The sequence below is a fragment of the Quercus robur genome, chromosome 8, assembly GCF_932294415.1.
Source record: "Quercus robur chromosome 8, dhQueRobu3.1, whole genome shotgun sequence".
Lineage (NCBI taxonomy): Eukaryota > Viridiplantae > Streptophyta > Magnoliopsida > Fagales > Fagaceae > Quercus > Quercus robur.
In genome coordinates this window covers 36,462,092-36,606,270 of record NC_065541.1, presented here as the reverse complement: position 1 = coordinate 36,606,270, position 144,179 = coordinate 36,462,092, and the positions used below count along the sequence as shown (strand labels likewise).

Here is a 144,179-nt window from a genome sequence, read left to right as displayed (position 1 = left end):
GCCTCGTTCACCAAGAGCACGCTTACGGCAGACAGAACTGTTTTAGATGAGTCGTGGCAGACAAATATGATAATAATAAGATAAAAGAAAGTACTTTGACTTCTTAATTAAAGTGAAAAGATAATCTTTAATCAAGAAAAGATAATCACAGTTTAACAACAATTACTTTTTTAAAGAAAATAAAGGGAATAAATGGGTAGTATATGGGTTAATTAAAAGAAGAAAGAAATCAGATCAAATCTGATCCGCAGGACCAAAATCAGAGAGGGAAGAACGTCTCTTCTCAACGTGAATAATCTCCCAGGGAAAATCCTGCTGTAGAAATTAATCACTTTGAGGGAAACAGACCTGAATGGCTGGTGTACAAGAGAATTCTTTGTTTCTGGCAGAGAGCAGGACTTCGAGAGGGAAAGAGGGAATCAACCTATTGGTGCATGCCTGCCGCTCTAACTCTCTATTTTTTTCTTTCTTTCTCTTTTAATATTCCCATTTCTTATCTTTTTTCTTTCTTTTCTTTTTTCTCAATCCTTGTTTTCTATTCCCCGATTTTTCAAGTTCCTCTATCGTGGTGCTCATGTCGTCCCTTGTACATGACAAGGGCCTCTTTTTATAGTGCCTGCTGCCGTGACCGGATTTTACTATTTTAGCCCTTAACCACATTTGTCTGATCTGGGTGTACTTGCTGACCACCACTGGTCCGTTTGTGTGCCACTCCCCATCACCAGACAAAAGAAAACTATTTTGTTTGTTTGTCTGCCGTGGCACCCTTCCCTACTATGGTGTGGGTGTCTTCTCTCTCCCTGTCCCTCATGGCATGCACCTAGTAGTTCCAACTCAGCTTTGCTTCTTTTGGGTGGTATGTCATCCCAGCAGGACATTTCCCCTAAAAGAGTCCGAGCAAGAACCTCATAATAGGTTTTTCCTCTCTCCTTACCGCCAAACCATTCCCTCTTACCTCTAACCTATGACCTCATCGTGTCCTGTATTGGCTAGGTACAAGCTGGTGAGGTCTGGGCCTTGCGCGTGCCTCTCTTCCATGTATGTCCAAAATCTGCCTGCTGTTCATGCATTTGCCGTGGTTGGCCTGCACAGTTTGCCATCCGTTTTTGACTATTTTCTGGTTCCCCTTTTTTTTATGGCTTGCCCCACTTAGGGGTTGGGCCTTGCTTGACGGTGGGCTTTGCCTTTCTTCAGCCCACCCTTTTTTCTGCAACCATCTCCTTCCATGCCACTCAATCATTCCTACTGCGAAGTTGTTTGCCTCAATCCTGCTGGGCCTCTTTAGGCTTGCCGTTTATTCTTCTCCCAATATAACATCACTGGCGAGCTCCTGTGTCCCATTTATTTTCTTTTGGGCGTTACTGGCTCATTTGCTTTCCTTGGGCTTCCTTGGCCCTTTTCTTAACTTTGCATTCCCATGGAATTTTACTGAGTTTTTTAGACTTCCCTGGCCCAATTGCATTATCCCTTATCCTTGGGGCTCATGGGCTTGCCATTAACCCCTTACTTTCTTTGCTTTCATTACTTTGGGCCTGTCGTGGCCCATTCTCACTTTTTCACATCATATATTGCCCATGGTTTGCTTTTTTTTTTTTCTCTTTCCAGGCTCCTTTAAGCCCATTTACCCCCCTCAAGGCCCATTTGTTTATCACATGGGCCTGTTATCCATTATTCATGCTGTTTGGGCCTAATGGGTTTTCTATCTATTTACCAACTCTTTTCTATTCGCGTTGCTGGGCTTTTCCTTTTCACTTGGACTCCCAAAATGGTCATCAATATTTAGCCCCATATGAAGCATTCCTGCGGTTCATATGTGAATAAAAGACTTCCCTGCCCTTTCTGTCTTTCCATCTTCTTTTCCTTCGCGGGCTTTTTAAACAGTGGTCCCTACCTTACACATACATACATATTCACACACACACACACACACACACACACACACACATATATATATATTTGCCGTGAACAGTGTTGTCTCTTCGAATTTCTCAGTTAAGCAGTTATTTTGAAACACAGCTGTCGTTTCATTAATTTCATCCTCTTTCTGATGGCTGACCCATCGCCTCCTTTCGTGTAGGCATTAATGACTTGGGTATTTAAGAGGGAATCCCTTCGTAATCCAAACACAAACTCCTTCTTCCTTTCCAAAACTCTCTCTCCGTTTTCCTTTTCTTCACCACTTCCTCTTCCTCAAACATCCCCATCCGTTTTCTTCGATCAAATTCCTGTACCATGACTCCGGCGAAAAGCCAAAGCTCCTCCCACCGTAAAGGAAAAGAGGTTATCTCCGATCCTCCCGCTTCATGTGATGTAGGCGAGAAGGTCGTGTACTCTGAGTCGGACCATTTCGACGAGGAAGAAGCGCAACGTGCCTCGGACAGCGAGTGCGCTCCACTTATTGATCCCTGGTATGACATCCATCCTCATTTCCAAAAGATTCCTTGCGATTATGCACCGCCGCCGTCGGGCCGTGTGTGGCTCGCTCTTTGCCGATGAAATACAGACGTTTCTTAGGCCCCATTGGCCTCCTCGATCCCCGATCTTGTCATTCGCCAGGGCATTTCACTCCCCATGCCTATTCATTTTAAGTTTGGATCGGGTACCGCCTTGGGTTGGAGGGAGTGGGTGGACAATGAGTTATCCGACACTGGCTTCATGGGGTTGTTATAATAGGCTGGTGTTTTGAAGGCCATCGTTTCATCCCGTTGCTTATCCAACTTTCGAGACCTCTTCAACCTCTATCATTTGGTCCGTCGATGGTGTACCACCACTTATACCTTCTTCTTCTCCTGTGGTGAGGTCACCATGACCTTAGAAGATGCATCCAACCAATTACTCTTGCCCATCCTTGGCGACATTGATCCTGCCACCTTAGAGCTTTTTTCGGAGGAAGAGGCCGTGGAGGCTGAGTTGAAGAAAGGGATGAGCGGGAATGCCAAGTTGTCGTATTGGGTTAGTTCTTCTTCTAAATTCTCTGTGGCTGCCCATCATGCGCCCTTTGTTGTTTTTTGGCTTTGTAAGTTTGTTTTTGGGTCTCACCCCCATTACACCGTGAAACCTTTATATTTCCGTTTAGCTATCAAGATTTCTATTGGGGTAAGTCTGCCATTGGCTCTTATGTTCTTGGGACATTTGTATGTTTAACTAGACATCTTGCGGAGCGATGAGAGCCACGTAGGCTCCTGCCACATAGTCACCTCCTCTGTTCATAGTACTATTTTGCAGCACTAGTTGTACGAGTGTTGTGCTAAGCATTCGTCGAAGTGTAGGCCCTTCCGTTTCGCTAAAGAAAAGTATCAGTCGTGTCCACAAGCCATTACTGATTTTTGTGGTAGATTCAAGTCGGACTTTCCATTGGCTTTTCGTTGGGTCGGCTTGAAGCCAATTGACCATTTTGCTGTTGAATCCTTTGATCGAGGCGTCAGATTTTCTTGGAGAGCTTATAGAAAATTGGGTACGGATTATACATGTGTAGATTCTGCTATGGGTTTGTTCGTTGACACCGTCGGGACTGCCACCCCCTTAACCGGTTTTGATGAGACCAGGATTACTTACTTGGCAGCCACCAATGCTGGGTGGTTACCTTATTTGGCTGACGAAGGAATTAGGTTTGTTCATTATCCTACCAATCGGGTGAGAAGGCAGTTCGGATTAGACTAGGACATTCCTGATGACCTTTCTTTTCTTATGGAGTCCCCTACTTCCATTCGACCCTTTATGCGGCCATTGCCTTTGAATTTTGGAGTCAGCGTTTTACTGCAGTTACCGTTTCGAGCTCACTGAGGGAGGGCCTTTGTACCCCTGCCATGCATGGATATTGGCAGGCCGTGATGACTTCATTTGAACAAGAGTTGATGGGTAGTCACAGTTTCTCCCTCATTCCTCCTGATGGGCTTAGCGCAATTATCTCGATTAATCCTTGGTTGCTTTTGCCTTCCAAGTCTGTGTTAGTATATGCCAGGAAGCAGAATCGATCTGCTATCTTTAAGTGGGATGAGGAGAAAAGAGGGTGGCATTGGCACGTTGGTGGTTATCCTCCAGGTTGGGAGAAGAAAGTTAAAGTAACTATAAGGTTGAATTTATTCAACCATCTAATTGGCTTTATTCCGTGCCAAATTTGCTTGTAATTCAGCATTTAGTAACCCTGTATTTAGGTGGGTTTGTTGTAAGGGTAGTGAGTGAGATAGAGTGAAGATTGCTCAAGAGTGTGCAAGAAAACAGAGACTCGCGGCTGGGACTCGCGGGTGACTCGCGGCTGCAAGCCGCCAAAAGCAGCACACGTGCCAAGTATGCTGGAAGATGAACAGTCATGCTAGCTGGACCACTACAGGACAAAACAGGACAACTGGCCATACGGTTAACTCGCGACTAGATCTCGCGACTTAGTCAAGCCGCGAGGTCAAGCCGCGAGCCACCCCTGTTTTGTAAAACTTGACGTTTCACATTCCTCTCCCACTCCAGTATAAATACCCCTTTTACCCACGATTGAAAGAAAGCTTCCAGAGAGAATTTTGAGAGAGAAACCTTAAAGAAAAACCAAATTGTTTCACCCACAATCTCTACCTTCGAGTCTCTTCAAATTCCTCAACTCTCTTCCTCTCTATTGTCAAATCCTTGAGAGGCATTATACCAAACCTGGTTCTCACCATCATCATCACTATGAGACAGTTGTTTGGATTTCTGGGAAGCAGTTAGGAAGGAACCAATCTTCATTGGTTGATGCTACGGTCTAGTAGCGAAATCCGGGAAGCTAGAAAAGAAAAAGGTTCGGCGCAACCTCGTTGGAGCAAGAAGCTTGGAGGGCTTAGGTGCACTGGGTAGATTAGGCTTGGAGGGTCTATTGCTGTCCTTGTATCCCAACTGTATTTTCTAGTGGATTGCTTACCACTTGGAGGGCGGCGGAGAGGTTTTTCGCCGAGGACTTCGGTTTCCTCTTCGATAACACATCGCGTGTTGTCTTTGTGTTTGCATCTTCCTTCCTCTCTATCTTTGCCTATTTATTATCTGCTGTGAATTTTATTTTGTTATGGCTTAGATAGTTTTTAACCAATTTCATATTATAGCATATGTTAAGTTTCCGCACACTAGTTGTTTGACATATTGTTTGATTTGGTTAAGTTGTAATTTAGGGGTCTAAACGTTCAAAGGTGTTTTGTACACGTTTTTGAACTTTCAGTGACGAATATTTCTGCGTCGAGTAAGAAGGGTCTTGCCAAGCTTAAGTCTGCAAGCAAGTCCAAACTTGCTACTCCATGGCCATCTACAAATGCTCCCCCTTCCAGCAAAACACGAGGTAGTAAGAGAAAGACAACCCCTCACCCTGCGTTCGTTGCTGAGCGAAGAGTAAGTTACCTCTAATTCTGCTTCGTCTTTTATATACTTTTGACTTTCCTGTAGCTAATCCTGACATGTGTGCTGACTTCTTTTTTTAACCTTATCTTTTGTTTTCTTTTTCCTTTGCAGTCTACGCATAGGGAGGATACATTAGTCACATATCCCATTTTGCTTGATGAACCTGGGTTTGAGGTACATCTCCTTTCTTTTCTTCTTCCTCCTTTTTTTTTTTTTTTTTTTTTTTGCACGTGTTTTATCTGCCACATGCTTTTGTTTGACTCATCCGCCTAAAAGTTCCATTGATTTATATCTTTTTTTCTTTCATCTTTTAGGATGAGCCCGAGCCTCTTTTTATATACCACTCCACAACCAAGGAGCTTTCTGCCTTCATGGGTGCACCCGTGGGAGGCTTATTTAATGGGTTGTCGTAGTATTTGCAACACCTGCCCCTTTTGCTGCTGCACATGGAGTTCCTGCTGAGGTTCCTACCCCTCCCACTGAGCCAGTACCCATAGATGAGCGTACTCATACTAGGAAGGTTAGTGAAGCTACTCCCATTCCTATTGAGACACTTACTCCCCAAGAGGTGGCCACTCCTCCTGCTACTGTTCAGATCGAGGTTGCTTCTCCTATCACACCCCTTGTCATCTCCACTAGTGACCCCTTTGCAGTTTTATCTCAGGCTGTGAAGGATGGTTCTTCTTTGGTCGTCACCCCTTCTTCCGTAACTTTGCCATACGTGGACCTGATGTGGACTTGTCCTCTGAGGGATCTGAGGACATCCATGAGGACTCGGACGATGAACCTATCTTGAAGAAGAGGATTTCTAATTCTAACAACGAGGAGAGTGCTCCCCCCGAGACCGAATTTATGGGTATGTGCCTTTTTTCCTTCCCCCTTTCTTTTGTTTTTTGCTAAGTTCATTCTTCCCCTTTTTTGGTCATCTCTTTCTTACACGTATGTATTTGCATCTCCCCTTTACTACAATCTCCCTTTATTTGTATGCCTATTTCCGTGTTTTGCAGAGATTTTTGAGGGGTCAGGGATCACAGCAGACGTAGGTATGCCTTCAGCTGCTACTCTTACCACACCCATAGCACCCGTTTCTGCTATTCCCACAACGCTCGTTTCTGCCGTTCCCACAGCTCCCATTCTCACGAGTCCTGGTGAGTTTCTCATCTCCTCCCTTATTTCTTTCTTGTGAGTTTATTGCTCCTAGCTCATGGTTTCTCATGTTACGTCTCATGCTCCTGGTTAGGTTTGCTGCCTACTGTCCCTTTTCAGTTTGAGGTGGGTAGCAGTTCTGCCACGGTTCCAGACCCTGTGGGTGAGACCACAGCCTTCTTTGCGCATTTTGATCAGCCTGAGATTAACGACCTTGATCCTACAGACTTCTGGGGTTTTGGCCCTCCTTATGTGGACTTCCATGGCTTCAGGGTTTCCCAGAATTGCGTTTCTCACCTAGAGGCAGTTTTCAGTAGCCGGGGTGACTTCATGCAGGGATTCCACATTGGTCGTTCTACCAGGGAGCATTTCTTGAAGCTGTTGGGAAGCGTAATGAATGACATTGAGCATAACTTCGTTGATACTGTCTCTTCTGAGAGGATCCTGTAGTGGAGAGCTGCGGTTCAGGAGTTGATTAGTGTGGGCTTTGCTATGGAGTTCATCCTAGACCATCTCTGTGAGATTGCGCGAGCCTTTTTCATGAGAAAGGTTTAGCCTGCTGTAGATTTCATTGACACATGTATTGAGACTTTGAAGAAGGAGGTGGCAAACTTGGAGGGTCGTCGTGAGCATCTTCTTACTAGCATTGATGGGTCCAGTCGCTTTGAAGACCAGCCCTTTATCTCTAGGCTTCGTTGATGTAGTTCCCTTCCTTTTTTTTTTTTTTTTTTTTGTTCTTTTCCTTCTTTTACTACCCCACCTAGTACACCTCATCTACATATTTTCTCTTTATAGCACTTATTTGGCTAATTTGACATAGTTGCTACAATTTGGGTTTGTAACTTTTAAGATGCTACACTTGGTTGCTATTTATGCTATTACTTATGACATGGAATGCTTTTTATAATACTTCATGTCTTTTCATTGTGTACTCATAAAAGCATGTTACAAACTTGTCTCATGAGATGGTCACTTGAAGGAAAAAAAGAACAAAAGGTAAACCTTAAACTCATTGAATGAAAAGGACAACTACATAACCTTAACTTAGGCATAACGCTTTAGCCACTTCCCATTGATGGGATCCATTAGATCCTTGCCATTCATCTGGGCTAGACGATAATACCCACTTGGGTGTGTTTCTCTTATCACGAGGGGTCCCTCCCATTTTGGTGCAAACTTAGATGGTCCTGCCATACCTCGCCTGACATAGTCCGCCACTTTTAGCACAAGTTATCCTTCCTCGAACACCCTTTCTTTAGTCATCCTACCATAGACTTCTGTCATCCTTTGTTTGTATCTGGGGCTACGCTCTTGGGCTTCATCCCTTCTTTCATCAAGTCCTTCCAGATCTTCACACCTTTCTAATGTAAAGGCTTCTTCCTCTTTTTCCTTCCCCTGTATCTACATAACTCTCAAAGATGGAGTCATCACTTCTGCTGAGCTCACTACCTCTGTCTCGTATACCAAGGAAAAGGGTGAAAATCCTGTGGCAGACTTTGGTGATTTTCTGTAAGCCCAAAGGGCGTCTGGCAGGTGCGTTGCCCATTCTCCTGTATACTCTTGGCTCATTTTACTAATGATCTTTATGAGAACCTTATTTGTTGCCTCTGCTTGCCTATTTCCTTGAGGGTAATAGGGCGATGAACGATGGTGCTTGACTTGGTAGAACTCCAACATCTTCCTTGCATCACTGTTGACAAAGGGTGTGCCATTGTCACTGATAATCCTGTGGGGTACTCCAAACCTCACAATTATGTTTTCCTTGATAAAGTTTGCCACTGCTCCTTCTGTGGCTTTTCGAAGTGGCATTGCCTCTGCCCACTTAGTGAAGTATTCCGTAGCCACTAATATCCATATGTATCCACGCGATAGTAGGTTAACTAGTCTTACTAACTCAAGCCCCCAAGTGTGGAAAGGCCATGGGGTGACCATGCTATGTAAGTTCTGCGGGTGAGTGTAAATCAAGTTGACTTGTATTTTGCAACTATGGCATTTTTTCACAAATTCTGCCGTATCCTTTTTCATGGTAGGCCAGTAGTAGCTCATTTGCAGCAAGCATCTGTAAAGCTTTTTCTTCCCCTGGTGCTCCCTACACTTTCCCGAATGCACTTCTTTTATCAGTTCTCTTACTTCTTCAGGGCCTAAACATCTTAAGGGGTCCCCATCGTACCATTTTTTTTAAAAAGGACTGTATTATGCAAAAAGTAACGCGTTGCCAACCTCTTAAACTTGTATCTTTCACTGTGTTTTTGTGACAGGATGCCTTTTGCCAAGTACTACACAAATGGGCTTCTCCAGTCTTCGCCGATGAACACAGCGTAACTTTCCTCTTTGTCTGCTGCGAGCTGGCAGGTCCCGTACTGGGTTTGGACTCGGTCTGCGTCTTTACCCATGCTTGGCCAATAGAAGCCTGCCCTTTGAAGTCTACGGTAAAGGCTGACCTCTCCGCAGGTTCCGCAAGTCTTGTCATGTACTTTTTTCAATTTTCTCTAGACCTCCTCCTGCCCTACGCATCTGGACAAGACCCCACCGGGCATCTTGCAGTACAGTTCTCCTCTCACCAGGGCGCAGTCTTTTAGTACCTTCAGTTCTGCGGCACCTTCTCCTTTCATCAAGGCTTCCCTTATGGGGATCCGCCAATCCCCTTCGCACCGTTCCTCTAGGAACCTTTCCTTCAACACTTCAATAATGGATTCTTTCCTCTTGTTGACCTCTACCTTGGTGTTATCCCCTTCGAACATTATTTGTGAGCCTAGTGCGGCCAACGCATCCGCAAATCGGTTTTCGTTCCTTGGAGCATGTTCTATTTCGAAGGTTGAAAATTTCTCCTCCATCTTCTGGGCCATTGCTCTGTATGGAGCTAGGCTGGGTTCCTTTAGGGAGAAGATCCTTTTGGCTTGGCAGACCACCAGGTTCGAATCACCCATTAATCTTAAGTGCTTGACTCCCATTTCAAGAGCTGTGCCAACCCGGTTAGATAGGCTTCATATTCTGCCGTATTGTTTGAACAGAGGAATTCCAGTTTGAATGATAGCCCCACTGCCTTATCTTCTTCATGGTACAAAACTACTCCCACTCCCCCTGATTAGGTGGTAGAAGACCCATCAAATTTCATTACCCATTATTCTCTAACCTCTTCTGCCATGGCTACTTCCCCTGGAACTTCATCATCCAGCGAGAATTCTTCCTCTCCTAGAAACTGTGCTAATAAATCCGCTATAACCTGGCTTTTCACCGCCCTGGGTGTCCCCATTCTTAAGTTATACTTTGACAATTGTAACAACCATTGGGATATTCTGCCTGAGAGGATTGGTTGCTGCAACAAAACCTTGATGGCATGGGACTTGGTCATCAGCCATACTTTGTAGGCCAAGAAATAATGACGTAACCTCTGCGAAGCATACACAATAGCTAGACACACCCTTTTGGCCCTTGGGTAACGAGTTTTTGCATCTTTTAAGGCACGGCTGATGTAGTACACTGGTTGCTCAACGCCACCTCCATCCTCTTGGGCGATTAATGCACCAATGGCATAAGAGTTGGCCGCCAAGTAGAGAAGCAATGGCTTTCTGTGGACTGGGGCTTATACTGTAGAGAGGTTCATCATGATCTACTGTAGCCTCTTGAAGGCCGTCTGCTGTGTTTCTCCCCATTCAAAACTTTGCCCTTTCCTGATCAATTTGGTGAAAGTAGAAGTGATTGATGCCAACCCAGGGATGAATCTCTGGATATACGAGACCTTCCCTAAGAAGCTCTTTAACTCCTTTACCGTGACCGGAGGTCTCATAATGGCTATGGCTGGGTCCACATCTATTCCCCTGCTGTGAACTAGGTAGCCTAGGAATTTTCCAGAGGACACTCCAAATGCGCACTTGAGAGGGTTCATTCTTAGTTTGAAGGCTCTACACCTTTCAAATACCCTTTGCAACACATGGAAGTGCTCCTCTCTCCTCCTTGATTTAACCACTATGTCATCCACATAGTCCTCTAGTTCCTGATGCATCATGTCATGAAATATGGCCGTCATCACTCGTTGATAAGTTGAACTTGTGTTTTTTAACCCGAAGGGCATCACAGTGTAGTAGAAGTTGCCATGGGTGTTCTGAAAGCAGTTTTCTCTGCATCCCTTGGTGCCATTCTAATCTGATTGTATCCACTGAACCTATCCACGGATGAAAACATGGCGCTTCCTGCCGCAGAATCTATTAGTAAATCCATGTTTGGCAATGGGAACTCGTCCTTTGGATAGGCTCTGTTGAGATTTCTGAAATTTACACAACATCTTATTTGTCCATTTTTCTTCTTTACTGGTACTATGTTGGATAGCCAGTGCGGGTGTTAAATAATCTTGATGAATCCTGCGGCCAGCAATTTCTGTACTTCTTTGACTATTTGCCCTTCTATTTCAGTGTGGAATATCCTGGCAGGCTGGGTCACTAGTTTGGCTTCTGGGTCCACATTCAACGTATGTGCCATTAGCCCAGGGTCTAACCCTGGCATTTCACTGTAATCCCATGCGAAGATGTTTTTGAACTCTTTCAACAGTAGTACTAGCTCTAATTTTTCCTTTTTTGTCAGACTTGCACTAATTAAGATAGGCCTTGGTCCTTATAAACCAGACCCCAGGTCAACCTCCTTCAACTCTTCTTTTGCCGCAACTTGCACCTCTTCTTCTGCCATGATTTTTTCATCCTTCTCTTTATCACCTTCTTCCTTTGAACTTTCTTGTGCCATGCAACATGCTAGACTCTCGTGCTGCCACTCTTGGGTGGGGCCCGCCTGTATTTCACTCATGGGCCCTGCGCGCCTTCATAATTTGTATACAATCCTACCATCAGGGCCTCGGACCCTGACACATTGGGGTGTGTCATCTGGTTCTGCGGCAAGAGCTTCTTTTCTTTTCTTTTCTTTTTTCATGCTAGCAACTCCCTTAGCTTAGGCTCTAAGTCACCTTGGACGTGTTCCCACTTAGGTATGAAGGTACCTTGTGGCTTTGATACTGAGCTTTCTCCGAATGGAGCCCATTGGTCGTAGAACATAGTTTCTACTAAATGAGCCTCCGCCTGCTCGAATGGCGAGGGGTTTGCTGCTATGCGTATCATTCTGCCATTCAACATTCCTTTCACACACTGGTGATAGGTGGACGGGACCAATCGGTGTTTGTGCAACCATGGCATCCCCAAAAGCACATGATAGGAGACCTCCATTTTCACCACATGGAACCGAGCTAAAGAAGCTATGGGGCCCACTTTTAACCACAGCTAGATGTGGCCTGCAGTGTATTCGCCCTTTCCGCCAAACCCTGCCACTTCCATTGGGCATCCCTGAATCTTTCTTTCTGAAATTCTTGCTGCTTGTAAAGCGCTCAATGGAATGAGATTTACAGAAGCACCTGTATCTACCAAGGCTCTCTTGATGGGGTTTTGATTTATGGATGCTGCCAAGTAGAGGGGCCTCCGGTGATCTGGGTATCCCACTTTCATATCCTCATTACTAAAAGTGATCTCAGTCGACTCTTGTAAGAGGGCTCTATCATCTGGGATTTTCGCTGATAAGCATTCTAGATGATAGAGCCCTCTTACATCAGATTAGAATGGCACCAAGGGATGCAGAGCCCTCTAGATCGCAGATGATAGAGCCCTCTTACCGTAGATGTAAAGTGGTAATTGTTGTGGCAGGCGGGGTTGGATTTTCTTCTTCGTCTTCCTCTGGATCTGTGCAAATTACTACCATTGCTACACCCTTCCCTTTGTGGTTTGGGAATGGGTTTCTTTGAACCTCTTGCTGGGATAGTTCTAGAGTCCCTTCTTTGATCCTGCGGTGCACCAATCTGCGGAGTGCCCAACATTCTACGGTAGGATGTTGCACATAGTTGTGCAAACAATAGAAGTGTGGGTCCCTCCGCTCCTCTTTTGTGGGTTCTCTAGAAACTTGATTAGGCTTGAAAACTTTGTCTGCTATCCACTTGTCTCGCAGCACTTCTAATTCTTTTGTAGTGCATGGTATTGGTAATGGAGTATTGTATTCCCTCCCATCAATCTTCCTTCTCCATTCACTAGCAGATACTATCATAGCTTGCAGAGCGTTTCTTTTGTCTGAACTTGGCTTTATGGATTGGGTAGTCTTTCTGGCCTTTTGCAACAACTGTGCAAACTAGGAGATTTCTAAGTTTTCCAAGACTGCCTTGTACTCCCTGATCTTGTTTGTTATACACATTTCCACCAATGTTCTTTCTTCACAAGGATCGTAGCAATCAAGTGCTATGTCCCTGAACCTTTTGATGTATTCCATGAAATCTTTGCCATTCCTTTGCTTGGTTGCTTGCAGGGTTGCAAGTGTTACTGTTTCTTTTCTGTGGAAGTACCTAGTGCAAAATACGTCCACCATGTCATCCCAAGTTGGGATTGATCCTGGCTTTAGGCCGATGTACCAGGTGTATGCCCGGTCGCATAGCAATTTGGAAAACTCTCGAAGACATAAGTCTTCGTCTGCAGCGTAAGGGCCAAGAGTATCAATGAACTTGCTCATGTGCTTAACTGCAATTCCCTTCCTACCATCGTACTGTGCAAAGGCCCGCAACTCATACCTCTTGGGGTACAGTTTGCTTAGTACCTTTAGTGGGTAAGGAGGCCTTCATGCATAGAATCTCTCCTTAGGTGCTCTAGCTCTCTCTTGTTCTAGGAGAGTCGCTACTTTGGCCATAGTGATGAACGTTGTTCTGCATTCTGTGGGACCCCTCCTGCTGGTGTCTCTTCTTTGTTTGCCGCATGTTCTGGGTTATGTTGGCTTCCTTTTTCCTTTGTTTTATCTATTTTCAGCTGACAGATCTCTTCCATCATTTGTTGTTGTGAGTGTTGTAGGGACTACAAAACTTCAATGAAGATGTTGGCATTGTCAATAGGGATTCTCAGCTGTGGTTGGGGTTTAGCCCCCATTTCGTTGGCACCTTCCGCCTGGTGAGGCTGCTGTTGGTGAGGCGTCGTTGGCCTGTACTCTGCTTGTGAGGGCACGACACTTATATTTCATGTTGTTTTGGACTTTGGAGGCATTTGTTTGCGAGGGCTTCTGTCCCTATCTGCTTCTTAACTTCCTAATGAAGTCACCAATATAATATGGTGGGCCTTTTTGGATATATCGGGCTAGGCTGTCTCCTGCGGTACTGGGCCTAAATATTCTGAGTAAGGGAGTTGAGACCGGTCCAACTGCAACTCAATTTGGTCTGGCTTGTGCACAAACTATGCCTCGTTCGCCAAGAGCACGCTTACGGCAGGCAGAGCTGTTTTAGATGAGTCGTGGCAGACAAATATGATAATAATAAAACAAAAGAAAGTACTTTGACTTCTTAATTAAAGTGAAAAGATAATCCTTAATCAAGAAAAGATAATCACAGTTTAACAACAATTTTTTTTATAAAGAAAACAAAGGGAATAAATGGGTAGTATATGGGTTAATTAAAAGAAGAAAGAAATCAGATCAAATCTGATTCGCAGGACCAAAACCAGAGAGGGAAGAATGTCTCTTCTCAACGTGAATAATCTCCCAGGGAAAATCCTGCTGTAGAAATTAATCACTTTGAGGGAAACAGACCTAAATGGCTGGTGTACAAGAGAATTCTTTGTTTCTGGCAGAGAGCAGGACTTTGAGAGGGAGAGAAGGAATCAACCTATTGGTGCATGCCTACCACTCTAACACTCTATCTTTTTCTTTCCTTCTCTTCTAATATTCCCCTTTCTTATCTTTTTTCTTTCTTTTCTTTTTTCTTAATACTTGTTTTCTATTCCCCAGTTTTTCAAGTTTCTCTATCGTGGTGCTCATGTCGTCCCCTGTACACGATAAGGGCCTCTTTTTATAGTGCCTGTCGTGATCGGGTTTTACTATTTTAGCCCTTAACCACCTTTGTCTGGTCTGGGTGTACTTGCCGACCACCATTGGTCCATCTGTGTGACATTCCCCATCACCAGACAAAAGAAAACTATTTCGTTTGTTTGTCTGCCGTGACACCCTTCCCTACTATGGTGTGGGTGTCTTCTCTCTCCCTGTCCCTCATGGCATGCACTTAGTGGTTCCAACTCAATTTTGCTTCTTTTGGATGGTATGTCATCCCAGCAGGACACTTCCCCCAAAAGAGCCCGAGCAAGAACCTCAAAATAGGTTTTTCCCCTCTCCCCACCGCCAAACCATGCCCTCTTACCTCTGACCTATGACCTCACCGTGTCCTGTATTGGCTAGGCCCAGGTTGGTGAGGTCTAGGCCTTACACGCACCTCTCTTCCATGTATGTCCAAAATTTGCTTGCTGCTCATGCGTTTGCTGTGGTTGGCCTGCACAGTCTGTCGTCCGTTTTTGACTATTTTCTGGTTCCCCTTTCTTTTATGGCTTGCCCACCTTAGGGACTGGGCTTTGCTTGATGGTGGGCTTTGCCTTTCTTTAGCCCACCATTTTTTCTGCTACCATCTCCTGCCATGCCACTCCATCATTCCTACTGCGAAGTTGTTTGCCTCAATCCTACTGGGCCTCTTTGGGCCTGCCGTTTATTCTTCTCCCAATGGCCCAGTACGGTCATTGGTTCTTTTATTACATCATTGGCGGGCTCTTGTGTCCCATTTGTTTTCTCTTGGGCGTCCCTGGCCCATTTGCTTTCCTTGGGTTTCCTTGGCCCTTTTCTTAACTTTGCATTCCCATGGGCTTTTACTGAGTTCTTTGGGCTTCCCCAGCCCAATAGCATTATCCCTCATCCTTGGGGCTCATGGGTTTACCATTAACCCCTTACTTTCTTTACTTTCATTAATTTGAGCCTGTCATGGCCCATTCTCATTTTTCCACATCATATATTGCCCATGGTTTGCTTTTTTCTCTCTTTCCAGGCTCATTTAAGCCCATTTACCCCCTCAAGGCCCATTTGTTTATCTCATGGTCTTGTTATCCATTATTCCTGCCGCTTGGGCTTAATGGATTTTCTATCTATTTACCAACTCTTTTTTGTTTGTGTTGCTGGGCTTCTCCTTTCCACTTGGACTCCCAAAATGGCCATCAACACTCACATTCAAGAAAAACAAATTCCACTATTATTTTAAGCAACATCCACCACATCATTCATATTATTAATTTTTAAAAATGTTTTAATGAATTATTTCCCAAAACAAACCCACATCCTCACACACTTTCAAGTTTCACTCTACTATAATGAGATTAAAAAAAAGGACATATTTGTTTTTACTAGCAGTGAGGGTTTTTAGTTGTGTGTGGTTGTGTTGAGATGAGCTTTGTTTTTGTTTTTATTTTGTTTTTCTTTTTTAATAATAACTAAGCAATAAGGCTGGCAGCAATATTGAGGAGAAAGAAAGCGAAAAACACATAGCTTGAGAATGAGAAAAAAAAATGTGAAGTTTTGTTTTGAAATGGACTGATATCTATTTTATTTGGAGAGAGTAGGTCATTGTTCATTGGATTAATTACAAGTGTTTGGATAATTGGAGAGCTTAACTATTATTTTATGGGTTTGACACTTTTAGGGTCCGTTTGGGAGTTTATAAAGGAATGGAATGGAATGTTCATTAAAGGAATGGAATGGAATGGAATAGAATGGAATGGATTTAGTAGGGAAATGAATGGAATGGAATGTGATTTAAAAATCTTGTTTGGATGTTATAAAATAAAGGAATGGAATGGAATTGAAAGTAAGTAACACCGTTTGGGAGTGACGTTGGAAGGAATGGAATGGAATCATTTTATAATAACATTACTATTATACCCCTCATTTTAAAGAACATAAAAAATAATCAATGAGAACTTATAATTGCTTTGAAATGCTTAGTATTTAGTGGATGATGTGAAACTAGTTAGCCACAATTGGGTCTGTGTTAGATTATTGAATTACAATATTGTTTTGTCAAGGTGAATAGATTGTATCACGCTAATCAATAATTTAACAAATGAAGATAATGGCATGAAAAATTGACAATAGTACAATTTCTTTATTTCAAAGTTCCCAATGCCACTAATAATGATTCTTTCACCACTATTGTCTTGCAGACATCCCACAATAACACTAGATTCACAGCCATGGCAGCAAAGAGAAAGAGGAGTTTCATACTTTTTTTGAGGAGTAATATGTCAAATACTTTAATAGTAGCAGACAAAGTGGTATAAAGTATATATCACAAAGTGGCATAAAAAAATTTATATTAAAAATAATCTACTCCAACTTATTAAAGTTCTAAACTACTATTTTTTTAATTAAAATACTTTTCATTTTACTTTCTTCTCATTTTAAATTTTTTTTACTCTTGTTTTTTTCTTAACCACACACCTATCCTTGTACACTAGCTTTAACATCTTAATAAGTTGTAAACAAATGCATAAAATATATTATGTATATATTTTGTTTAGACAGAAAGGGAATTGACGTTGATAAATTATAACATAGATTGATGGATAGAAAAGGGAACTATCTTGGTTTGATATTGGTTTTGTTATTTGCATTGCAAGAATTCTGTTGTGATTTCATGAATAAGTAGTGGGCAATAAATTTGTTTGAATTATTTTTGGCGAAGAATATATTCAATGAAATGCCTTGATTTGAATTTGGGCAGAGTCATGGTGCTTGGTCCTAGGCTGAATCATTTTCATGTTCAGCATTAATAGTAAAAAAATAAATTTCTATTCTAACTCAGTGTATGATTTTCCGCAACAGTGCATTACTTTCTAGTTTCTTCTCATTTAAATTTTTTTTTACTCTTGTTTTTTTCTTAACCACACACCTGTCTTTTGTCTAAACTTGTACACTAGCTTTTGTAGACATTTCCTCTTAACCATACACGTGGTGAAGCCTTGGAGCTATTAACTAATTGGATGATTGACTTAAAACTGCAAGTGTAACACACCACTTGCTTTGTAAATAACAAAAGAATCAAAGAGGAAACAGAGTAAAAAGCAAATTTGAGTTCTCCAGCGGTTCTCAGTTTCAAATTCACAGTAGTTCTACAACAGTTTTCCAGCAATTCTCACTTTCAAATTTCTAAATACAATTTTTTTTTTTAGCTGTACAGGTAACAGCAGTTTTCGTTTCTTTTCACTTTCATGGTTTTTAGTTGTACAGAATGTAGTTTGTTTTGGTTTTTAGGTGTACAAAAACACTATATATCGCTCTCATGAATCACTAGCAAACAATTCATAAAAATTTAAATAAAAAAAGAAAAAAAAAGACTAGCAAACAACCAAAAAGAAAAAGAAAAAGATAGACATACTTGGTTTGAGCAATATCTGAAAATTGCAGTAGACAAAAAAAAAAAAAAAAAAAAAAAAAAAAAGGCCAGCGGCAACAGCTTCACTTTGTAGAGGACGGACAATATTGTGCAAGAATTATAGCTTTATTTTTCTTACGGCTGAATGAGAAAAAAAAGGCTGATATTAAAGGGGTATTTTAGGGATTTTAACAAAAATTTCATTAAACCTAAATTCATTCCCTCCCATTCCTCCCAATTTTGAGGGGAACAAAAATTTGAGGTTTTGAGGGAAAAGGGAGGAATGAGCATTCCCTCCTAACTATTCCATTCCCTCCCACTTAAACTCCCAAACAAGGGAATGGACATTCCATTCCTTCCGTTAAAACTCCCAAACAAGAGGAGGGAAGAATATTCTAAAAATATTCCTTTTATTCCATTCCATTCCCTCCTCCCAAAAAGTTAATCACTTTTTTTTTCCCCATAAAAACTTTTTATAAATAGTTTATTAATATATACTCTAAAATGCCCTAAGGGTATATAGTAACCTTAACCTGACACTATTCAATATATATATATATATATATAAACCGTGCCCTTATTTTATTTGATGAGAAATTTTACTTGTTAGGCAAAGTTTAAATCTTCTAAACAAATGGGTTTCAAAAAAAAAATCTTCTAAACAAATGGACGGGCTGGCTATAGTTTTTTGAGGGCCTATATCTTTTTGCTATGTATACTGTGTAGAACATTTAAATGGGGGGGGGGGGTGGTCGGTGCCAAGGAGCAACATGGCTCTGCCTTGAGTGCGGCTTAAACCCACAAATGGGTCCAACCCCTTAAAAACCTAACTAGATGTGAGTTGGATGGAAAGAACTAAGGAGTAAGATTTGAGTAACCAACCACTAAAGTTTGCCTAGTTCCATTTTGCGAGAAATTTTTGGGTAGTCTCGGACTACAAAGTCAGCTAGTCCCAGCCAATAAAATTAAGCCACCTCACTAAAATGAGGTTACATCACTATACTTGCCATGTTAGCCCAATAAGGTTGTCTCCTTATAACGTCTGTTATCTCTGTTAGAAGTTAGAACAAATTCAAAATTTTTAAAAAGTTTAGGCATGAATGGGCGGGTCATTGAAAAATCTGGGAATATAAAAACTTTTCAAATTTCGTTTTTACTTTTACTTTTCTGTCTTTTGAATAAGATTGGGTTATATGCATTCCCTAAATCCACCACCTCTGATGAGGACTTGTTTTAATAATCAGTGGAGATGGTGTCTCCTCCTCCTTGCCTGAAGTTTCAGCCACAAATTGCCCTAAACCCACTCCTTATCTTGGCCTCCATTCTCAGGAATTTAAGGGACTTAGTTTATGTGTTTATTTATTTAATTTTTTCCAGTCTTTTACCTTGTTTCTAAGTATGATAGTAATCTATGAACAATTCAAGAGATGGAATGTATAAAAGATGATGAAAAAAAGGCATAAGTTGGGAAAATTTTATGACTCGAAAGGTCAATTGGAGTTTTTTTTTTTTTGTTCTTTGGCCGTGGAATGGAGATATGGGTATTTGATTTATGTTGTAGTAGTTCAATTTTTTTACTATCTCTATTGGTCTTCTCTATTCTCAGATTTTTTTCCCCTTGATTTGTTTAGTTAAATGTTTCATGAATTTGATGTTGCTTCACTGAATCTTTGTAAAATTTTATATGGAAGGTCAAATTAATAGGCTTGGTCCATACGATTACTCTCTTGAAATATTGTCTGCAAGGCGTTTGTGAAAATGCTTATTTGATTGGCATTGTCTATTGTCTTATGCTCTCACTTTTGGTGGATGGTAATACAGTGGTGTCATTTGTGGTGGTATTGTTTTAGCTATATGGTGTTCATGGAGCTATGAGAAGGGGGGAAAGAGGAAATTGTCTATAGAGAACTTTAGTCTGAATAAGGTCTATGTGAGGGCATGACTTTTTTTTTCCTATCTACAGGTGTTAATGTGTTTGATAATTATGCATATAAAGTATTTGAGAAAATGCAACTTAATGATAACTATGAATGTTTGAATTGTTCTCCCTTCCATGTAGCAAAAAATTAAATCATACATTCAAAGTTTACTAGATCACTGAATAATAATATTATATTGGCTTTGCTACTTAAGAATAGCTTTAGATTAGTCCTCTTCCATACTGAAGAATGATAAATTGTAAATTTTTCTGCTTGCTACTATATAAACTAGTTAATATTATTGTTGGTTTCCGTTAACAAGCTTTTGTTAATCAACACTACAAATCTTATTTAAACATTCCAATGGTTGTTATTACATGAGATTTGGGCTTTGAATATAAAATCTTGTATTCATTTGGATCAATGGAATTAGAAAACTTTTTTGGGCAAGCTATTTATGGTTAATACAAATTGTCTTACTGTGTGGGTTGAAGTATTGTGGCCTCCAATGAAAAGCTAGGCACTGGAGAATTTTTCAGTAGCCATCAGAATTCATGTTTCACCAAGCAAGCTTTATGTGCCAAATGTTGCTCCTTTGTTATCAAAAAAAGGCTTTGAAGTATTCAATGATCGATTGAAGTCGTTGTATTTTGAAGTTGGCAAGGCTAATTTTCAATTTTAGGCTTTTAGCAACAATTCAAATTTGATATATTCTAGTTTGTAGAACAACTTGGATAATTTTTTGCACTATAAACACTAAAAATCAAAGCCCTTAAATCATAATATCAAAAAAAAAAAAAAAAAAAAACCCTTAAATCATTGCAATCAATATGTACTCATGTACGATAGATTTTCCTATTTATGCTTTGTCTTAAAGAAACTAGAAACCAAAGGAATATGCATTCTTTACCTGACTATTAGTTCATAAAGTATTATAAAGAATTGAGTAATTACTTCAAGTTGAACAATTTTGATGTCTTGCATTATATCAAAATTTGATCCAAGAGAAAAGTAGACAAAAGATTAACAGAATTTTATTAAAATATACACTTTGATCACAAGGCCATACCGCCATAATAACAAGAGTCTTACTAAAATATAAAGTTTGATTACAAGGCCATAATAACATTATAGTTCCACATTTGATGTATCGCTTGCTTCTTGACTAAACATATCTGTGAACTCCAATGGCTCTTAGCTAGATCACTTTGACTTGCCTCACTCTTTGTTATGCAAGTTTTTTTGGTATCAAAGCTCACTCTACAATCCATTGAAGCTTCCAGCTGCCACAAAATCAAATGCCAAGCAACATGAGAGAGATTAACAGTCTCACATTAGATACAATAATATCAAAACACAAAACTAGACAAGTGCCTTAACCCCAAAACAAAAAGAAACAGGGCACTCTCCTAAGTAAAGATAAAGGACAACAACAGTTTTGGAAACCAGGACTATTTTAAAAAATAAAATAAAATTGACAAACAATAAACTTAGAAGTTAGAACACAAGCACAAAATGCATCTCAAGAAATCATATATAACACTTACAGACATAAACCACAAGTACAAAACGCATACAAAATCAAAATTCAACAATTACCCTACTAAAAAACGACAAAAGAAAAAAAAAATGGGGGGGGGGGGGGGAATTCCCTCACCTCCCAAAATGTAGTATTGAAACAATACTCGTTTTTTTGTTTTTTTATTGAAACAAGCTAGATAACCAACAGCAAAACAAGAACAGAATAAAGCCAACAACAACCCAAAATTTAGGTCCAACCAATTGATTCGAGAACACGGCCAAAATGGGAAATTAACCCTTTTTGCCAAACAATATAATTAGTAGGCACGGTTTTCAAACTATATTTTTTACTAACATCTCAAGTCTAAGAGGCTCGATTTTTGGGCTATAAATCAAGTCTTTGAGGGTTGGTTTTCATGTCTTGATTAGGTCTGATGTGGCATTTTTTCCACGTGGTGCTTACCTGGAAATCGAGTCTTTAAGACTTGATTTATAAGCCCAGACCCAAACACAAAAGGATTATAATAGCAGTCCAAGCCCATTCCAGATCTAGTTGGATAACACACGGAACCTCACCACTCATACCAGTTGCAAAGAAACTCCGGCCGAAACTGCAGGTTTCAGCCAAAGAAACGCCGATCTCTTTAGAAACCCAAAAAAAAGAATCAAAGATGAAAAAGAACAACAGCAACAACAAAGAAATCAGAGCCAAAAAAAAGAAGAAAGAAGCTGAAGAAGAAAAGAAAGCCAAAAAGGCATGGGTGTCGATTACTACAAGATTCTCCAAAACCCACCGACACCACCCACCAGCGACGCCACCATCAAATACAAGCACAGATTCATGACTGAGCAAAACCCACCACCAAAAAAAAAAAAAAAACCCAAGGCAAGCAAGCCCAAATCCACGGCGATCAAAACCCACCCATCACCCCACCGATCAGCAACCATCAAAACCCACCTAGCCACCCACCCATCAAAACCACCGATCAAAACCCACCCAGCCACCCACCCATCAAAACCACCGATCAGCAACCACTACCGCCTGGATCCATCACCTCCACCACCTGCATGCAGTCCGCAAACCCAGATCTTAAAAAAAAAAAAAAAAAAAAAAAAAAAGGATTGCAGATCAGGTGAGAGAGGAGAGGGGGAGAATAGTGAAAAGGAAGAAAGAAAAGAGAGAGCAGTGAGAGAGGACCTGATTCGTAAATCTAGCCTCTCGACTCGAAATGTTAGTAAAAAATATAGTTTGAAAACAGTGCCTACTAATTATATTGTTTGGCAAACAGGGTTAATTTCCCATTTTGGCTGCGAGACCACCAACAAAGCTGAAGCACTAAAATAGAACTACAACATTAAAAGGAGAACCAAACTAACAAAGCACAGGTCAATAACAAATACAAACAACATTCTACGAGAGCGAGCCAGCAAACCAAACTTTAAACAACTTCAAAAATGTACTATTACGTAAATACAAGATGCTTGGACTCATGATTCAGTAAAAGAACTAAAATATTCAAATATATTTGCAATTCATCAAGGCCAAAAAAAAAAAAAAAAAAAGCAATTTTTAGAACAGAAACGAGAAACCAAAAGAAAATAACTGGGCCAAAAAATTAGACTTAGCCATCAAAGCGTCAATACTTAGAAACAAGGTGAAAGACTGGAAAAAATAAATAAATAAATAAACACACAAACTAAATCCCTTAAATTCTTGGGAATGGAAGCTGAGATGAGAAGGAGTGGGTTTACGGTGATTTGCGGCTGAAACTTCAGGCAAGGAGGAGAAGACATCATCTCCACTGAGTATTAAAACAGGTCCCCATGGACTATCCAATAATTTCCCCCATTTTGCTAAACAAAGGTACAATTAATGAAATACTTTCTCTTGCTAATTATCAATATTTATTGGCAATAAGATTTAACTCCCTAGTCCCCACGGACTAATCAAGAGCTCATCGTCATCATCAAAAGGAATTTGGACCAAATTTAGACAAATGTTTACCATATATGTGCAGAATCCTCGCCACTTAATTAGCTAGATGGCAACCCCATAATAATCAACAAACATACCATTGGCCATTGCCATCCTCTATCAAAAAACTTAGAAAACCATTTGAGTTTCGTAGTCTGATGCTGGGGCGGCCCTAGGCCATGGCCTAAGCCTAAGGCCCCCAACATGGAAAGGCCCCCAAATATGGGGGCAATAAGTGTTTTTTTTTTTTTTTCCTTAAAGTCTAAAATATTACAGTTGTACTATAATATTACAAATTTTATTACCCAAATCTTATAAATTGACATGTTACCAATCACATGAAATAATTTAATACTAATTTATTCTTTTGTTGAAGTGTCACTTCATTATCACATCAGTTTGTAAATTTTTTGTAATGAAAGTTATAGTAAGTTTAGCATTTTCTCAAAAAAAAATAAAAAACAATATGAATTAATAGAAATGCAACCTAAACTCCATTAAATGAATGAAAAATGCTAAAGCTAATACAAATTTTATGACAAAAAACTTACAAACTGATGTGACAGTAATATGATCACTATCACTTAAACAATATATAAATGAATGTTTGAATAACTTTTTTATTTTTTTTTATTGGTGATATGCTAGTTTGTAAAACCTATATAGTAAATATCATTAGCTCACTTTGGTGTCATATTAATAAGTATGAATTAATAATAGATTTGAAAAAAAAAAATTTTATTTAAGTGATATTTAGATGTAAAAGGTCACTTTAAAATTTTCGCCTTAGGCCTCAAATTATCTTGGGCCGACTTGTCTCTGATGGCATGCATGATACAAACTCAACTCTCTCTCACAAAACCTACTCAGTTGGGAGATTTCCTTTTAAGCATTAATAATGAGAACGGCCTAGCTAGCCCATTAATGGGCTCAATGCTACCATTAAGTTTGAGGGAGTTGGAGTCCGAGCTTCTAATAATCAAACACAAAAATGTCTTTCTTTTCCCTTTGTTCCTCTCTTTTAAACAACTATTGACTATTTTTATTTATTTTTAATTATTATTTATCTAAAGGAGGTTTGTATGGGGCTTGCAAGTTTGTGTATAAACTGGTGGTGATGTACCATCCGTGGGGGTAACTTAGTGGTAGGAACACAAAGCTCTTCGTCTTGCTGGTTTGAGGTTGAGAGTTTTGAGTATTCACATGCCCTACTACTACACGAAGAGTCTCATACCATGTCTAATTCAAGTTTTCAAGTTTAAGTGAGTGAGACAGTGATCGACTATGAGCCAGTGGCGGCTCTAGGAATTTTGTTTAGGAGGGTCATTAAAAAATTTTAATAAAAAGAGAACTTGAATATATCGAGTTATCGACAAAAAAAATTAAAACATGAAGTTTTATGATTTTTTTCTACAAATTTTCAAATTTTGAATTGTTATATGATAATTTATTATGAGTATCTATTACCAATGTGGGTAGTGTGGGCTACTATTTTGTTGTCCCAGGGAAACTATTTGTTTGTACTCTCTGGGAAACTTTTTGCAGTCCCACATCGAAGACAACTCCCCCCACTTGTTGCCTTATAAGCTATGAAACTGAAGGAGTAGTGTACCATCAATTATTAATCCAGTTGGTATTATTTCAGGAAAAATACCCTTATTAAGGGAACTTTCTGGTAGTATGGGATTAATGGAGATTTCTGGTTTCCCTCAGAAATAAAAGACCAAATTAGAAGCTGATGGTACACTACTCCTTCAGCTTCACAGCTTATAAGGCAGCAAGTGGGGGGAGTTGTCTTCGATGTGAGACTGTAAAAAGTTTCCCAGGGAGTACAAACAAATAGTTTCCCTAGGACAACAAAAAAGTAACCCACAGGTAGCTATGAGCCTATGACTATTTTATTTTGTTAAGTTTATTTAACATTTTTATTTTTATGCAGTTGTTATTATCTATTTGTTATTGTTTTTATAAAAATATTTTAAACTAAATGACTAAATTAAACTTATTAGTTTTGTATTAATTATTGATGCACATAACCACACTCTTTCATATATAAAATTATACACTATGTGTCTACTTAACCAATCAAATGTTTGGAAAAATACTAAGTTTACAATTTTTTTCTTAAAATTTACTAACTTTATAACAAAAAGTTATTATAACATGATAACAATATACACACATATAACAAACCATCTCTATTTCCTAATTATTAAATTATATAAATTTATATTATATTCATATTGTACACACAAACGTCCACATATATTATAATTCACACAAATAGTATTATAACAAAAAGTAATACACAATTAATATTAGACACAATCACATACATAATATAATTTTTTTTTTTAAAAGTGACATTTTTAATTCACAAACACTTACTCGTAGAGTTGAAAGTACTTGTAATAAGAATGTGCAAAATTTAAGTCAAAGTATGCAAAAATATTTTTAAAAATAAATTAAAATATTAAACTAATAAAAAAATATTTTATATATATAATTTTTTTTTTTGAAATTAGGAGGTTTATTAACCCTAAATATAGAGCAGCGCTGCCCTGCTATGAGCTCCCTTTTTATTCAAAAAAAAAAGTAAAACAAGCGAAGACCTCATTTGTAAAAGTTCTAAGCTCAGCTCCTCTCTTACAAAAGGATGCCCACAGGGCCCACACAGTTTAAAGTGCAAATTAAATAAACACCCATCCCCAAAAAGATCACTACTTCCTGTCGCAATAAAGTAGTTAGCTTTGGAAGCTATATGCGAATAAGGGTTATGTTAGACATTTCCAACCCACTGTGCAGAGGATGGAAGGTACGACTGGGAGATTTAAGTCAGCTTTGGGTTGAATTCAAATAGGAGCGAATGCCAATACTCTGCTACTTATATGGTATGGTGACCCATGACGAAAACGACTGCTTGGTAGGGCTTCGACGTACTGACCGGATGAAGGCGGAGGATAAACCGTGCGGCACATGGCTGAGGGCAATGCAAGAAAGGTTTCAAAAACCATAGCTGGTCTTGGCTTCATTTTGTGATTTGGACAAGGAGGTTCAACAGAACACTTTTTCTTTTGCCCAGGATGCCACGATACTGGACCGGTCCCCGCGAAGTGCGGTGGGTGAAACCCATTCCCAAACAACGGCGGAAAAAGTAAATGAAAAAGATAGGGCTGACATGGGGAGTGGGGACACGGTTACCGAGGTGGAAATCCCGAGAATTCCTCACACGCAGCATGGCTGTTAGTTTAAGGAGCAACTAAAGGAGATTGACGCAGTGCTTTGTGGGGATTCGGCTAACACAACAAATCTCCATCTTGTAGAGTAGAGCACGGGTATGACCATGACATTACATACAAAGGTTCAGCCCTCTCTTGCGCAGGTGGAGGAGGAAGGTTTTGCTAGACACAATGGGGCCCAGGGAGAGTTTAATAACAACACAGTGACTTTACTTAGGCCATAGGGGCTTACCGGGCTTGCAAATCAAGCCCAGGTAATTTCTCCTCCCCTCTCTCCTTTCAACATGGGCCAAACTTCTCCAGCCAACTCAACTAAGCCCAAACTGAAAAAACACAACCAAGCATCTTTAAAGAAAGGCCGAGTGGGGCCAGCCATGCAAAGAAAAGAGAATAACCCACGTAGAGGAATAGAGATGGAGAAAAGCGGTGGTCTGGGGATAGGGTCCATGATGGACGTTGAGCAAACTGAGAAGACTGGGAAACGCAGAGCGCATTCTCCCTTGAAAATTATTTCGGGTACTGTGGAGAATGTGAAGAGGTATAAGGTAGAAGGGGACGTCATGACCCTTAGCAAACTCATGGCTCAAGAGTTGGGATCGGCGGTGGTTGCAGGTCAGCACCGCTAGGAGCAATGAGTGCGATTAGTTGGAACTATAGGGGGCTTGGGAACCCCTTCACAGTTAAAGCTCTCCACAAAGTTGTAAGGGAGGAAGATCCCACTTTAGTCTTCTTAATGGAGACTAAACATGATGTTACTGAGATGAAATGGATTCAAAGGAAGTTGGACAGAAAACAAGGGCTCGTGGTACCACGTGTTCGTCGAGGGGGTGGTCTTGCCCTCCTGTGGAGGTCCTCTACAACTGTGGAGGTGCAAACCTACTCACCCAACCATATAGATGCTATCATATCGGAAGGTCAGGGGATAGGAAATGGAGGTTCACCGAGTTTTATGGCCACCTCGAAACTAGTAGACACAGTGAATCATGGACTTTGCTCTCATGCCTCAGTTCTTATAGTGACCTCCCTTGGGTGTGTATGGGGGACTATAATGAACTCATGTTTGCAAGTGAGAAGGAGGGTGGAAATGCTAAACCAGAGGGTCAGATGAAACAATTTCGGGATGCGATCAATAGGTGCAACCTCAGAGACCTGGGTTACAAGGGCTCGGCATTCACCTGGCAGTGGAGGTTGGGCAATCGTGGGTGGATTCAAGAATGGCTAGACCGTGCTCTGGTCTCTACCAATTGGGTGAGAATATTCCCACGCTCCAAACTTTTCCATATTGCTTCCTCTACTTCTAACCATAGTATATAGCTCCTTAAGGCATCTAATCCCTCTAGGCAGAAGTTCAGGAGGTCAAAACTGTTTCGGTTCGAAGCCATGTGGCTAAGAGATGAGGCATGTAGTGAGGTGGTCTAGGATGCTTGGGTTAGAGGTGAAAATAGGGGTTCTCAATGGCCTATGGCTTGTTGCTTGGAAGAATGCCAATCTGTTTTGGGGTCGTGGAACAAAAATGTGTTTGGCCATGTGGGTAGAAGAGTCTCAGCATTGTAATAGAAACTACAACTTTTGGAGAATTTAAACATGGGGGGCGCAGTGTTGGATGATCTACATGAGACTAAACTATAGTCAAACAAAGCACTTGCTATTGAGGAAGATATGTGGTTATAGAGATCAAGGAATAGTTGGCTGAAAGCAGGGGACAAGAATACCTCTTTCTTTCACACCAAAGCTGCCAACCGCCTGCAGCGTAATACTATAACTAGGCTACTGGACTCCAACAATGTGTGGATTGAGGACGAGGAATAGATTGGTCGAAAGTTCATTCAGTATTTTGATGGCCTCTTTACCTCCTCTGACCCTCGGATTGAGGGCGAGCTTATTGGAGCTATTGAGCCAAAAGTATTGAACAGGATGAATTCCTCACTGAACAGGGAGTTCTAGGCAATGGAAGTTGTGATAGCCTTGAAGCAGATGCACCTCACAATGGCTCCGGGTCCTGACGGTATGCCCCCTTTATTTTACCAACATTTTTGGCCTACTGTTAGTAATACTGTTATATGTACTACATTGAATTTTTCTTAACCACGACATTGCACCACCCAAGTTTCATAAGACACATATTGTGCTTATCCCAAAAACGAAAGATCCGAAAAGGGTTTCGGATTACCGACCAATAAGCCTGTGCAATGTGGCCTACAAATTGGCTTCTAAAGTGGTGGCAAACAGAATGAAGGTAGTGCTACAGGAAGTGGTGTGTGAAAATCAAAGTGCTTTTGTAGCGGAGAGGTTAATCACAGATAATGTTTTGGTGGCACATGAAGTGATGAATCATATTGGCAAGCTTCGAAAATCCAAAAGTGGGGAAATGGCATTAAAACTAGACATGAGCAAAGCTTACGACCGGGTAGAGTGGGAGTGCTTAAAGCAGATAATGTTAAAGCTTGGTTTCTAGGAACAGTGGGTGCAAATAGTCATGAGATGCATATCGTCGGTCTCTTATGCAGTGAGAATTAATGGTAAGCCATGTGGGGAAATACATCCGACGAGTGGTCTCCGATAAGGCGACCCCCTCTCGCCATATCTCTTTCTCATTTGCGCGAAGGGTTTATCTGCTTTACTCCATAATTCAGTCCAACGGCAGAGATTAAGAGGGGTGGCTGCCTCGGGCGGGGGCCCTAGGGTGTGTCATCTCTTCTTCGCAGACGATAGTCTCATTTTTGGGAGGGCCACGTTGGAGGAATGCGCTGAAATACAAAGGGTGCTTCAGGTCTACGAACAATCATCCAGGCAACAATTAAATCGGTTGAAAACCTCCCTTTTCTTCAGCCCTAACACAACTAATGAGGTAAAAGAGTCAATCAAGGCAATGTTTGGTGCAAGTGAGATTCGGCCCCATGAATCCTATCTCGGGCTACCATCATTGGTGGGTCGGTCAAAAAACAATACATTTGCCAACTTAAAACAGAGGGTTGCCAACAAAGTGTCGGGGTGGAAGGAAAAACTCTTGATGATTGCTGGGAAAGAAATACTAATCAAAGCAGTTGCTCAGGTTGTCCTGTCGTACTCCATGTCTTGCTTTCTCTTGCCTAAGAAACTTTGCAATGATCTGACTAGCTTGATTTGGTAGTTCTGGTGGGGTCAGGTTAAAGATGAGAAAAAACTAGCCTGGCTAAGTTGGGAAAAGTTGTGCATGCCGAAGGAAATGAGAGGCTTGTGTTTCAAAGAATTGAGGTCGTTCAACCTGGAGCTTTTGGCTAAGCAAGGATGGAGGCTGTAGACTAATTCCACATCTTTATTTGCCCGTGTGTTCAAGGCAAAATACTTCCCCCACTGCTCATTCATAGAAGCAGATTTAGGCCACCACCCTTCCTATGCTTGGCGGAGCATAATGGCTGCTCAAGGGGTGGTGCAAAGGGGCATGAGGTGGCAAATAGGCTCGAGGGAGGGTGTAAGAGTCTGGTGTGACAAATGGATCCCTAAGCTGACCTCATACAGTATTGTTACAAGTGAAGATGCCTGCCCGAATATTATTGTGGTCTGCAATCTCATAAACAGAGCATCCATGGAGTGGAAAACAGAGCAAATCCGTTGCTGCTTCACAAAGGAGGATGTCAATGCTATCCTTAGCAACCCATTAAGTCTGCATTGGCCAAAGGACAGGTTGATATGAGCTGAAACACCAAGCGGAAAATTTACGGTCAAAAGCACATATCGACTGGCCTATGAGGAAAGCAGGGGTGGCGGCAAAGCAGACTACTCGAACCCCTTGGTAAGGAAGAATGCATGGAAGGGCCTATGGAGATTGAACCTCCCCCAAAAAGTCAAGCATTTTTCTTGGAAGGCTGCTAGAGACATTCTGGCCTCCAAGGAAGCACTACGGTAGAGGCACATTGACGTGGAAGGTGGTTGTGCATTATGCAGGGTCCTGATGGAAAACATTCTCCACATCCTTTGGTTTTGTGCTTATGCCAAGAATGTGTGGAACACAAGCAAGTTCTCTCTCCCTTTTGACATGGGTCCCACTTGGAGCTTCTTGGATGTTTTGGAAAAACTTCTAAGGCTTGAGGAAGTGCAACCCGGGCTGGCTGAAGGGTTTATCTTTGTGTACTGGGGCATTTGGAAAGAAAGAAATGTTATTCGAACCGGTGGGAGGGGCAAACTTGGACGGGTCACTCTAAAGAACTCTCTCGGCTTAATGGAAGAGTTCTAGTTGGCCAATGAGGCTCCGTGGAAGCCAGCCGCTGCGGCTCCCGAACCAGTACGGTGAACGCCTCCACCACAGGGCCACTACAAGGTGAATATCGATAGGGCCGTGTTTGCAAACCAGAGGAAGGTGGTGCTAGGCGTTTTGATCCGTGACAGCAACAGAAATGTTATCGCTGCTCTTAGCTGCCTTTGTTGGGTCCACTTGGTGCACTGGAGACGGAAACAAAAGCTTTAGAGATTGGTATGCGTTTCGCTCTTGACATCGGCATCCATGATGTGGTGTTTGAGAGTGATGCACTGGGTGTTATCAATGTAGTTCAGGGGATAGTGACGCCGAGTTCTTCAACCCATTTCATCGTTGATGGCATCCTCCAGCAAGCTTGCATGTTTCGGTCCTGTTGTTTTACTCACACTAAAAGGCAGGGAAATGTCCCTGCCCACATGTTAGCACAGTATTCTAAGTCTTTAGTTAGTTACGTTGCGTGGATAGAGTCCTGCCTGAGCCATATTAAGCAGGCTTGTGCCCAGGATATTAATGTAGCTTCTACTGTTTAACTCTTGAATACAACTTCAGTATTTCCTATAAAAAAAAAAAAAAAAGTAGTTGTCCTAACCATTACTGCCCAACCGTTTGATTTAGACTACATCTGTCAAATAGGGAGAGGGCGGGTAAAAAGCCTGTAAACACACATTTTTGCCACACATTTTATTGCTAAAATGAATACTTGTGAAAACTTAAAAAGCCTGTGAACACCTGTGAGCACTTGTGAACACTTAAAAAGCCTATGAACGCCTGTGAACTCTTAATTTTAAAACTAAGTAACAAAATATTTTATTTTTCAAATTACTTAGTAAAATTTCTTTGTTTTAGAACTTGATTTTAACAAATCTGAGTTTTGTATAAAATTTGATACTTAAAATCGAATTATAAGTGTATTTTTAAGTAGAATTTGACTTAAAAATTCTAAGTGTATTTTCTACTTAAATTTTTTTAAAAATTTAAGTGGCAAAATTTACATAGAACAAAGATATTTTGCTAGATAGTTTAAAATATGAGCATTTTCCTACATAATTTTAAAATAAGGGTATTTACTCATTTTACCCCACATTTTACTATAATTTGCAAGTGAAGTAACAAGGGTGACTTGATGCATTAAGGGGCCTAAGACGAAAAATGAACTAAGACCTTTTATATATTTAAAAATTACTTTTAAAAAAAATAATTTAATTCTACTTAAATTTTATTATCTTGTTTTAGATGTAAAATTACTAATTAACATGAATCACCTAAATTTTTTTTTTTTTTTTTGAAAAAGTCAATAAAAAAAAAATGACAACTTTTCACACCTGTTGATGTGGTAGATTAATAGTGATAAGTAGAAAAGTGATATTAGTATTGGATCTAGATGAGAATTAGTAAAAATTTACCAACTTAACTGTTGTGAAAAATGTTGTGATTTTTTTTTTTTTTGGTATTTCTTTTTTTTTTTTTTTAGAAGTGCTAAATTCATAACATTTTCACAACAAATCCTAGGTGTTATGTTACTAGTTCTAATTTGAACTTTCCACTGAAATTACTTTTTTAACCACCAATAACAGTCAGTAACAACCTATCACTTAAAATTTATTGTGAAAAATATTATGAACATAAAATTTCTCTTTTGATAAAAAAATAGAACACACTAATCCACGACTTGCAAGTTTTCCGAAACCAAACTAAATAGAATTGTTACTTTCCAAAAATGCTTACTGAAAATCAAAGAAAGAAGGTCCATTTTCCCACATAGTTCGTCGGTCAAACCAACGATTCTCTTCTCATAGTAATAGAGAGATATTTTTCTAGCTAGACACTTCTATCAATGCAATGAAAGAACCGTCCCTTCCTATTTGTTTGTCTTGTCAGATAGAAAGAAATATAGACCCCAAAGAGCCTTTCTTTACCACTTTAGGGGTGGGGGTTAAGGTGGGTGCCCAACATAAAAGGAACGAGGGGAAAAATCGACAAGAAATCCATAACAAAAAATTGTGAATAAAAAAGTGTGACAAAAATTCTCAACCCAAGATGTTAGAAGGTGCAAAATCAATGGGTGCTAAAACTGCTACAATTGCTTCAGCGGGAGCTGTTGTTGGTATTGGAAACTTGTTCAGTTCTTTGATCCATTCTATGGCACAAAATTCATCATTGGCTAAAGAATTATTTGGTTATGCCATTTTGGGAATTGCTCTAACCAAAGCTATTGCATCGTTTGCCTCAATGATGGCCTTTTTTATTTCATTTGTATTCTAATCGAAGAAAGAAGGTTGAACTTTCATAAAGTAAGCACATCTTTCACATAAGAAAATGAAGGTGGGCTTGGTTACGATCTTGTTTATTTTATTTTTTGGCTAATATTTGAGTTTAATTAATACTATTACAACGAAAGAAATAGCCCTATTAGTTATAATTAGGGTTTTTTATTTTATTATTTTTACTTGGGGCCTTAGGTGATTGTCTCTTTTGCTTATACGATAGAGCAGGCTGTGGATGTAATCTAACAAGTTGACAAATATGTACATTATAATAATATAAAGTGTTTGGCAAAGTGCGTGTAATTAATTGATTCCCTTAATTTTCTTCTTAATTAAAAAAAAAAAAAAAAAAACAGTTCTACCATCGATGACAAGCTCGTGAAATAGTGACTTGCCGCCAGAACAAAAGATGCGCTATTGCCTATAGAGAATGGTTGTTTATACTTTGTAGTCGCAACTTGCCTTCAGGCGTTAATGAGTTTGTTGCCGTTTAAAATCACATGCTGTTAGCGTACCGGCATTACTATTCAACGTCTTTCTGGCTTATGATTATGATAGTTTCCTATAATTTGTTGTGTAGGACATCGATCTAGTAAATGAAGTGAAAACGATGTTAGCAAGTTTTAGCATCACATACACAAAAACTTGTATTGAATTATACAAAATTTGCATGGCCACGACTTTGTTGTGTGCTTTATTAGTAGGTACATGTCACATTTTTCAAATTATAGATCGATGTAGCATTTTGCTTTTATTATGTAGAATTTTTCAAATTATAAGCCAATGTTTATACTATATAGACTTAGTTTGGATAGCGTTTTCAGGGGGCGTTGTACGTTGGTGTTTAATTTCTGTGGGTCCCATGCATTGATCACGGGACCTGCAAGTACTTTTTCAGCAAAAACAACTTTAAAATTGGGTTCTATATTACTATTCATACATTTAAAAATTATTTTGTTATAGTTTTTTTAGTTTTCAATAATAAACGAAATCCAAACAGACCCATAGTCCTTATAAACAATTAATAATCCACAACAGCCAAAAATAAGAAAAAGAAACATTTAAAGAGTGCTTGAGAATAGAATAGAGCCAGTTTCAAAGAAAATGAAACGAGAATGACACAAGTATACTGGTTCAATTCGAGATTTTAGAGAAGGAGCTCCATCTATCATAACTTCTCTTTTATTTGGTTTTCTTACAAGAACGTAAAGAAAGGAAAACTACGATGAAGCACTACATTTATTCGCACAACAAATTAATATAACAAAACCACAACAAACAATTTCAAACTAGCATGGTACCAAAACCATGAAATTTAATCCACCAAATTAAAGAAAGAACGAAAAAAAAAATTCTAGCTATTCACTACTGCACATTGCTTCCTAATCTCACCGGTTGACCCGGTCTTAACATTGATACGACCCATTTTCTCCATGGACATGGCAAATCCATCATAGAAATTTTGAATCGGTCCTTGAAGTAGTTGGGTGACGATAGTCCTAGTTGTGGGGTTCGTAGCTAAAGCTGCATCGGATTGGAACAGACCTCGTCTTTTAAGTAGAAGTGAGTAGTAGCTAAGGTCAAATGTTTTGCTACTTCCAGGGTCCATCTCAACTATTGTGGTATTATCATTAGGATTTGTACACTTTTTTGCCAGATTGGCAGCATATTCAGGTTCTAGAGCTGGGTCCTGATCACCCACACCAGTGAAATCATACAGACGGGCAGAAAATGATGAACAATGAGATACACCAATGGTGTGAGCACCTGAAAAAAATTGATTAATATGATGTAGTAGTATCAATATAGATTAATTTAGTATATGACCGAAACAAGTGCTAGGAAATTACAATGCTTAGCTTACCTGAGAGCAAGACCATGTCATTTAAGTTAAGACCCTGGTTGGAAAATCGTGTCTGGAGAATGGAGAAGGTTCCATTAGGAGGTGGGAGGTTGCTCAAGGCTTCTGACGAATTAGAGATTGTCCCATCTCTTCGACCAGTTGGGACTCTCCAAAATGGACCTCCCTGTCCAAAACATAACATAGAAACTAGTAAAAATGGTCTATTCCCTTACTCATAAAAAGAAAGATTATGGTTTTATTTTTTTAAAATACCATCATTCTTTATCAAAACGGCACTTTTATTTCTTCGGATTTGTGGAAGAATGTCACTCTTGAGTTTGGTATAAATGCAACAACTAAGTTCATATTCTCTCATATTGTAATTTTACTAACAATATATTCCATTTTTATGAAAGATTCTTATCCAAATTATGGACGAAATAACTCTCCACCTTTAATATTTGTGGATGAATGACAGTCCTTCCTTAAGACATGTATAAATTAATATGATTTTTTTAAAATATATTTTTTCAATGGAAACTTAAATGTTACATTTATACAAACCTCAAGAGGAAAGTGTCATCCCATGAAACATTTAGAGGGTGTTATCTTGTAAAATCTCAAGGGTGTAATTACCCTATTAGTTTTTCTAAAGAAAATAGTAGAGCCATGATTTCAGTTTAAGGAAACCAAGATTGAAACTAAAATTAATCTAAAAAATATTAATAACAAAATAAATATATTTCATAGTATTAAAATATAGAAAACAAAAGTTTTTTTTTTTTTTTTCACAAGTATATATCTTTTTTTTTTTTTTAATACAGAAAAAGCTCCGAAGGATGTATAATTATTCAATCATACGAAGATCATTATTGTAAATACTAAGGATATAAGTATATATCTTGTGAAATTTTTTTTTCACAAGTATATATCACAATTGATTACAAGTATATGTTTCAAAAATAATAAATCTAATAGTTTTTTTCACAAAATCTTTTACAATCACTTTAGTGGCAAGTTGTAAATGACAAACAATAAAATGATTGAATGATTGGTCCTTTAGATTTTTTGGGGAGGTACCCCTCACCACCCTTTAGATTTTTTATATATGGTTGCGTGACATATATCAGAGCAAAATTGTTTATTACCCTTAGATATTGTGTGTTTATATATATATATATATATATATTAAAAATAAAAATAAAAATATCAGTTTTTGGGCTCTCGCCACCCTTGGCTCTCCCGTTGGCTAAAGACAAATTTATTTATTTTTTTTTTTTTTTCTATAACTTTTATAATTGTGGAGTTGGTCAACTGTGAGTACACAGTAGACATAGCTGAGTTGATCATGGTTGATCTACTCAGAAATTATAAAATTTGTAGTGAAGAAGTTATGTATATATGCAGGATAGAGCTAGAATAAAATTGTTTTGAGTTCTCACTGTGGCTACAACAGAATCTCTTGCAACCAAAGCAGTGATATCTGCACAAGAAACTATGCCAGGACATTCAGCTTCAACTAGGCTCTTCACTCTGTCAATGAAGTGAAAACCTCTGAGTGTCAGATTTGGAGTAGCATCCTTTTCCGCTTGGTTATTTGAGGTTGAATTCAGAAGCAAAGATGCATCACACCCCTGAATAAGAGGCAAAAACATGAACTTCTCTGTTAGTAACTACAGCCAAAAGAGGCAATATCTTTACATTCATATATAGTAAAACACTCATGAAGAATAAGCTAAGAAAAGCAGTGTGGAAAAAAAGTTCATGTGAGAAGATAAAAGAGTTGACACAAACCCTGACAAAGCAGTCATGGAAGTGCATCCTTAAGAGGGCAGCTGCCAATGATGGAGCATTGTGGATGTGCTGGTTAACAAAGTCTTGAATAATCTTCTCAGCTTTTGGGCATTTCTTAGAGTAAAAACCCAACTGCAGTTGAGCTTGTGTTGAGCCTAGAAATCCTAAAAGAACTAAGATTGCTATCCCAAAACATATTATCCCCCCCATTTTCAAGTCTGAGTTACTATATTTGGAAACGATGTATGTCAAAAGAACTTCTTTAGAGGAGAGGAAGCAAAAATGTGCTTATAATTTGGAAACCATAAGGTGTTAAGGGGGGAGATTTATAACCTTTAGCTACAGGGCCTACGGCCCACAGCTATAGATAAATAATTTTTTCTTACAATTTTTATTTACGTCAAATTTTTCATTACATTGCTATTACATATAATTTTAAAAAACACTATTGGATACTATAAATACAATATTAATTTACAATTGTGGTCAGTGAAATTCTACCAAATATAACACAAAATAAAATAATAAATTGGTTAAATAGTATCTCATAAATTGAATTGGAATAAGTGCATGAGGTCGTTCATCTTAATTACAGTTTATTACATTCAATATCTTTTCATACAAATTATCTTAATAGAAACATTACAAAAAAAAAATGCTCATTAGTTTACAAAAAAAAAAAACAAAGAAAACAAAAAAACAAAAAATCTAAACAATTTAATTTATATGAAAAGCTAACAAAAACAAAATCTAATTTTGATTCAAATTTAATTTTCTCTAAACTTTGGTTTTAAAAAGTTAATATATATATTATATAGTTAGTAATGAACCATACATAATTATGGTATATTACATAAATGACTTATAAACTCAAATTGTTTTTAGTTATTAAAAAAAAAGTTTATAAATATAAAATCATTCAAAAATTATGTTTTTTTAATTAATTTATTTATGATTTACTTATATTGGATTCCTCGTTTTTTACATTAAATTAACTCATTTGGCACAAAATTTAAAAAATTTATATTAGATGAGATACATGGTGTAAAATTAAACTTTAATTAAAATCCAATTATTACATTGAATTAACTCATTTGGCACAAATATTTAAAAATTTAAATTAGATGGGACACGTGATGCAAAATTAGACTCTAATTGAATTTCAATTTAAAATTTAATTGAATTTTCTCTTAACTTTACCTATTATTATATATATAGATTGGCTATTAAATAATATGATTTGTTAGGGCTGCCCCTTATACGACAAGAATAGTAAGTTCCTAAGTTAGGGCCTTAAGGCATGTATTGATTGAATATTTTTTTTTCTAAACGGTAACGTGTAAAATTAGAAATCATTGGTTGCTTTAGGTATAGTTTATAACATGATTTTAATGTATATAATAGGGACAATTTTTTAACAATTTTACCGGTGGCTAGCATAAGAACGTGGATTTGGTAGATAAAGCAAATTAGCATAGGGCTCCAAGGAATAAAATTTATATACACAGAGACAAAAAAGAGAGAGAAAAAAAAAAAAAGTACTCACCCGCTCCTACAACTGATGAGCTGTCTACTTTCCTAATCTATTATATTGGGTACCTTCTGCCACACATATGGTATGCTGACATGGAATAGACAATTAAGAAATTAAAAAGTGTGACACATAACGAATAAGGTGTGTTAATTAAGAATTGCTCTTTGGCATGTTTTTTTTTTTTTTTTAAAGAGGGAATGAATTCTTATTACGTGAGCACGCCTCTACTATAAAATCAGAAAGAAGAAAGGGATTTTAGAAGGAACCAAGCAATGCTAAAGGTGGTAAAAGTTACAATTTCTACAAAATATGTCCTATATAATTTGTTAGGAGCATCAAGGAATATTTCGAGGAATCTAAAATTTAAAGCATTTGGACAAAGAACAATTCACGTTGAAATAACAAGGGAAGGGTGGGTCTACAGTCCTTTATTCAGAATATATTGAAAAACCAAGGGAAAGTGAGAGGGGGGTCTACAGTCCTTTATTTCTCTGTTTATTCAGAATATATTGAAAATCCAAAGGAAAGTGAGAGGGGGGTCTACAGTCCTTTATTTCTCTGTTTACGTAGCAGAAAAATACTGGTCCGATCCATCTACTGTCCATTCATTCACACTACAAATTAATACAACAGAACTACAACAAACAATTTCAAACTAGCACGGTACAAAAACCATGAAATTTAATCCACCAAATTATAGAAAGAACGAAAAAAAAAAAGAATTCTAGCTATTCACTACTGCACATTGCTTCCTAATCTCACCGGTTGACCCAGTCTTGACATTGATACGGCCCATTTTCTCCATGGACTTGGCAAATTCATCATAGAAATTTTGAATTGGTCCTTGAAGTAGTTGGGTGACGAAAGTCTTAGTTGTGGGGTTTGTAGTTAAAGCAGAATCGGATTGGAACAGACCTCGTCTTTTAAGTAGATTTGAGTAGTAGCTAAGGTCAAATGTTTTGCGACTTCCAGGGTCCATCTCAACTATTGTGGTATTGTCATTAGGATTTGTACACTTTTTTGCCTTGAGATTGGCAGCATATTCAGAGTCTAGAGCTGGGTCCTGATCACCCACACCAGTGAAATTATACAGACGAGCTGAAAATGATGAACAATGAGACACACCAATGGTGTGAGCACCTGAAAAAAATTGATTAATATGATGTATTAGTATCAATATAGATTAATTTAGTATATAACAGAAACAAGTGCCAGGAAATTACAATGCTTAGCTTACCTGAGAGCAAGACCAGGTCAGTTAAGTTAAGACCCACGTTGGAAAATAGTGTCTGGAGAGTGGAGAAGTTTCCAGTTGGAGGTGGGATGTCGTTCAAGGCTTCTGACCTATTAGAGATTGTCCCATCTCTTCGACCAGTTGGGACTCTCCAAAATGGACCTCCCTGTCCAAAACATAACATAGAAACTAGTAAAAATGGTCCATTCCCTTGCTCATAAAAAGAAAGATTATGGTTATTTTTTAAAAAAAATACCATCAGTCTTTATCAAAACGGCACTTTTATTTCTTCGGATTTGTGGAAGAATGGCACTCTCGAGTTTTGTATAAATGCAACAACTAAGTTTATAGTCCCTCAAATTGTAATTTTACTAACAACATATTCCATTTTTATGAAAGATTTTTATCCAAATTATTGATGAAATAACTCTTCACCTTTAATATTTGTGGATGAATGACCGTCCTTCCCTTAAGACAAGTATAAATTAGGATCCCGTTTATTTTGTTGAAAATTGAAAACTGAAAATATTGTAGTAAAATAATTTTTAAATATGTAAATAGTACTGTAAAACTTATTTTTAATAAAAAAATTATTGAATAAAGAGATTTGTAGGTCCCGTAAATAATACATGGGGCCCACTAAATAGCATCATTCCAATGAAAATTTGGATTATTAAAGAGGTGGTGGGTCTATGCACAATGCACGAACCCTTACGTGAAATGCAAACGTCAATAAAAAAAAAAAAGAAAAAAAAAAGAGAGGAAAACGCAAATGCAACACCGTGGATGATTTGTAAGTTTTGTAAATAATACATGAGACCCACTGAATAGCATCATTCCAGTGAAAATTTGGATTATTAAAGAGGTGGTGGGTCCATGCACAATGCACGAACCCCCACATGAAATGCGAACATCAATATATATAAAAAAAAAAATAAAAAAAAAAAGAGGAAAACGCAAATGCAGCACTGTGGATGCCAATCCAAACACATACTTAATATGATTTTTTAAAAAAATATTTTTTTAATGGAAACTTAAATGTTACCTTTATACAAACCTAAGGAGGAAAGTGTATCTCATTCAACATTTAAAGGGTGTTATCTTGTAAAATCTTAATGGTGTAATCACCCTATTAGTTTTTCCAAAGACAATGGTTGAGCCATGATTTTAGTTTAAGGAAACCAAGATTGAAACTAAAATTAATTTAAAAAATATTAATCAATATTAATAACAAAATAAATAAAAAATTATATGTTAATGTAATTTTTAGGTTTTTCCATAATTATGATTGATTACAAATATATATTTCATAGTATTAAAAAATAGAAAACAAAAGATTTTTTTTTTCACAAGTATATATCTTTTATCTTTTATTTTTTTTTTATACAGAAAAGCCCCAAAGGATGTATTATTTTTTTTTTTTTTGATAGGAAGGATGTATTATTATTCAATCATACGAAGATCATTATTGTAAACACTAAGGATATCAAGTATAAATCTTGTGAATTTTTCTTTTTTACAAGTATATATCACAATTGACTACAAGTAAATGTTTCAAAAATAATAAATCTAATAGTTTTTTTCACAAATTTTTTTACAATCACTCTAATAGATAAGATAACATTATTTATCTTTAAATTGTGCGGAGAGAGGTAAACAGTGAAAGCGTGTCAAAGCACAAAACTATGAGGTTGAAGTGGGACCCATTACACTTTAATGGTTGCTGTTTTTTTGCTAATCAACTTTAATGGTTGCTCTGATATAGGTAACATGGTTGCCTGGCATTTTTTTGGGAAGGTCCCCATCGCCACCCTTTAGATTTTTTATATATGGTTGCGTGACATATATCAAAATTGTTTATTACCCTTTAGATATTGTGTGTATATATATATATATATATATTAAAAAAAAAAAAAAAAAAAAAAAAAAAAAGAGTTTTTGGGCTCTCACCACCCTTGGCTCTCCCGTTGGCTAAAGAAACAATTTTTTTTTTTTTTTACTATAAATTTTATAATTGTGGAGTTGGTCAGCTGTGAGCAGTACACAGTAGACATAGCTGAGTTGATCATGGTTGATCAACTCAGAAATTATAAAATTTGTCGCGGAAAAGTTATGTATATATGCAGGATAGAGATAGAATAAAATTGTTTTGAGTTCTCACCGTGGCCACAATAGAATCTCTTGCAACCAAAGCAATGATATCTGCACAAGAAACTATGCCAGGACATTCAGCTTCAACTAGGCTCTTCACTCTGTCAATGAAGTCAAAACCTCTGACTGTCAGATTTGGAGTAGCAACCTTTTCCGCTTGGTTATTTGAGGTTGAGTTCAGAAGCAAAGATGCATCACACCCCTAAATAAGAGGCAAAAACATGAACTTCTCTGTTAGTAACTACAACCAAAAGAGGCAATATCTTTACATTTATATATGGTAAAACACTCATGAAGAATAAGCTAAGAAAAGCAGTGTGGAAAAAAGTTCATGTGAGAAGATAAAAGAGTTGACACAAACCCTGACAAAGCAGTCATGGAAGTGCATTCTTATGAGGGCAGCTGCCAATGATGGAGCATTGTGGATGTGCTGGTTAACAAAGTCTTGAATAATCTTCTCAGCTTTTGGGCAGTTCTTAGAGTAAAAACCCAACTGCAGTTGAGCTTTTGTTGAGCCTAGAAATCCAATAAGAACTAAGATTGCTATCCCAAAACATCTTATCCCCCCCATTTTCAAGTCTGAGTTACTATATATTTGGAAAAGATTTATGTCAAAAGAACTTCTTTAGAGGAGAGGAAGCAAAAATGTACCTGTAATTTGGAAATCATAAGGTGTTAAGGGGGAGATTTATAATAGCTACAGGGCCTGTGGCCCACAGCCAATAGATAAGAAGCAAATTGAACAAAGTCGATTCACCTAGCTAGCCAACATGTGCTCCGGCTAAAACTTTATCATACTTTATATACAATTGGCTATTAAATAATATAATTTGTTAGGGCTGCCCCCTTATACGACAAGAATAGTATGTCCCTAAGTTAGGGCCTTAAGGCACGTATTGATTGAATATATTTTTTTTCTAAACGGTAACATTTAAAATTAGAATCATTGGTTGCTTTAGGTATAGTTTATAACATGAATTTTAATGTGTATAATAGGGACAATTTTTTAACAATTTTTACCGTTGGCTAGCATAAGAACATGGATTTGGTAGATAAAGCAAATTAATATATAGCTCTAAGGACTAAAATTTATATACTAATATACACAAAGACAAAAAAGAGAAAAAAAAAAAATGTACTCACCTGCTCCTACAACTGATGAGCTGTCTACTTTCCTAACCTATTATTATATTGGGTACCTTCTGCCACCCACATGGTATGCCGACATAAATTAGACAAATAAGAAATTAAAAAGTGTGACACGTTACGAATAAAGTGTGTTAATTAAGAATGGGCACCGCACGGTGCACACTTTTTCCTGACATAATTTATCTTTTTTTTTCAATTTATTTCACTTTTTCAATTTTGTAGGAACTATTTCAGATTTTTTCGGTTTTTTTTTGACAAATTTCTTTTGTCTTTTCTGCCCTTGACCAGCACCAAGCGGTGCTGGTTATCATTCTCCATGGTCTTTGGTATGTATTTTTTTTTTTTTTTTTTTTTTAAGGGAATGAATTCTTATTACATGAGCACGCCTCTACTATAAAATCAGAAAGAAGAAAGGGATTTTAGAAGGAACCAAGCAATGCTAAAGGGGGTAAAAGTTACGATTTCTACAAAATATATCCTATAATTTGTTAGGAGCGTCAAGGAATATTTCGAGGAATCCAAAATTTAAAGCGTTTGAACAAGAACAATTCTATGTTGAAATAGCAAGGGAAGGGTGGGTCTACGGTCCTTTACTAAAAGAACAATTCTGTGTTGAAAAACCAAGGGAAAGTGAGGGAGCGGGGTTCTACAGTCCTTTATTTCTCTGTTTACGTAACGGAAAAATACTTGTACGATCCATCTACTGTCCATTCGATTTAAAAACAACTTCAATGGATGCGATAAGGTTTGGATTATGAAACTTTTGAATAGTTATTAAAAACTACCCAAAAAAAAAAACAAAAGAACAAAAAAAAACACCGGAAGAGTTAACAGCCGCCCACCTAGGCCCATCTCCTTGAGAAAAAACAGTACCTTTCACCAATTAAGGTCCCACGTAAGTTTAAATATATGTTTTGAATTTTTAAATAATATTATACGTATTTTTACACATTTTTTCATCTACATGTATTTCAAAAAAAGTTGAAAATTATTATTTAAATACATGTACTAAACGGACTCTAAAAATTTATGACACATTTTTTACTTTGTTTCCTACTATATAATGAAGTTTAAGACATTAAGCCAAATTCAGCACGAAAAATTGTAAAACTAGCTACTACAAAATGCTTAGAAATTAGTAATGGTAATAAATGTGATTAATCTCACTTCTATAATCAATGAATAGCTCTTAGCTCTTAGTATTTCTCCCAAAAAAAAAAAAAAGCCAATAGCTCTTAGTGTATTTATTACAAACTAATTTACAATATTTTTATAAATGTTTGATGTGACTAATTCTTACTAGTTCTTATCTGAGTCCACCATTAACATTATTTTTTTCACTTACTAATAACAATTCACTACATTAGTAATTTGAAAAATACATTATAAAATAATTTGTATCTCTAACATTTTCCTTATTGAAAATATAAAAAACTATAATTTTTTTGTTTTTTTTGTTTTATAAAACGTTTCTTTAAATAATTCCTAAACCAATACTTTTAAGGTATTTGTTAACATTTTTCTTATTAAATTACCTTTATCTTTATGTGATTGGTGACGCATAAATCACTAAGATTTTAGTATCCGAGCATGGGTCATTCAACCTAGGAGCTAAACTATGAGTTCTAGTTAGCTTATTGATAAAGTCTTTGATAGTTGAATAAGAAATTTTGGATTTAATTCCCGTTTACACCAAAAATTGATTAGTGTCTTGATTTGGTGATAAATATTTATTATCAAAAGTGGACACTATAGATTGAAATTATCTCAACCCAAAAAAAAAAAAAAAAAAAAAAAAAAACACACCTAGGAGCTAAAATTTTACTGTGTACTTACTTTCATTGCAGTCCGGTCAAAACATATCCGATAGTGTGCATGCGGTCAAAATAATTCACTTCTTCATTCCTACCATGTCAAAAAGAAAATTTAATTTGAATTTTGAATATGTTGGGCTCATTTTCAATGTGCATTGCTTACAGCTTACACTGTTGATTGTCCCTTAGCTGATATAGAATGAAACTTTTTTGCAATGATTTCTTGGAACATCTCTTTAAATTTTGGAAACTGGGGATAGGGACGGGGTACCTAACTTGTGGGGGTGTGCTACATTTTAAAGTGTACTACTATTCCTAATTATCAAAAGAAGTTCCTATGGAATTGTTTTTCAATAATGGAGGGTCCAGCATGCAAATTCCTTGAGGAAAGTTTAAAAGAGGTGGTGACAAGAAAGCAAATAGCAGAATCACAAAAGAAAAAGGCACTATATATGCCAGCAATTAATGGTTATTCAAAGCTTGCTTTTATCATTGTGGGACTGTCATTCTTTAATTTAGAAACCATAAGGGGACCCTGGGAATTGGAAGATTGCCTTTCTTTTCGGGTTCCTCCTTTTCTTTTGAAGTCAGAAAATAATCACTTTGCAATCAGATCTGACCATTGACACTAGTACAAAGGACCATGTTGGATCCTTGGTGATAAAGTAACAAAAATTCCTCTTGCGTGTGCATTATTGCCATGCAGTTGTATTTTTTAGACAGAGATTCACCTATATGTTCCTAATGCGTAATGGCGGCTATGGAGTTTGAAAACCATTTTATATCAACTAAATTAAGTTCCTTCTGAAAATATTGCCGCGATAATTGAAGCAAAAGCAAAATGCTAAAATATATAATTCAACCTATTCAAAAACTCTAAAGCATAAAGGTTAAAAGCAGGTTGGACTATCCAAATTGTATCTGACACTTCTTTCCCCTTCAAATCAGGCTGGAAATTTCACAGGCAACAATTGTTTGCCTAAAAAGAATAAGAATTAAAGTTGCTTTATTACGGTTATTTAAAGTGACATATGGTGCTAAAAACAAAACACAAAAATGACAAATCAAAATGGTACTTGATTTAAAAAATTGTCCTGAGTGATCTGATCTTATCTCTGTGGAAACAGTAACATACTAAAATCTCTAGCGAAGGTAGAACCTCCCTCCAGACTCCAAGTGTTAATAATTTTCACCAAATGATTTGACTCTTTCTACCTAGGTCCATCTGAACGTGGTGCTGTACCTAGCTAGTCTTAAAAGCCTTAAATGTCTTCTTCAGCCAATTCATTTGGACTGGATCCAATCCAATGTCAATGCCACCTTTGCCAGAGAAATTGTGCACAATCAATGTTTGAAGACAAAAGCCGTAAAAGAGTTTCTTCAGCCAATTCATTTGGACTGGATCCAATCCAATGTAGGGTCGGTGCCACCTTTGCCAGTGAAATTGTGCGCAATCAATGTTTGAAGATAAAAGCAGTAAAAGAGTTTCAAATGGCGTGTGATCCTGATCTTGGCAAAAATAACACAACTTATAGAACTCCATAATAATACTTGGAAAGTTTTTTTATTAAAAAAAAAAAAAAAAAAAAAAAAAAACTTGGAAAATTTTAACACAAATACCAAGTTACCTAATAGAATCACAAGGTTTTTTTTTATGTTTAAACTGTTTCACTTTAGTAAATTATTACGGTAATTCTCCTAAAAGTTTAATTCGTTAAAAAATATCATTTAATTATAATTCTAACTGTACTAAATTTTGCTTTTAATAATGTTGGTAGGTTGGTAGTAAGAGCTGGCATATTTGTTTGGCATCAATAATTGATACTGTCCCATGTTGTTGTCACTTGTCCGGTGGGAAACCTCCAAACGTGCTCCACTGATCTGAAATAAATTACTGTTTACGTGATCAACATCATTTCACAAAATTTTGGGAGAAAGACAAAACCTCTTTAAGGCTTTTCTCTAAAAACATGGAAGTTTAGTATATTACAACCTTTAATCCCCTCGGTTTTTTAGTGTAACACAAACCACCTCTTGTAATGTTGTTTTATGTGAAAATGCAATTCTAAGTTTTTACATAAAACAAAAATTACATTGAGTTTTGTCTTACACTGAAGAATCTCGACAGTTTAGTGGGAACCAATCAAATTGTTTATGCATTAAAAAAAAAAAAAAAAAAAAAAAAAAAAAAAAAAAAAAAAAAAAAAAAACATAGGGAAGTTAAGTGTTACAAGCAAAATTTCAATTTGGGGGGACAGAAGTGTATGTTTTGTGTTTCGTGAATGTTTCGTGTACTTTTCCTTATGTTGGACAATTTGCTACGGCATCACAAACTACCAAAGGTCCAAAGCTAGGTGTTTCCACAAGACACAACGTTAGAACATCCATCATTCATTCTCAGCTTGATTGCCCTTTTTGTGATTCAATGGAAAAGAACCGTCACATCCCTGCAAACAGAAATAGACAGGAACTTCTAAGAAATTTCCCAGTCTTTGATTTATGACAGGTCTCAACCATTATTAAAAGAGAGCCAATTTTAATCATAAATGGTCATTATTGACAATATATGGATCGCTTGTTATTTGGTTATCAATGACTACCAATAATGATTTAATGTGTTACCTATCTTTTTTTACCAAATTTTACACATGATGTTTCAAATACAATATGAGAATGCAATTGCATATGGAAGAGAGGAACTTCTTTATGCAGCTTGCTTGAAAGTAATGAAACCATGATGGTCAGTACAGTGGAAAACTGAAACATTGAAATTTTATAAGTCTCAAAAATTTACATAAAAAAGAAGTGCATTCCTAAACAGAATTCCCTTACAAAGCAATCATAAACTGTAGTCCCAGTAAAGTAGAAGCAAGAGTTGGTTTTCGAGAAATGTACTCTTGTGCTTTTCTTTTTGACAATAGCCTTGTCTTTAGGACATGTAAATGTATTTCCTGTAGAATCTGAGTTCCATTATTGAGGTCTAAGACAACAACAAGAAGGACTTGGAGAAACATAAGTGAAACCAGCTTTAGCCGTAGTCTCCCTAGAGTTTTGAATTGTATCTTCGCAATGAGATGGCGTGTAGGGTCCGTTTGGATACAGTTGAAAACTGAAAACTGAAACTAAAAACTGAAAAACATTGTAGCAAAATAATTTTTAAATGTGTAAATAGTACCATGGGACCCATTTTTAATGAAAAAGTTACTGAAAAGTGAAATTTGTAGGTCCGTAAACAGTACACAATGTGCACTGATTAGCTGAAAAAAGGGAAAAAAGTCAAACTTTGCGACTACTGTTCATTGAACAGTGCATGAACAGTAGCCGCAAGTCTCACAAACGCATAAATAAATAAATAAATAAAAGGAAAAACGCAGACGCAGATGTGGGTTTTCAGCCCAATCCAAACATAACCTAAATTGACATTCTTTCACTTTATCATTGTCCTATTGATAAATTAATGTTTGATTTTGGACAATACTAAATATTTTAGCAAATGCTGACATCAAGCTAAAAAAAAGAAAGAAAAAAAAAAAAGGAAGTAGTATTTGTGGCTACATTTTTCAAGCTCCACCAACCATCGCAAGAGATGGTAGAGGTGATGTGCTAAAAATTTGGGCAAAAACATTTGGAATAGGTTCTCCTATCCTAGCCGAAGCCCACACAATTCTATGGGGGTGTCTAGCTAACTCAAGAGCGTTAGGACATATGTGGAACATGTTATGAACATGCGTCTTTTAGAATTGGCTAATCCTTTGACAAAACGCACTTTACTTGAAATTAGGTAGATCTAGAATGTGTTTAATATTTCAAGGAACAAGAGTTCAAGTCCAAGTATTAAAACCATGCAAATCTATTCAAGAAACAAGTAAAGAAGTCTTGTATTTTAAAACTCGACAAATAGCTCGACAGATTGTATCTATCGAGGTTTAAAAGGAGATTTTAGCCCGATGCTCGACAGATACCCTATCTATCGAGAATTACGAAATTCAGATTTTCAGATCTGTTTTTCAAGCATATCCAAGCTATGTGTTTATGTTTTCTTTTCTCACAACCCTATACATATATAAGGATTATTTAAGGGTTGTCTCAGTTGATGAAACTTGATGCAAAGGTTTTATTCATGCATATTGTGACCAGAGACAATTTGCCCTAGTTTATCTTTCTCTTGAAGAAGCTGCTGTGTTTATACGCTGTAGGGTTTTGTAACCAAGGAGTTTCTTGATCTTCATCGTGTTAATGAACTGAAGAACTTTGCAGTCAATATCCTTCACAAGTTAGTGTGTTAGTCACGTATTAGGATCCATACATTGATTGGTTAGTCACGTACTTGGAGCCATGCATTAAAAGGAGAGACTGTCACTACATTATAAGTCTAATTGTGTATTAGGGTAATTGTTCAACTGTAGGTTTATATAAGGTACTAGGATTCATTTACTTGTAACCACTAGTTTTGATAATAGTGGATTCTCGGGAGTAGTGACCTTAAATTCATCTGGTGGGGTTTTGCCTTGGTGGTTTTCCCCATTCGTAAACAAATCACCCGTGTCAAATTTATTTTCCACTGTATTTAGTTTTATTAGTAATTTTTTTGTGCTACCATACTTATTGTATGTAATTGAATCTAATTAAGTAACTTGGCTAATTAATTGCTTAATTTACCAAAGGGGTCAATACATTTTTGGCCTATCAAGTGGTATCAGAACAGACACACTTTGATTAGGGTTAATCTTTGTTGTGTGATCCATTGACCTCTGTTTGTCATGGATAGAGGAAAATCTTTAATTATATCTCCTTTATTTGATGGCACTAACTATGCATATTGGAAAGTACGCATGAGAGCTTTCTTGCAATCATTAGATGAAAAAGTATGACAAGCTGTGGAGATAGGCTGGACCAAGCCAAAGGAAACGCTGGCTAATTTGGATGATGCTAAGATCAAAGCGGAAAACTTTAACAGCAAGGCATTGGATGTTTTATTCAGTGCGGTCACAAATGAGGAATTCAAAAAGATATCCTCCACTGAAACTACAAAGGAAGCATGGACTATCCTCTAGACAACCTATGAAGGAACCAAGGCTGTCAAGGATTCAAAACTTCAGAGTTTTACCATGAACTTTGAAGAGATTAAAATGAAAGAGGATAAATCATTTGATGAGTTTTATGCCAAGTTCAATGACATAGTTAACTCTGCCTTTAATCTTGAAGATACCATTTCCGAACCCAAGATTGTTAAAAAGGTGCTCAAATCTCTACCTGAAAGATTCCATGCCAAGATCACCGCCATTGAGAAATCAAATGACATTAATCAAATTCCTTTGACAAAGCTGGTTGGCAACTTGCAGACTTATGAATTGGGTTTGACTAGAATTGGGAAATCGAGTAAGAGCAAGAGCATGGCATTAAAGGCCAAAAACAGTGACAACAATGAATCTTCTGATGATGAAGATTCTAAGATGAAATCCTATATCACAAGGCAGTTCAAAAAGTTCATGAAGAATGCCAATGCGAAAGGATTCGACAAAGACCGTAAGTAATCCAATTCTTCATAGTTCAAGAGCCAAGATAGAGAAAAGAAGGATGCTAGGGATGGTGGTCAGTACACTGTTCCTTCCAGACCAAAATGCTTTAGATGTCAAGGTTTTGGACATATGAAACAAGAATGTCCAACTTATCTCAAGACCATTGGGAAAAGCAAGGCTCTTGTTGCTACCTTGAGTGACACCAAGTCTAAAGATTATTCAAATGACAATGATCATGAGGGAATCTTGAATGCCTTCACTGCTACAGTTGATCTTACTAATGCGGGTTCAAAAACAGTAGATGATGAAGAGGACTTGGTGGATTCTAAGTTCGAGAAAATGGACGATCAAGATGATATCCATATAGCCTATGAAAAATTGTACAAGGTTTCTGAGAAGTATGAGGAACTGTATAGGCTGGCCAGCAAGAAGCTGAGTGATGTGGAACTTAATCGAGAAGAGCTTTTCACAAAGTTTGATGAAGCTAATCAAACCATTGGAGTACTATGGTTTGAGAACAATTTCTTGACTGAGAAAACTAAGAAGCTTGAAGAGGAGCTATTCCAAGTTAGAGCTCAGTTGAAGAGGACTTTAAGTGCAAAACTTGATGAGATGCTTAGCTTTTAGAAATCTACTTCTGATTGAACCAGTTTGGGGTATGATTTCTCTTCCTCTAATATTACTTCTTCTAGTACTACTGTGTTTGTTTCACCTGCTAATAATGTTGAATCTGAGAATAATGATGTGAAAACTGTTTTAGTTAGTGAGAACATAGACAAGGGTAAATCTATCTTAGGAGAGCTTGACAAGAAAAAGACTAAAAACCCTAGGATTAAGAAGAGCAATAACCAAAAGTCTAAACAGAAGAAGCAGCATCTCTGTTATCACTGTGGATCTTTAGGACATACTTGACCTAATTGCTACATGTGGTTAGCCACTCAACAGAATAACAATATGATATCATCTGGAAACTAGAATCAGTTTCCATCCTTTTTTGCTCCTCTTGGAGATCTTCTTAAGACCCTCATGTTCCTTTTGAACTTGAATGGTTTCAATTCTTCCCCCTCACCGTCGGATCAAAGGTTTGCTCAACGAAAGGTTCTTCCAACGTGTGGAAGGAAAAAGGCTCTAAGTGATTCAGTCACTTTTTCTCTCTCCCTCTCTTTTTGCTATGCTTTGTTTAACATGGTTTTGTTTGTTTGTTTTCAGTTTTGCTTTATTTTGTTTTTCATAAAAAAAAAAAATTGAAAAATAAAAAAAATACAAAAATAGTGTGTGTTTTGTGTACTTTGGTACTTGTGTACCTTGAATGGCCATTGAAACAAAGTTTTTCTAAATTTTGTATCTTTTACAGCTTAGATGAATATCTCAATGCACAACTAAGCAAGTGAGCTCTGTGACTTATGTTTGTTATAAGTAAAATTAAGTAACCTCTTGTACTTAACACTCATATCACTCTTTTTGACGAGAATGACTAAAACATCCTAAGAAAAAGGCATAAATAACTATCTTATCACTAAAGCCCGTCAATCATGAAATGACATCTGTATGCTTTAGCATAGCAAAAGTGTAATGTCAAAAGCTTAACATAATTGGGTATTTTCTTCTCTCTCTTATATGCTCATGCGTGATATGCTAAAAAAGGAAAAATATGCAAAGAAAAATAAAAACAAAAGAATCAAGAGGCTTTTAAATATAGTTGAAAGCGTGTTTCTAGGAGATGTGGGAGTTATAGGATGTACCTCAAAAGTGATAGTCCCCATCAAGCAGTTGTGATTGTGTGTAAGTTAAATTGATTTTCTCATATCTCAAATCGTCATAACATGAGACACTTATGAAATCATGCAATATTTTTCACACACATCACGCAAAATTCTTTGCTGTTTTTGATAAATGTGCAGGTACAATGTGATTTGGCCATCACAAGAAATACATGTGTAAATGTATACTCACTAAACTATCTTGACTTATTTTTGAAATATAAAATTTGTTAGACTTGCTTAGTGTGTGTGCGCGTGTGTTTTGGATCTAAATGCTGAAAATTTTTATTGTTAAGAGATGTTTTTGAAGGCTTAAAATGTTGGTTGGATCATTGGTTGGGTAGCATGCTTAATTGCTTTCATTTCTGTGTTTTTTTTCTTCTTTGCAAAACTGCTTTTGCCCATCTCGATAGCTCTCGACAGATAACTATCTATCGAGACCTTTGGACTACTTTTTCTTGACAAAAGTTAACGCAACTTAGATCCATCGAAACTTTCTGGAATTTTTCTCAATAACTTCTCGACAGATTCTCGATCCATCAAGAAAGTTTATGTCTGCTCGATAGCTTCTTGATAGCTATTCAATCCATCGAGGTTCTTTTGCCGTCAACAGATTCTTGACAGCACCTCGACAGATTTATCTGTCGAGAATTAGTGCTCAACAAATTCTCAATAGATCTTGATCCATCGAGTTGTGGTTTTCTTTAAATAGCTTCAATATAAATCAAATCTTGTTTCTTTCAAAACTCTCTCAACAGAATGCCTATCCAACTTCTCCCAAACATTTTTCTCTCTCTCCAAACCTCGAACCCCGAAGTTTTTCAGCCTGGATTGATCTTCCTTTCACTGGTATGATCTTGTTTTCTTTCTTGTTTCATGCATTTCATTCATTTAGACTTAGGTTTGGGTTTTTTTTTTGTAAAATTTTTGGGGTTTTTCAAAATTGTTGAGTTATTTGTGAAATTTTTGGTGGGGTTATGTTTAAATGATCCTATATGCTTATGCATTGCATCACATTTACATTTTCACAATGTTTCATGTATTTTAGATGTGTGCTTTGTATATTGGAACCTTGTGTACAGGTAGGTTTGGATTGGGCTGAGCCCATGATATTTTTATTGTTGCATGTCACATGTTCATGCATACGTACCATTCTTTTCTTTCCTTTGATATTATTGTTGATTGGTACTTTTCTGGTTGTCTCTCTCTCTCTCTCTCTCTCTCTCTCTCTCTCTCTCGGATAGTCTGTGCATGGCACCCAAGCGTAAATCCACTCCATCTTGGAACCCTCTTCGTTCCGGGGCATCATCCTCTTCTAATCCTACTCCCTCCAATGTCAGGTTTTTGTGATGATAAAGCCTGTCAGGACTTTTCGGAGGACTTCTCCAAATGTGGCATTCATTCGGAACACCAGGTTATCTTATCGGACTTCTCTGATACTGATTTACCCACTATCATACATAGTCAGGGTTGGGAATCTCTTTGTGAGATCCTGATTAGTTGTCCCTCCGTGGTCATACAGGAGTTTTACTCTAATAAGCACGAATTTGATTCTACCATACCTCATTTCATCACTTCTGTTCGAGGTATACGTATAGTAGTCACTACGGAGCTTATCTCCGATGTGCTACACGTTCCGAGGGTATCGCATCCTAATTACCCTGGATGTCATCGTCTACAGACTGTGTCCAAAGACGAACTCTCGTCTCTCTTTTGTGAGACACCTTCGTCATGGGGTGACCGTCAAAACACCTCATGCTCGGGCTTTGCAAAAGGTCCGAGGTTCTTTAACATAGTGATGACATTCGTTCTTCATCTTTTGTCTCACTATAACTCTATTACTGAGCCTTATGCTCGCTTTTTTACTTTCCCTCCTTGAGGGGCTTACCATTGACTTTTTTTCTCATTTCATACTCTCCCTTATAAATATCTATAGGGATACGGCAACTCGTGATAAGCTCATTTTCCCTTCGGCTATCACGCTACTCATTTGCCATTCTTCTATCTCCTATCCAGAGTCTACTTATTTCACCATTATGGGTGCCATCAACGGCGTGTCCATTAGATGGAGTGAGGCCCAGCTTCGACCGAAGCGACCACAGATCGATATGGCAACTCCTCTAGCCTCTTCAGCTCCATCCACCTCCACTCCTTCTTCTTTCGTGGGTGGTGTGACTCTCGAGGCCATCATGGCACAACTTGAGCTCATGGATGCTCACCTTGACACTCTCAGTGATGAGTTGTGTCAGGTGAACACTTATGTTAGTCGTATCGCATGATGACAGGTTGTCCTAGGTGGCTTCATCACATCTCCATCTCCATAGGCTTTAGAGGATAAGGACGATGATGGTGGCTCCGGTGATGATGATGAGGATGAGGATGCTAGCTCTTCCAGTGATAAGGAGATGACTGCTTCTCAGTGACTTGCCCTTTATCATTCGTGACAAAAAGGGAGAATAGTTTTGGGTATAAGAGTAATCACATACTTAGGCGGAGAGTTAGCATATGACATTTTATTCAAGAGGAGTGTTTTTGTTTATGAGGGATGTAGTGAGGACTTTTGTATGTTTTCTTTTCTTTCTACTTTAGATACATTATTCTTGTACATTGGTCTTGTGACCACTTAGTGATAGCAAACTCTGTATTCATTATTGATATATATATTTGATGAGGTTGTTATCACATTTTCACCTATCTCTCCATGTGTTGTTTCTTTTCTTTCTTTATACACATGCTTCTTATTTATGTACACAATCTTTTATTTCTGTTTCACACTAAGATATCTTGATGAGTTTTGTTTAAGGTGTTTCAGAAAGACAAGTTGTCAAAATCTTCCATGCCATGAACTCTCTTCTTGCAAAGTTTTTCAAGAGTTTGTGTTAGGGTAGATTTTATTGTATTTAACAAGTGAATATGAGTTGAATAATTTATAACTTCTTTCATATTCCATTTGTTTGTTGTGGTTTTGTCAAGGATTGCCAAAGGGGGAGATTGTTAGGACATATGTGGAACATGTTATGAACATATGTCTTTTAGAATTGACTAATCCTTTGACAAAACACACTTTACTTGTAATTGGGTAGATCTAGAATATGTTTAATACTTCAAGGAATAAGAGTTCAAGTCCAAGTGTTAAAGCCATGCAAATCTGTTCAAGAAACAAGTAAAAAAGTGTTGTATTTTAAAACTCAACAAATAGCTCGATAGATTGTATCTATCGAGGTTTAAAAAGAGATTTTAGCTTGATACTCGACAGTTGTTCGACAGATACCTTATCTATTGAGAATTACAAAATTCAGATTTCCAGATCTATTTTTCACGCATATCCAAGCTATGTGTTTAGGTTTTCTTTTCTCACAATCCTAGACATATATAAGGATTATTTTAAGGGTTGTCTTAGTTGATGAAACTTGATGCAAAGGTTTTATTCATGCATTTTGTGATCAGAGACAATTTGCCCTAGTTCATCTTTCTATTGAAGAAGCTACTGTATTTGTATGCCGTAGTGTTTTGTAACCAAGGAGCTTCTTGATCTTCATCATGTGGATGAATTGAAGAACTTTACAGCCAACATCCTTTACAAGTTGGTGTGTTAGTCATGTATTGAGATCCGTACATCAATTGGTTAGTCAAGTACTTGGAGCTGTGCATTGAAAGAAGAAATTGTCACTACATTACAAGTTCAATTGTGTATTGGGGTAAAGGTTCAATTGTAGGTTGGTATAAAGTACTGGGATTCCTTTACTTGTAATCACTTATTTTGATAATAGTGGATTCTCGGGAATGGTGACCTTAAATTCATCCGATGGGGTTTTGCCTCGGTGGTTTTCCCAATTCGTAAACAAATCACCCGTGTCAAATTTATTTTTCATTGCATTTAGTTTTATTGGTGATTTGTTTGTGCTACCACGTTTATTGTATGTAATTGAATCTAATTAATTAACTTGGCTAATTAATTGATTAATTTACCAAAGGGGTCAATACATTCTTGGCCTATCAAAGAGGAAGGTTGGAACCGTATTATCCTTGAGGGAGCTGCCAAGAGCTGTTTTGATCCGCTAACTTCTGAAAACATCTCCCCAGCATGGACCATTAGCATTGTTATCAATAATGTGTTATGTCTCAAGCATTTATTTTCACTTTGTCACTTTTGTTGGGTCAAAAGGGATTGCAATGCTACTGAACATGAAGCTGCAAAGCTTTCCCTTAGTTCTCTTGAGTCTTTCTATTTCAATAAGGACAATTTGCCCAGAGCTTTAGCCTCTATCTGTAAGGCAGAGTGCCCATCCTTTTCTGTTTTTGAATGAAATTGCAGCTTATCCAAAAAAAAAATGACGTTTCTCTGTAAATTCCCTTTTCTATTTTTGTCTTATCTCATAAACCCTCTTTGAGTGATATTTTGACGGGTTACATGCATCACTGTATTTTAACTGAAAGGAAAAATGAAATTGTTTTCCTAAAAAATAAGAACAAGAAATAGGAAGGTCAATGAACATCTGTGATCGTGATGATCAGCATTAGGAGGGCCATCCTAAAGCTGGAAAATATCTATCAGTTAGCTATCACATGGAATGACGCTAGGGAGTAGTCTGACCTTGCCTGGATTACAAAGTCATACCTAACTACAGATATTTTTTGGTTGGCAGTGAATGAAAGGTCCTCAAGGGGGAATAGCCAAGTCAAATAAGGATATGTTAGTGACTTTATATGCACATGCTGCAGTGCAGCTACAGAAAGAAATTATCTTGATGGCAGCTTCTCAAGAAGAATCTGGTTGAGAATTTGAGACGTGTAACATTGTTAGATTAGTAGCAATTGTCAAATGTATTAGCTGGGCCAACAAAGCTTGAGGAGAAAAACCTTTTTCTTCCATACTCGACAGTTACATATTTTAGTGTTGTTAGATCATTCAATCCAACTTAATTCTAAGCATAGGATTCTGGTGTGAAATCAGAAATGTTTGTGATGCTGCAATAGGCTTCGTAGATCAGATAAAATCGGAAATGCCCTTCATCTCATACTATTCTTTCCCACAATTCAATTAGATGCAAAGTCTAGAAAGCCCTTTTTCATGGATGTAGAAAAGGTTTTTTTAATCCAATCCAACACTGCATGTGAAACATGGCAGCAATGTTAAGCATAAAAAGGTCGTACCCAGTGTACAAAACTCTCACTTTTGTAGAGTCTGGGATAGGTTATGGTATGCAGCCTTACTCCTTATTGTAGGCCATGAAATTGCTTGGAATTGACATCAATTCATCAAATGTGATATGCTTTTTAAAAATTAAATAAAAAAACATATTCTCATAAACAGCTCTAAATTTTTCTTCAAAGATTAATTTAGAGACGCATGGTAGTTTTAAACAAATTTCCCCCACTTGGCTTTGGCTCAAGTGTAATCGGTGGTTGGGACAAAAAAATGCATTCAGGTTTTGCAAAAGTTGTGCTACCAGTGGTAGCACAATTTTTGTTTGTGGTAGCCTACCACAAAATATGTATGTGGTAGGCTACCACATGTATGTATGTGGTAGCCTACCACATACATGCATGCAGCAGCATGCTTGCTCTTGCTTGTGTGTGTGAGAGAGAGAGAGAGAATCTTGCTGAAAACAGTAATGCTATCAGAATGAAGCTAACATACAAATACTTCACTCATTCTCCTTACATGACTTTAAAACTTAAATCCCTTCTTATGGAAAGCAAATAAATGATTTTGTGGTTATATAATTATTAATAGCCATTGAAGGAACCTTAAAAGTGCTATAGAACTAACTCTTAAGACCTTGATTTTTTTTTTCTCTGTTAGGAGCTCCATTTCAGTGACACAATGAGGGTAGTCGTTGTTACAAGGACACTCGAATTTGTAATGGAAGTGGGTCTCCAAGAACCTGTTATTGAAATTAAAATGAAGATAGAACAATTTTTAGGTGTCCCTGTGGCTTCACAAACTCTCTCAGTATCTGGATGGGAGTTGATGGATGGACTTGACATGGAAGACTATCCAATTGTCACTGAAGGTACAAAAATTGACCTCACCTTCAAATCCATGATTATATTACCTCCGTTAAACCATTGTAGTAAAGTCCAAATTTTAGTGAAATTCTCATCTAGGCAGTTTAACATAGAGGTAGACACAACAGAAACTGTGCGTAGTCTAAAAGAGAAAATTCACATCATTGATGGCACACCCATCAAAAGAATGTCACTTTTCTATTGTGGGATAGAATTACAAGAAGACTTTCGCAATCTTACTGAGTATGGCATACACGAATTCTCAGAAATAATTGTGTTCGTCAAGGCCATAAATCGTCTAAGGGATGAACCTCCATCGAAAAGACTAAGTCTAGTGGTGCAAACTTCTTCTAGTTTGCTTAATGCAGCCAGCATTCCTGTGGAATTGAAGGATTCATGCACTGTAAATGACTTGAGGCAATTATTATTGAGCAAAAAAATTCTTCCCATTGATGATTATTTGTTTATACACAAGCAGAGGATTATGCGTGACAATTGCAGCCTCCGGTGGCATGGTGTTGAAAATGGGGACCCTCTCTATGTGTTCAAAGGAACTATCAGTAGAAATGGATATTGAGATGCTACAAGTTTCTATGCCCTAGCATGGTTGGAATTTAAATTTAAACCAGAATAAATGTTTTTTTTTTTTTTTTTTATAAATAATTTTAAACCAGAAGTCCAGAATAAATGTTATGTAGAATCTATTTAGGAATCCATGAAGGCTATGCTTAAACACCAAAAAGTATTTGCTTTATCATCATCAAAAAACTTTGGAAACTATTAATGTGGAAAATAATGATACTTCCGAATTAATATGGCCCGGTCTCAGTTCTTTTTTCTTCCATTTATATTGAATTGCTTGATTCTCTTGGGATAGCTTTACCTTTCATGCCAAACAAATGGAAGAAGGAAATGAACATATCTATATGCATTCACTGTGTGTGCACGCTTGTATGAATGGCTTGGAGTATCGATGATAAAAATGGAAGCAAGTCTTGGATTCAATCCTTACCATCAACCAACAAAAGGGATAAGCATCATTTGTTAAAACTTATAGTTATGCTAAAACCAACAATTTACTAAGTTACAGTTAAGTAGGAAGAGAGTTTAAAAAAGAAAAAGAAAAGAAAAGTGAACACAAAGCCAATCCTAGCATTCTATGTTAGGAAAAATAGAAGAAACTTGATGGTTGCTACTAGTATTGTCAGCTTACACATCCTTGTAGCTAATGGTTCTGTTACACTGCACTCCCTTCGTACAAACATGTAATCCTCATCCATATAATTAACAAGATACAACTAGGCTTTAAAATTGAAACACTTAAACTAGGCAATTCTCAATTCCTGGGTCCACCCCAACAGACAATCAGGCCAACTGAACACAAAATGTTGATTGGACCCATCATCAAGAGGATTGAAAAAGAGGTAAATATGAGAGCCATCTTGGACCCCACAATCAACGAGTGAAATCCCATCTCCATAGACGTTCATCGGACGGCTGCAATTGTTGTCGAGAACGAGGATCAGACGGTCACAAGGGAGCTTCTGCTGAGCCTCAATTTCCCTCTTCAGATCAGCAAGTGTGGCATCGTTACCCACTTGTATATAGAAGAGAGTTCCTGTCAAGTTCTCCACTACCACCCTCATTTCCAAAGGCATTGAAAGGCTTTGTCTTTTTTTCAGTCTCATCCATTATCCATAACATAAGAGAAAGAGACAACCTTACTCTAAGGCCGACACAACACGTAGAACTTGAAAGGTGTTCACGCATGCAGCATTCTCGCTAGTTAGTTTGTAAGCATGCATAAGGGATGGGAGTAGTTGATGGTGTAAAGGCTCAAGCAAAGTGAAATTAGAGCCTGACTCGGCTAAAATTATAACATTAAAAAATTTCGGATCCTATGTATTAATTTTCTCTCCGTTACTTGTATTTCTTACTCTAAAGTCTAAACTTTGCAACGCCTGCGCTAAGAAAAAGGATCTGGACCCGCACTTGATGGTCGTTAAAGCTATGAAAAGTTATTAGTCACGAGGAGTTTAAAGTTAAACCATTTAATTAGATGAGGGTTATAGTTATAAACAAATTAGTGCATTGAATTTGGTTGTCCATGGAAAGGTTATAGTTATACTAATTTGTACTTCTTATGTGTGCGTTTGGATTGAAATGAAAAATTAAAATTATTTCACTATTAAACTTATTTTTGCTACTATTTATGAGCCCCACTGCACTTTTTGACACTATTCATGGGTCCCATTGTACTATTTTAACCAACTTTTACCTTTATCTACAGTATTTTTACCAATAATTTTTCAGTTTCAACATAATAAGCGGTATTCAAACACATCCTATATATTTAGATATAATTAAGAACCTAAAAGTAACCGTTGACTAATTTTGTCCACATTTAAATTAACAAGAAATCATGGGTAGTGAAACTGCCAACTCATTCATGACGTAACTGAATTTTAAGAGAGGAATTTATAGAACAATACCTAAGTACTGTACTTTTGTCATGTATATTTTTGACTAAAAGAGAGAGGACAAAAGATTCAAACTAATGACTTCTACTTTTTGGGAAACATAGCTCTCAAGTCTCAAAATTTTTTTTTTTTTTTAAATTTTTTTTTCTATAGTAGAATAGTACAGAAGCACTCTCCTTTGTTTTGTGTAAAACTCTGGGCAACAAATTCCTACGCCAAATTTACCAAGGCAGATTAGTGAGTAGACTGAAGATACTTGACCAGAAAAGTTGTAGATAAAAAAGTAAGCACGTAGATTTTGTGAACGATCAACAACCTGCACTTAAAGAACCTATTTATTTGAATGAAGTGTTCTTTCCATGTTGCAGTCTCAAATATGTTAATTAGCTCCCATTTACCGGTCATGTTGATGTTGAAGTCTCTAGGTTTACAACCACCATTTTTTTTTTTTTTTGGTGATAATTCAATAGTTGGGAGAGTGGGGATTTGAACTTGGACATCTCAATTGAAAACATCATGATATCATGAAATACAACTTAAGTTGCAGAGCTCCTGGCTAGTTACATCCACCAATGTAGAAACCGATTTCATTTGAGAATTTAAATTGAAAATTTTGGAGGGAAAATAAACACAAAACCCCTCACAACTTCCCCTTAGCACACAAAACTACTTAAAGAGTTAAAGTTTTGACTGTACACTTAACCCGTTTTGAGTCCAACACTAAACCCCACAATGGTAAAACATATGTAACCTGCCTTAGAGTTTTTTTAGTGTTACACAACCCCCACATCTTTTATGTGAAATTGCAACTCTAAAGATGAAGTATCATCACATGAACAACTCATTTTTTATTTAATAGATGTTTAACAGTTTACAAATAAAGCAATACCACTCTTCTGCTTCTTCTTTTTTTTATTGGGAGGGATGACAATTTTTCCCCGCCCCACTTAACCCATCCCTCCCCGCTTCGCCCCACGCGGGTGGCAAGATTTTAGTCCCACATCACGGGGCGGGGCGATGATGAGTTTAAACTTTTTAGACTCACCCTACCCCGCCCCTCCCCATCCCCACCCCACACCGCATTACTAAGGGTTATAATTGTATATTTTTCATACCCTAAAACCCTACTATTTAAACAAACATATCAATATTAACTTATTTTATTCTACTCAATGTGGTTCTCTGCCTTTATTTTATTATGTGTTATACTATGAGATTTTTTATTTTTATGATTATCTTGTTAAACACTTAGATATATTATTTAATTTTTTCTAAAAATTGATTTGATTTGATGGAATAAATTTAGTTGTAATTTCAAGTATATTTTTATTAATGAAATAGATTTCATTCAAAAAACTGTACTAATTGTAGGATAAATTAACAAAAAATAGATTTTTACGGGATGGGGAGGGGTTTTGCAGGGCCTCAATGGGCAGAGATGGGGTGAGAAAGTTTTCCCTGTCATGTGGGGGTAAGGCAAGGATGGGGTAAGACAAAACTATGCAGGGCGGGAACGAAGACCCCATCCTTCGACCCCGTCCTGCCCCGCTCCATTGTCATCCCTGGGGGGGGGGGGGGGGGGTGGTGGTGGTTTACACTAGGTCGGCTCCCCTCCCGTTTAGAATCCTTATGTTTTCTCTTGTTTTTGTCTAGATGAGTAACACTTGACAAATGACACATTCAAAGGTTAAAAAAATAGTTAAAAAAATAATAATAATAACCAACATCAACTATGGATTTTCTCTCAATTTTTGGGTCTTTCTTTCTGTCTCTCTGCCTCTTTCTATCTATCTCTCCAACATTATCATCACCACCTGAACATTAGAGGCATCAAGATCAGAAGTTGGGTAAAAGTGAATTCTGAATGCTAAGAGAAAACCCAAGTTTGCTTTCTTTTCAAATCACAATATATAACTGAAATTGAGAAAAGAAAAGAATGGAGGGATAAAGATCAACTGAAGTTTTTGACATTGAATAGATTTGACCATTCGGTGATAACATGTTAGGTCTTCAATAAGCCCAAATCAAGAAGAAATATACAGTAAATTATGCGGCCAAACAACTGCTCAAAACAATAGAAAAAAAAATTAAAATTAAGAATGGAGATAGAACAGATAATGGTTTTACAAGAAAAATGAAAATGGTTTTACAAACAGAGGACAATAACTTGAACAACCACCTTGCACAATAGAGCGTCCTTGACTTTTGGCAGAAAGATTTTATTCTTCTTTGATTTCCTCATCTATTGTCCCGCTTTTACCCCTTTTTGCCAGAAAGTTACGATCTTGGCGCCTTTGATTCTTAGGCGGCTGAGACAACGTTGGAGAGAGACAGGAAGAAAGAAAGAAAGAAAAACCCAAAAATTGAGAGAAAACCCACAGTTGACATGGGTGTTTTTTAACCTTTGGATGTGTCATTTGTCACGTATCACTCATAGAAGACAACATGAGGATTCTAAACGGGAGGGGAGCCGGACCGTTTACACTCAAAACTTCATGGATTTTATGTTTTACAGAGAAACTACATGGGGGGTTTTGTATACCTTTCCCATTTTGGAATCAAATAACTACTAGATAAGCTAAGAGCACAAGATTCCCAGCTTGGATCCTATGGGGACAAGCATTTCCCTAGAAGAAAGAGTAGTAAAATTTTATTATTTTATACAAGGGAAAAAAATATTATCAATTATGATGTACAAACTTAATCATTAAACCTATGACTAGATGTAAAAATATGATTATACCTTTCATTAAGATACTGGGTATGCTAACAAAATTTTCTGCTGGTACCAAAAATGACAAAACCATGTGTGAGACATACCAGAAACTCCTTAAGGCAAGTGAATCAGACTCTGGCCTGAGCTCTGCACCCTGAACTGTACTAGACCAAGTTCCTTGAAGCCAAACCCACAGAATTCAATTCACAGCCAGCTTCAAACTTTGAGTTGAGCAGGTCCTGACAAACCTTGCACTTTCATCATACAATGATACTTTGTTGGTGCAATAATGCCAGCCTGTGTGCACAAATCCACAACTGCTGGTGCATGTCCATAAAAATCCCTATGTGCATCCACAAGCACAAGAGGATCCTGAGGCCGCCGCTTCCATACAAGCTTAGGAGGCACCAAATCATCTACTTCTGCCTTTTCCCAGAAGTGGGCTCCTCGCCAACTCTCATACTTAAATACTCCACAGAGCCTAGCCTTGTGTCCAGATGGCCCAACATGAACTTCTGAACAGTATTTACAGACTTTTGCCGAATAAACCAACAACAATTTCTGTACACCAGTTCTGAGGATCTCCCATGCTCTCAGAGTTCTATTGGCAATTAAATTCAGTTCATGAGGCGACAAAGACTCAGCTCCTTCAATAGCAGTGGAAACATTTTCCAAGTTCCAATTGCTGGAGCACATATCTTCGTCATATGGATTGGCTCCTGCCTGCCAGCACAGTTCGACAACTGCAGGAACACGGTCAAAATCAAACCTTTGTTGGTGCTTAATAACATCTTGGAACATGTTCTGCAGATGAAAAGTTTCTACTGGAACAAGTATATCATTCAAACCACCACTAATCCATTCATGAACTCGATTCTTAGCACGGCGCTTGTAACCACAGCAAGTCTGAATTAAATGACCTTTCTCACCAATATACACTTCTGGACAAAACCTGCAATGGTACTTTATGCATGAAGTTAGGATGAACGTTCTCTTTGAAGAAATAGAGCATGTACTAAAGTGAAGTTAGGGGTATCACAGCCAAGTTAGATCAATTATTGTAGAATAAAAATAGAGCCCATTTGTTTAGGCGTTTACATTGCACAGAACGGCAGTTTTGCGAATTGCGATTCCAGGATTGTGTTTGGCTAGGCAATATCTGCGGGATTGCATTTTTAATTCCGCAGATTTTCGCAATTTTGAAAATGAAGTTTTCTACTGCTTTTTCAGCATCGCGCGGTTTGGACAATTGGGTTGCCGCTAATTGTTTCGGCTGAAAACCCAAATTAGCCTCAACTTCAGGAAATTATTTACCGAAATCCCACCCTATCCCTTCTCCATATATACGTATCTCATCAGTCTTGGTTCTCTCCTCATCAATTTCACGGTATTCACTTCTTTCTTCTCTGTTATTGCTCAGTTGCTCTCTCCGATTATCGTCGTCGTTCTGCATCACGATTTTCAGGTAAACATTCTGCATTACCCATCTCTGAAATAATTATATTGATTTGGGCTTTTGCATGTTAGTTTAGATGACTGAGGGATTTGTTGTTGCTGCTGTTTCTTTACTAGTTGTGAAGTTTTTAAAACAATTTCGGACAGATGAGGTTGATCAAAACCATTTGGATTGGATGGGATTAGTTTTTTCTTGTTGAATAGTATATGGGTTTGAAGAATATTTCAGGTTGTTGTTGCTGCTGCTGTTTCTTTACTGGTTGTGAAGTTTAAAAAAAAAATTCAGATATATGGGGTTGATGGAAAATTTCAGGTTGTTATTCTGACCTGCTTTTGCTGGTTAAGAGTGTCTTGAATTTCTACTGCTTTTGCAGTTATGAGTGTCTTTTATATATACATAGAGAAGCATATCTGAAAGAAATGTGTATTTTAATTGATTGTTGTTGGATTGAAAAACTGAATGAGTTGAACCCAAGCTTAGTGCTCTATGAAATCCTTCAACTAATTAGGCTTTGTTGTATTACTTAGACTTTAGCCTCTATAACAACAGTTTTTGTAGCTTTAGAAGTGTACCAAGTTCTTTTCCACGAATTAATGCAACTCTTTGAAAGTGGAGATTAAGAGTAAATATGTAGAAGATAGTGAGGATCAAGCCATAATACAGTCAATGTTTTAAGCATCAGTTATGATTTTGGGGAGATTAACTGGTTTTCAATTCCCAATTTCATCTGTTTTCTGTTTGGAATTAATTAGATAATGAAGGGATTGAACTTGAGTAATTGCTAGTTTTCAAGGAACTTAAGCTCTAGATTTTAACTACATATGATTTGATCAAGACATAGGTTGTTAGCTGATGCTGTTAAAGGGGAGTTGGTTACTCATTTACTTTTTCAGTTTTTGGCAGCTTAGAATTATAGTCTATTGTGGCTTTGGTGTTTGCTCTCATTGGTTTAATTGCAGACTGCAAAGATCTATAAATAACAGTATTGGTTGCTGGAAAGGGTCAGGGGGAAGGTTGCTCTCATTGGTTTAACTGCAGACTGCAGGAGCTGCCATTTAGGCTAGAGCTCATGGCCCTCTTTGTCTAATTTATGATATCTCTAAATTGTTGGACATGGTTGCTGTAGCTGGTTAGTAGCTCACATATGGAACTTATGGTGTTTGTTTTGTATTGAATTTCTTGATATTCAGACTTTGGTTTTACGTTTTCCAAAATTTCTATGGTAAAGTGACAGATGATTTCTTGACTAGAGTGTGCCAGCAAGACATGATTTAATAACTAGATAGGTGACTTCCTTGGTTATTAGAGTTGACCACGGTTTAGATTCCAAATGCTTATTTTATTCTATTGACTGTGAATGCACAATTTAAGTTAGTTTTATTATTCTACTTAACCTTTACTCTTAATGAATTTTCTAAAAAATTCATGTTTTCCCTTTAAACTCGTGGCAAATTGCTCACTGCCCCTGAATGTTAAAGGACTGTCTATCCCTGGAGAGTTTAACTATCAAAACAAGTTAAGGCTCTTAGCTAGATGCCATTCTGGATGCCTTTATGAAGTTTCTACTACTTTTGTAGGTGGGACTTTTTTATTAATGTAATTGTTAAGCTTAATTACATATTTTCAATAATAAAAAACACTGATCACAGGAAAAATGACAATATAACCTTCAAAAAATAGTTAAGTCCTTTTTTGGAATTTACACTCAAAACAGCTATTTTTAAAACAGCTTATCCAAACGCTTAATATGGCTTTAAAAATAGAAAATGCATATTTTCACATTTTTACCAAACACTTATCCATGGTTTTTAAAATGGAGTTTTCAAAACGCACGTTTTAAAAACTAGCGTTTTTAAAACGTACATTTTGAAACAGCTTATCCAAACAGGCCCATAGTCTTCAAGAGTTTAAGAGAACATATGGCAAAGACCTTTGGGCTAGATGTCACCTCCACCCCTCATAAGAGTGAGTTAGTGGCTGAGGTCAAGGGTTCATGTCCCATGGGGTGCAGATATTATGTAACAATTAAAAAGAAAGTCAGTCTTCAAGTGAAAATTAGAGACAGCTTGTTTACCAATGCTTGCCTAAAATCTGTTGGGTAATGTCCGCTAACTTATAGTTACAGCCTGACTGGCATAAAAATTTCATAATAAAGATGCACACAGTAATCAACTATATTCATAATAATTATCAATGACCATTGCTGCATAGGACGCATTTTGATAAGTGATATGTCTGCACATAGTTTTGTTACTTCAGGTTCTGCAGATGGTTCTGATTATTGTTCTTAATATTTTCAGCACCTGAGATAGGCTGGCAACATAATTATAAATTATGGTTCAGCACACATTTTATAGTTACCATTGGAAACACCAGGAGGTGCTAGTTGAGCTACAAGGCTCTTAGCAGCACATTTGAATCAACATCAAATCAGACCAACTTAGATTTCCAGCACTAATTAACTACATGTCTAAATCTTCATATAAAAAATTGTTAAAAACATGCAATACAGAGCGGCAAAATCGTTCATATACACAGTTCATAGATATCAACAAAATCATATAAATGAACCACGATTACATTTTAAGCAAAATGAACAAAATCGTACACATCAATGACCCCATTTTTGACAAGATAGCAAGAAGCATTATTTAGGTTGCTTCCATGTTAAAATGTTGAAGCACAAACAAATACAATTCAAATTATTGTTCAAAACATATATATATATATATATATATAAATGAACACTCAAGCTGGACTTACTTGCAGGTCATAACAGGAAAGACATTGAGGAGAGTAGAGACGCCTTGGTAGAGGGCTGCTCGGGCCCTAAGTACCTCCTGAGCCACGGGAACCATGCCGCGAACCGGGTAGTCCTTGGCTCGGCTTTCGATTCTTTTCAGAATCATTGGCCTCAGCTTGTTAAAGTCCACCTTAGAGCTGTAAAACCTTGCGTGCATAACGCATCCAATCAAGTCCCCCGTAACATTCTGCCATGGTCTCTTCCTTAAAGCCATATCAACAACCCCAAACCTCAAAAATCAATAGAAGAAGTATATTGCGTAACAAGTTGTCAAAGAAGCATTTAATCGAACAAGTTGTGGGCGATGAGGTCGGTGATGAGTTTCTTATATGATTACGGATTTACCGAGTGAAAAGTGAAGATGGGTTTTGTTATTTGAGTTTGGAAATGGTCCGGATCTGAAAGGAGGGCGGAAAAGGTATCGTTCGCCGGTTCTTCAAGAAAGCTCAAGTCTTCATCTTCGACGGCTTTAGAGAGGGTTAGAAAGAGTGAAAGGAGGAGAACAGTGCATCTTTGTGCGTGAATTTTAGTCCGTAGAGAGTGAAATTCAGTGTGTGAGAGAGAGAGAGAGAGCGAGGAACGTAAAGGCCGATACTCTAAGCAAGGATAGACCAATTAATATTTTTTTAATGAGATATAAATTTTGACGAATCGACTTTTGATTATATTATTTTTGTATAATTTTCATGGTTGTAAAATTTTGAGATGGTCAAAGATTAATAATAATGTCATCTATCAATTGTATAAATTCAAGTTTTTTTTGTAGTTTAAAATAATACATAAAAAATGAATTTATGAATCGAATAGTAAATAATATCCGATTGGTATGAATCATGTCAAGAGACAGATAACTAGACCTAACAATAACCTTATCTTCCTTAACAAAATTTGATTTTTTTACCATATTCAAACTTTTTTATGAAATAATTTTCGAAATATAATGGTTTTTAACAAAATCGAAAAACAGAATATGTTTTTGCAACTCATGCATTTTATGTTTCCACTTTCAATTAACATGATCTTTTTCTCTTTGATCAAAAGTAGCATGATAAGATTTTCTCTTATCTTTGTTCTTTGCAAATTTAAATTCATCAAATAAAGTAATCATATCAATTTCAAAAGATGAAAATAGGAAAGCTTAAAATAATAACAATAGGTATTTTAATAAGATTTTAATAACAGATTTAAACACTTACAAGAGATAATAATAGATACAAAGCTTTGAACTAGAATGGAAAAAGGTTACAAGCTTAGGAACTAGTCTGGAAACTATATGGAATATGAAACTAGGAAAATTGAGTGATGTCTTCATCTGAAAGGGACACCCCCCTTTATAGGCAAAATAAAAAATATATAAATATATTTTTTTTTAATTTTGAGTAAATATAAATTTGTTTTATTAATTTTTTCAAAGTAAATAAAGTTGTTAGTTCATCAAAGTTATGATTTTGTGGATTTTTATTCGTTTAGATCGGTCATCTGTTCAAGCCTTCAAGGTTGTTTTATTTTAATTTTTTTGATAATTTATTTTATTATATAATTGATATTAAATAATGAAAGGGAAATCATACTTTACCACCATAAACTATACCTCATGTTAAACTTTGCATCCTAAATTTTTCGAATGCAAACTAGGGACGTCCATGGGTCGGTCTGGGTCGGGCTTATGCCCAACCCGGAACCGACCTGATAGAATCGGGTTTTGGAAAAACTCACCTGCCGCCAACCGCCAAAGTAAACGAGTTAGCAGATCAGACATCAACGAGTGGCGGACGGGTCGATCGGCGACAAAGATCTGAGAAAATGGTGAGGAAACTGCTAGAAAAGGTGAGAAAGACCCAGATCCGGCGAAAATCTCATCGGAATCTATGAGATTTTGCCAAATTTGGCGGTAATCTCATTGGATTCGATGAGATTTCACTAGATTTAGTCAAAATCTTGTCGGCTATGAGAAATAGCGCTTGACTCCGAGTTTTTTTTGCCGAGATTTGGGTTTTATCGTCAAAATTTGGGTTTTTATTCCGGAATTTGGGTTTCTCGCAGGATTATGGGTTTTTCGCCTGTAGGTTTGGGTTTTTCGGGTTTTTGGGGGAGAGAAACTGAAACTGACCCACTGGAGTTGGTTTCTAGTGGAGAAAATCCACCGCTGACCGCCGAAGTAGGTTGGGTCAGCCGGTTTCGGATCGATTCCAGTTGGATCTCCAGGTGGGTCGGGTCACCAGATATGTTTGGACAACCCTACTCTAAACTATGACCATTGTTACACTTTGCACCCCGATGTTAAGTTTGTCGTTAACTTGGATGAAAAAATATGACACTACGTGAAAAGACCTAATTGTCCCTCTTCTCAATGCGTTAAAAATAAAAGATAAATAACATTTTATCACCCTAAGCTATACTCCTTATTACACTTTGCATCTTAAACTTTGAATTTTTGTTCAAGTTAACAGCAAACTTAATGGCAGGATACAAAATGTAACATGAGTCATAATTTATGGTGCAAAACATGCATTCAAAAAGTGTAGGGTGCAAAGTATAACATGAGGTATAGTTTAGGTGGTAAAGTGGAATTTCCCCAATAATGAAAATGAAGTGGGCACAATTCATTAAACTAACTAAGTGCATGGTTAGCTCATTGTTATTATTATTTTCTAAAAGTGTATTAAAATATATTTATGCTTTAAAAAAGTTTGAAAAATTGAGGTTTTAAAAAGTTGTATATAAAAACTAAAAACTTGTCAAATAAGGTGAAGGAAAACGACCACTAAATACATGTGATAGTCTTGTAAGTCAAAGTTTTTGTTGAAATAAATTGTTAAACCAACATGTAGAAACCCAAATCTATAGGAAAGATTCAAGGAAAAGAATGAAGAATAATTTTACTTGAGGTTTGGAGGCAAACCCAACAATAAAAAACGACAAAAATTGAAGCAGAAGAGCAAAGGACCAGAGTTAGAGGTGATACGTGGGAAATTGGGGAAGAAGGATTGTTGAGAGAGAACATATTACCATAATATATACTAGTATTTGGGGGGGGGGGGGGAGAATGAAAAAAAGTGCGGTCAATAATCGCTATTTTGGTGATTGAATCGCGCAAATTGAAAAAACTCTGAAAATATTTTTTTATTTATTTTTTTATCTGCAGATATGGTGTGATTTGTAAACGCAATTCGGCTAAAATTGCGCTACCAAACGATTTCCTGTTTTGCGTTTAGCTCATTATATATAATGAAAACTTTCAAATTTTTACCTTCTTTTAATGTTGTAATATGTATATTTTTAGAAACTTTAATGTTGTAATATTAATGTAAATGCTATGTCAACAACATTTTCACATCAATTTATAGGTGGTTAGTTATTATTAGTTATAATTTGAATTTATCACTAAAATTACTTTTTTACCCCATTAATAACAACCTATAACAACCTACCGTTTAAGATTTATTGTGCAAAATGTTGTGGACATAGAATTTCTTTATCGAAAAAGGCGAATGGGTGATTTTAGTTCTTCTAATATAAAACATTATCTCTTATATGTTTATAGAGAGTGCAACCTTTTACCACTTTTGCATTGTAATGCTTTATTATATAAGGAATAGTTGAAAACAAAATATATGATAGAGTATTATGGGTTTCGTTTCTCAAAAAAAAAAAAAAAAAAAAGAAAAAGAAAAAGAAAAAGAGAGAGAGAGAGAGAGAGAGTAATATGGGTTTTAATATTAGAATTTAAATGCAATTAAAGGGACTTTTCATTTTATTAAGGTATTGAATTTAGTGATTCTAAAAAAGAAATATAGTGATTTTGATGGGTCTTGAAATTTCCAAATATTTGGAAAAGTTTAATAGTTTTTTATAATTAAGTATTTCGATAGAGATTTTATTAGTTATTACTACAACTAGTCGCTAACCCGTGCGATGCACGGGAAAGCTATTAAGTTATCACTTATGACAGTGTTAAACAGCCTTAAAACCTAAGACTAACCCATGGAATGGATTTGAAAATTTTTCACAAATAAAGAAAGTGTTACGTGAAGTTTTGTGAATATGATACCTTACATTTTGTGAAAATGAGAGTCATTTTTGATATATTTAAGAAGCAAATAAATATCTAATGTACGTAATACTAATAGATATCTAACTCTTATCACAAAAAATGAATGTTGCATGTTAGGATTACAATCTCAAAATTCCCTATCCTATAGTCAATAATAAACATTCAATTACTAAATGAAAAATATTAATTAACCAAAAATTACTTATTTATTTATATAAATAAGTAAACATTGATAATTATATTATAATAATATAAGAATTAAAAGTACTTAAGATATTTGTTGCATGTCAATCGATCTGTGTTTGGGTTAGGATTAAAAATTAAAATTATTTCACTATTTAATTTATTTTTGCTACAATTTATGAACCTTATTGCATTTTTTGACATTATTCATAAGTCTCATTGTATTATTTTAATTAACTTTTACCTTTATTTATAGTACTTTAAACAATAATTTTTCAATTTCAATAAAATAAACGATATTCAAACACCCTCTTAATTAATATCATCAATCACTACGAGTCTCACATCACATTGGGCTCAAAGCTAAAAAGAAACTAATGGCTTTGCCCCATCTTTTATTCAAAAATTAAAACCTTTCTACTTTCCCAATGCAAGTCACGTGGAGGCCTTTTTTTTTTTTTTTTTTGGGTAAACATCATGTGAAGGCTTTGGAAACATAAAAAAAAAGAGTACAAAATGTCAAAAACAAAAAGAAAGAAACTACAGACACTAGAGACAGACAAAAGAAAGAGGAGGAAAAGAGGAAAAAAGAAGAAGAAACAGCCCCAGCTGCGTTGTCTTCTTCTTCTTCTCTGTTTTTTTTTTTTTCCCCCCCTTACAAATAAGAAATTTATGGAATGAAGAGGAAGATGATGCAGCGAGAGATGAGATTATTTTGGTTTTGGTGATTTATGGGTTTGGTTTGTGTTGGGTGTGTATTGTGTTTGAAGAAATTTAAGGGATGAGGAGGAAGATGATGAAGAGGGAGATGGGAAATTATTTTGGTTTTGGTCTGGATCTGTGCTCATATGTACTGTTTTGGTTTGTGTAAACAAAAAGAGAGAAACTATGGAGACTGGAGACAGACAAAAGAAAGAAGAGGAAAAGAAGAAAAAAGAAGAAGAAACAGCCCCTGCTGCGTCATCTTCTTCTTCTCTGTTTTTTTTTTCCTTACAAATAAGAAATTTATGGAATGAAGAGGAAGATGACGAAGAGAGAGATGAGATTATTTTGGTTTTGGTGATTTATGGGTTTGGTTTGTGTTGGGTGCGTATTGTGTTTGAAGAAATTTATGGGATGAGGAGGAAGATGACGAAGAGGGAGGTGGGAAATTATTTTGATTTTGGTTTGGATCTGTGCTCATATGTACTGTTTTGGTTTGTGTTGGGAAAGCAGAGCATCATGAAAGGGAAAGGCAGAGTATCGGGCTTTAGAAAACTGTTATTACGTTTTTTTTTTTTTTTTTTTTTAATGTTTTTTTTTTAATAATATGCTGATGTGGAAATTTGTGGGAGCTTCAAAAACTTCGGTTTTATATATATATATATATATATATATATATAGATTAAGGTACTTTTAGCTGTTACATTTACATTAGATACACAAAAAATTTGACAACATTTTTTTACACCAGTTGAGATGATAAGCTTGTACTAATTCTCATTTGGGTTCACCACTAATATCACTCTCAACAACTAGCTATGTGTTAGTACTCATTATATCCCATTTCCATCCAAAACAATCGACCTAACTTAATTGACAAGAAGTATGGGGTCCTGCTCGGGAGTGATTAGGGTGCTACTATGATTACGTCTAGGTAAAGAAGTTACACTGGTTGCCCCTCTAACCATTTTTGATATACCAAAAAAAAAAAAAAAAAAAAATCAAAAACCTCTGCAGGTGTCAAATTTTTGTATTCTTGGACTTTCTCATAGAATGTTTGTTGTAAATCTCAATCACGATTTTTTTAAAAAAAAAATTTAATTTTGGGGACTTGGACAATTAGTCTAAATTTTATCCATTGTAAGTCTATAAAAGCAGAAGAATAATAATTACATTATTATGGAGACAAGTTACCTTATAAGTTGTGAAGTTTGTGGTTTTTTTTTTTTTTTTTTTTTTTTTTAATATTATTATTTTACTTGGAGTACTAAAAAATGTTTACATTGAGAAATAATTAGGAAAATGCTAAAGATATTACAAGTTTTACTACATAAATAGTAAAACTTATAAACTGATGTGACAATGAATATGATTAGTATGTTTTAATCATCTTATAAATGAATATTTGAATTGTCTCTTTGTGATTGATGACAACTTTGACATATCAATTTGTAAGCTCAATTAGTAAAATTTGTAGTATTTTCAGCATTACTCAATTAATTAATATCTTGTTGCGAAGTGAAAACACTATGAGGTGGCACTTGTATTACAAGACTCTTAAGTTATAACTATCAAAACCACCGCACACTCTTGATGCGACGGTTGATGCGGTGGTTGGTGTGATGGTTATTCCACAAGTATAAGTGTTTGTGGGGTGTGAGGGGTAAGGGTCGGGGTTTAAGTTTTCAAGAGTGAGTTTCACATACATATACACTTAGATTAGACTAAAGTAGAATTTCTATATTGTATAAAAAAAATAAAAAATAAAAAAAAAACTATCAATTTTTTTTTTCTTTGGACTATGTTTATAGAAATTTTGACATAAAAAAATAATTTCTAGACAATAATTGCCTAGTTAGTATTTCTTTTATAAAAAATGCTCGTGTCATCACTGTATGGGAAAATTTAACATAATATCATTTTTTTTCTTATTTTATTATTTTGAAATTTCATTTTTTAATAATATTATTATTATTTTTCTCTCCTTGCGTGTGTTTGTTAGCAAAAAAAAAAAAAAAAAAAAAAAAAAAAGAGAGACTTTGAAGGAAAAAAATAATAATAATAAAGGGAAAAGATCTATTGACAAAGGTCATGGGTTAACAAGACTTTGGTCATGGGTTCAAGTTCCCCTAACGGGCCTGGTCACCGTACGTTGACGATTGCTTTTGTGCCCGTTTAGTGTTTTTTTTTTTTTTTTTTTTTTAAATATATATATATATATATATACATACACGGTGCAGTGCGGCATAGAAGCTGTGGAGTGTGGTGTGCGAATAAAGGATTTGCGTGGTATTGCATCACATAACTTGCTGTTTATTGTTCTGGATTGCCAATCATAATGATGAAGCAGTACTGTAACAAGTCATGCAAAACAAATTCTATGGAGGTATTCTTTGGGATTCCGGAATTCTTATTCTTTTGGGTTTTAATTTTCGTATATTCCTTATTAGTGGGATTGCATGAAATTTATTTCATTAGAGAAGATACCAATATGGTTTTGTTTAACTTCTTTTTGGCGATGAATGAATAGTGCAAATTTTCATCTAAAGATATCAGTACAGCCTAAATAACAACTTATATATTTCTTTTTAGGTAGTTAAGTAGTTTCAACTAGGAACCACCGGGATCAATCTCATAGCGAAGGGTTTTATTAGTGGAATGATATATTTCGGTATTGGTCAATACTAGGTTTATCGCTATTTTATATATATATATATATATATTATAATAAAAATAAAAATTTATCATAAAATATTACCTCAATTTAAAACAAATTATTTATGGATTTAGACTTTAGACTTTAGTATACTAAGAAAACAAATAATATTAATAAGTTAATGCAAATAAATTACCATTTTGCCCTTACAAAAATTCAAAAATTACAACCAAAAAAAAAAAAAAAAAACTTATTTTTGTATCGACCGTATGTTTGATACTGGCCGAAACACTCAAAATTGGCCGGTATTTAAACCGGTACGGAATATTTACATTTCGGTACTGATGCATGTACTAGTGTATCGACCACCTTGGTTTCAACATAAAACACCAAAATTGTAGGTGGGGATTAAACATCTTATCTCTCATTCAACGATAAGAAACATTACTACTTGAGCTAAGTGAACCCACAAGAACAACTTATATTATATCACATATTCACATCTTGACCCAAACTCTAAAAAAAAAAAAAATAAATGAAAAACTAAAAAACCTTCAAACACCTTCCCAAAATTAAGCAAGTTTGCAAACAACTAAGTTCAGATTTTTTCTCTTTAAATAAGCAAGTTTGCAAACAACTGACTTCAGATTTTTTCTCTTTAATTAAATTTGGGATGTTTGACAAGGCACCAGAGCATACGATTCTACCAAATTCTCTTGGAGAAAGAGCATTGATCGAAAGAAAAGATGATCCCTACTCTCTAATATGTTTTTGCATAAGACACAAGTTGCATCTCCTTTAAGGCCCCAATGCAGCAATTTATCTTTTGTAGTAATGCATGTTTAGGAATAGTACTTGGAAACCAAATCCCATGTTCTTGCACAAGTATACCTACCTGATTTCTAAGGAACCCAATTAAGCCTGTCTTCCAACTCTAACTTCACCAGCCCATATGATCTAGTCTGGTTTCAAAACCAATTTCCTTCCACTAATACACTTGAAACCTTAGCATTGAGATTGCTAGCTGCATCATAAATAGCCGTGTGTCCATATCTGTGATATAAGATTCTATTTGGATGTCACTAGTCATGCCACAAAAAAATCTTACTACCAGTCCCCACAATAAGTCTCACCAAATTTCTTGTATGCTCTTAAGCTATAGAATCTTCTTCCAACTCTAAGTGCTGCTTTGAGGAGTTTTAACTGCCCAAAAGCTTTTTCCTTTTAGAAGATTAATCTGAACCCATGCTACCCAAACAGATCCTGCTTGAGCAAATACATTCCAAATAAAAGCCATAATAGCAATTATATTCCATTCCTCTAGCCTCCTAACGCCCAGACCTCTTCTTTTTTTGGCTTGCAAACCACAATTTAGGCTACCTTTGCTCCTTATGAAGCAGTTCCAGTACCTTTCATTAGAAAATTTCTGAGTTCCTGCTCTATTTCCTTTACTGCCTTTTTAGGTAAAATGAAGATCTTGGACCATTGGATTTGAAGGCTAAACAACAATGAGAGGTGTTTGGTAGCCTGTTAGTGAATTCGTTCTGTAATCTTGTCCACCAAAGGCTAACGATCATTTTCAGTTAGCCTTTTAGAGATCAAGGGTACCCCAAGATACCTCGCTGGAAGCTTGTTCTCCTTAAAATTTAGAATATCCAGAATTTGTTTCTTCAGTTAGGGACTACAGCCATAAAAGCCTCACTTTTGGTTGGATTTTCTTTCAATCCTGGTAACTTCTTGAAGTATTTAAGGACTTCTTGTATTATGCTAACTGATTTAACATCAACACTTGAAAATATAATGAATTCGTCTATAAAGCAAAGATGTGATAGCTTTAATTCAGCACACTTGGAATGAAACTTGAACAAACTGGAAGCACTAATCAATTTCCTTGAAAACCCTCTATTGCTAGCACAAATAGGTATGGTGATAATGGATTAGCTTGCCTAAGTCCTCTTCCCCCTTTAATATAGCCCACCTAACTCCAAATGAAAGCTATTGAAAATTTAGGAGTTGTTATACACTCTTTGAGGACCCAAGCAACAACTCTTTTTTGATAAGTAAGGAATACTTCATTGAATAAAAAGAAAATAACACAAAAAAACCAAAGCACACGGGTTGCGTGCTAAGGACACAACAATGAAAAACTAAAGTGTATGAAAATTACAACAATCAAGCAAATCAACAAGAGAATCAAAAGCAAAAACACCTGAAGCATTCATCCACTCGTAAAGAGTCTAGAGAAAGAGCCGCTTCAAGTCATGAATTGATCTCTCATCTCCTTCAAAAGTATGAGCATTCCTTTTTCTCCAAATACCCCACACAAGACAATGATGGATCATGACCCAAATTGGCGCATACCTATGCTTGTTGAATTTGTGTGACTAGCTAGCAAGAAGATCCACAACCTCACTCAGCATCACCCATTGCACCCAAATAATGAAAACACCTAGTTCCACAACTCCCTAGCTATAGGGCAGTACATAAGTAAATGATCAATAGTCTCCTCATCTTTCTTACACATACAACACCTGTCAATCACAACTCAACGCCTCCTCTAGTTATCAGTAGTTAAAATCCCTCCCAAAGCCGCAATCCAAAGGAAGAAACTAACACTTGTTGGTACTTTTGGCTTCCATATGATTTTCCAAGGAAAAAATATTTGGGCAATAGAAAGTAAAGCCCTATAATAGGAGCTGACATCAAAAGTCTGCTTTGGAGAAGGATTCCAACAAAGCTGATCCATTTCATTACGTCTCACCATACCGGAATAGATTAGATCTAAGATCCAAGAAAGATGCAACTGATTCCACCTCCCAATCTTGCACTAGTTGAACAAAGCTGACATTCCAATGATAACTATTCCTTGAAAGAGAACAAATCTGCCACTGAAGCATCCTTATTGGTAGCAATGCTGTAAAGTTTTGGGAAGTTCTCCTTTAAAGAAAGTCCCCCACACCACAAGTCATGCCAAAATTATGCCAAAATTTAATAGAAGAGCCACTCCACTGAATCATTTGCCTTCATAATGTCCATTTTCAAAGCAAACGTAGCATGACCCTTCTCCTTATGATAATTCTTGACAATTTCTTGTGCTAAAAGCACATTTTCAGCAATGCTTTCCCTGGGAAAATGCTGCTTGAAATTGGTCAATTAGTGTATTCAGACTTGGAACCTTTTGGCTTGGATCTTGGTTATACACTTACAGATGATGTTGCAACATGATATAAAACCACACACACACGAGTATTTTTGTTATGTGGGACTAGTTTGATCATTACAAAACACTCAACTATTTTCATAATAAAATTTTAATATATGATGAATGGCCCTTGGCATCAATTATAATAAATTGCTTGAATGGAACTCAAACAATTGTGTAAAAGTTTGATGTTTGATAGAATAGAATTAAAGAAGAACATCAATTAAAAAAGACAGACAGAGAAGCTCCTGCTCCAAGTTTATATTAAAATGGCTTTAACGGGTTTTGTAACATTATACTAGGGCAAACTCTAATTAATACCTGAAATTTGTTTGATTGTTATTGTGTAGGGTTTCAGTAGTACTGGAAGGGATTGCATCAGTGACCTGCCTGATGATATTCTTTCTTGCATTCTCTCACATTTGACACTGGGGGATGCTGTCAAAAGACTCAAAACAAGCATATTATCACATAGATGGGGAAGAGTCAGTGCATCCAGATCTAAACTCCACTTTAATTGGTAAAACATGTTCCTCTACAATGAAAATGATATATCATTTGATGAAAATGGTAAATTTTATGGATTTAAGAAAGATCCCTCCAGAGAAGAAAAGGATAAATTTGTAAAAGCTGTAAATCAGTTCCTGAAGTTCCATGCGGGTACAAGTATAGTCTCGTTTGTGGTCCCTTTCCGTCTTGCGAATGACTACAAAAACGACGTTGATGAATGGATCAGATCTACCATTGGAATGGGTGCAGAACAACTTACTCTTTGCTTATCTGTTCAGGATGGAGAACAAATTGATAATTATGTGTTTTGTTGTGAGCTTCTTTCTCAAGGTACAGAGTGCCAGTTAAAGACTCTAAGCTTGGTAGGATGTCTGTTGACACCAAATTCTGTCAGCCAATTCAGCTGCTTAAAAACTCTCATTACATAATACATCCTTAGACCTACATGAGTTGCAGAGCATTTTTCATGGTTGTTTGAACCTTAATATTTTGCATTTCATTGATTGTGGCCTTCCTTTTAAATTAAGCATTCTTGGTTCATTACGTTATTTGAGGTTGTCACATATTTCCTCCTTGTTCTGGGGTGGAGGAAATTGAGCTGTCTGCTATGAATCTCCAATATTTTATATATAAAGGTCCTTTTATTAAATTTTCTTTCATTGGAGTTCCCAAGCTACAAACAGTAAATTTCACAGTAAACCAGAAAAGAGACATGCAATATATCTTCAGTCAGCTTGCAAAGGATATTCCCAATTTGAGGACAGTAACTGTTAACTCCACAATAGCATGTAGGCTCTGCTAATATTTATGATAACTTGTCTTTATGGTTAATATTTTTTCCCCTATACATGTGATATTGTTATATGTTAAGTATATAATAAATTTTTATTAATAAATGGTTGTAACAAATACAGCATAAGAGCATCCGTAGCAGCCATTGTAAATATTATGCCATTTTACCACATCAAAAGCCTACTTTATTATTTTACCACATCATTTTACAATATCTCATTTATTAGATGTTTTATATTTTTACCACTTAATTTAAATATTATATTTTAATTCTTATTTTATCCTTTCTTTATTATTTGTTCCAACGGTAACATTTCCATTCTCTTTCAAATCTCAACGGTAACATTTCAAACAAAACTCTTAATTTTTTTTTTGGTAGAAATCGGCCAGCCTGCCTGGGCTTCAAACAATACGGTAACATTTCCATTCTCTTTCAAATCTCAACGGTAACATTTCAAACAAAACTCTTAATTTTTTTTTTTGGTAGAAACCGGCCAGCCTGCCTGGGCTTCAAACAATACTCTTCAATTTTTTTTTTTTTTTTTTTTTTTTAAGAATCCGGCCAGCCTGCCTGGGCTTCAAACAATACTGATAATTTTTTTTTTTTTTAAGAAACCGGCCAGCCTGCTGGGCTTGAAACAATACTCTTAATTCTTTTTTTTTTTTTTAGAAACCAGCCAGCCTGGGCTTTATTGAGAGAACCTCAATGGGCATCAAATGAAACTAGAGGCACAATGTCAGCTGGGATGTAATTAGGGATGGCAAAATGAACCCGACCCGCGGGTACCCGATCCGACCCGACCCTAATGGGTCGGGTTTTACCCGACCCGTTTAACATTAGGGTCGGGTTTGGATTTTCATTAAAAAAACCCGAAGCGGGTTCGGGTCGGGTCCGGGTATTAGGCATACCCGGCCCGAACCCGAACCGTATATATAATATTAAAAAAAAAAAAAAAAAAAACCTAACTATAAATACTCACTTTTCTCCCAAATCCCTCAGACCCATTCTCTCCCTCACCCTCACTCTCTCACAAGCCGCCTGCCATTCTCTCCCTCACCGTCACTCTCACTTAAGCAAGACAGCCGGTGCCACTGCTTCGCCTCCCATGCTCAGATCGCCGGTGCCGCTTCTCACTTCTCCGGCGCCGCTGCTCCTTGCATGCCTCGCCTCGCCTCGCCTCACCGGCGCCGCTCCGTTCTCCACCTCGCTGTTCTTTCCTCCCTGGCTCCTTCACCTTGCCGCAGCCTGTAAGCGCCGCTGCTCCTCCCTCACCTCGTTAGGCACTCCTCCACCTCACAAGGCCACAACTCTCTCATCTCCCTCACCTCGTTGTGAACTCAAGCTTTTGTAGTGAAAATCGTTCTTTTTGTTCAAAGAATCAAATTTGTAATTTCCAGTTTAAGTGCTATTTTGGTTGAATAGATTGACTTGTTTGATTTGACTTTGTAGGGTCTTATTGTTCAGACCTATCTTGTTTTTGCTTTTGATGTGGGGAAATATTGTAATGAAAAAAAAAAAAAGGGTTTTCCGATCTGTTGGTTGCTGAGAAAATAATGGGTTTGCTTGAGTGTTCTTTTTCCCCCCCTGTTTGGTTGCCGAGAAAATCAACATTAGGCAAACTTTTTTTTTTTTTTTTGATTGGGCCACAGAATGGGCCCTGAAGTACCACGGCCCAACGGGGCCCGTGGAGCCCGCGGGGCCCGGCGGAGGCGGGTCCGAGCCCCGGAAAGAAAATCCGTTTAGTAAACGGGCCGGGTCTGGGCTGTGAGTCTTGACCCGCGGGTCGGGCCCGGATATAGAAAAACCCGGCCCAAACCCGACCCGTTGCCATCCCTAGATGTAATCCAGCCACACCTACTGCCCTGTACAAAGTTTGGCCAATTGTGAGCATCAGCCACAGTATTACATGCATAACAAAATTCTGAAAACTGAAAATACTCTTAATTCAACTATCATATTTTTAACTCAAATACTTAGAACCTGTCATATCCAATAACTTAAATAACTCAGAACTTGTCATATCCAATAACTCAAATAACTCATATCCAATAACATTTTAACTCAAATACTTAGAACCTGTCATATCCAATAACTCAAATAACTCATATCTAATAACATTAACTCACACAAATAACTTACACAAATAACTCATATCCAATAACATTAACTCACACAAAACCCATTGAATTAAACATAGTTGAGTTTGCCACTTCCTTGATGACAAATAGTACTTAAATTTAACACAACAAAACAATTGGCTAATACTAAACTTAACATAACAAAACAACATAGCCAATGAGTTTTAATGGTAGCTTCATAAAAACAAAATGAAACAAATAAACCAAATCAAAAGTTTTAATGACAACTCCATAAAGAAAATGAGACAAATAAACAAAACCAAAAGTTTTCATGACTCTCCTTGTAATTGCCATAAATGCTCAACGAGATTCATTTGGAGTTGAGAATGAACTTCTCGATCCCTAATGCATTGATGAACTTGAATGAATTCCGTAAATTCATTTGTTGGCTCACGTGACATTGGTGTACATGAAATCTCATCAATTTGTTCATAATCTAAGTCCACTGCTTCAGCTTCATCTCACTCATCTTCAATAATCATGTTATGAAGAATTATGCACGCTTTCATAATGTCTTGTAGTGTTTCATGATAGAAAAACCGTGCAGGTCCACGTACAATAGCAAATCGTGCTTGAAGCACTCCAAATGCACGCTCTACATCCTTCCTATATGCCTCCTGAGCTTTTGCAAATAATTTTCTTTTTGCTCATAGTGGACTTGGGATTGTCTTCACAAATGTTGACCATTGTGGATATATGCCATCGGTAAGATAGTATCCCATTGTGTAATCATCACCATTAATTGAGTAATTAACTGCAGGAGCACGTCCTTGTGCAAGTTCAGAAAATACATGAGACCGCTCCAACACGTTAATATCATTGTTTGATCCAGGTAACCCAAAAAATGAGTGCCATATCCAAAGATCATATGAAGCCACTGCTTCCAAAATAATACTTGGCTCACGAATATGACCACAATACATCCCTTTCCATGCAATTGGACAATTTTTCCATTTCCAATGCATGCAATCAATACTTCCCAACATGCCTGGAAATCCACGGTTTTGGCCATGGGCTAACAATCTAGCAATGTCTTCATTGTTTGGTGACCTCAAATATTCCTCTGAAAAAATAGCAACCACTGCTGCAACAAATTTTTTCAAACTAGTTATTGCAGTGGTTTTTGCTATTCTCACATATTCATCCATAAAATCAGCCGCTACTCTATAAGCAAGCATCCTAAGTGTAGCGGTCATCTTTTGAAGGGGAGATAGACCAAGCTTTTTGGCAGCATTTCTTTTTTGGGTAAAGTAAGGTTCATGAGCTTCTACCCTAGATAAGATTCGGAGAAAAAGAGAACGTCTCATTCGAAATCTCCTTTGAAATAAGTTGGGAGGATATACAGGTTCTTCGGCAAAGTAGTCATCATAAAGCCTTCTATGGCCTGCCAAATGATTACGTTCGATATACTGACGATGCTTACATTGTGGTGTCGAACCCGTGAGAAGTTTTATAATTATCTCATCTTCATCTGAGTCATCATCAAGCAATTTACGAAAAAAAGAATGACCCATGGAGATAAACTATAAGAAAACATTAGAAAGCAATTATCAATATAGATGCCATATATTTTGTAGGAATGTAAACAAAACAAGTCAGTATTAAAAATTTAGGAGTATTCATTTAAATTTATTTCGAACATAAGTTGAGTTCAAATCATTAACAAATTCGATTATATGTTAAACCTTGGTTTATTTTCTTATCAAACAAGCTCAACTAGTAAAACTTGTTCATGAGCAACTAGTAAAACTTTTTCTTTTGCCATATATAGTAAACACCATCACTAAAGATAGAAATCCCATTTAAAGATGCCAGGAAGTCCTTGGCCATTGAAATCATTTTCTTCGTAGAAGACCATAAAGTAATAAGCTAAAAATTAAGCAAGCATCTCAACACAGCTATAGAATTAAATGGAAAACCAAACATAAAACACTTACTAGCTCTCTTTACTGATAAAACCTTATCTTGATGTAACTAATAATCACTTTTCTTATTGTACTTTATAGCAACTTAGTGGTATTTTACTGTATGGCACAATTCTACCAATCAAGCAATAGGTACCAGATACTCTGAAAGTGACATATGTAGCCAATGATATTTTTCCTAAGCGTTGAAATGTGTAAGCATTACATTTTACTTATATGCTTAGGTTTCTTGGTTTTTGGTTTCTTATGGCTGTTTGATCACAATCCACACACATGTTAGTTGCAATTTTCAATTCTAATCCTCTGCCACTGTGGGTAGAACCCTATGATCCTTGCCTTATTTTATTAGCTTAGTTGCACACTTTCACAATGCTTTATATTGCTTACTTTTGACTATCAAGAAAAGGAAAGAAAACAATTTTGTGTTCAAGGAGAATACACCAAAAAGAACCAAAAAAAAAAAAAAAAGAGGACCTCTATTACATAAAAATCTGTGCACTTCTCATTCAAACTTACATAAATTATTTCAGAGACATAGAGTATATTTCCAAAATTATAGTTGTTTAGAAAACTAGCCCCCATATAGATTTGATTCATTTTATCTTTTGACTATTGCTTTGTAGAGACCTATAGTAGCTCAACTAGTGGGGAGTTCAGAAAGTGAGGTTATCTAACATTAGCTCATGAAATTTCTCTCTTATAGTATATGTGAGTTCTACATATATAAATCCACAATGCTATGAGAGGTTATCTAACATTAGCAACATGTTGCAAAAATCTACTCATAACACAGGTCACCAACTTCCCTTTTCATCAAGCACATGTCCAAAACAATGTCCCAAATCCTTTTAATAATAAAAATATTTAAAAAAAAAAAAAAAAAAAAACATGCACAACACATCCTCTTTTAAAGCCCAGGTAGCCGTTCCCTATATTTGGTAGTGAACTTGTCGTTGAGATCAACGAACCAGAAATATTATGAGATAGTGTATTTCATGAACATACTAAACAATTTTTGTTTGATCTCGTTCTATTTTTGTTGGTGGAGGCCAAAAAAAATTCATTTTGGTATTCTCACTGTCATAGTTGGTGGATTTGGTAGATTAGTCAATAGTGTCATATTTGAAAAGTTAATACACACAAATATTAAAAACTTTTTTCTTAACTTATGTCTACTTAATTTGTAAAGCTAATATCTGTTTTCATTAGCTTAGATTTTTTTTCATTTATTTTGTTAAAATATAGTATACATTTTTCTTTCTTATATATCAAAAATCAAAATGTCATAATATTGATGGTATTGACATCATCCTCACTGCCTATACAACTTACCAATTGACAATCAAAAAACCATAAACTAATAATAATAAGTCAATAGTAGAAATTCCATGGCAGATACTCAAACCATAACAAAATGGAAAATACATGACATTTTATATAAGCTAAAATGTTAGGATTACTTACATGACAGTGGCCTACTAGAATCTACAACAAAATCACATAATAAAAGAGTCCAGACCTTTTGGTAAGATCACAAAATACATATCAAGGCCTAAAGTCAGCTACAACCAAAAAATGCCACAAAATACATATCACGGCCTAAAATTAGTTACTACCAAAATAAGGTTGGAACAAGACATCACCAACATCATCAACCCAACGAATGACTTGATCTTTGTTTTGCAAGGATTTCCTTTTTGAGTCCATCATAAAAAGCTTTTTGGTCTTCGTTCATGCCACTTGTGTCTAGCATTATAATTCTTTCATTCTCTTTCAACTCTTGCAAGCGAACCTTTTCCGCTTTGATACGTACTCTCTCTTTTTCGGCTACACAACCTTCTTCAAGAACTTTCATTTTCTTTTTCAAATATTCCGTTGCAATATCTTTCTCATCATCTTTTCTTTTTCGATTAGCCTTTTCAGCTTTTCTACCTATTGGCCTCTCGAAATCCATAATGCCATCAACCCCCACTCCTTGATCTATTAAATCTGGAGTTTGAGGCATTTCTTTTCTTGAATCTCCCCTAGGCATAGTAGATGCCCACTTTGGATAATCCTTCAAGATTAGCCAACAATGTTCAAATTGAAAAACGGAACCGTGAATTTCTTTAAACAATTCCTTTGCTTTCTCAATCTAAAAAAATTAAATAAATATAACATAATTAGTTTCTTCAAACAATTCATTTGTGTTGTAAACCTAAAAAAATTAAAGACCATTGCAAAATTTATACCTTGTCATGAGCCGTGGTTCCACTTTCATTCTTTGCTTCAATTTTAGCTAAGGACCCAACAAATTTAACTGTTTCCCTATTAATTGTTCCCCATCGGGTTGTTAGGGATGCAACACTACGTGTAGAATCAGTCTTGTGGTCCATAAAGTATTTGGCAACTTTACCATAAAATGTTGTTTTATGTTGCTCATTACCATACACAGGATCAACACTGGTATTGAGCCATGCTGCTACAAGCAGCTTATCTTCCTCAACACTGAAGTTGACACCACGTGCTTGTTTTTTCTTAGAAGTGGCAACTTCATCATTCAGTGGAGAATCTTCGACTAACAGGGGACTACTTTCAGATACATCGAAAATTTCATCCTCAAGATTAATATTCCCCCGTACGAGATCAATGAATGATGAATAATTCCTTGAGTCCATGCTCTAAATAGATATGGAGACTGCTTGTTCTGGTTTGTTAATTACAACAAAATATATCATTACTAAACTTTGTCAATGTATCTCTCTAGCAAATTTGCCAAACTCAAAATGTGAGCCCTCATCAAACACATGTAGATGAAGTAATAAGAAATAATTCCCACAGCATGGACTCAAAATGTATCTCAAAAAATACTTTTGCCTAAACATGAAGTAATTCCCACAGCATATAATAAGAAATTCTTGTTTTGACTTGTCCTGGCCAGAGCAACAGAGAAGACTGTCGGATAGAGTAATTCCCACAGCCTAATATTTTCATTTGTTTTGTTTTGTTTTTAAGAATGAGTAGACTATATTAAGGTTAAAGACAAGAGCAACAGAGAAGATTGTCGGATAGATTAATTTAGGCAGAACAAATTCATAACACAGCAAACAGCACATATGAATAGAATATAGAGAGAATCAAAACTAGACATTGAAATATCGAGAGAATCACAGAGAAGACGGATGAAATACTTGTACGGTGAATCGATGAAATAGTATCGCCCAAACAGAGTAAGACCAGTGAGCTATTCCTATCGTGATTCTCGTGCACAGATTTCACCAGGGCCTCTTTCACGAAACCGGAAGTCCACTCACAAAGTTCTTGCGCCAAGAATTGATTTAAAGAGTAGACCGACAACCAGACCCACAATCAGAAATCGCAACCAAAACGGAGACAAAAACAACCAGAGGACGCCGATAGAACAGAGAGGAAGCGAACCAAAAGGGGAAAAAAAAAAACCAGAGAGGAGAGACCCACAACCGAAAGGCCTACGCCCACGCCGATCACAATCGGAAAATAAAATCAGACCCACAACCAGACCCACAATCGGAAATCACGATCCATAGTACCTGCAGCCCCACTGACTTCATATTCATCATTTTTGAAAGCAGGGGGAAGGGATCTCTTTTCTACAACAAAAAAAACGGAACAGATTTTACTCGGCACAACCTAACGATGCATCGCTTGGTGGACGAGTCGTTGGAATCAACCTCTGTTTTGGCTCCGTTTTGGCTCCGTTGGAATCAACCTAACGATGCACCCTTTTGGCTCTGTTTCGCTTTCGAGTCATTGGAATCAAGCTCCAGCTGGACTGAAAGTTCCTTCGAGATTAATGTACTGCTGGAATCTTCGGCGGAAGCACAAACACCCCTTTCAGATTTGCAAGCAATCACAACCAAAACGGAGACAAATGAACCAGACCGACGCCGGTAGAACAGAGGACAGAGCGAACCAAAAGGGGAAAAAAACCGGATTTATGTGGTTAGATCAGTGATGGTAGAAACGAAACTGATGGTGGCTCATATTCATGAACTGGAAGACAATAGAGCAACGGGGAAGAAGGAAGAAGAAAAAGAATGGAAGAATGGAGATGGAGATGGAGGCGGTGAGCTGAAGGAGAAATGAAAGAGAAATGAGGGTTGAAAGAGAAATAAAAAATAATAAACCAATATACCACAGCCGGTCCGTACAGTTGTATATTTGTGATTTTACTGTAGCAAGTTGTAAAAAATTTAACATATACAACATTTGATAAATGGGCTTAAATTGGGTTTGGTGTGGGATATGTGCCAAATATTTAGCATTTAGCACATATCCCACATCTACTTTGGATGCTCTAATGCCATTTAGTTATTTTTAAGTTTTGTAGTGGGAGTTAGTTTTCTTCAAGTCTAGTCTTATAAGTTAATACATCTATAATTCTTTCATTATTCTAAACTCAAACATGATGACACCCCTTCAGTTAATCACATGGATGAGATAGGGTTTTGAAAGATTATATATATATGTGTGTGTGTGTGTGTGTGTCAACGCCCTTACGGATAGACACAATGTATATATATGTGTGTGTGTGTGTCAATGCCTCTACGGATAGACACAAACTCTAAATTAATATAAATAAATAAATATTTAAGAGATAAATACTAATTGACTAAATTCTTCCTTACGCCCCTACGGATATGGGATGAATTTAAGTGGTTGAAATATTTGTCATTAAATATAAATTCTTGTATGTTATCAAAAGAAATTGATAGCCAAAAGAATTGGATTTTAATACATAAATTATATGTGTTGCATTTTACAAAGAGATGGCAAACTCCACTGGTTCTCTGAACATGGCTAATATCATGAAAAATTGTACACTTTCTGGACCCAATTATGCAGAGTGGAAACGTAGAGTAGATTTGTACTTGGGGTTTTATGATTATAGTCATTATATTAAATCTGAGTGTCCACCTTTGCCCAATGAGGAGTTTGTTGAGTTTGATAAAATCTCCTATAATAAATGGATTGAGGCAAACAACAAAATGAAATTTTTTATGCTGGGATATATGATTGATTCATTGATGGTTAGTTATATGAATTCCCCTAGTGCTAAATCCATAATTGATAGCCTAGAAGTGAAGTTTGGAAAAAAGTCTAGTGCCCATGTGGAAGGCTTATGGGAAAAATTTGTTAGGACTAAATTATCAGAAGGACAAGATGCTCGTCAGCATGTGATTAATATGATTGCCTTAACTGATGAATTAGCCCTTCAAGGAAGGCCAATAGATGATAAAACAAAAATTTTCAACTATCTTGTCATCCTTGCCCAATTCTTATGATACCTTAAGACAAATTTATTTTGTTTCGAGTTTGGATTGGACATTAGATGATCTCTTATCTAAGGTCACAGCTAAAGAGGATGCAAAGGTGAGAGTTAATAATTTTTCAATTAACATTGCTAAACAAAAGAAGTCTATTCCTAAAAGAAGCAAAATGTTTGAGAAGAAAAGAAAATTCAAAAGTGGTAAAAATGATTGGAGAAGTAACAAGAAGGCTTTAGTTAAGCAAGATGTTGAGGTAAAAAAAAAAAAAGATTATTTGCTATCATTGCAACAAACCAGGCCATAAAAAATCTGAATGTCATTCTCTTTTGAGGTCATGTGAGAAACAACCTCAAGGTATTTTTGGCAATCTTATTCTCTATGAAATTAATACCACTATTATTAAGTTTGGATCTTGGCGGGCTGATTCAGGAGCTATTGCTCATATTTCTAATACTATGCAGGGGTTCAAAGGGCTATAGAAAATAAATGATGGAGCAAGTTACATTTATAAGGGAAATGATGCAAAAGCCGAGATTGAAGGCATAGGAGTTTTTGAGTTAAAACTAAATAATGGGTCAACTTTTGATTTAGTTGATTGTTTGTATGCTCCGAGTCTTAGGAGAAATTTGTTATTTGTTTCTATGCTAGAAATACTTAGTTATGATTTTTATTTTGGAAATGGATGGTTCTTGATGAAGAAAAATAATGTTGTAGTACTATATGGCTTTCAAAATAATAATATGTATCAAGTGCATTTGTGTGGGAGTATTGTGTGTGATGTTAATGTTTCTGTGAAAGATAATGCAACTTATCTATGGCACTTAAGATTGGGACATGTTAGTAAACAAAAAATTGGAAGAATGATTAAAATTGGTCTGTTAAGTGATGTCATATTAGAAGATTATCCAACATGTGAAAGTTGCATTGAAGGGAAAATGACAAAAAAGTCCTACTCTATAGGAGGTCATACTTCTCAGGTTTTGGAGAGAGTTCACACTGATATTTGTGGACCTATGAATATAAATGCTAAAGGAGGATATCATTATTTTATCACCTTTACTGATGACTTTTCTAGATATGGGTATGTCTATTTGATGAAACATAAATTAGAGGCTTTAGAAAAGTATCACTTATAGACTTGAGGTTGAAAAATGGACAAAAAATGTAATAAAATCTATCAATTCAGATAGAGGTGGAGGGTATGTATTAAATGATTTTGAGAGATATTGTGTTGAGAATGGAATTGTTCATTTTCGCACTCCTCCATATACCCCTGAGGTGAGGCTAATGGGATTGCTGAGAGACGTAATAAAACACTTCTAGACATGGTTAGATCTATGATGGCAAGAGCAAATTTGCCAACTTCATTTTGGGGTGAAGCTATTCTAGCTGCTATGCATATCTTAAATAGAATTCCCACTAAAGCCTTAGAGAAAACACCTCATGAGTTGTTTGTTGGTAAGATAGCTAGTTTATCTCATATTAGGATATGGGGATGTATTGCTCATGTTTTAATTCCTGATCCTAGTAGGGATAAATTGTTGTCTAAAACAAAAAGGTGTGTCATGGTGGGCTACCCACAACGGTCTAGAGGATATAGATTGTTTGATCCAGAAAGTAGAGTAATTTTGGAAAGTAGAAATGTAAAATTTTTGGAGGATCTTTTTAAAATTGAGGGTAATGATGATTTTCAAAAGGAAGTCTTGGAAGAAAAAAGAGATACAGAGTCAGTAGTAGTGAAAGCTATAGATCCAACACCTTTGAGAAGAAGCACTCGAATTTCTAAGGGGCATGATATGTCTGACTATTACCTTTATAATAGTGAAAACTATGAGAAGGTGAAAGTTATTCAAGATTTAAGAGACCTAGCAACATACTCTCAAGCCTTAGAAGATACCGATTCAAATAATTGGATTAGTGCTATGAATAAGGAGCTTGATTCTATGCAAAAGAACGGTGTTTGGAGGCTAGTGAAAAGGCAATAGGGAATGAAACTAGTTGGATGCAAATGGATTTTTAAAAGAAAGAGAGATGTCTCAAGAAAAGTGGAAAAGTTCAAAGCTAGATTGGTGGCAAAGGGCTATACTCAAGAATATGGAGTTGATTTTGAAGAAACCTTTTCTCCAGTTGTAAGAGTCCAATCTATTCATGCTATACTTTCTCTAGTTGCATTCTTTGATTTTGAACTTTATCAAATGGATATAAAGACTGCGTTTTTAAATGGTGATCTTGAAGAAGATGTTTATATGGAGCAACCTGAGGGTTTTATTTCAAAAGGAGATGAGAACAAGGTATGCAAGTTAGAAAAATCTATCTATGGATTAAAGCAAGCATCAAGACATTGGAATTTGAAGTTTCATGAATCAGTAACAGTTTTGGGATTTATGCAAAATTCTTCTGAACCTTGTGTATATGTGAAGAAAAATTCTAATAAGGTTGTCATTCTTACATTATATATGGATGATATTCTTCTGGCAGGAAATGATATCAAGATGCTTTCTGAAATCAAGTAGTGGCTATTCAAAACTTTTGAAATGAAGGACCTAGGTGAAGCGTTATACATTTTGGGGATTAAAATTGGACGAGACCGAGTGAATAAAAAATTGAGTCTCTCCCAAGAAAAATATATCGAGACTTTACTAGAAAAGTTTCATACGGTTGACTGTTTGAGTGGGAGGATTCCCTATAATTTTCTTAGGCCACTTTCGTAGAAGATTGTCCTAAAAATGAGCAAGACAAATTAGACCCAAAGTTACACCCGTATGCATTTGCTGTAGGAAGTCTTATGTATCTCATGATCTGTACTTGACCAAATATTGCTTTTGTAATCAGTATGGTTAGTTGTTTTCAAAGTAATCCAGGAAAACTTCATTGGATGGCTATTCAATGGATTTTTAGATATTTGAAGCAAACTAAAGGTAGGAAATTGACATATCATGGCTCTGATGATTTAAAATTATCTGGATTTTCAGATTCTGATTATCAAGGGTGTCTAGATAGCCGAAAGTCTACCTCAGGTTTTGTATTTATGTTATGTGGTGGAGCTATTCCATGGAAAAGTAAGAAACAAGAATGTGTTGCTCAATCTACGATGGAAGCTGCATATATAGCTTTCAATGCTGTGGCAAAAGAAGCTGTATATTTAAAACAATTCTTAACAGAGTTGCTAATTGTAGAATGTGTTCAAAGACCCATTCCCATTTTGTGTGATAACAATTCTACCATTGCTATCTCCAAAGATCCGAAATGCCACTCTTGCGCAAAACATATAGAGGGTCGTTACCATTACATTCGAGATATGATTAAGAAGAAGAAAGTGGTTGTTTAGAGGGTTTCATCAAAGCAAAATTTGGTTGACCCTTTTACCAAAGGCTTGTCCTCTGGGCTATTTGAAACACATGTATTGGAAATGGGGTTATGTTAGGCCAAGTGGGAGACTATTAGAATAATGTGGCCCAACATAATATATATGATGCCTCTATTATTAACAAATAAATATTCAGTCTCTTGTGAAATTATGCAATATTTTTATGATGTAAGATATTGATGTATTGAAATAGGTCTACTTGATTTAGTAGACTAAGATTATGAATGCATTCATTGTAGTCCTTGACTTGACTATATCCATCATGATGTAGCCTATTCTAATAGGTACATTGTTGGACCATGATGGAAAGGAGGTGCAAATTAAAATTGCTCAGACTATGGAAGACAATAAGGGCTTGTTTTTCAATGGTTAGTGCATAATAATCTCGGAAGTCCTTCCATAATGAGATTCATGCACGTTGAGTGTTGGCTTTAATAAATCTATCGTGTCAATACCAGTAACTTGAACCCCTATTAAAGGTGTTGTCATTATAGTAGTTTTGGATATGAACGATAGATGAATCCATGTATTAGCATGGAGTTACAAAAGTAATAACACATTAATGAACTTCTTCATTAATGAATCTAATTAATAAAGTTGTTTATTAACAGATATAACATTTATGTTACATGAAGTGTTATTACGATAGAAATGATTTTATGGCTAGTTATGTCCTTTCTGAATATTATAAATATTGTCAAGACCACACTTGCAAGGGGGTGTGAAAAGAGAAAATAAAACTCTTGTTAATCCTGACCAGCTGGGGAGAGCATCTTGATTGCTTGTGAGGTCCTTGAATAACATAATCTAGTATGTAAATTTCTCACATTTTATTGTTGATTTTTATTACATATGCACATGATATAATTGTTAATTGATAAATGTAATATATTTGTTTCTCTTGAATTATTACTTTTTAAGTATAATTCCAACAAAAATATGCCATCTATTAATCTATGGAGTCTTGGAGATATGGAATTTCACCTCCTGAAGATGACATTTCTTCTGAAAGCTTTCCTGATATGCAGGAATTTTATTTTAAAGGTGAGCGATGTAGAGACTCAAGTTCTTTTCTGGTTACTACTACCACGTTTCGTTACATTTCATTTTTATTTTACTAATATATAAGTTTCTTATGAAAAAAAACCTGTTCTCTCTTGGGTGATGAAAGTTTATTTTATATAAATAAAATAGTTTAATGACTACATTTTTTTACATTAATTGCAAAGACTTCTTAAAGCATATAAAAAGTAATTTTTTTTGAAAATCCTGTTTATGACCAGTAATTGTTGAATTAATACTAGCTACACGTACGGAAAAACATAATGTGGAATGCAATAATAACCTACACATATTGTTTCAATTAACTTGTTAATTCTCCTTTGAGGAATCAAATATCTTGCCAGTTGACATATGCATTAAATTAACATGGTGCATCAATTGCCACATAACTTGAGTTATTTTTATTTTGCAATACTTCATGTTCCAATTAAATTGTGATTTGAATTAGTGTATACTAATTTTTATCGCAGATGAATGGTTCAGTTGACTTTAAACATAGAGGAAATCATGTGCCTGTGCCTAAGACACATCACATATGTCCATAAACATTTGAATGAAGTCAAAATTGCTGGGTTTCGAGGAACATCAAACCAGATAGATTTTGTTATTTTTTTACTGAAACATGCTATTGCACTTAGGAAGCTGGTAATCGACCCAGTGTGCTTTGTGGGAAAGAGGAAAGCATTGAATAAAGGAGAACGTGAAAGGGTTTATGAACAATTGCAGGAATATTCTAAAGATGCAGAGTTGATCATTCACCGGTCAAGAAAAATGGTATTTATTATCCCATGAATTTTATTTTATTTTATAAAATTTAAACTCGTGTTTTTTCTTTCTGCCCCTTGTGTCGTATTAGCAACAGAAAGATCAGGGGCTATATTTTAAATTAGACAATTTGTTTCTTCAAAATGAAGTGCCTTTAGAGCACTCTCATCAGGTGTGTCAAATGCCAAATATTTGGTATTTGACACACCAAACACCAAAAAACCACTCTCATGAGGTGTTTTAAATGCCAAAAAATTTGGCACGAATGAACAGTATCGTCTAAAAATAGAAGCGTACGGACAACAATTCTATAAATTTTATTATTTTTTTATTATCTTTTCTCTCTCCTCTCTCATCACTTTAATCGTTTTTAATTCTTACTTTTCTCTCTCCCATCCGCTTGAGTCTCTCTTCCTCACTCATTCTCACTCTCAGCTTCTCCTTTCTTCCTTTCTCTAGAGCACACCGCCGTCCTCATCAAGCCGCCGTCGATCTCACCAAGTAGCAGACCTCACCAAGCCGCCACCTAGCCATGACCCACGAACCCGACCACCAACATAGCCACACCAACCCATCCCAACCGCCACAAGCCAACCCACCACATCCACAGCAACCCATGGCCGGAGCTTCAAGCCAGGTCGATCTCTATGGCAGTGGTTTCTTTTTTTTTTTTTGGTTTTGTTGTGATTTGATGGTGGATTCGGCACCGAGTGGTTATGGGTTGATTTTCATGGGTTGTGATGGGTTGATATTGGTGGGTGGCGACGGTTGTGGGTTGATTTTGGATTTTGGTTATGGTGGGCGGTGGTGGTAGATCTCTCTTCCCTCTCCCCTCTATTCCCCTTTCACTCTGCCTCTCTTGGTTGTGGGTTTTTTTGGCTGCAATTTGGGCTGATCTGATATTGGTGAGTAATTGTAGTGGTTGTGGGTTGATTGTGGTGGTTGTGGTGGTAATTTTTTGGATTGTTGTGGATTTTTTTTTTTTTTTTTTTCTTATGGTTATGGTTTTTTTTTTTTTTTTTTTTTTTTTTTTTTTTTTTTATAAGGTGGTGTTGGTGGATGTGGGTTTTTGCTGGTGGTGGCTGTCAATGTTGTTGCGGCAGTGGTTGTTGGTGGCTGTTGTTGTGGCAGCGGTGGTTGTGCTATTGTTGATGATGATGATGATGGGAACTGGGGAGGAGTTTAATGTATTATTTTAATATGTTGTAAATATTATTTTAATATATAGAAGTGAAGAATAAAACATCTGATAAATGAGATGTTGTAAAATGATGTTGTAAAATAGTAAAGTAGGTTTTTGACATGTCAAAATGGCATTTTTTTTAGAAGTTCTGATGAGAATGCTCTAATTTTTGACAATGACATCTTCTTTTTTTGAATTTGGAAATTAAATGCATCAAGGAATGATATAAATCATATAGGTCCTATTATATAATACCTAAAAAATCCTATCCATTCTTTTCAAGCCTGCTAGCCTGATGTGATGGGGAAGAAATTGGTTACTCCAGGTATTGCCTTCCATTTTGCCTTTCTTAATTCTATCAAATTGAGACCTTTCCCACTTCATTTTAAACCATTGTTCCCTCCCCTCTATTGTAGATACGGCAAAAATTTCTCATCCTATTTGACTTGCCTTATTCTGTGCAGGTTTTCTTTGCCCCAAATAAGGCTAGGATGAGTTTTGCTCATTCTTTTTCATTTTGCCCGATCCTTAAACGTGTGTATATTGATTTTGAAGCAAAGTTTTAAACTCTTGACTAATTGGATTTAATCCAAGGACATTTAGAAGTTATAAATTCAAATCAATTATATGTATTTCAAGAACACTGATAAAAATTCAAAAGTCATAATTCTCGTAGAATTTTTCTCAGTACCTTTAATTACATTAGTGTTCTAAAATATTAACCAATGAGATTTTGACATATAATTAATTTTAATTAAATCAATTAAGATCCAATCAGAATTAATTCATCATTGCTGTAAGAATAAGTCTTGTGCCACATAAAGTGGCACAACAAATAGTTGTGGTTGGTGGAGAACTGGTGGTGGGTTTATGTGGGAACAACCCTCCACCAACCACAACTCACCACATAAGCAAGTTGTGGCATTTGTTGTGCCACTTTATGTGACACAAGACTTATTCTTGCTGTAATGGCTCTTTTTCTTCATTTATCAATAGAGGAGTCCTCTCACATTCAAAGCACATATATTTTTTTTGAGAGCTTTTGGGAAAAGAGCCATTAAGTGGCGGCAATGCCCCCTTAAAAGCCTTAAGTTTATGACTTCTCTAGCATAAAACATAAAACACTTCAAAATTATCAGAGAATTACTACTATTCTGCCAAAATTTCCAAAAATCACAAAACACTTCCAAAGCTATTTTCCAACTGATCCAAGGAGGTGCTACCCATTCGATCCAAGTTTCAATCCAAACTAAGGAGTGAAATCAATTGAAGCTGTTGTCAAAATTCTAAGTTTGAAGGAAAAATGTGCTACACAACAATTGACAACCACAAGAATATACAAGACCCTTCTTCAATCTAATACTGCATGTAGATATAAACCTCTAAACCTAGTAGTTTAGATCATAAAAGTTTAGACTCTTTTTTGGTTGGAGAGAGAGAGAGAGAGAGAGAGAGAGAGAGAGAGAGAGAGAGAGAGAGATTATTTTTTTAGGATGTTTGGTTGTGTAGATTTTAAAGGAGAAAACTGGTGGGGTTTGAGTGTTTTATCCTGAGCCCACCAAAATGCTATCTTCCCAATTTTGAATCTCTCTCTCATAGCAATGAGATTGCCACAATTCAACTTTTTTTTTTCTCTCTTCTCTTATTTCAGCAATGAGATTGCCATAATTAAAATTTTCTCTTTCCTCTCCCCTCTATTTTGACAATGAGATTTGCTCTCTCTCTTCTCCTATTTCGGACATTGCCACAATTCAATTTTTTTTTTCTCTCTCCTTATTTCAATCAGGTCAATTTTGATCAAGTTAGTTGGGCCAAAAATTGGGCAGATATTTCGGCAATACCATTGTTCAATAAACTCCGATTTACAAAATATTTAGCCAAAAGATATTAACAAATCATTGATAATAAAATGTGTGTTCATATATATTTTTTATTTCAAAAATATTGATAATGTATTAAAATTTAAATGGTTTTTTTAATTAATAAAGTGAAGATTTTATGATTATGAACTCTAGAATGTAGTTACTTTTTAAATCCCTAGAGTCCATGTTAATCAACCCAGTTTTTAAAAGAAGAATCCCACTAAATTCACTAAAATTAAAAAGAGCCCATTAATAATAGTGCAACAGGCCAACGGCATAGTTCAAACCAAACCCAAATCATAGTTAGTTTAGTCCGATATCAGCATAAGCTATTGAGCCGAGATAGTGCGATTGAGCCTACTTATCTATAATTCCCAGACTTTACTAGTATTTTCTCGCCGTCATATCCAGATTTCCTCAAAAACCCTATACCTCACATAGCATTGGATTAGTTATGGGTTGGGCCAAACTTTTTCATAAATATTACTTTTGTGGGCTTTTCTCAAGTCTACACTACAAGCCCAATCCAAAGTCATATATATATTATTTAACAACCGGATGTTTTCTTGAGCTCCCGCCAACAGCAGATTGTTTTTGTCTTTCTTCTTAGGGTTTAAGGCTGCTGCAAAGTTTGCAACAGTCCTAAGTCACCACACCAAACCAGGTATCTACAAACAAAAATCTCTCCTGTCTTCTACCTTCTTTCTCTCACTCTCTCATACACGTACGGCTCTTCTCTCTCTCTCACATGCTCGGCTCTTCTCTCTACAACAATAAACCAAGGCTTAAACCTCTTGTCTGTAGGGCTAGGCTAATTAATCCCTGAATCCTGTGTAGTTGTTTTGTATCTGAGGCTTACTTTGTAGAAAGTTGGAATCTTTCAACAACCGGATGTTTTTATAGACTCCATTGTAGGCATTTACTTTATTTGATGCTTTACGAATTTTTATGATAGTTTTATTTGATACGTCGAATTATGGAAATTTTTTTGTTATTGTTTATGGTTTTATTTATCGCTTCTATTTGTCAATGTACGTAGTATTTGTTATTAGTAGCTTCTATAAAGTGAAAGAAAATTTGTGTTAATCTTTGTTTTTCTTCTTTTCTAGTGCATCCGTGCGTGCATGTGAACTGTTTTTGTTTTGGTTGATAGGTAAGAATAGTTTTTTTTATTGAAATAATAATCTACAAAAAGGCATGGAATCACTATTCGTAAAATCCCATGTATAATTAAAGACCACTGATATAATGAACTAGTAAAATTTGCTAACAATATTTCTTTCCTCCATAATGTCCATATCAAACAGAAAGGAACAAGATTCCAAATATTTGATAAATGCTTACCGACCTAATTCATCCACCCCTACATGCATGTGAACTCTTGGACTCTTGGAATGTCTACGAGTAGTGTAAACTTTTTCATGTGATTTTTCTTTTTTGGGCTGGGGGAAGTTTGAAAATTTGTATTCAAAAACTGAAAAAAAAAAAAAAAAATTGCAAATATAGATACATCTCTCCGTTAAACAAAAGTTCAATCTATAGTATTTTCAGCACATTCAGTTGATTTATGTTACATGTGAATTATATTATTAAAAAAAAAAAGTGGTTTGGCTTTGGGGATTCATTTTTTTAATTTACTTTCAAGATTATCTGTTTTATTCACAAATAACTGCTAATTTCAATACATGGGACACTTCCATGGCTGTGTTTGTGATGGACCTAATTTTTGCAGCCTCTTGTTAGCACATGAACATGGGTGTCATACATGAACCATTATTGTTAGCTCTTAATTTTAGCTTGGTTCTCTTGGGTCTGGCTAAAAGTATTTAAGAATTTTAATCCTATGTGGGTTTTGAAGTTTAATATATTCATGTAAAGGGTTATAATTGTTTGATTGATAATTTTGGATTCCGATTGACTTGCTATTGATTGATTACCCTGCTCTTGTGGTACAAACATCCAAATAATCTTTTAAGTCGAAGTTACTATAATTTGTTCCATATTTAACATGGTGGAATGGTGGTATCTAGTTGTAATTTTTTCTATATTCGTCTTAACCAGTCTTGTAACAAGAGTGCTCACAAATGCCTATGCTCTGGTTTAAATCTATAGCTCTAAGCATAGCTTTAGGTACACAATTTATGAAGCTTGTGAATTGAAGGTTAAGCTAGACAATTATTGATTGAAGGGAGAGATCATGTTGAGAGAGTGCTGTGTATGCAACCTTTCTAATCTTAAAATTTGTTGGGTGAACTTGGAAATTTCTAGTGATATCTGCCATGAGTGCCAGAGTCAATTCCTAGTGATATCAACCTTTCTCATTGGTGCCAGGAAGTCTAATACTCATCTTCTCCAAACCCCAAAATGGTGAGGACGTATGCAGTGAAAGGGAAGAAGCGAAAAAATAGGGAGGAGAGGCATGACAGAGAGCAAGATGCAAAGAGAGCCATTACAGAGAAAACAAGTGATGGTGAGGAAGAAGGAAAGGAGGTGGTGAATGAACTTGAGGGTATTTCAGTTGCCCCAAGTGAGCAGAATAATACCAACAAAGGCAGGCTCATCTTCATTATTGAAAAGGCATCTTTGGAAGTCGCAAAAGTTGGAAAGGTCTGTAAATTATATTGAATTTGTTGTTGCTGCTGCTGTTGTTGGTTTTTTTCCCTATATATGTTGTAAAAGATGAAACTTTTTGGTTATGGGTTTTGTGGAGTTTTTTTTATGGGTTATAGGCTCTCTGGTTTGGATTTTAGCATTTTCCTTGTTGGTTATGTTAGGCTTTTTTTTTTTCTTTTTTCTTTTTTAAATATTTTTTATTTATAGGCTTGGTGTATTTTGTTCTTTGCTTTTTTTTTTTTTTTTTCTTTTTGGGTTTGAAAGTTCATGTATAAGTCAAAAGAGAAGTTTATTTTGAGTTACAAGAAAGGTTTTCTGCTTTGGATTTTTTATTGGGGCTTTATTAGGCTTGGTTGCATTGCTTTCTTTTATAATTTCTTGTCACAAAATATACAAAATCTTATGTAGGTTCTCGGTTATTGGGTTTAACCGACTCAATATGGCATTTATTGGGATTTTGTTGTTGTTGTAATTGTTGTTTTATTGCTTTGTGCGAATTTTTTTTCCTGCTTTTGATAACTAGTTTTATGCATACAGAGTTACCAGCTTTTGAACTCAGATGACCATGCATATTTCTTGAAGAAAAATAACAGAAATCCTTCTGATTACCGGCCTGACATTGTTCATCAGGTTAGTGAACTTCAAAATTATGGGTTGACATTATGCTTCAACAATTGCTCTTGTGTTTTCTACTTCTTTGAACAATAGATGACCTTAAGGCCTTGTTGTCGTCAGGCTCTCCTAATGATTTTGGATAGCCAACTTAATAAGAGTGGGATGGTACAAGCTGTGTATGTGAAAACAGAGAAAGGTGTTCTTTTTGAAGTTAAACCACATGCTCGTCTTCCAAGGACATTCAAGCATTTCTGTGGTCTTATGTGTAAGCTGTACTGTTCTCACCTCAACATACAAAAGCATGCTAATATTGTTTGTGTGTGTGGGTTGAGAGCTCTATTTGATGTTGCTTTTCTCCTCTTGGCTACCTTGCAGTGCAGCTTCTACAAAAATTGAGTATCACTGCTGCTGGTAAGCGTGAGAAACTTTTGCGTGTGATCAAGAACCCTGTAAGCCGGTATCTTCCTGTCAATTCTCGCAAAATAGGTGGGTTATGTTGTATGATTTTTCCTGTGTTATCTACTTCATACTAGAAATGAAGTTAATATTTGCTTTGATACCAGGCTTGTCATTTAGTTCCGAAAAATTGGTTAATATAAACAATTATGTGGGCTCTGCGGGCACCAGTGATGTTGATCTTGTTTTTGTGGTAAGCTCAAAATAACTTTAACTATACACAAAAGTGTTATCTGACCAAAACTTATAGATTTTTTACCGAATACTCTGTGTTTTCAGGTTGGTGCAATGGCCCATGGTAAAATTGATAGGGAGGATGCTGATGATTTTATATCAAGTAAGTTTATACTACATTGCTTTCTTATACAATGGTTCTGTTTTGTAGAAATTCCAGATTGTCACATTCCTCTGTGTGCATGTTAGTGAGCATCTCTTTCAGCAAATTTGAGTTCGACAACCATCCAAATTAATTTCTATAAATGAAGGATGTAGGTGGCTTTAGTTTCTGCTGACTATCAAAGACTATAGCCAGACTTTGTCAATTGAGTTGTAGCAAGATTACATGTGGATGATGTCATATATTAATTTCTCTTTAGGTAGTGATTGGTTGGGGTGATTTGTGGGGAGAAGAGAAAATAGGGAGGATTTGTGTGTTTGGTTGGGGAGGGGAGTGGAGAGTGATTTTAGTGGGGCCGGGTGTTTTCTTCCCGAGTCCACCATTTGGAGTGAAAACTCATCTTCCCTAAATTGAGAAGAAAATTGGGGGGGGGGGGGGGTGTGATGGGAATTTACCATCTACCCTTCCCTCCCTCTTGAACCCTCCACTTTTCTACCCCCAACCAAACAGACATGAGGGAAAATTAAATCTTTTCTATCTCACCACTTTTCCATCCTCCAACCATATGAAGCCTAAGGTTTCAATATTAATATCTGATTACGAAGATTGCCTAGGGATAGAAACGCAGCTGATATGTCCTTACTCTTTTACAAAAGATACCGCCTTTGCCATCTACAATGCGCATCAGGTGAGGTAGTTCCCACCTTTCTTTTCCACCCAATGCAGGATTATCAGCTGCATCATTTGTTGGGCACAGGAAAGTTTACTGTTCTGTGAAGTTCAGTTATCTCTTTGTCCTTAAGTGAGCATTCAGTAGGTTCTCTTCTCTTGTAAAACTGCCTCCTTGCAATCTATCATAAATCAAATTTTCATGTTTCTTAAATTATGAAAGTGGAAAGCCATTGAATTATGAGCAGTGTCAGATGTGCACAAGGGTGGCTCAATCCCAACCCCAGCATGAACCTGAGTTGGTTCACCTTATATATATCATTCCTGCTTGAAACATGGTTAGTAAGAACCCAGATCCACCACAATAAAAAAAATTTGGTTTGATGGACAGGTCTGCCCATGCACATGTGCAAAAAGCATGCAATTGACTCACTATCTATGTTGTTAAACTTAAAATTATGTCAGTACTCAGTTAAAAATTCAAATATCTTTTAACATAGAATTAGGTGAGGTGATAAACATAGTCTTCATTGGTTGGAACCAATATGACCCTGAATTAGTGAATTGTAATGTCCCTAATGCCATATTGAACCAAAAAGCACCCTTACAAAGAGGATTTTAAGGTTATTTGACATTTTATACTTGCTTAGTCTGAACTGCTATAATAAATTGTCATAATTCTTGTCTAGTTTCTAGGGACACAAATTGTTTACAGTTATAGTAAAATTGCATACAATGTTATTTATGACATTTCCAATCAAAATATATCTGTTTTGATGTTTTAATTACTTGAATAAAGAAATACTTGTTCTGTTTGCTCTCTCAAGTTGTTTAAGGTCAAAAGCTTGAGAATTTGTCTTGAATATTAGCTTTCAAGGAAGTCAACGTGAAATATTTACATTGTTATGAATTAAGATGATCAGAGCATATAGCTCATGTGATTTATCATCATTTGTCTAAGATTGAGCATTCTAGGTAGGGTTGAAAGTATTCCATGGTTTCCTTTTTTGAACAATGCTTGAAAACTTATTCCTTCAACTTTGAGGTTCTTGTTTCTTTTTTCTTATTGCTGTGTCTTTTTCATTTTTTTTATCTGAAGAAGAAGAATAAACTAGGATGGTAACCCGTTGGGCATCTTAGCATTATCTATTCATTTTATTTTGCTTTTGGCAACAGAATCCAAGTATGGCAATTACTCTTGGAATATGAACATTAATTTTATATTTGTAAATAACCATCTACCATTTTTGCAGTTTCCGGTTACCCTCTGAGTGCTGCATACTGTATTGGAAAGATTACCAATGCTTTCGAGACAAAGTATAACATCTTGTGAACCCCACTCACTCTTTTGCTATTTATCAACTATATGATAGCGTTTCTACCAAGGCAAATACATTTGATCAATCAAAGAAATATGGCACATGTTCTCAGCAAGTGGCACTAGTCTCTCAGTAGCAAGGGATAAAAAATTTCTTTTCTTTTTGAATGTAATTTTGTTATGCAAAGCATTTTGGGTATATTAGCTGACAAGTTGAGATAATTGAGGGACAGAAATATGAAATACACTAGACTTATTGGCATTGATATCTAATGGATCGAATGGAATGGTCTCAATCTATTACATGCATATATGATTAGTTGCTCAACAGTATATGAAAGTAGTACCAAAACACAAGCCGCTGCCAGTAGTGAACATAAAGCAGCAGGCTTAACTGACATCAGACAACAAAGACTAGCCTCAGTGGCCTTTTCACGGCACTAGCACCTGGTTTTTCTCTTACAAGTATACAAACTCCCATTCCTTGCCTCTTGTACGTCTACATTCCCATGTCGATGTTGAAATAATTTATAAAAATCATCCTCCAAGTCTGTAGTTCACTTATGAATCTTCCTCTGGCTACAGCCCAAACATTTCTAGCCATCGGACTCGTCTGAAGAATATGCTTCACTGATTCCACTTCTTCATTACAAACTCGATAAAATGGTGAATGTGCCAAGCATTGTCTTTCAATGGAGATCCTTAGAGCTGACTCCTCCATTTGTCTTCGCATTGCACTACTTACTCCCAACTTTTTCAATGAATCTTCTTTTCCTCTACTTATTGGCCCCACCATTATCTATCTGTCATAGAATTAAGCTCATCATACCATGCCTTTAGGAGTTTAAAACAGGACATGGTGTATATGGGTATTGCTTGGAGCCTTGGACCATTGTTTTATAAGAATCTCCCTTCCTGCTCTTGATAAGGTTTTTTACTTCCACCCTTACAACCTCTTCATCACTCGTTCTTTTACACTAGCACTGAGAGCCCGTGTTTGTTCTGGCTTGTAGTTTAAATCATGGATCATGGTATCCTTGATGTATTTTTAATAGTTGTCTTTCCCCTATTTATTTTTTGTGACCAGAGGCCTTCTCATAACAGTACAAGACTAGCGAAATGTTCATACTTTCTTCGGTTGTAGCCTGACTAAAGACCAAACTATCATCTACAAATAACAAGTGGGACACCTTAGGGCTGTCTTTTACAGGTTAATAAGCCATGAATTTTTTTGTCTACCTCAGCTTTTCTCAATAAAGCCGAGAGACCTCTGGCACAAATCAAGAAAAGTTACAAAGAGATAGGATCATCTTGCCGAATATCCCAGGTTAGATGTAGCCTCTTGGTTACCCATTGATGATGACTAAATATGATGTTGTAGACACACTCCATGATTATGGTCACCCATCTCAAATCAAACCCCATCTTCTGCATCATGCCTGCAAAAAAACCTTCACTCTACCCGATCATAATCTTTATTCATGTTCAATTTCAGTGCCATTTACCTTTGATAAGCTATCACTGCATTACCAGTAATAAGATAAGATGTCCTGATATAAATGCATTTTGGGAGTCCAAAATAACATACAAAAGAATAAATTGTAACCTGTTGGCTAGGATTTTGAACACTATTTTATATAGGAAATGCCTATAATATAATATTTTCTAGGGATGTCTATTTTTGGTATGAAGGCAATATGCATAAAATTAAAAATTTGAGCATATGGCCTGAATTTAAGGCAGATGATATTGCTTTTGTAAATTGATTCACAAACAATAGTGAAATATTTTGAGTAGAAACCAAAATTGGATCTCATACAAGTGGCAACCATATGAGAAATGTGGGTGGGGGGGGGGGGGGGGGGGGGCTTCTTTACACCATAAACACATGTCTTGAACTGTTCAACATGTGCCACTTTTGGACCCAATATATATATATATATATATATATATATTGACGAGTATCTATAAAACGGTCGTCCATTTACAAGGACGACCGTAAAGCACATCTAAGTTAGGATAACTCCCACGAGCAGGCAATGAAAGGCCGTCCGTATGAAAAGACAAGCCTATGCACATTAAAGTCAGAAATTAACTCCATCAGGCTAGCCAACAACAAGTAAATGCGCCAGAAAGTTTACAAGAGCTTTGATGAGCCCACGGTCATGCATTACACATTAAAGAGAAACTTTATTGCCATTAAATGCTATAATTCATTTAGGTGAAAATGCTTAGAAGAGCATTAATGGGCATAAATGACCAACCAAAAAGCAAGCTATATAAAGCTAGCCAACCTAGGTGAGTTTTCTTTGTGAAAAACACAATATATTGCAATTATCCTATCAATTAAGAGCGATAATCTGACTTAGGCATCAGAGTGTCCATACCTGGCACCACGTCGGTGATCTTTCTTTTTATTTTTTATCTTTTCAACAGGTATCGCAGTTTGTCCATCAGTAACGACGAGGAGCATACTGATGAGGTCACATTTGAGCTTCATCAGTTTGGCATTGTCTGCGGGGAGTCGACAAGCCATTGTATCCCTATCAACAAAGCTCCTTAAGACCAATGGAATCCGCTGCAACAGCACCCTCAGATCCAGTAGTAATGGCTCAACAGATCCAAGCTCTAACCGCGAATGTGCAGGAACTAATGAAATAGAATGAAGAGTTGAAGTGTCGAGCTTGTCCTGAGGGCAACAACACTTCACTTCAGCGACGCAACCACGACAGATATGACTAAGAAGTTAGCAGCCCTAAGAACAGCAGGAGAAAAGATGTTTTTGAATACACCGAGCAATCCATGCACGGTAATGATCATATGATGAAAAGCCTAAGGAAGGAATTGGACAAGGTGAAAAACGCCATGAAGGGGAAAATGGCGATGAATCTCAATGGTATGCTCAAGCGAACAGATTCACCCTTCACTGCTAGTGTTTTGGAGTGCCCCTTGCCTCCAAAGTTTTGTCTCCCACAACTAGAGTTCTATGATGGCACAAAAGACCCTCTTGACCATATAGGGGCTTTCAAGACAATTTTGAACCTCCAGCAAACTCTGGATGAAGTCATATGTAGGTCTTTTCCTGCCACTCTCAAGGGAGCTGCCAGAGTGTGGTTCAGCAAACTGCCAGCATCCTTAATTGCGAACTTTGAACAGCTCAGTGATTCGTTTGTTTGGCACTTCATTGGGGGGGCAGCGTCACAAAAGGCCAACCTCTTACTTGCTGACTATAAGGTAGCAGGAAGGGGAAAGTTTGAGAGATTATGTGAAGTGCTCCAACAAAGTTGTTCTTGAGATTGACGAGGCTGACGACTAGGTTATAATGACGGCCTTTCAGGCTGGACTCAACAATCCCGATTTCGTCTTTTCATTAGGAAAGACGCCACCAACTCTATGACAGACCTTCTGTTCAAAGTTGAGAAGCACATGAATAGGGAGGACGCACTCACTACAAAAGGATTGACGGGCAAACGAAAGAAGGAAAAAACCAGTAACTCACAGGGTAAGAAAAAGGATCGCAAAGACCATTCCTTGGAAACCAAGGCAAGTAAGAGCAACCCAAAAGTTCCAAAGAAGAGGTTGAACTTCACCCCACTGGTGATTCCTGTAGACAAGATCCTAATGCAAATTAAGGATGAACCTGGCTTGAAATGGCTGAAGCCGTTAAGCACGTCCTCTAGGAAGCACGATTCGAAGAAATATTGCCGTTTCCACAAGGATCACGACCATTACATCGACGAATGTCGTGATTTGAAGGAGCAAATTGAGGAGCTGATCCAAGGGGGAAGCTCCAAAAGTTCGTGAAGAGAGATCATCAATCTCGATCAGGGGCAGAAGATAAGTCTCACGATGACAATAAGGATGATAATTGGTGGACCAGTATTAGGAGGATCATGCAAGCCCTTGAGGAGGGCCTATTAGAGACAGATTAACAGCATCCACGTCAAGCATCCCTCAATAAAATATCGTCAGTTAGAGAATGACGACATAACTTTCTCTGAATGAGATGCAAATGGGGTCAAGCAGCCTCATGGCGACTCCCTCGTCATCATGCTGGAAATTGAAGGCTTCAACATGAGAAGGGTATTAATCAATAATGGGAGCTTGGCGAACATCATATACATGATGGCATACCAACAACTGAGGTTGGACTTTAAACGGCTCCAACCTTTCAAGTCACCTTTGGTCAGTTTTAGTGGAGACCGTATCTATCCGAAAGGCATTATCTCATTATCAGTCACAGTAGGGACGCATCCAACTCATGTAACAAAGTAGGTGGATTTTTTGATTGTTGATTGTCTATCATCATACAATGTGATCCTTGGAAGACCAACATTAAATCAACTCAAAGTTGCAACCTCGACCTACTGCCTTAAGGTGAAATTCCCAACCCCACATGGGATTGGAGAAATACGCGGAGACCAGTTGCTAGCTCGAGAATGTTATCAGGCAGTATTAGCTTCCAAAGAAAATCATGCCTAGATGGTCAAGGAGGAGCCTGGGAAGCTTGCAAAGGATCTGGAAGATGTGGAGCTGGTAGAGGGAGATCCTTCCAAAGTCACTAAGGTCGGAAAAGGACTTGACCCACCAATGAAGGAAGAAATAGTGGAGTTCCTGAAGAAGAATCTAGATATTTTTGCCTGGACCCATGAGGATATGCTAGGCATAGACAACAGGGTGATAGAGCACAGGTTAAATGTTGACCCAATAAAAAAGCTCGTCCAACAAAAATGAAGGGTTTTCGCTTCTAAAAGGAATAGGGTTGTCATGGAAGAAGTGGAGAAGCTCTTAACTACCAGTTTTATCCGAGAAGTCTTCTATTCCGAGTGGCTTACCAATGTTGTCATGGTTAAGAAGTTCAACTAAAAATGACGAATGTGCGTTGATTTTACAGACCTCAGCCACGCTTGCTCGAAAGACAAATTCCCTCTCCCTAGAATTGACCACCTTATGGATTCTACAGCTGGTCATGAGTTGCTAACTTTCGTGGATGTGTTTTCGGGCTATAACCAAATTCACATGAACAAGGAAGATCAGGAGAAAATGGCCTTCGTCATTAGCCATGGGTTGTATTGCTACAAAGTCATGTCGTTCGGCTTGAAAAATGTAAGAGCTACCTACCAGAGGCTGGTGAATCATATGTTCAGCTAATAGATTGGATGAAATATGGAGGTATATGTGGACGACATGCTCGTCAAAAGCAAAAAGGCAAAGTCACACCTGGACGATCTTAGAGAAACTTTTGACACTTTGAGGAAGTATCAAATGAGACTAAACCCGACAAAGTGTGTATTTGGGGTCTCGTCAGGCAAGGTTTTAGGGTTCATGGTTTCCCGACGAGGAATCAAGGCCAACCCAAAGAAAGTTAGGGCCATACTTGACATGACCTCGCTAAGAAGTGTGAAGGAAGTACGGAAGCTGACTGGACAAATCGCAGCCCTGAATAAGTTCGTCTCTAGGGCCATAGATAAGTGCCTCCCGTTTTTTAAGACACTGAAGTAGATTTTCCAGTGGATAGAAGAGTATGAAGCAGCTTTCCAGGCTCTCAAGGAATATTTGTCTAAACCGCCACTCATGAGTCCATCCGTTGAAGGAGAAGACCTGTTCCCTTACTTAGCTGTATCGCAAACAGCCGTGAGCTCGGCACTGATCCTTGAAGAGCTCAAGATTCAGAGGCCAATTTATTATACAGGCCAAGCCTTCCAGCGCACAGATAGAGAAGATTGCTTTTGCTCTAATTGTTGCATCTAGGAAGCTTCGTCCATACTTCCAAGCTCATATCATCTTTGTCATAACGGACCAACCCATTCGGAAAGCCATGAGCAGGCCAGATGCTGCAGGGAGAATGGTTTAATGGGCTGTAGAGTTGAGTCAATTTGATATTGACTACAAACCATGGACGGCTATTAAATCTCAGGCATTAGCTGAGTTCGTCACTGAGTTCACCATGACAGATTAAGACCCAGAAGCAGATTATTGGACGGTATATAAGGATGGGTCGTCAGCCGCAAGTGTTGGAGGTGTAGGTGTGATCCTCCTATTTCCTGAGAAAGACATCCTTAAGTACGGGGTCTAGCTTCAGTTTCTAGTAAAAAACAATGAAGCAGAATATGAAGCAGTACTTATAGGTCCGAGGGTCGCAAAAGCCCTGGGGATCAGAAACTTAAAGCTAAATTCAGATTCAAAGCTAGTAGTAGGGCAAATAACCATAGAGTATGAAGCGAAGGAAGACAAGATAAAAAGGTACTTAAAACTGACAAGTCAGTTAGTTTCTAATTTTGATGATGTCAGGATTACTTAGGTACCAAGGGAGGAGAATTTTTAAGCAGACAAAGTGGCTAGACTTGCCTCGTCCAACAACAATATAGGACGATTTGGACTATACATAGAGGTGCAAAGCCTCCCAAGCATAGAAGGGTTGGATGTAATCTATATTCAATCCAAAGGTAGTTAGATGGACCCAATAATCACTTATATCAAAGATGGCACACTCCCACCAGACCCTTTAGAGGCCAGGACTCCCCTTCTTTCAAATCCATATAATTTTCCACTTTAGACATGGGAATATTTTAACTGACGACAGAAAGAACACTACTCTCCCCCAGACCTCAATACCCCCCCTAAGGAGAGTAGGGATCCGAAAGAGTACTACAATTATCAGAGAAAAGAAATAAGAAAGATTTTCAAAGAAAGTGATGACATCCATAGACACAAATCTTTTATTTGTTCTAGGGTGATAAAACTTGTAGCCCTTCTGAGAGCTAGAATACCTAACATAGACACATTTGAAAGACTTATAATCAAGTTTGTTTCTGAGAAGACTCAAGTCATGAACAAAGCAAACACAACCAAAAACACGAAGAGAAATAGGAAAGACAGGGGTGAGTCAAGTTTCAACACTTGAATAGGAGATTTACCACTTAGAACGGACATACGAAAAATAAAATAACATGTAGTTAAGACAACTTCTTACTAGTATTAGCTACCTTCATCTCGGTGAGAAGAGCACAGGTAAAGTCCTTGATTTTTGTTGATTGTCATAGCATAACAAATTGTCTTAATCTTAAAAAAATATTAATTGTGATAAGTTTTTTTTTTTTTTTTTTTTTTTTTTTTTAACTATATTAAGCTTGTTTAATGATTGATTTTCAAACCATAACCATATAAGTTGGATAAAACTTAAGGAAATTAGGTTAAACAAAAGACAAAAAATATACAAAACCTATTCAATTTGATGGAAAAAAAAAAATTAGAGTAAACAAATATAGACTTGTAAGGTTGTAGGTAGAAGAACAAAATTCGATGGAAATCAAAATTCATCCACACTCATCAATTAAGTTTGGATATAACTATTTCTTTTGTATATGTTTGTAGCAATGATCAACAACATAACAGAGCAATTAAACTACTTTCCGTAACCAATAAAAAAAATCATCAGACTTCCATATGCCAAATAGGACCCACGTATTTTTGGTAAACATACAAAGATTCAAATAATTTTAACCACATAGAAAATTAATCATCATTCTAGAAATTCTCTATGTCAAATTTTCTCACTTTAAATCTAGATTTGCAATACATGCAATAACTCTAAAATTGAAATTACATCCATCAATTTGGATTTAAAATTGCTTGTAAATTCTTAAAATTCATACCTTAAATGTTCAATCATGAATGTAACTTTTAATGCATCTACAATATAAAAGAAGGATCACTATCTTACCAACGAAAGTGATTCTTGGTTATCCAAAAAAAAAAAAAAAAGAACATGATTCTTGCTTTCTCCAAATTGGCTGGAACAAAAGAAATAAGATATATAGAAAAGAGTTTATAAGATATACACCACTAAAATTACAACGTAAACCGATTACAAAAATGAGCTGATTTTTAAATTTTTCTACAATGCCTATATATATATATATATATAGAGAGAGAGAGAGAGAGAGAGAGAGAGAGAGAGAGAGAGAGAGAGAGGTGGGGGCCCAAGGGGACCTAGGCACCCTAGGTCAATTTTTTTTTTTTTTTTTAAGTTATTATATATTTAATTTTTGTAGTCAGGTCCCTTCCAAAACCTTAAACCCCCTTCTCCTCAATAAGTCTAGCTAGCATCACCCAAATAGCAACTATCCAACCCAAAAATAATAAAAACATTAACAATGGTGATTGTATTTTAGCAAAAAAAAAAAAAAAAAAACTATTTTACCACCAAAGAACCAAAAAATCATGTGTTATTGGAGAAGTTAAAGCTAAACTTCTTGCAATTACAGTAAATTGGTATAAATATCAGTTGACTGTAACAAGTTGTTAAAAATAAAATACAATATATTATTAAGATTATATCTCTTTTTTCAATTAAAAAACTCAAATTCTCTCTCGTTCTTTATTATTTTAATGAGTTGTTTATATTATTTTAAATGAAGTGAAAAAAAAAATAGAACATTTAATATCAGGTGTATTGTAAAGTGAGGTGGTAAAATAGATAAAATAGCTTTTTGATGTGCTAAAAGCTAAAATTTTTAGCGCCACCACTATGAATGCTCTAACTTAAAAATAAAAAAATAAAAAAAAATCCTAACAGCCTAGTATTACAAAAAACATTATTTTGTTTTTGTTTATGTTGGTAAATAATTGTATCTTAATGTATATAGAAACAACACAAAATATAATTTTTTTAATACTATATGAATGTCTATTTGGATTTTTTTTTTCTTTATACTCCGGCTCCCACTAGCTTAAAATCCTGAGTCCATCCTCGTGTATGTATATATATATATTTCTCTCTCTGCTGTCACTCCCTCACCTCTCTTTTTCTCATCTATTTTAACACTTTTTAAGGGTGTTTTAAATCTGGTATCCGCTCTTGATGATTACTTTTTGTCATCAAACTAAAACATTAATTAATTTTTGGTATTAGCAAAAGTCGAACTCCAAATCTCTTGTTCGAGGATAAGAGAATTTACCTAGCACCTATATGCCATATTTATAACAAATTTTCTCTCACCTATTTTGACACCTAGTGTGCCACTTTTACTCATTTTTTTTCTTTTCTTTCTTCTCTCTATTTTCAGGCATGAACAAACCAACGAACTTACACACAAAAGTTGGGTAAAAATGTGGCACCATGGGAGTTTAATTCAATTTCTCTTCTCTCTCATCCATCACGTCATTCTCTCTTCTTTCTCTTGCCATAGTCGGTGGTGTGATGCTACTTTTCTATGCAATTCGACTACCTTGGTACCGAATTTCACCTTTCTCCTCTCTCCTCTTTCATTAAAAAAAAAAAAAAACTTTGAACAATACTTATACGCATATAAACTCTAATTTGGCCAATATTTAGCCAAAACACTCTAAAAGGTAATGGTGAAGTGGTAATAAAATTAAAAATTCTTCCAAAAAAAAAAAAAAAATCCAAAGTTAAGATTTTTTTTTTTTTAGAGAGAAGAAAGAAAAATCCAAAGTTAAGATTAAAAGTGAACATTTTAATTTTTAAAAGGAGTCCTAAAAAAAAGTAAAATCTATTGCTGTTGCAGATTGCAATAGAGACATCTCAGTAGTCAATAGTGGGACCCAAGCGTGCAAAGTACGCACGGTATCATATGCTTGCTCAAATGTAGTGTAGTGTGTGCGTACTCTTGAGTCCTTGACTCCAACGTTCTACACGTGAACTCCCATCACTACCGTCCATTCCTCTCTCCCGTAATATAGACCGTTAAAAACTCTCTCACACAAATTTTTGAAAAAATAAGGAAAAAGAAAAAGAAAACCGAGTTGAGTGGAGTGGCTCAGAGACTTTGTCTGTAGCTTGTAGTTATAAAAAGTCTTTCCGACCCACAAACATACATACATATCTCTTATCTCTCTCTTGTCTCTAGCTCTTCAAAATCACCGTCCTCTTCTATCTGGTATCTTCTTCTTCTTTCTATTAGATTGTTTTCTGTTGCTTATTCAAGTTTTTATTTTTATAGCCTGCCTTATTTGATTTTATGTTCTGTATATATTTACACACGTCTCTGTGTTTGTTATGTTTGCTTATTATGTTCCATAATTCTTTACTTTTATTTTATTTTTTCATTTTAGTGCATAGTATTGATTTTTATAAATCCCATGTCATTCCTGGTTTCTTTTGGATAAAGGGTATTCTGTACTGGGTTTTTATTTATTTATTTATATTTTTTATTTTGTTTTTGCTTTTGCTTTTCTCCTAATGATGCTTTTTAAGTTTGAAACTTTTATGTTGGGTTTGCGTCACAGGCAGGATTAGGAATCTGTGAGTATTTAAAAAAGAAGAAGAGTATTTTGGTTTCTTGGGATATTTTATATTTGATTATATATTGATTGTGGTTTCTTAATTAGTTTAAGTAGTGTTTTTGTGTTTGATGCGATGGTTGATTGTCTAGTTGGTTATGTCAAATAAGTATAGAGGACAACCAGGGTTTAATTTTTGTATTTTTTTTATTTTGATAAGACAACCAGGGTTGAATATTGGATCATTTTTTGTTTGTTATAGGAGTTTGTTGAATAATTGATAAATTTAGGAGAAGAGCGAAAGAAAATTTGCAGATGGTTTTATTTTTTCTATATTACTGTTTAGGTAAATTTTGGTATTTTGATTATTGATGTATTCTAAACTAGATTCTGGTTCAGTTTTTTTGTCACTGTAGGGTCATACTTATACTTGTGGGGCAAATAATTTACAATTTAGCTATCAATTACAGGGTTGCTTTTTTCTTTTTCTTTTTTTTTTTTTTATTTTTTTTTTTTTTTTTTTTTGTTGGAGATTGAATTGGTTTATTTTGTGTGTGTGTGTGTGTGTGTGTGTGTTTTAACAAATCCATGTCTAAGAATAGAGCAATCTAGTCTAGAAAAAATGAAATAAGAGCCTCTATTGAAAGTTCAGAAGTGATTTTATACTATTAATTATGGTGATGGGATCCTTTTTTTTTGGGACCACCCCAATCTAAATGAGGGATTTGTGCTATAAAATTTTATGAATAAAAGTTTATGGTAATAATTTCTTAGGATAAACAAAGAATGCCGTAAGGTTTGGACATTTTTTAGCAGTTGACTATTGACTCTAAAAAGTTTTGGTTTTAGGTTGAAGAAACGTGAAATGTTAACTTTTTAAAACTACATGGAAGATTGGAGGAGTGGATCATATTAAAAATTATTTTTGGAAAATATGTGTTTTTTTTTTTTTTTTAACCCCAAGTACTTGTGAAACATGTCTAAATGTGTCTGTTCCCATTATTTGTGAAAAAAAGAAAAAGAGAAAAGGGGTTGGTGGGGGGTGGGAGTCTTTTTAAGAATAGAGCATGTGGATTTGAGTTGGGTAGGTGAAGTGAAAGCAGTTTTTTGGATCCTATTCTTATCAGCTAGATTGAAAAGAAAAAAAAGGGAGTTTCTAAGATGGCTAAGGTGGTCAGCATTCTTGGTATACAATGCTGGGCAGTCAGGGTTCGGTGATTGTAGCTGAATCAAAAAAAGATGGCATGAATGAGTAAAAAGAGATGAAAGGGTACTATAAGAAATGAGTGACTGCATTCATGAAAATATTGTCAAGCAATGAAATGAAGACAAGATAAGAAAGCTGGATGATATGAGTTGGTATGTAAAATGATGAATACTAATTGCAATAGTAAGGACAGGTTTGTTCTAAACTATAGTCTTTAGTACAGCAGGTTCAGGAAGGAATGGGCAAGGCTTGGGAATAATGATGGCCCAAAATTTTATTTAGGATTTGGCCTTTTATGAAGTTGGATGAAGAAAATGGAAATGTGTGCAGCTGTTTTCAAATAGTTAAGAAGGTTATGTGAATGGAGCTAATTTAGGGATTTATGTAAATTGTCTTGTTTATATTATAGTAACAAAATGATGTGGGGGAAAAACTTGATTTTGGTAAAATGTTATATCTGTTGTTCTCTAGAGCCCGATTTAAATTTGAAGTGTACTTTGTTCAGTTATAATGATACCCCTGGTGGCTTCTTGTGTTGTTTGAAGGCTTGTTTTTCCTTCTTTATATACTTAACATAAACATTGATATCTGCTTAATTAAAAAAAAAGAAGCAGCAGAGAATGGTATTTTTTATTTTTTATTATTAATGAGTAACACGCCCATCCAGTGGGTCTTCAACCGATGACCTCGCCATCCACCTTGTACTTACAAGCATATAATGATATTGTTATTAATGTATCTTTTAAATGTGTCATTCTGGACAGATGGCAGTTCATGTCAAATCTAGATTTTGATCAATTGAGTTTTGTCTACCTTCTATTTCAGTTTTCAGCAGTTCTGATCATAAACAAAGGATTTTTTTGGTTACTTTTCTAATTCCAACAGCCAAGTTTCATGTCTGAACTCGACCCTCAGATTCCCAATCCTTTTGGTAGGTTTTCTTTTCCCTTATGAATACGTTTATTGATTTGATAAATCAGAAGCCAAGGATATATGTCTCTTGACCCTGGATATAATCTGAGTGGTTGTTCTGTAACTGGGCAGATCCCTTTGCTGAGGCAAATGCTGAGGACTCAAGTGCCGGGACAAAAGAGTATGTTCATGTGCGTGTACAGCAGCGTAATGGGAGGAAAAGCTTGACTACTGTGCAAGGGTTGAAGAAGGAATACAGCTATAACAAGATACTAAAGGACCTTAAGAAAGAGTTCTGCTGTAATGGTACTGTTGTCCAGGATCCAGAGCTAGGCCAGGTTTGTTTCTATCCCACTGGCAACATGGGAATTCGTTTTTTTCTTTTTATATATTTTTTGCCATGTTCTTTACCATCAATGAAAAGTACATGTAACAGAAAATTTAGGAAATTTCCAATGGGCTCTTAGTTCAACTGGCATCTTCTTCCCTTATAAGTTCTAGGGGAAGGGTGAAGTTGTAGGTTAAAAATAAATAAAAAATAAATAAAAGAAAATTTTGAATAGCTTTAAAGTAGACTATTTGTACACCTTACTGTTCATGTGATGCACTGCAGAATTGTTTTTCTTTGCATATTTTGTTAATAGCAGCATTACCTTAAGTAGCTTTGTTTTATTTTTCTTAGAATCAAACAAAATTTTAACATCGTCGTTTCATGCATGCAGGTTATACAACTTCAGGGAGATCAGAGGAAGAATGTTTCCACCTTCCTTGTGCAGGTTTAATATTGTCACCGTTGTTTTCTTTAAGTTGTGTCTTGTATATTGGTGGTTCATGTAAATATTCCTTTTATGTTTCTTCTTTACAGGCTGGCATTGTGAAGAAGGAACATATCAAGATTCATGGTTTTTGAATAGCTGCAGCCTGCAGGTCAATCTCCATATGTGGTTTACATTATTCTCGTCACGCAATAGTGGATAGTTTATGATCTGAATCTTAGACTGTAGCCATAATACATGTGACTTTGTTATATGTACGTCCATTTTCTGTGTCAATTTGGTAGTTCTGCTACTTATTGTGTTATGTGGGAGGGTCATTATGGATTGTACGAAAGCCTTTATCCATATCTTAATCCATAATACTAATTTCCTGTTTTCTATAGATGATTGTGCATTGATTGGATGTATTTAAATGTCTAATTGATTTAATTGTCACTTAATTACATGCATTAATCAATTGTCACTTAATTAGGTATTGCCACATTCAGCTATGATAAATTGATAATAGAGCAGAGAAATTCACAGAAAAGACCTAGGGTTATTCAAACAAGGGATGAACACCATACTTATGCTTCCAAGTCCATTTTTTTGTGGAGCAAAGGTTCTTAAATCTTAAGAAGCAGTATCAAGACTGTCAAAATTCACAAGTCTCACCAACCATTTTTGTTTACAGTATTAAAATGTCATTGGTATGAAGTATACATGCTGCATTTACCATTAGTTTGTGGACACTTTCATCCATGAATCGACAATCAATGTATGTGCTCACTTGAATCTGGAAACCATAATTCTGTAGTTGTACTCTGCATATCAGTCTTCAAACAAGTATGCCACAGTAGTTTAAATTCATGATCTGAGTTACTCAATCTTCTAAGCTATCATTTGGATGATTTTTATTTATTTATTATTATTACTAAATCCTTACCAAATTTAAACTCTTTTTATTATTATTATTATTATTATTATTTAAAGATGATTACAGAGTTATCTAGTGTTTAATTTTATTTATTTATTTTTATAGTTTTAGATATTTCCAACACATAAGGTTATGGTCCTTATGGATGATAAAAAAGAAGTTACTAAGTTGTGTAACATAATAAATAATAAATAAATGAATGCAGTTGCATCATGTGTTTGGTTGAGAAGATAGAGTCTAGTCTCATATCATATGATTTAATTCCACATCCTCCTATTATGTATTTTAATAATATTATGGGTTTTCATAAATAAATAAATAAAATTATGGGCACGTCGTCCTTATCATATATTATAATAAAATTATAAAGAACATATGTAGCAAATACCACGTGTTAGGTGGTCTTTGAAGGTATTTGCTTCAAAATTCACCATCTATTTTTCCACTCTTAAGAGCATTAGCATATGCAATTCTAAAAAAAATTACTCATTTTACACTTTAAAAAACTATTTTATCTATTTTAACACAACATTTTACAACTTACCTAACATCTCATTTTTTGTTTTTTCACATCACACCTAATACTATTCATTTTTTCTCTCTTTCTCTCAACCAGCAAACCCACACAAGCCATAAAAACCCAACAATCCACCTCCACCACTAGCCACCACCACACCTAGCCGCTGGCACCGCCACCACCAACCACAAAAACCATTGCCATCACCAAAACAACCCACCACCACAACTTACAAAATCCACAACCCACCAAACAACCCACAAAAACCCAACCATCCACCACCACAAGTAGCCACTGCCACTACCATAGTCACAACCACAACTAGTCACCACCACTGCCACAGCCACAGCCACCACTTCCACCACCACCACTCCTAAAACCCATTAACGACCCGCAAAAACCCAACCATCCACCTCACAACTAACCACCACCACTACCACCGTTATCACCAACCACAAAAAGCACTGCCATCACCAAAACGACCCACCACCACCACACACAAAACCCATAACCCATCAAATGACCCACAATCCAACAACCATCAACCACCAAACTTGGTCTCAGAGAGAGAGAGAGAGAGAGAGAGAGAGATGCTACAGTAATATTTATATGTAAAATTTTTAGAGTATGAGAACTTGGATGTGAGTTATTTTTTGTTGGTTTGAAGGATAAAATAACATTTTGGGAGTTTTAAAAGTCCCAATGCTAATACTCCAACAATTTGTTAGATCACATTTCTAAAGGATGAGTGAACATAGTTAAGGAATTGTGATCTCTATATGAACATGGTTAAAGAACGAAGCATAAAATTCAAGTTTCTCTAGCATGGCTAAGGATTTTTGAAATCCTATGGGATTAGATGTTATTTCAAATTCAAATATTTTAAGGTTTAAATCCTTGGTGGATTTAGCCCAAATCCAAATCCTTGACCTATTAAACTATCTAAACAAGGTATTTTGACTTAAACACCCAAATCTTAATTCACAATTCCAAATCCTAGAACTTTTTAAACATCCGAACAATGGATATCTCATATTCACATGAATTTGGATTATTAATTTACTTTTGGGCAAATTATAGTAAACTACCTGTGGTTTGGCCCATTTGCACCTTACCTACCCGTGGTTTAAAATTTAGCACTTTGCCCATCTGTGTTTAACTCTGTTTAGTTTCTGTTACCCACCTCTATTAAAACCAGGAATAAAAATGTATTTTCTCTTCCCTTTTATGTCTCTCCTCTAAAAACAAAAACTAACATAAAAAACACAAACAAACAAGGGCAAAATGGGCTATTTCGAACCCAAGAATATGCATCTCTTAGAACATGGCTCAAATAAAAAACTTTTCAAACCCGGAACACAAGAACACAACATTTGTAAATATAGTTCAAAATTTTCAATTACACACATCCAAAACCCTTTAAATCCTCTGAATCCATACCCAAAATCCCTCTCATTTTTAAAATCCAAACTGTAATGAAAAAAGTTTAAGAACCCAATCATAGATTAAACTAGAAAATAGAAACAAACCAAAGAGAGAATTTCAATCACAAGCAAAATAAGTCAAACAAGGGGGAACTACAAAAACGGAAAGGGAAAAATAAAATAAAAAAGAAAGGGAGAGACAAACAGCACTGTCATTCATCACTACTAGTGGTGGTGGTTGAGTGCTTCGACCTAGAGTTTGATGGTGGCTTGTACGGCGGCTTGGCTATCGTGGTGGTGGCTCATAGTGGTGCTAACGGCGGCCATGGAGATCAACCACCACTAGGAAGCCAAAATCAAATCAAACCCACAAAAAAAAAAAAAAAAAATATATATATATATATATATATATATATTGAAACCCACGAAGTGTTGCAGTTCGATCACCCTCATCCTCTCTTTCTCTCGATTCCACCCACAACCATCATAACAACTATCAGAATCCATAACTCACCACCACCACCACCTCGCCCACAATCCACAACCACCGCAAGCCACAACCCATTACAAAAAAAGAAAAAAGAAAAAGAAAAAAGAAAAGAAGAAATGAAAACCCATGAAGCAAAGATAATGGTGGTTGATCTGTGCTTTTGTTGTGGTGGCTAATTGGCCTCGTCAACACCACCATCGGAGAGAGAGAGAGAGAGAGAGAGAGAGAGAGAGAGAGAGAGAGAGAGAGAGAGAGAGAGAGAGAGAGATCAGCTAATTTACACAAATCAACAACCCAGATTGACTTTTGGTGCAGTGGAACAAAGGGATAAATCTGAGTTTGATAGAGAGAGAGAGAGAGAGGCGATGAGAGTTTAAGAGAGAGAAATGATGAAGTAAATAAGTTGGTCTGTCAATTTGATCTTGTTTTGACACACAACTTGTTTCTCTACAAAATCCCCTCTTTGATTTTGTTTGTTTGTGTTTTTATATTATTTTTTGTTTTTTGAGGAGAGAAACATAAAAGGGAAGAGAAAATACATTTTTACCCTTGATTTTAACGGAGGTGGGTAACAGAGACTAAACAAAGTAAGCACATGTGAGCAAAGTGTTAAGTTTTAAACTACAGGTATGCAAAGTGCAAACAAGCTAAACTATAAGTGGGTTTACTGTAATTTGCTCTTTACTTTTTTACTATGAAGTCATGTAGTTTTATTTGAAGGGATTTTAAACACAAACCTTATGGAGGGACGGAAACTGTCATAAAATTAGTCCATTGGTTGAGAATCTTGAAAACCATCAGATCATTGATTTATTATGCCATTGGTTGTGATTCTTGCGAAGTCATGTAGTTACAGTGTTACACTGTGATTTGTAAAAAAAAAAAAAAAAAAAAAAAAAAAAAAAAAAAAAAAACATGGTAGGGTCTCTTTTTAAGTTTTGTTTTAAAATCTACTTACACTCTTTATAAATTTTGGACGGAAAAAGTTTGGCTCAAAATCAATTTAGAGCTATCTTCTTTCTGTCCACTATGTGGCTATTGAATAGATTATCTATGTGTAAAGTTAATCACATAATTTTTTTAATAAGTTATGTGAGTCATTACTTCTTTAAATAAACATATGAATAATTTTATAAATTGACATATAATGGGTTGGAAAATATAGCTTTAAACTATTTTAAAGCCAAACTAACTTTGTCAATTTGAGATTGTATCTAAATTAGTCCCTTAATTTCAAAATGTATAACTTACACACTCAACTACTACAACAATGTTAACGTGCCCCTTCCATTATGTTTCATCACATTTTTGTCGTTAATTCACCTAAAAATGACTTTTTCCCCGTTCAAAGCAATGTCGTTTAAGGTTGGACTAACTAACGGAAAGATTTTAACTGATGTTGATAAAAGGAGTATGTTAAGATTATTAATTAATATTGGAGAGGGTAATATATAAGTTTTTTTTAATTAGAGATTGAACTCAAATTCAAAGAGCATATATATATATATATATATATGAATATGATATTAAAACTTAATAGCCATAAGTATTTAAATATCTGATAGTCATCTGCACTCTCTAGTTGGGGTATGAGAGTGCATTGAAAAATAAATAAAGAGGAAAAAGGACACGCGAGAGAGAGAGAGAGAGAGAGAGAGAGAGAGAGAGAGAGAGAATTGGATAAGGAAAGCAAGAAAAAGGGTAATAGAATATTAATAAAGAAGATAAACGCCACATAAAAGTGAGACAGGATGGAACCTGGTCTCGCATATTTTAATGTGCATCACTAACTATGGTCTCTTAAGGTATGTTTGTATCTTCGCATCAAAAAAAAAAAAAAAAAAAGGTATGTTTGTATCTTCATTTGGCAGCGTCTAAATTAATGCTAAAACACAACCAGGATAACCTAATTCTTTACCAAACATTTTCCATGGAGGATCCACTTGTGTGTATATTGCTCACACCAATCAATGTTGCATTGACAAAACCCTGACCATGATATTGCAGCCTATGCAGGGCCCACAGCTAGTTTAGGGTCTCAGGTAAAGATGATGTACTGATTCCAAAGCCTTTTGATTCCAAGATTTATTCTTACATTTTCTTCTTAATTATACCATCCAAGATTGGATCATAACCCCAGATTTATTCCATCATAAAAAGATCAAATACTGTTCTCCACAACAAATAACTTAATAAATGTTTTTTTTTTTTTGAGAGAGTTTCAATCTATGAAGCTCACTCTTGATGATAGATCTTTATCATCAAATTAAGACATCAATTAGTTTTTTGTGTAGAAGGAATTGAATTCCAGATCTCTTATCTAACCATAAAAAACTTTACCACTTGAACTAATTGAAATCCATAACTTAATGGATGTTTAGTTATGGTACCCTTGTGTCATTTCACTTTTTTGGCAAAATACTATTTGATTTTGTATTTGAGATCATTATTAATTTGGTTATTACATTTTTGTAGAAATCATGTTATTTTCATTTTGTAATTAATTTGATCCTATCATCAATTCATTAATGGAAATTAATTATAAAATGATATGTTAAAAATAACATGTATTAAATTGATTGCTACTAAAATAAGTGGTATTTTTGACTACTTTTCTATGCGTTACTACAGAATTTGTATAGAGGTGTGAGTATGAGGACCAACACCTAAGATTTGCCAATCTGCAAAAATCGACACCAACCAACATTGAAGTGTTCAACTACCTATCAACGCAGACTAAAGTCCTCTCTATCAACTACCATTCTTCTTTCACTTTCTTTCTCACCGCCCATTCTTCTCCACCCATGAAGACCATGTTCCTTGGAATCTATCCTCTTCTATTAATACTACGTAACGACTACTCTCAATTCAACAGGCCCTACTCTATTCTGTTTTCTCTTATAGAATCATTAGTGAAAGAATTGTAACTCTTTGAGTTTGTCTTACATTTTCAACTCCTAAATGGCTGACTTGGATCACACTTCAGATGAGTCTTCCGTGGATTCTAGAGGTACCCGTTTGAAATTGGTGCTAATTTTTTCTTTAATTCTTTGACTGTTGATTTTCACCTTCAACCGCGGTGTGACTTGAATTAGTTTTCTGATGATGACTTTTTGTGGATTCAGTAGGTACACAAATGAAAATATAACACACCTAGATTATTCTTACTCATGGTTTTAGAGTTTTCTATTTGCTGAGTTTTTTCTCTGTGAAAGTGTCTTTTGCCTTCTAGGTCTTCCTAGCTTCCGATCCAGATCACTATTTCAAAGATATACCACTAAAAGAAATCTTCTTTTTGATTAAACATGGAAGAAACTCTCTCTGGGATTAATTACTAAAATAAGTGGATCTAGTTCTGAAGCTATATATTTAGAAATTAATGACTTTTCTCCCTTTGTTGCAGGGGAAAGTAATAGTCAAGATTCCAAGCTTGAATTCTCAGAAGATGAGGAAACCCTTATCACTAGGATGTTTAACCTGGTTGGTGAAAGGTGGGCATGCTTTTCTATCTTTTTTGTTTTTTTGCCACACTTTTTTCTTGGTAACTTTTTGAAGTTTCAACGAGCTTATGAGAAAAATAGTGCTAATCCTTAGGTGGACTCTAATTGCTGGGAGAATTCCTGGAAGAACAGCAGAGGAAATTGAGAAGTACTGGACTTCAAGATACTCGACAAGCGAATGAAAGGCCAAAATATGGGGGGTGTTTCTCCATTAGAGCAGGAAAATTTTGGGGGCTTTTTAGTAAAGTTTGGTTGTGTGGGATATTTCAAATTCCTTTGCCTAAAAAGGGAAACCGTATTATGGGTTTTTTAACCCTTAACTGAATAGGGCATGTTGCTAAAGCAACTATATGTACAATGGGTTCTTATTGGTATGGTGATGAATGTGTGGAATTCCAATATAATTTTCTATCATTTGAACGTTATGAGCTAAAGGTGCATGTAAACCTGGTGAGTGAGATACATTTCAGTCCATGAGCTAGAAATTTTCTAGAGAAGTGATTCCATGATAGTTTCTTGCTTCCTAGAATGGGATATGTTAGTTGTTGTTGGTGTTAGTCCAATGTCACTACAGTAGTGCTCCTATAAGATAAAACATACTCGATCTGGCCAAAATTGGAATGTGTGACAGTGTGTACTCCTAATTGGTCAAAATTTATTACAATACCCTAAAGTAATCAAATAGTAGTTATCTTGTAATATAATCTTATGTTCACTGCACATTCTCTGACAAAAATTAGTTTGGACCTTGTACAGAGTCTACCTTACGACAGAGTAAAGCCCCTTGTCGGATTTATTGTTTCAATATATAAGTCATCTCAAAGGATCCAGGTTATCCAAACTGAAATATCTGCACTATGTTTTTTTTTTGCTGAATATCTGCTCCATGTTTTGTTACCTCGCAGCAATTTCTGTAATATGAACAAATGAAAGGAAGATGATTTGATATCACCACTGGTCCACTGTCTAGCATGAAGAAAAGCACATGACATACTTATAAAGTTACTCACACACACCCCCCCCCCCCCCCCCCCCCCCCCAATTTACCTTTTTTTTTTTCAACAAATGAAATCTAATGCAAAAGCTGTAAGTATTTGTTCACATACTCTTACACACTCTATAATTACATGCACAATTTACGCATTTTAAAATGTGAAAAATGTAATATTCACATTTAAATCGTAGGGGTGAGAATGGGAGGAAGACATGTTTGATGTAGTTAGATGAAGGGAAGGCTTGTTTAAACTTTGTTTTCGTCCAAAAAAAAAAAAAAAAAGTACCAATATAATTGTTAATTTTTTGAAGCTCAACCTATATTTAATTAATATTTATAATAATCATGAAAAGGAAACACAGACGTTCAGACCAATTAAATAGCAAATTCCATCCATTTTTTTATTATACAAGGTAAAAATTTTATTCTAACTTAATCTAAATGTATATGTGTGTGAAATTTTCTCTTGGAGATTTCAACCCTGGCCCTTACCCTCAGACCTCACAAGCATTTATACTTGTAGAGTAACCATTGCGCCAAGGGCGTGCGATGGTGCAAATTTTATACTTTTAGAGCATCTCTAATAGTGTAGGTAAAGCCAAAATATAGAGAATGAAATTAGAAAAAAGAGGAAAAACGAGCTCCAACAGCTTCTTTAAAATTCAAAAAGTTTTTCGCTAGTGAACAGTCATTCTCCAAACATGATGTGCTACTGTTCATTAGTAAAAAAATAAAACATAATAAAAAATTAGCAAAGAAAGGAGTGGGGATGGGGATATGTGTGTTAAAAAAAAAGAATAAATAATAAATTAAAAAATAATATTTAAATGATATAAAAAAATGATAGAGAATCTATTCAAAAATGTATTTGAAAAAGTAGGTAAATAAAAGGTAAATATCACTGCCTGTCCAAACAGTACAAAAATATGAAAAAGTTACTAAAGATGCTCTTAAGTCAGTGACCACAAGGCACAAATTAACTCTCTCTTTTAGCTAGTCATAGGCAAAGACCGATAGTTTATGCAGTTAACTAACTACTAAGTTTGGAAACCTTTACCTTTCTCTAAAAAAAAAAGAAAAAAAAAATTAGAAACTTTATGCAATGAAAAGCAATTGGAAAAAAAAAGCATGAAAAGTGGACTCGAAACAACTAGCGCTCATCCATGGAACCGCACATCAATCTTCATTCCGTAGGAGCCTTGCATGCATCCATCTTGCACAATACTGTCATGTCTAATACAAAATGAGGAAAAGATAAAGAGTAATTTTCGGGAGTAATTATTAGTCGTTTCCGGAATACATGACATAGTATTCTTTTCTTTTCAAATTCAAGGTGAATCTATTATGAATATGAGAAGAAATGTCATTGCATTCTGAGAATACCTTATAATTTTCACTCAAAATGTCATTGTATTCTAAGAACACCTTATAATTTTCACTTAAAAATACCTAAGTAAATTTTTAATTATAAGGGTGTAACTTAGATACATTACCTTATGTGTAATACATTAAAGAGGAGTTCTATGTCTATAATATTTTGGTAACATTTTCACAACAAATCGTTAAATTAATCTAAGGTGGTAAGTTGTTACTGATTGTACATTCCACCAACAAGGCACGGGAGAATGTCAATGTGGTTGGATCTAGACCCTACACGTGGAGTGACTATGAGCAAAGGAAGAGGAAGCACTGGCTACAAAATCCCATCCTTGGCCCATGCCAAAGATGTGACTGCCTTGGAAATGAAGTAAGATATGCACCTGATATGGTACTCAAGTGCTCACAAAAAGGGAGATAGTGACTTTCTAAAGTCAGCAATGAGAACACCCTTTATTGGCTGAATGCTTGTTGGACCACTTTAGAGACACGTGTATTACTTATAGTACTCCTGATGTCCCTCTCATTGTCCAAGAGTTGTTCCCCAAGCAGTGGCAGAGTCACCTACCCATAAGCCACAATGTCATGTTGGCGCATTCTCTCTCCTCTAGTCACCAAATAGTACCCCAGTTGTGAAAAGGTCCAAAAACAAGAAAATGATGATTTGACATCTGTCTTTGTACTCAGCCATATTCCTTAGATTATAAGAGGAATATGCAGTTGGACTTTTAGAAAAAGAACATAAGTAGATCTTTTTTTTAGAAGAGAGTAGAAAGTTGATAAGATAGGAAGATAGAAAATAAAGTCTCTCTTTTAAGGAAGAAAACCCTTATTGTTCAAGAGTTACCTCTTGTACAAGGTTTTTCATCCCTTTGTTCGGGTTTTCCACATATATCTTGTATCCATTTTACATTCTTGCAATCTCTTTCTTCTTTTCTAACATTTGTGATGTCAAAACTTGTACCTTTGTCACTCATAAGCTTTTTCATGTAGATGTATTGTTAGATAATTTATTTTATCTCCCATATAAGCTTAAATGTAACTTGCACATACACTGGTTATAATTTGCAATGTTATTAATTCCATTCCGTTCCGTTCTGGCCGGAACGGCCAAAATTTCTTGTGCCAGTATGCAATCCAAAATGGTACTACCACCCATTCCACCTCAAGTCAAATTCCAGTCTGTTTCGGGGTGTTTTGGCCGTTCCGGTCACTTCCTGCCAATTTCGGGTGGAATGGGAATTTTGGCCGGTATTGGTTTTGCCTTAAAAAAAAAAAAAAAAAAAAAAAAAAAAAAAAAAAAAAAAAAAAAACTATCCTACAACTATGTTGTTTTACATCTCAAATCAGATGTTCACATATCCATTCAAACATGTAAAGCTTCTATTTTGACAAGATCTAATGGTTTAAATTCATAAGAAAATAATCACAACCCAAAAAGAAATTAAGAAGAGAGAAGGAAATTAACAACAATGGTAGTGTCCAACCTTCATCTACATGCTCTATCTTTTCTTTTCCCTTTTCATTTTTGGCTTTATTTTCTTTCTGCACTACATTTTTTCGCTTGCTTGTCTTCATGTTTCGTTAAACCTTCAGAGTGCTAAGAGTTTGAGACTTTTTTCTTTGTTAAGCTAAATGCTAAAAAACTGAGAGACTTGTTATTTCTGAACAATATGGTTTGGTAAAATTTTGAATGGCTCCTACTTCCAAGATATAATTGTCTTTTAGTGAATTTGAAAATTATTATTTTATTTAATTTTTGAAGGGTGTAATGGATTGATGGGTTATTACTTATTAGTATCTACTTGCCTATTGAAGTACATTGGATATAGAGTGTAGGCATGGAGTTTTCTTTACCACACAATGTGAGGGAATTAATTTATTATAATAATAAGTATGAACAAAAAAAAAAATTATACTACATATATATTTTTGATTTTTTTTTTAAAAACCCGAAATTGGTCGGTACGCTAGAATTGGCCTGTACTGAAATATTCCATTCCATTGGAAAAACCAAAACGGGGTCTGAAATGGAATTAATAACATTGATAATTTGAACTCATCACTTAAATTACTTTTTTTTTACCTACCAATAACAGTCAGTAACAATTTACCACTTATGATTTATTGTGAAAGTGTTGTGAAAATATTGTAGACATAGCATTTTTCATACGTTAAATTACCCAATTGAATTCAAACATCTGATTATTTTGAATTTAATTATTTTTGGAAAAAAAAAAAAAACTATTCTTATCTTATTGGTCAATGTAACCATCTGTTTGAATTTAATTGAAAAAACTAATGTAATTGGTAATGTATCTAAGTTTTACCCTTAATATATAATATGTTAGAATATTAAAAAGATTAAGCTTGGTTGTGGTCTTTCTATTGTTGTTATCTTGAAGAGAAACCAAGTAAGTGTGTAATGTGGTTTCTGGATTTTAGAGTTATTCTAATCTCTTCTTCATGTTTTGGGTTTCTTTGTATTTTTTAAGGAAAAAGTTTAGCTACAAAATTGGTTGTAACTTTAGGCTACAACCTTACTCAATATCTTTTTATTGAAGGTGAATTTTGATAAATCCGTAATTGAATTACATCTTCATCTTATATCCTTCATTCTTGAAAATTTTCTAAAAAATTAAAGATCAGTAGATATCTCATCAATAAATTGTTAAATTACAAGTTTTTATACTTTCAAATTATACATAAAATATAAACTTAGGTTGCTACAACCAATTTTGTAGCTAATTTCATCCAAAATTATATTTGCTGTGTAACAAAGTATCATTGATCAAATAGGTTCTAATTAACTCAATCGATAAAGTTCATGATGGTAGAATAAGAGATTTGAGGTTTAATTTCTACCTACACCAAAATCCGATTGGTGTCTTGGTCTGATAATAAAGAGTACAATCATTAAAAGTAGATGCCATAAGCTGAAACTTTATAATAATAAAAAGAAGTTTCAATGAGCATGGAAGTAGCTTTTAAGGAGGAATGTTGCTCAATAGTGAGGAAAGCTAATACCGAGTGGGTGATATTGATCTTCTCGTTATTCAACGGGTCCTGAAGTGATTCAAGCATAATTAAAAAATTGATAAAATTTAGTTACAAAATTGGTTGTAGCATAAGGCTGCAACCTTACCTAATAAAATAAATATTATTACATATTTTGAAAATCTAACTGTTAAACTGTATGTTTTTTGCGTTCTTAATACACACGTCAAATTTTGTATCAATTGGATATTTTTTACCATATAATCTATAAATTTATATTTTATACATAATTTGAAAGTACAAAAACTAGTAATTTAAGCAATTTATTGATGAGATAGCTATTGATCTTAATTTTATAGAAATTTTGCAAGTGTGGAGGATATAAGATGAAGATATAATCCAATGATAGATTTGTCAAAATTTACATCCAATAAAAGGATATTGAGTAATTTTGTAACTAAATTTTATCTTATAATTTTACTCCAAGAGTTCTTTACTTAAATATGACATCAAACATGGGTCCAATGGTCTCATTTTCATTTTTATGGGCTTGGCTTTTATCCCAACTGTGGGCCTTCGTTGGCTGTTGCTAATTTTGGTGGGCCAAAGTTGACCAATTTCATCAAGTGGTCTTGAGATTCTGTTGCCCAAATGAACGGGCCTTGGTGTCCATAATATAGGGCTTATTTAGGCTTTCCTCATGTGCGGGTTTAGCCCAAACACATTAACTGTGTCGGCTGACTTTGTGGGGTTTAATTTAACCAAAAAAACCCCATATGCTGATTTCGCCAAATGTATGGGCCGCATTATTGGCTTTTAGGGCTGAAGTTGCTAGTGTATGATGCTTATGGGCTTGAGCTATCAATGCAAAACATTCATTAGGTTTGGGCTGATAACATGGGACCAAAATTAACCAATTTCTATGGGCTGACTTTTGTCGAGTTATGTAAAGTAATAAATTTTTTGGATTCTATCTATTTTTTGAGATAGTATTTTCATAGGCCCAAAGATGTGCCTAAAGTGTCCTCAACACCAGCAATAAAAAGAATCCATACCAACAACCCATAACATTTACAACTCTTATCAATTTGAATAGACCCCAAGTACCAGATCCAACAGCCCATTCCATCAAAATCCTATAATACAAACAATCTCATCACCCCCAAAGTCTCAAACTTCGTGATCTACCCTATCAAAGTCAAACGCCGCCCACATCTCCTAAGAGAAAAATGAAAAATTAAAAGAACTTGCATTTGATTACACAAAATTATAAACTATCAAATGCATATTATATAACAAAAATTAAATGAGATTAGAGCCCAATGAGCAAAATCTAAATTTTGTACCCACACCCCCATTCCAAAGGACAAAAATATCTTTATACAGTTGCACCTCTTGTCTTCGGGCCAATTTGGAAATTTCATAGGTGTATCTGAAAAATGCAACAGATAAAGACATGACGAGGATGAGAGTGAAAATTGAAATTTGTTTTTTAAAAATTGAAATTTGACAAGCAACTTCAATCTAAGAGAATACAATACAATAATTAAATTTGAAAGCTAAAATCATTTTAGCGGGTGCATAATTAAGTGATTCATTTTATTCCTTACATAACATATTTGAAATTTTAATATGTATTACATTTGAATTTTGAATCCATATGACTCATGTTATCTCTGAAACGTGAATTGGTATCTTGTGCTCTGAACCAAGGTTATCAGGATCGAGGTCCTACATGGGTTCAGTGACATGGTTCGTAGAATATTGGATTGCAGGATCGACACGAGGATCGTAAGATCCTGCCTTTCAATTAAAAAAAAAATACTAAAAAATACCCATAATTATAATTCATAATATATATTAAATAAACATTGGAAAAGGTAATTTTGATACAAATTAGTGGCATTACTAATAAAAATTAAAGTACCAAATTACAAATACATAAACAAATTTCAAAGGAGTAGGTGTAGATGTATTAGGGAAAGTGACAGTGCCTCTACCACTAATGTCACCTAAAGACATTATTACTGCCTCACTGGAAACACAATTTTTCTCATAAGATTAGTTTAGAAAATTAAGCCATCACAATTCACAACAAATAACTATGAGGAATTAAGTCACACACTAGCCAGGAACACATTATATCAATTATAATTTTATTGATCACAATAAAAAGTATGCAATTGATACCCAATACATCTCATGAGTAAGCAACTAATAGTGGAATTAAAAAAAAAAAAAAAAACTCATTGTTTTTGTTGATGGTCTCTTTCATAGTGGTTGCATTGTCGGATTCTCAGCTTTTTGCCCTTGCTATCAACTCTCTAGTACTCTAGTTTCCTCTTTTCTCTTTTGTCTTCTGTCTTTTGTGATTTTGTTTATTAGGTTACATTGTTAAGGTGACTACTTATTACATATGTGAGCCTCAGGGTTTTATTTTTTTGCTTTTTATATATGTTTTTAATTTTTTTTATAATCAATTTGGGCCATGACCACTGGGCTAAGCTATTTATTACACATTTTTATCAATTTAGGGCATTTGGGCTTCATTTGGAGGACTAAAAAAAGAAAAGAATTTTGAATTTTCCTTAATGCCACTAGATCTTTAGTATCACTATAGGATTGAGATCCTATAAGATTTGGATCAAGATCCCACACAGATTTGACCTTAGTAGAGATCCAGGATGGTGTTGAGATGTAGGATCTTAGGATCCTAAAATCTGGATTGGAATACTGATAACCATGATATGGACATACGGAGTGTGCCTTTTTTGGGCATGAAGAGCTCCATGCCTGTAAGAGGTGTGTTACGTATGTTTCGTGCCTACAAGAGGTGCGCTCTATGCGTCAAGTGCATAAGATAATTTTCCCTTAAACATGTTATAGGAAATACATTCTTTTCCTTGATTGTATTAATTTTTTCAATTTTAACTTTGGATGATCATAGTCATACCATTGAAGAATGGAGTTAATTAGGAACGGACTCAGTAGGGGGCCAGACCCCCTAATCGGGAAAAAAAAAAGGTATATATAATACTCAAAGCCCAGCCCATCCTTCCTAGTCCCCCCAGCCTAAGCCTGACTAGCACCCCTAGTCAAAATTACCCAGACCAAGAGCCCAACCCCCAAACAAAATTTAAAAACCCATTATCCCTTAATCCTACAAACTAATTCAGATAAAAAAAAAAAAAAAAAAAGAGAGAAAGTCGAGAGAGAGACAAAGAGACAGAGAGTAGAGACAGATATGAGAGAGAATAGCATAGGCTGTCAGCCACACATAACTCCGCCACAGCTCTTTAGTAGTCCAACACCTCCGACAGCTTGATCTGCCCAAGCCACAGCTGTCTCTAGCGATTGCAGCCTCCACCTCCATTCCAAAATTTTGATATGCCCTTTCAAGTATTTTTTTTTCCTCTCCTTAAACTTCAAAACCTAACATAACATTGACATAATTTTTCTATCCACACTCCATAGACCATATCTTATAATGTTTGTGAATCTGTGATTGTGTTGTTGTTGTTGTGTGTGTGTGTGTGTGTGTTTTGAGGATGATTATGAATTGAACTTGAATATGTGATTATGTTTGGGACTTGGGAGTCTCTATTTGTCTCAAAGTTTTTTTTTAATTATTTTTTTAGCTGATAAGTGGGAGAGTTTCTGAATTGAGAAAGTAAGATGTAAGTTGGATTTATATATAGTTATAATAAAACTATATATAAATCATATGGCACTTTGACTGTTTGTTTTTTGTTGGTAGTGGGGCAATATTAGGAAATAGACAATAGACATAAATGAAAAAAAAAAAGTTATTGCATTATAAATTAGTAGTGGGGGTAAGGCCATGAGTGACAAAGATAAAAGTGACAAAAAAGACAGAGATAAAAAGAAATACATAATATAATAAATATGTGAATTCATCAAAATAAAATTGTCACTTGCTCACATTGCTAAGTGGTAACACATAATGCTTTAACTAATATTTATAAATTATATTAATTTATAATTGAAAACTTGTAAATCTATAAATTAAAAACAATGATTTTATGTATTTGTCTTCGTTGATAGTTTATTAATACTATATGGATGTTTATTTGTATTTTTTTTTTTTGCTTATCTCCTTCTCCCCAGCTTGAAATTCTAAGTTCGCCTTGGAGTCAATGGACATGTTTTTTTCCCTTGTTCTTTTCTTTTTGATGAGTATGATATGAATATATATTTTTTAATTCTTGTATTTTTTTTTTAGTTTTAGTTTTAGTTTTCTATAGTTGACTTTAAATAAATCAAACACTTATGTGGCATTTTTTAAAATATTATTTTATTTTTCACATAAGCTTTAAGTGTACTAATTGTGCATGTCGTATGTCACGAAGGCATTTTTAATTAGTGAGTTGATAATAGGAATCAAATTGATTTCAAGTTGAAATTGTCAAGGACCAAATGATTGATACCAAAATGGTAATTTTGCCAAACTTCAATCTAATTCATCAAAACTAATATGATAATTTTTTTGAGAAACAAATTAACTAATATAATAATTAAAATTGAAAGCTGAAATCATTTTAATGGATGCATAATTAAAGAATTCATTTTATTCTATAATATATCATATCCGAAATTTTAACATGGATTACATTTGAATTTTGAATTCATACATCTTATGTAATTTCTAAAACACAAGCAAGTATCTTGTGCGTTAGACATATAGAGCGCACTTCTTACAAGCATAAGGCGCACTCTCATGTGCTTTATACGTACAACGTATAAGATAAATTTCCTTAAAATAGGAAATACGCTTGTCCTCCTCTATTATATTAAGGGTGTATTTGGATATCACTTATTTTGTTGAAATTGAAAAATTATTACTGAAAATACTGTAGATAAAGGTAAAAGTTAGTTGAAATAATACAGTGAGACTTATAAATAATGTCAAAAAGTACAGTGAAGTTTATAAATAATATAAAAAATAAGTTAAATAGTGAAATAATTTCATTTTTCATCCTAACTAAAATGCATACTAATTTTTTTTTTAAATTTTTTATGAATGGTATAAAAAATTACTACATAAGAAATTCAATCAACACAAATCTTCTCACACTTCCATAACAGGGATACAAATCTCCAAAGAAATGTGAGGTGGGGTATATTAAGGTTCTTTTTCCTCGAAATGCTCAAAACCAAACCCTACAACTTTGAAGGATCACCACCAGCAAAATGGGGAACGCCATACTTTGTCAATTTTGAATGTTTACAAATTCCAATAAGCAAAGTCTATGAATTCCTTTGTTTTTTCCAACACCACCGTTGTCATTTCCTAGAAAATCAGCTACAGTCCAAGAGCACCTCATCTCTTACACACGTTTGAGACGGTGAGAATAATTGCAAGGCATATGCATATCCTCCCATGCCATGTCCATGTCCATGACGCACGGTTCCAATCCTTTTGCACGTATTTAGAAACCAAAAAATCTAGACTTTAAATCTGTCTACAGTCTACACCGATATGTGTGATGTATTTATTTATTTATTTATTTTTGAGAAACATGCGTGTGATGTAGGAGTATTAGTCGTGACTCGTGATGCCTATGAATAACTAATCACACTGAGAAAGAATTTAGTCATGATGTATGAGTTAATAATCAGTAAAAAAAAAAAAAAAAAAAAAAGATAAATAATATATTTCCACCCTAGATTATCACCTTGATTTTACTTGAATTTCTTCCCAAAAAAAAAAAAAAATTATACTTAATCTTTTGAATTATTGAATTGCACAATCGACCCCAATTCTAAAAATGTTGTATTCAACCTTATGATGCCTGTTTTGTTGTTAACTATTTTTTTTTTTTTTTTTTTGAGGAATAGGTAAGTCAATTTTATTAAGATAAATCAGACTGAAATACATAAATTAAATCCTGTGATAGATCTTCTAACCACACATCTAAATCAGTAGCTAAAACTGCTCTTTTTGCTAGAGAATGAGCTAAACTATTTCCCTCCCTATAGATATGACCGAAACTACGAGTTTGGAACCAAGAGCTGGCTTTTTTAATATCTTCAACAACATGACCCCACTGTGTCCTATTCTTATGTGGGTTATTAATAGCTGTAATGACCCTCAGTGAATCACCCTCCACCATCACTTGACCAAGACAGAGCTCCTGGGTAAATAAGATAGCTCTCCGGGCGGCTAAGGCTTCGACCAAGTCTACTGAGCAAGGAAGTTGTTGTTAACTATTTAAGTATTAAGAGATCAATTTACCCCTCAATCATATGTTTTGGAGAGGAGTAAATTGGTTTTTTAATGCTAAATTTCTCCAATTTTAACCAAAAAAATAAACAGTAGGAGGAACATAGAAACAAAGTTATAACTTTTTGTCAATTAGTTCATAGAATTAATTAGTGTAATCAAGGTGATAATTTATGGTGAAAAACTGTAATTTACCACCAAAAAAAAAAAAAAAAACTATGTGAATTACAATTAATTTATTTGGTCTCTTAATTAATGGAATTTACTTCATAAGGACAAAAAAAGGACAAAAAATGGTTAAATTACTGAATTATCTTTTTTGTTTTGTTTAATGTTATGTAATTATGACAAGTAAATTAAATGTGAATTTTTCTTTCTTTCTTTTCTTTATATCGATTATTGAGAGTGAAAAAAATTTGAAACCTTAGAAAATGTCTTTGTTAAAAACACACACATGAAAAAAAAAAAAAAAAAAAAAAAAAAAAAAAAAAAAAAAAATTTGAGCTACGCAACTTTACTTTTAGGATTTAGGAATTATATCATGTAACCTTCTTTTTGATGAAAATTCATATATGTTTATAAAGCATCCCAAATGATTTTTCATCCTTAAATATTACCATATTCCCTTCTCAAAAATAAGAATATTACCATATTCCTTTCTTAGGTGAATATGACATAATATTTACTTCGATCCAAATATTTGGTCCAATCATATAAGGGGGCCGTGTGTCTACTAGTTACATGTGAAAGTCATAAAATAATAATAATAATAATAATAATAATAATAATAATAATTCCAATAAAAAGAATAATTAAAAAGAAAGAAAGAGCAAGATAGTTTATTTGATTTCTGGTATCAGTGGTGGCAGAGCATGATGATTGATGGATAATAAAAAGGGAATTTTTTTTTTTTTTTTTTTTTTTGAGAATATAATTGGCAAGTTGTTTTGAGATTGGCTTATCCTTCGCCTCCTCGGGAATCCCAATTTCCAAATTCTCAATCGTTTTGTATGTTGTCACCGTTATAACAAACACACGGAAAATGGTGTACAAAATATATTTTGTTCATGCCCCACCACGACTTAATACTTATACACTATTTGCACAATAATTCCAAGAAATATGTTATTGGCTGGAAAAGAAGAACAACTCTATCTATATTACAAAAGATAACTATGGAACTACGCTATTTTATTCATTTAGCCTCCAAATTTGACACATAATTGATAATACTGCTTTTTAATTTCATCTTCCCTAACCTGTCACATTTTCTCTATAGCCACGTGGAGAGAGAGGTTAATGTTTGTTAGTGTATAGCTTAGACTAGTTTAGCCCATTGGGCTTAGCCCAATATACTGTACTTGTAGTTTACTCCTTTTACTTGTACTGCACACATATCTAGCCTATATAAGGCTCTCTATTGTACATTATTTCACACACATCAATACACAGACTATTCAGTCTTTCTCACACTTTATATTCTTAACATGGTATCAGAGCCAATCCTCTGACTTCCTGGTTCCTGTGGACATCTCCGGCGTTCTTCCGCTACCCTCGCCTTCATCCAGTAGCCACTGTCAGAAGCGAGTCACCGCCGTCACGCCCACAGTCCCAGCAAATCTCGGATCTCACTGTTCTGCTCATCCAACTGTCAAAGCAAAGGCATTGAGTGACAGAACAGACAATCCCGAGCAAAACCCAACCAAGAACGGCCAGAAAACACTTCACACGCGCCCCCACGCGCCGCCTGAAGTTTCTGCCTCACGAGCACGCGCTCCACGCGCCGCCACGCGCCGTCACTCTCACTCACGCGCCCACACGCGCCAGACCAGCCGTTCTCCACGCGCCACACGCGCTTACACGTGCCACACGCGCCAATCCGTTTCGCGAACTGCCACGTCAGCCCTAGTGTGACGTCACCCTGCCTCGTCAGCACACGTCAGCCGTTGACTGTACCAGACTTGACCGTTGACTTTGACTTGACCGTTGACTTTGACCGTTGACCGTTGACCAAGTCAAAATTTTTCAACAGGACCTGTCTTGCTCAGTTTTTCGCGTAGATTCTGATTTTGGACTCCGTTTCTGCATTTGAGGTATCTAAATATCACTTTTTGGTCATTTTCTTCATTATGGCTCAACAAAGTGAACGAGATATCATACATCCTATCACCATCATGTTGGATGGTCCTACTAGCTATCATGCATGGTCTCAGAATATGACCGTCTTTCTCAAGGGTCATAAACTGTGGAGATATGTGACTGGTTCAATTCCTAAGCCAGTACCAAACCCTAAGTCCAAAGCCACAGCTGCTGAAGAGTCTTCCAAGACTGCTGTTACAACAGATGATTATGAAGAACGTCTAGAAGAATGGGAGAGTATTCAGAGTAAGATCTTATCTTGGTTTATCAATACCTCTATTCCCTCCATTCATAATCTTCTTCCTCGTCTTGAAACTGCTGAGGCTGCTTGGAAATTTTTGGCCGATCGTTATAACTGCACTAATGATTCAAGCTTCGAGTTTCACATTGAATCAAAGCTTTATCAAATGCGCCAAGAGACAGGTCAGTCTATTTCTGATTTTTATTCTCAGACTTCAAATATCGGGATCGCCGTAGATTTATGCACTTCATGATGGGTTTACGTGAGGATTTTGAGCCTACTAGGGCTTCTCTACTTGGCCGGTCTCCTACTCCTTCTCTTGATGCTGCAGTAAAGGAGCTCATTTCTGAGGAGAATCGTCGGCCCACTTATCACATGACATCATCTGATCATGTCTTGGCTACACCCTCACCACAGCCTCCCATTGTTGCATTCACTGCTCCTCCGCGAATAAACTCCGGGCGTCCCACCTCTCAGTCTTCCAAAGGTGCTCACTGCAAGTTTTGCCGTGCCAAAGGCCATGACATCTCTGTTTGTCATAAGCTACAGAAATTTGTGCAAGAACAGAATAAAGTTTCTCTTCCTCAGGCAGCTGCTGTATGTCCTTCAGATCCATCGGTTCCTACAGGTCCATCTTTGGCTTCCTCACTTACTACGGCTGATATTGAGGCAGTTGTTCAACAGGTTTTATCCCGCACTTCCACTGCCCTTTCTGTCACCTCAGGTAAACAACCTTGGTTTTTTGATACTGCATGTTGTAACCATATGACTCCTGATCAATCCCAATTTTCTGATAAGGCACCCTTAGAACATCCAATCACCATTTACACTGCTGATGGAACTCCTATGTCTGTTAGTCATAAAGGAACAATCTCTTCTCCTTGTTTATCCCTTAGTGACACTTTTCATATTCCAAAGTTATGGCCACGGAAGGAGAAAATAGAACACTTACCATTGGGTTTTTGGCCTGAGCCTAATGTTCGAGTGCTCTATCCTTAACACGATACTGATATGTTTTTAAAATTGACCACATGTCGTGGCGGCCGGGAGCATAAAAAGAGGGTGGGGTTCAAATTTAACCCTACACAGGCAAAGATATCGGTTTCCTTGATGGTTGATACTTGATAGGTCAACCAACCTAGAATCAAATTGATTTGTCTTAGCATATTTTTCCAGTCATTCCATCATTTAGCTAAAATGGTTCATTTCTCTAATTTGGTTGGTTACCGGTTTTTGACTTTGAGTTGTGACGTAGTCCTAAAAAATCCATACTCAATTTGGTTGGAAGGATAAAAAAGATTTAGTTTTTCACCATTTAATTTTAGTATAAACGATGACAATGTATAAGGATGAAAAAATATATATAAGTTTCATTTTTTGGTTGAGAAGAAAAATGAGAGAATGAAAAAGATAATTTAGTAATAATTTACTATTTTACAATTATTACATAGTACATAAGAAAGTAATTTTTTAATTAACACATTACATATGTTATTATATATAATTTATTTATTTATTTTTTTTGGTGCTATATATATATTGTAAGGATGAAAGGCCCAGATATAGGTATTAAGCCGTGGGCTATGCTTGAGGACGTCAAATAGCCTGAGGATAGATAAGTACTAGCGAATGCATACTGATTAATGGGCCGTGGAAGAGGTCTGGTCACAATGAGTAGAATACGTTGTCTGAGGAGAAATACCTCCTCGGCTAAACAGAGTAGAGGCCTAAAGTCCGACCATCCACCAATAATAGGACAACAGGCAATCGTGCTTGGAAGGATAAATATTAGAAAAGGATGAGACAAAAGAGAGTTGGGAAATATTTGAGAAGAAAACTGCTACCACTACATTGAATGCTCTGCATCTAACCCACTGGCTACATTATATAATGTGGAAGTGATACCCGAACAGTAACTTTCAGCCTTACAGTTACCCCCAAAGATTTTAGGAAGGTGCTGATGGGACAAGTATTAAGAAGATTAGCAATCTAATCTACAGGTGGAGGGTTGAGATGAAAGAAGAGGAGGAAATATAAAAGGGAAGAGGGGATCATGAGAAAAACTAGAGGAGAATCATTGTGTACCCAAGAACTGTAATTTTTGTATAAGTCTAAGAGAGATATATAAGAATAGACCTTCCTCAGACTTGACTGATGAGAACTTTTCTTGTTCAAAACTGTTTGTTTCATTCTTTCTAATAATGACTATCCTATTGTGATCATTATCTACTTAACTCATTGAAAGTTTAATTTCAAGCCTACTTTTTAACAAATTCATTGTTTTGAGCTCATTAGGCCATTGTTCACCCATTTGGGCTGTGGAGCAAATCGTGTCCTTACATATATATATATATATATATATATATATATTAATAGGCAAAATTTAGAGAAAGTTCAATTAGAATCCAATTTTTGTGCCATGTGTTTAAATTTATGTAAGACCACACCATAATTATCCACCTAAGTTTGTGCCATGTGTCCACTTAATTTTTTTTTAATTTTTATGCCAAATGAGTTAATGAGTGCAAAATGATAAAAATCTAATATTAATGAACTCTAAAATTTTAAAAAAAAAATCATATATACTCAATAAAAATCACCACACGTTCTATTTTATTAAAAATTAGAAGAAAAAAAATGATTATAAGTAGTATTAAATTTAGGTAAGAATATTATTATGTGATTAATTATGTTTACTTTAAAAAAAATAATTTGACTAATTATTTATATTTTTATGATAAAAATTGTGTTTAATTTTAAATGTATCTATACGTATGCATTAATGTCTGTGTTACGTGCTATTTTTTTATATTAATAATTTGACTAATTATTTATATTTTTATAATAAAAATTGTGTTTAATTTTAAATGTATCCATGCGTTTGCATGGGTTACATGCTAGTATATATTAATAGGTAAAACTTAGAGAAAGTTCAATTAGAATTTAATTTTGCGCCATGTGTCTAAATTTATATGGGGATCACATCACATTATCTACTTAATTTTTTTAATCTTTGTGCCAAGTGAGTTAATAAATGCAAACTACTGAAAATCTAATATTAATGAACTATAATTAAAAAAAAAAAAAAAAAACCCAATCACATATACTCAATAAAAATCCCTGCACAATAAAGATCACCATCACCACATGTTCTATCTTATTAAAAATTAGAAAAAAATGATTTTAAGTAGTATTAAATTTAGGTAAGAATTTTAATATGTGAATAATTATGTTTATTTTTTAAAAATAATTTGACTAATTATTTATATTTTTTATGATAAAAACCGTGTTTAATTTTAAATTTATCTATACGTATGCATGTGTTACATGTTATTTAAAAAAAAAAAATTAATTTGACTAATTATTTATTTTTTTATAATAAAAATTGTGTTTAATTTTAAATGCATCCATGTGTTTGCATGGGTTACGTGCTAGTTATACTCAACATCATTTTCCTTATTCAACTTTTTGACTAATTTATTTTAACAGGCATGCTATAGAAAAAAACAAGATGAAATGTTATTTAACTTATTTTACCATTTGGTTGGCCGATACCTAATAGAAATCAAGCAAAAAATGGCAAAAAGTAGAAGAAGATTGGGAAGATTAGAGGTGTTTGCAGTGTAGTGCGGTGTGGTTTTAGACCATTTTAAGTACCGCACTTTATGATGCAGTTTAACTAAAACCATAATCGCATCGCACTTCATTTTTGCGATCATATGTGCGGTGCTGTGTAGTACGATGTGATTAAGAGTTTAGCTAAAACCATAACTGCACTATACCTCATTTTTACGGTCAATGTGCGATGCAATATTTAAGATGCGGTTTGAACAGTTTGAAGTTGGTATATTTTTCAAATTTGAGCTTTTCTTGCCCAACGTAAAACTAATTTTTCCTTTTGTTTTGGGTTAAGTTTTAAACTATTGAGCTAGTTTTTCTTTATTTTAGGTTGACTTTCCTAATTAACACTTGTTTAGGCAATTAAAGTATATATATATATATTTTATGGAAACTGGGGTTATTAAACTACTAATAATATATTTAATACTAAAAATAAATAAATATATTAATATTTAAAAATGGTGTGGTGTGGTTTGTGTGTTTTCCTCATTATAAAATCGCAAACTACGCTGCATCTTATTGTGCAGTTCGATTATGCCATTTTGTGGATGATTTTGGTGCGGTTTTCCAGTTTGGTGAATACCACTAGGGAAGATGATAGAATTTAGCTGGGTGGTTGAACGTTGGTGGGAGGGTAAAATTGTAAATTTGCTAACTAGCCATGCTTTCTCTCATTTACTTTCAAGCATATTTATTTTATGGCATATTATTAATGAGAAATGTGAAGGGATAGATAAATAAATAGCCTGAAAAATAAAGAGCTTGAAATCTAAATGACAAGAATGTAAAGACTTGGAATTTAAATGACATAAAAGTAAAGAGCTTGAAATTTAAATGGCATAAAAGCAAGTCTTTAAATGACATAAAAGTAAAGAACTTGGAATATTGAAAGGTTGATTAAAAGTTTTTTTTTTTTTTTTTTTTTTAGTTTCTCCGTTAAATAGATTTTAATCTCTGTCAAGCCTTATGGATCCTTCAACATAAAGAAATGGGAATTCTAAGCCATCACTCTTCTTATGAGACACACCCATATTGTGCTCTAATGGAGGTTTAAAAACCATTTAAGAGAGATAGTAGAAAATCTTTTCTTTTTTAGGTGTCTAGATATAGTATATATATATAAGAACAATAAAATAAAGGGGGATTGGGGATGTGCAAGAAATTAAATGGGATGACAAAAAATTAAAAGGGAATGGGGGTTGCTTGAAAGTAAATGGGATGACAAGAAACTAAAAAGCAACAATAAAATCTCTAGATGCCTAGGTGGGATAGGATTTCTACCCCCTAAGGGTACTTCCCATACATAGCCTAGGAGATGGTCCAATACCCATCTAGGGATACCAACACAATAATAATAACCAACAACAATATGAACATTGAAGTAAATGATTAGATATTTACCAGGGGCGGCTTGATGCATTTGGGGGCCTAAGGTGAAAATTGATTATCTTGTTTTAGATGCAAAATTACTCCTAATTAACATGAACTATGTAAAAATTTTTCTTTTTTTAGAAATTTTATAGATAGAAAAAATTTGACAAATTTTTTCATACTTATTGATGTGGTAGATTATAGTAGTAAGTAAAAGAGTGGTGTTAGTAGTAAATTTAGATGAGAACTAGTAAAAGTTTACTAACTCAACTTTTATTATTATTCTTATTTTTTTTAGAAGTGCAACATTCACAATATTTTTTTACAAAAAATCCTAGGTTTTAAGTTGCTTTTTGTTTTCTACTTGACAATATCACTATAATTATTTTTTTGTCATCAATAACAAGTTGTAACAACTTACTACTTAGCATTAGTTGTAAAAGTGTTGTGAAAAATATTGTGAACGTTGCATTTTTCTCTCTTTTTTATTTGTTTTTCATCTGGGAAAAAAATTATTTTATTTATTGATTATAAATAACTCTATTGGTTAAAATTTGAGAGCCTATTTTTTACTTGGGGCCTTAGGCGATCGTATCTTTTGCTCACCCATTTAGTCGGCCCTGATATATACACAATATGTACAAGAACATAAAAATAAAGCAACTATAAACATACATGAAGTAAAGAAGAGATTTTTATATATATGAAAATGATGATTACACTAGTAAAAGGGATGGGATGAGTTTAGTTATTAAGAAACAAACCCATCCCAAAAAACCTTACCCACAAAGATTACAAAAAGAAAATGACGAGGCTTTTTTGGTGTAGGGTTTCCTAGAGAGAGAGACAGGAGAGAGAATTTTTTTTCTAAGGCTATTTTTCTAGAATTTCCTCACTTTTTATGATTTTTCTCTCTACTTTACTCTTTTTTCCACTCTTTTTTCTCTATTTTTTCTTCATAAAACTTTATAGATATATTTTTCCAAAAATGGGGGTATTTATAGGGGAATGTGGAAAATGGGGGCCTAGCATTAGTGTATTTGGATACACTAGTGCTAGCTGCCCCTTCAAAGGGGTAGCTAGCATTGGTTTATCCTGATACACTAATGCTAGCCTCCTCTTTTTGCCATGTCATTAGTCCTTTTTGTGTTTTTCTAATTTCTGGCCCAATATTCGCGTAGCTTTTTGGAGGCATTTCTAAGCTTTGTTCCCTACAAATTTTATATGAACGGAAAGCTCTGGTTGTCTAGTTTTCAATGGTCTTGGCCTTGTTCGATTTGATGTCTAGTTTTCAATGGTCCTGGCCTTGTTCGATTTGAAGTAACAATCATCGAGATATTGCACTCGGAAGGAAGGTGACATAAAACTGAAAAATTCTGGACGTTTTTTCTTGAAAAATTCATATCTTCCAACTTGAAGCAGATATCATCGAGCCTTTTTTTTTGTGAAATTAGCTAAGATCTTGTTCTTCAAGATGGCCCAGCCTGCTTATTCTAGTTTTTGTTCCATCGGTTCAGTTTATTGTGTGAAGTCGGTAAAAAACTGCCAGTTTCTTGAAAAATACAGTGAATATTTTGTTAGGGTTTCAATATTTTTGTGATATCTTATCCATTTTAACTCCAATTTTGGCATGTAAACTATGCTTTCGAAGGGAAAAATATTCCATACAAGACGGTCCAAAATTCGATATGATCCAACGGTTGGATCAAGAAGTTAACTTTTTGATATACTTAGGGTTTTAATCATATTTTTTTGTAAAATTAATTTTTCAAATGTTGTAACTTTTTGATTTACTCAAGCATGTTGTATTTATTTTTAGCCTTTTTGGCTTTGAAATTCATGATTTTGCACATTTTCTGATTTTTTTGATTTTGATTTTTGATTTTTTTTTCTTTTTTCTTTATTTTGATGCGTGAATCTGGGCTGGACAAAATATAGTATCGACAATCTTGTAAAAAAAAAAAATATGAGAAATAACAAGGATTTTGCCACAATGCAGGCCTATCTTTTTTTTTTTTTTTTTTTTTTTTTGCTGAATAAAAAATGGGGTCTCCGGTGTGAGCTCATCGATCCTATGTCGTGTAACGGTAATGAGTAATACCACGTATACCACACAGACTTTATTGTGGCTATCGTTCAAACTGCTCTTCTTTAGGTGTTGGGACAAAAACTCCTACCAGAAAACCACACACCGTGTCTGTGTAGTATGTAGGCGTGTCTTTTGGGATGTAAAAATCTCCCCTTTCCTATGAGAAAAAAGTATGGCCGAACACGCTGCATTTATTATTGTGTACATATATGGCTTTGGTGAACAGTGTCAATCAAAAAATTATTTATTATCATATAAAACTAT

General features: G+C 35.6%; 11 protein-coding genes and 1 pseudogene across 14 annotated transcripts in view; 7 read left to right on the top strand and 5 right to left on the bottom strand.

Annotated features, from left to right (window-relative positions):
- LOC126695372 (peroxidase 3-like) overlaps nucleotides 1-42,306 on the bottom strand; it is a 65,215-nt gene extending 22,909 nt beyond the window's left edge. Inside the window, exon 1 of the mRNA XM_050392092.1 lies at nucleotides 42,100-42,306. The gene's annotated coding sequence lies outside the window, so the exon portion shown is untranslated. The remainder of the gene's footprint in view (nucleotides 1-42,099) is intronic.
- On the top strand, nucleotides 32,639-32,890 carry LOC126695375 (ATP synthase subunit 9, mitochondrial-like). The gene has a single exon (XM_050392094.1). It carries the CDS (start codon nucleotides 32,666-32,668, stop codon nucleotides 32,888-32,890), a length of 225 nt encoding a protein of 74 aa, XP_050248051.1. The 5' UTR covers nucleotides 32,639-32,665.
- Nucleotides 34,059-36,839, bottom strand: LOC126695373 (peroxidase 3-like). Its single transcript, XM_050392093.1, has 4 exons — nucleotides 36,530-36,839; nucleotides 36,178-36,369; nucleotides 34,757-34,919; nucleotides 34,059-34,659 (listed from the first exon to the last, which is right to left on the bottom strand). Exons 1-4 carry the CDS (start codon nucleotides 36,737-36,739, stop codon nucleotides 34,247-34,249), a joined length of 978 nt encoding a protein of 325 aa, XP_050248050.1. The 5' UTR covers nucleotides 36,740-36,839; the 3' UTR covers nucleotides 34,059-34,246.
- LOC126695371 (peroxidase 3-like) lies at nucleotides 38,457-42,157 on the bottom strand. The gene is made up of 4 exons (XM_050392090.1): nucleotides 41,810-42,157; nucleotides 41,459-41,650; nucleotides 39,301-39,463; nucleotides 38,457-39,203 (listed from the first exon to the last, which is right to left on the bottom strand). Exons 1-4 carry the CDS (start codon nucleotides 42,017-42,019, stop codon nucleotides 38,788-38,790), a joined length of 981 nt encoding a protein of 326 aa, XP_050248047.1. The 5' UTR covers nucleotides 42,020-42,157; the 3' UTR covers nucleotides 38,457-38,787.
- A 15,211-nt stretch (nucleotides 42,307-57,517) lies between the features above and the next one.
- Nucleotides 57,518-58,279, top strand: LOC126693974 (uncharacterized). The gene has a single exon (XM_050390018.1). The coding sequence runs from the start codon at nucleotides 57,518-57,520 to the stop codon at nucleotides 58,277-58,279; it is 762 nt and encodes a 253-aa protein (XP_050245975.1).
- A 3,848-nt stretch (nucleotides 58,280-62,127) lies between these two features.
- LOC126695370 (APO protein 4, mitochondrial) lies at nucleotides 62,128-67,770 on the bottom strand. Of its 3 annotated transcripts, none has more exons than XR_007646016.1 (3): nucleotides 67,118-67,770; nucleotides 62,926-63,850; nucleotides 62,128-62,809 (listed from the first exon to the last, which is right to left on the bottom strand). XR_007646016.1 is itself a non-coding variant. In XM_050392089.1 (2 exons), the coding sequence occupies exons 1-2, from the start codon at nucleotides 67,369-67,371 to the stop codon at nucleotides 63,115-63,117; spliced, it is 990 nt and encodes a 329-aa protein (XP_050248046.1). In that variant the 5' UTR covers nucleotides 67,372-67,770; the 3' UTR covers nucleotides 62,821-63,114. The 3 variants fall into 3 exon arrangements, 1 of the variants encoding a protein (XP_050248046.1); XR_007646017.1 differs by having other exon boundaries at nucleotides 63,003-63,850; XM_050392089.1 differs by lacking the exon at nucleotides 62,128-62,809 and having other exon boundaries at nucleotides 62,821-63,850.
- A 10,711-nt stretch (nucleotides 67,771-78,481) lies between these two features.
- On the top strand, nucleotides 78,482-78,892 carry LOC126696233 (uncharacterized). Its single transcript, XM_050393004.1, has one exon. It carries the CDS (start codon nucleotides 78,482-78,484, stop codon nucleotides 78,890-78,892), a length of 411 nt encoding a protein of 136 aa, XP_050248961.1.
- A 2,790-nt stretch (nucleotides 78,893-81,682) lies between these two features.
- Nucleotides 81,683-86,036, bottom strand: LOC126696232 (uncharacterized; annotated as a pseudogene).
- A 2,071-nt stretch (nucleotides 86,037-88,107) lies between these two features.
- Nucleotides 88,108-88,623, top strand: LOC126696231 (uncharacterized). The gene has a single exon (XM_050393003.1). It carries the CDS (start codon nucleotides 88,108-88,110, stop codon nucleotides 88,621-88,623), a length of 516 nt encoding a protein of 171 aa, XP_050248960.1.
- Nucleotides 88,624-98,932: 10,309 nt separating this feature from the next.
- Nucleotides 98,933-103,104, top strand: LOC126696230 (uncharacterized). Its single transcript, XM_050393002.1, has 7 exons — nucleotides 98,933-99,454; nucleotides 99,998-100,090; nucleotides 100,196-100,340; nucleotides 100,451-100,561; nucleotides 100,639-100,724; nucleotides 100,811-100,868; nucleotides 102,791-103,104. Exons 1-7 carry the CDS (start codon nucleotides 99,212-99,214, stop codon nucleotides 102,868-102,870), a joined length of 816 nt encoding a protein of 271 aa, XP_050248959.1. The 5' UTR covers nucleotides 98,933-99,211; the 3' UTR covers nucleotides 102,871-103,104.
- Nucleotides 103,105-112,592: 9,488 nt separating this feature from the next.
- Nucleotides 112,593-116,377, top strand: LOC126695369 (protein translation factor SUI1 homolog 1-like). 2 transcript variants are annotated; one of them, XM_050392087.1, is made up of 5 exons: nucleotides 112,593-112,757; nucleotides 115,133-115,238; nucleotides 115,352-115,557; nucleotides 115,942-115,995; nucleotides 116,085-116,377. In XM_050392087.1, exons 2-5 carry the CDS (start codon nucleotides 115,202-115,204, stop codon nucleotides 116,127-116,129), a joined length of 342 nt encoding a protein of 113 aa, XP_050248044.1. In that variant the 5' UTR covers nucleotides 112,593-112,757; nucleotides 115,133-115,201; the 3' UTR covers nucleotides 116,130-116,377. The 2 variants fall into 2 exon arrangements, with proteins under 2 accessions (XP_050248044.1, XP_050248045.1); XM_050392088.1 differs by having other exon boundaries at nucleotides 112,660-112,757; nucleotides 115,193-115,238.
- A 5,749-nt stretch (nucleotides 116,378-122,126) lies between these two features.
- LOC126695368 (transcription factor CPC-like) lies at nucleotides 122,127-123,267 on the top strand. The gene is made up of 3 exons (XM_050392086.1): nucleotides 122,127-122,352; nucleotides 122,746-122,833; nucleotides 122,937-123,267. Exons 1-3 carry the CDS (start codon nucleotides 122,304-122,306, stop codon nucleotides 123,022-123,024), a joined length of 225 nt encoding a protein of 74 aa, XP_050248043.1. The 5' UTR covers nucleotides 122,127-122,303; the 3' UTR covers nucleotides 123,025-123,267.
- The last annotated feature ends 20,912 nt before the right edge of the window (nucleotides 123,268-144,179 follow it).

Bases quoted from the DNA above. Each gene is read 5' to 3' on its own strand.
- LOC126695375 (XM_050392094.1), top strand. From the start codon at position 32,666: ATGTTAGAAGGTGCAAAATCAATGGGTGCTAAAACTGCTACAATTGCT.
- LOC126695373 (XM_050392093.1), bottom strand. From the start codon at position 36,739: ATGGGGGGGATAATATGTTTTGGGATAGCAATCTTAGTTCTTTTAGGA. The intron at 34,920-36,177 runs GTGAGAACTCAA...TGTTTTGGACAG, and splicing joins GAGATTCTGTTGTAGCCACA to GGAGGTCCATTTTGGAGAGT. The intron at 34,660-34,756 runs GTAAGCTAAGCA...AATTTTTTTCAG, and splicing joins TGACATGGTCTTGCTCTCAG to GTGCTCACACCATTGGTGTA.
- LOC126695371 (XM_050392090.1), bottom strand. From the start codon at position 42,019: ATGGGGGGGATAAGATGTTTTGGGATAGCAATCTTAGTTCTTATTGGA. The intron at 39,464-41,458 runs GTGAGAACTCAA...TGTTTTGGACAG, and splicing joins GAGATTCTATTGTGGCCACG to GGAGGTCCATTTTGGAGAGT. The intron at 39,204-39,300 runs GTAAGCTAAGCA...AATTTTTTTCAG, and splicing joins TGACCTGGTCTTGCTCTCAG to GTGCTCACACCATTGGTGTG.
- LOC126693974 (XM_050390018.1), top strand. From the start codon at position 57,518: ATGAGGGTAGTCGTTGTTACAAGGACACTCGAATTTGTAATGGAAGTG.
- LOC126695370 (XM_050392089.1), bottom strand. From the start codon at position 67,371: ATGGCTTTAAGGAAGAGACCATGGCAGAATGTTACGGGGGACTTGATT. The intron at 63,851-67,117 runs GTAAGTCCAGCT...GTACCATTGCAG, and splicing joins TTTCCTGTTATGACCTGCAA to GTTTTGTCCAGAAGTGTATA.
- LOC126696233 (XM_050393004.1), top strand. From the start codon at position 78,482: ATGTTCCTCTACAATGAAAATGATATATCATTTGATGAAAATGGTAAA.
- LOC126696231 (XM_050393003.1), top strand. From the start codon at position 88,108: ATGGCAAACTCCACTGGTTCTCTGAACATGGCTAATATCATGAAAAAT.
- LOC126696230 (XM_050393002.1), top strand. From the start codon at position 99,212: ATGGTGAGGACGTATGCAGTGAAAGGGAAGAAGCGAAAAAATAGGGAG. The intron at 99,455-99,997 runs GTCTGTAAATTA...TTATGCATACAG, and splicing joins AAGTCGCAAAAGTTGGAAAG to AGTTACCAGCTTTTGAACTC. The intron at 100,869-102,790 runs GTAAGTTTATAC...CCATTTTTGCAG, and splicing joins TGCTGATGATTTTATATCAA to TTTCCGGTTACCCTCTGAGT.
- LOC126695369 (XM_050392087.1), top strand. From the start codon at position 115,202: ATGTCTGAACTCGACCCTCAGATTCCCAATCCTTTTG. The intron at 115,239-115,351 runs GTAGGTTTTCTT...GTAACTGGGCAG, and splicing joins TCAGATTCCCAATCCTTTTG to ATCCCTTTGCTGAGGCAAAT. The intron at 115,558-115,941 runs GTTTGTTTCTAT...TCATGCATGCAG, and splicing joins AGGATCCAGAGCTAGGCCAG to GTTATACAACTTCAGGGAGA.
- LOC126695368 (XM_050392086.1), top strand. From the start codon at position 122,304: ATGGCTGACTTGGATCACACTTCAGATGAGTCTTCCGTGGATTCTAGA. The intron at 122,353-122,745 runs GTACCCGTTTGA...CCTTTGTTGCAG, and splicing joins GTCTTCCGTGGATTCTAGAG to GGGAAAGTAATAGTCAAGAT. The intron at 122,834-122,936 runs GTGGGCATGCTT...GCTAATCCTTAG, and splicing joins TTTAACCTGGTTGGTGAAAG to GTGGACTCTAATTGCTGGGA.